This window comes from Mus musculus, chromosome 15, assembly GCF_000001635.26.
Source record: "Mus musculus strain C57BL/6J chromosome 15, GRCm38.p6 C57BL/6J".
Taxonomy (NCBI): Eukaryota; Metazoa; Chordata; class Mammalia; order Rodentia; family Muridae; genus Mus; species Mus musculus.
In genome coordinates this window covers 43,587,729-43,731,907 of record NC_000081.6, presented here as the reverse complement: position 1 = coordinate 43,731,907, position 144,179 = coordinate 43,587,729, and positions in this window count along the sequence as shown.

The window sequence follows — 144,179 nt, the reverse complement described above, 5'->3', positions numbered from 1 at the left end:
TCCAAAGCTAATTAGCCAGACAGTCTCTTGGCTGAAGCAAAACTAAAATGCTGGTCAGTACAGAAAGATGAATATCATGGCAAAATCATTAAGTTAAAGTAGCTGTCATTGCTTGTCAATACCCTTTCTTGCCACAAGGTAATGGTGGAAAAATGGCTACAGTTTGATATATTTCTGGAAAAATGTAATCCATTCATTCAGATTGCCCATGATTCATTTGTTTTGGAAAAGGTCAGAACAGGCAGACAGTTTGAAAATTCACTTCAGCCAAAAGTCAAATTTTCACATTAAACTTAAAATTGTATATTTTCAAATATTTTAAACTATTTAATTTAATTCTAGTTCATTGTTATGCATAATGCATTTTACATGTTAATTCACTATTTGAAAACAAAGCTTTTTAAAAGATGATTAACATATTTATGGTCACAGTCAGTATTTACATACTCTGTTTCATTAGCTAATGTTTTCTGAACACATAGATTTGAATAACTATTTTACATCCCTGATTTTAAAAAAAAAGACTAGATTATGTTCTCCTCTTGTTATACTAAGATATGGACAGCCACACCAGAAATTATCTTCTAGAAACTGTGTTTGAACCACAAATTTTGTTTAAGTACAATTTTTAACTTCCATTGTGGGAAAGTGTGATATAAGGTTCATGAGGACTTATTTCACAACCTAGGAATGAACTACAAGTGCCAATGACTGGAAATAATTAGTCACCCTTTGAATAATGTTTTGATTTATATTTAGTAGCTTGTATCCATATTAATGTCTGTGCTGAAATTTTCCTTCAACATGTATAACTTGCCTGTCATACCCATTAATATTTTCTGGTCCTTTTGTTTAGATATTCAATAACTATTTTGTGCCAAGAAGGGACAACATTTCATTCAATCATTTCATAAATAATCCTGGGGGTACCCATCATATGCCAAGCATAGTTCTATAATGATGAGAAATATCAGTTTAAGTTATGACATTCTAGCCTTCAGGGTGTTTACATTCATTTAGTAGAATAAGGGAGAACTAAATAAAAGATAAACATAACAAATATTATACATTCTTTTAGAAAGCAAAAACTGTGTCTTGAGAAAAAGCAGACAAGGTAGAATTTCTGAGTAAGATGGCAGACTATGTGTAATCTAGTAAAGGACAAAACTTGGAGAAGAACAACAGACTTTATTCTAAAAAGAAAAAGAGAGCTAGACTATCAGAAAGTCATTTGGGCAGTTATAAGAAAATTGGAAAGACAGTTGCAAAGCAGATAATTCACATAGAAAGGAAGCCAACCTGAATTATGTGAGGTTCTCCTCACAGAGATGTAAAAGATTTGTACAAAAGGTAAACCAGATGGCCCTGTTATAAATAGATGGGTATCCTTATCCACAGGTCTCAATGCCCTCAAAAACAATTGTGGGGTTTGGTGAGACAATAATTTTCTGAGTAGATGGTTCAGAAGTGGAGTAGAATATTCCTGTCACTCTGAGTCTGATGGCATGGTCATGCTCTATCCTGAGAACTTACGGTTCTATAAAGCTTTCCTGGGAGCCCGAGAAAGAGGAACAGCCACAAAACAAAGGTCCTAAATTTACTCTTGCCTAGAAGCTGGGTAAGAGGCAGCCCTGAAAGCCAGTTACAAAGACAGGTAGGGGGCAGATGCTGGTAAGATTAAAGGGAGGGAGGGAACTGGGTGTGACCAGGGAGAGGGGGCAGGGGAAAAAGTAAAACATGATCTGGTATTGGGGGGCAGGAGTGAAGCCCTGAGGGCCAGCAAAAGTATTGGAAATATGCAACTTCAGAAGGTGGGAGATGAGGGACCCTCTAGAATGTACCAGAGACCTGGGAGGTGAGAGAATCTTAAAACGTAAAGGGAGAGACTTTAGATGAAATGCCCAACAGTGGGAAGAGGGAACTTTTAGAATCCAGTAGAATTCTCCAGTAGCATCAAGTGGAGTGATGGAGTTGCCATGCAACAGTCAAAAACTATAACTCAGAATTGTTTCTGTCTAAAAGAACTGCAGGTACAAGAATAGAGAAGAAACTGACAGAAAGGAGGTCCAGTGACACTCAAATTGGGACCCATCTCAAGGGGAGGCTCCAAGGCTTGATTGTACTTATAGAAAAGAGCCTAGTGTGGCTGCCCTCTGAGAGGCTTAGCAAGCAGTTGACTGAGACAGAAGCAGGGACTCCTGTGGTTGAATTAAGGAAAGGCTGGAAGAAGTTGAGGAGAAGGGTCACATCATAGGAAGGCCAGCATTTTCAACAAGCCTGGACCCCATGCTGAGATCTCTCAGACACTGAACCACCAACCAGCCAGCATACACTAGCTTGTCCAAGGCAGCAGAGGACTCTGTAGCCTGGCCTCAATGAGAGAAGACACACTTAACCCTTAAGATACTTGAGGCCCCAGGGAATGGGGAGACCTGGAGAAGTGTGGGGAGGTATGGGGACATCCTCTCAGAGAAGGGGAGGAGGAATGGGATGAGGAACTCTCAGAGGGCAGAATGGAAGGGGGATAATGGCTGGACTGTAAAATAAATAAATAAATAAACAAACAAACAAATAAATAAATAAAAGAAAAAAGAAAAAAGGGATTAAAATGCCCTTGGCAGCAGACTTCTTTAGAAGTAAAACACGTGAAGAAAGATAGATCCCATTGAGTGGAGATAGCCCTAAGCCCCACTTGGTGAGTGTCTCAAACTCTGGAGCCTTCTTCCATTTGCTGTTTATTGCTGCAGACCTTGACAATGCAGAAGTTCTAATTGTATACTTGAGACCTACAGCTGCATCCCTGCAGCAGGTAAATACTTAGTTCTTAAAATTACAAAAACAGGTTTCCCACATGCACAGACCTCAGTTTCTGCTTTTTCTTTGTGTCCCCACTCCTTTTCTTTTTGTTACTACTTTAGCAATAGTTTATTTGACTGTATTTAAAGCTGTCTTTAGTCTTAAACACATTTATGCAATCATCTAATTTTGTTAGTGTATCTTTTTATTATAAAGCAATACTTTTCATTTTAATTCTTTATTTGATAATTCTTTTTATCTTCAAATGGTTTCCCTCTCTTTTCTTGCTTTATTATATTCTTAATGATATTTGTTTCTGCTATTGTTTAAAACAATCCAGGAGGTCATTTTTATCCCCCTCTTATAATTACCAAAGTTTTCTTGGGACTTTCCTATTATTGGAAAAATTTTTCCTAGCTTATACCTTATTTCTTTTTTCTATACCATTTTTCTTTTACTCTTTTTCTCTTTTAATTTGTTTGGCTTTACTTCCCTCCTTTATTTTTCTCCATTCCTGTTCCTTGTTTATCTCAATCATTTACAATTTCCATATTTATTCTAAACAATGTTAATTTCAGAGAGCATTCTTGTTAATTTTCACATTTCCCTGGTTAATGACTACTGTGATATATTAGTGGGCTTTAAATGATTTCAAGTCTACATCTATACCTTGTACATTTTGATACTGTTTCCACAAAAGTTTCTTTTCTAAGCAATTAGTGGAGATGAGCATTGAACACAGATTAGTAAGCTGATCACCAAGAACAACTCCAGCAATACTAGAAGAGTTCTACAAACCAACAGATGGGCAAATTGCATCACAAAAAAGTAACAAATATAAAAAGGCAAGGCAATATGGCTTCGCTAGAAGATGATGACTCTTCAGCTACTTAAATCAAAGACATGTGAAATGGGTAAAATGGGGCATGTTGATTTCAAAAGTTTACTAAAAAATGATCAATAAATTTTCAAAGGAGCAAACAATCAGAAAAGGGAGTATCTGGGATGAAGATAAGGTTGACAATGTTTTACACTTAAAAATCATTAAGGAAAATTGTGATCATGACCCCAGGATTCCAGAACCCTGATATCAAAGGACCAAACCTGAGAATCCATAAGACAGAAGAAGAAACTGGTATTTAAAAATTGAAGGACATAGAGACTCTACTCAATAAAATTTCACCAGAAAATTTCCCACATCTAAAGAAATAGTTAGCATACAAATGAAATAGGCATTTATTATCCCACATTAATATAACTGGAGAAGAAACTCTCTGTAACATATTGTAGTCAAAATATTAAAAAATACAAAGCAAGGAAAAGCTCTAAAAATGTTGAAGATATAATGATATTATTAGATGTCTCATCAGTAACTGTACAAGCCAAGAAGGCACAAAATGATATGTTTCAAGCAGTGAAAATAGTAACTTCCAACCAACTATAACCAACACAATTATCTTTGAAAAGTCCTGAATAAATAAAGCCATTTCAAGATAAACATGAACTGAAGCAATTCATAATTACCAAGCCAGCATTGCAGAAGATATGAAAAGGAATGCTGGGTACAGAGGAGAAGAAGGTCTCAATAATAAGTACAAGAGAAAAATAAATTTCACGAGAGAAATAGATGAACAAACTTAGCTATGGCAGAATCCACCATGTTCAACACAGTTAACCAGCAAAATTCAACCTCAAAAAGAAAAAAAAAAAAAAGAAAGAAAGAAATTCCAACCAGTAACAATAAATAAATAAAAATAAAACCAAAACAACAAAAACAAACAAACAAAACTGGCTAATAAAATCAAAGAAATTTGTAAACTAATTAAATATAAATGCCCTTAACTCATCAATAAAAAGATGGAGACACGTTGACTGGTCTCAATAGCAGGGACCCAGCTTGCTTAAAATTTGGATCTGATTCCCACTCAAAATCAAACCAAACCAAACCAAAACAAAACAAAAATAACAAAACCAAACCAAACAAAACTAGATACAACTGTCTCTTGGTTCTAAGATAGACTACTCTCTCAAAAAAAGACAACCACAGACTCAGAATCAAGGCTGGACTATCATTCAAACAAAAGCTGAAAACAATATAGTATAGCTTTCTGATATCTGATAAAGTAGATGTCAAAATAAAACTAGCCAGAAGACATAAATCAGGCCACTATATATTAATAAATGGAATAATTAATTTGGGGGTTCCCAATTTCATAAAATACTAATAGGTATAAAAGTTAACATAGATCCTGATACAGTAACAGTGGATGTCTTTAAAACTCAATTCTTGCCTTTAGGTAAGTTTTCTAAATTGAAAATCAACAAAGAAAGCCCAGACTTAAAGTACATTATCTGTTAAACTAGCTCGTAGATATCTACAGTTTCTATCCAACAGAAATGGCATATACATTCTTCTCAGCAATCATGAAACCTTTTCTGAAATAGGTTATATTCTTAGTTAAAATAAGTCTTAGCACCTTCTGGTCTGGACCAGTGCCCTGAGCAGACCTTAGATATGAACGCTGTAGCTAGTCCCACAACACGCAGAGGAAGATCCACTCCCAGGAGATCTAGCACACCCAGGGTTACAGGATCACAAGATCCCAGGAGCTTGGTCACACCATGATCTCAGGGTTCCAGAGGCAGCTTGACTCCCAGTAGCTCTGACATACTCAGGATCTCAGGACCACAGGATCCCAGAATCACAGGATCACAGAGACAACTGAACTCTGAAGACACAACCAGTATCACAGGAAGGACAGAATCCAGTCAGATATAGCGAGGGCAGGGAGCACTAGAGATGATGAGATGGCAGGAGGCAAGCATAAGAACATAAGCAACAGAAACCAAGGCATCATCAGAACCCAATCCTCCCACCATAGCAAGTCCTGGATACACCATCACACTGGAAAAGTAAGATTCAGATCTAAAATCTTTCTCACGATGCTGATAGAGGACTTTAAGAAGGACACAAATTACTCCCTTATAGAAATACAAAAGAACACAGGTAAACAAGTAGAAGCTCTTAAAGAGAAAACACAAGAATCCCTTAAAGAATTACATGAAAACAAAATCAAACAGGCTAAGGAAATGAACAAAACCATCCAAGATCTAAAAATTGAAATAGAAACAATAAAGAAATCACAAAGGAAGACAACCCTGGAGTTAGAAAAGCTAGGGAAAAGATCAGGAGTCATAGATGCAAGCATCACCAACAGAACACAATAGATAGAAGAGAGAATCTCAGGAAAAGAAGATACCATAGAAAACATTGACATAATAGTCGAAGAAAATGTAAAATACAAAAAACTCCTAACCCAAAACATCTAGGACACAATGAGAAGATGAAACCAAAGGATAATAGGTATAGAACTATTACCAACTTAAAGGACTAGTAAATAGCAACAAAATTATAGAAGAAAACTTCCCTAACCTAAAGAAAGAGATGCTGATGAACATACAATAAGCTGACAGAACACCAAATAGACGACCAGAAAAGAAATTCCTCCTGTCACATAATAATTAAAACACCAAATGTACTAAACAAAGAAAAAATATTAAAAGTAGTAAGGGAAAAGGATCAAGGAACATATAAAGGCAGACCTATCAGAATTACACTAGACTTCTCACCAGAGACTATGAAAGCTAGAAGATCCCGAGCAGATGTCATACAGACCCTAAGAGAGCACAAATGCCAGCCCAGGCTACTATACCCAGCAAAACTCTTAATTACCATAGACAGAGAAAACAAGATATTCCAGGACAACATCAAATTTACACAATACCGTTCCACAAATCCAGCCCTTCAAAGAATAATAGATGGAAAACACCAACACAAGGAGGGAAACTACACCCTAGAAAAAAAGCAAGAAAGTAATCTTTCAACAAACCCCAAAGACAATAGCTACACAAGCATAATTCCACCTCTAACAACAAAAATAACAGGAAGTAAAAATAGCTTTTCCTTAATATTTCTTAACATAAATGGACTCAATTCCACAATAAAAAGACCTAGACTGAAGACTGGATATGTAAGCAGGACCCAGCATTTTGCTGCATACAGGAAACGCACCTCAGAGACAGAGACAAATACTATCTTAGAGTAAAAGGTTGGAAAACAATTTTCCAAGCAGATGGTCCCAAGAAACAAGCTGGAGTAGCCATTCCAATGTCGAGTAAAGTCAACTTTCAACCCAAAGTTATTAAAAAAAGATAAGCAGGACACTTCATACTGGTCAAAGGAAAAATCTACCAAGATGAACTCTCAATTCTGAACATCTATGCTCCAAATGCAAGGGCACCTATATTTATAAAAGAAACTTTACCAAAGCTCAAAGCATACATCACACCCCATACAATAATAGTGGGAGTCTGTAACACCCCACTCTCATCGATGGACAGATCATGGAAACTGAAACTAAACAGAGACATAGTGAAACCAACAGAATTTATGAACCAAATGATCTAACAGATATTTATAGAACATCTTACCCTAAAGCAAAAGAATATACCTTCTTCTCAGCACCTCATGGCACCTTCTCCAAAATTTACCATATAATCAGTCACAAAACAGGCCTCAACAGATATAAAAAGATTGAAATAATCCCATGCACACTATCAAATTACCATGGACTAAGGCTGGTCTTTAATACCAACAAAAACAACAGAAAGCACACATACACCTGGAAGCTGAACAATGCTCTACTCAATGATAACTTGGTCAAGGAAGAAATAAAGAAAAAAATGAAAAAGTCTTTTTAGAATTTAATGAAAATGAAGACAAGCTCATACCAAAACTTATGGGACACAATGAAAGCAGTGTTAAGAAGAAAACTCATAGCTCTAAGTGGCTCCAGAAAGAAACAGGAGCGAGCTTATACTAGCAGCTTGACAGCACACCTGAAAGCCCTATCACAAAAAGAAGCAAATACACCCAAGTGGTGTAGATGGCAGGAAATAATCCAACTCAGGGCTAAAATCTACCAAATAGAAACAAAAAGAACTATACAAGGAGTCAACAAAACCAGGAGCTGGTTCTTTGAGAAAATCAACAAGATAGATAAACCCTTAGCCAGACTACCAGAGGGCACAGAGACAGTATCCAAATTAATAAAATCAGAAATGAAAAGAGAGATATAATAACAAAATATATCTTAAAATAACTATTCTGTTTGTTGAATATTAATAGTTGAAAATATTAAAATCATGTTTTACAAACATAAAAAAAGTAAGTCTTAGCAAGCAATGTAATGAAAATTATTTCTTACATAATAGCAGATCATACTGAATAAAGAAAAAACCAATTGCTAGTCAAATTCTGGAAACTACCCTAGGGCATGGAAACAAATAACATACTCTCGACCAATAAGTCACTGAAGAAATCAGGAATAACAAAAAAATAAATAAATACCTAAAGTCAAATGTAAACTCATCTTACCAGATGTTTGTGATATACTTAAAGCAGTTCTAATAAAGTAGTCAGGCCCTGCCGCAGACCTTTTGGGTCCCTGTGTCTGCGTGGAACGGGGTCTCTCGACGTGGGTGGGCAAAGCGTGGATGAATGACAGACAGACACACACGCAGGAGAGTTTGTGTGGAATCTGAATGTAATTTTACAACTGAGCATCAGACTTTTTATGCAGAGGACAATAAGGAAGTTGGGTGACATTCGCAAGGTACAATTGAGGTAACTGGAATCTTACATAAAACAGAGGAATGCAAACACAAAAGGTCTAACGGGAACCACCCAGGATAGAATACATTGATAACAGCTGGGATCAACAAGGGCTCCACCTAAAATTCACTAATCTTAGAAGCCAGGGTCAAGGGCTTCGTGTCCTTGCCATAGTTCCTATTTTAGTCTCTTGTATAGTCCACCTTCCCCTTAGGCCATTGTAAATACGTGTGTATGGGTAACTCTGCTATAGTACCTATTCTGGTTTCTCCTTTGGTCTGAAACTTCCTTCTTCCTAAGTGATGGTAAATTCCTGTGTAAGGGAGTGACTTAGCTTTTACAATCTTGCTGAGTTCTAAACCCTTGATCTTGGTCAAGGATGCCCTTGGACTGTTGGAACACTGGCGGAAGGCTTTAGCCATGTCAGAGCACTTATAATAGGAAAAAACTGAAAGAGAGCACGTGGATCCATACTCTAGACTAGAGCGGTAATGGAACTTGGGAATGAAAAATTAATATATGGGTAGAGAACACTAGCCTCCAGGAGGAGAGCTTCCTTGAAACTCTTTTGCCTCATGAGTGACTTTTAAGCCTTTCGGCTTGTCCAGTTGACTCGACCAGAGAGCGTAGCAAGGCCCTGAGACTGTTACTGATGCTGTGGTGTGCTTGCAGACAGAAGCCTAGCATGGCTGCCCTCTGAGAGGCCCTACAAACAGCTGAAAGAGTCAGATGCAGATACTAGCACCCAAACAAGCTGTGGTTGAATTAGGGAAAAGCTGGAAGAAACTGAGGAGGAGGGCAGCTCCATGGGAAGACCAGCAATCTCAACTGACCTGGACCCCTGAGATCCCTCAGACACTGAGTCACCAACCTGAAAGCCTACCTCAGTTGATATGAGGCCCCTGACATTCATATAGCAGAGGACTACCTGGTAGGGCCTCAGTGTGAGAAGATGCACCTAACCCTTGAAAGACTTGAGGCCCCAGTGAGTGGGGAGGCCAAGTGGGGTGGAGGTGGGGATGTGAGGGCATCCTCTTGGAGATGGGCAGGTGGGCGGGACAGAGTAGAGGTATGGGATGGGGAGCAGTCAGGAGCAGACCAGGAGGGGGATGAAGTCTTGACTCTAAAAATGGATTAAGGAATAATAATAATAAAAAAAAGACATAGATGTTCCCCAAAACAATCAAGCTAGCTTGATTTTAAAGATGTTTTATTTTTTTAATTATGTGTTTGACTCTGTATCTGTAGATATATGTGCACATCAGTGTAGGCTCTAGCAGAGACAAATAGAGGTGCTTGCAACTGCTGGAGTTGAAGTTACAGGTAATTGTGGGCCACCTGATGTTGGTAATATTCCTTCTTCAATGCACTATGCACTGCTGAGCCATGTCTCCAGTACCTGTAGTGATTAATTAACTGTTAACCTTACTAAATTTATGGTCATATGGGGACAAATTCTTGATGGGTTGGGCTTGTTTGTGGGAGACTGTCTTGATTTTTAATTGATGTGGAAAGACAGCCCTCTGTGAGTGACACAATTCCCTAGGCAGTGGTTCCTGCATAAACTTGTTGGGAACAAGCACACTGGCAGCATGGATGCTTTTCTTTCTCTCTGCTCTTGGCTGTGTTCTTGTTATGTGTCAAGTTCCTTGAGTTTCTGCCTTGGCTTCTCTAAAACGGTGGGTGTACTGTGACCTGAATTTGTAAGCTAATGTAAATTCTTTCACCGAAGTAACAAAAGATCACCTTTCAAATTTACATTCAATTTTGTCCCACATTTTATGTAAGTCTTACAACTTATAGCTCCTTCTTAAAGGCTAGTTGAGTCTTCTCTCAGGCTTTTTCATTTTTTTCTTTCTTTCTTTAAATTGTCACCTTACTAGAGAAATAATATGAATAATATAATCCCAGTTTCATAATTTACCATACTGAAGTATATCAATATTATATTCCATCAAGTTCCATTAAATATTTCCATCTATTTCCAAATAAATGTCATTCTCTGCAGTAGGACTCTTTCAACAAGTATGGGTAGCTTCATTTGAGGTCCATGTCCCATCCTAGTGCATTTTAATTCATGTGTCAAATTCTCTAGATTGCTGTGTCACCTTCTCTAAATTTCATTCTTCTTTTTCTTTTTCTTTTTTCTTTCTTTCTTTTTTTTTTTTTTTTGCCACTTAGCTCGATGAGAGTCTAACAGAGTTTTTAAAATTTTATTTCAATGTGCTTTGAAAAAATAGAATAGGCCTGTAGCCAGAGTTACTTTACAGAGCTTGTTATACTGGCTAGAAACAGACTCAGCATTTGTCTAACACCTGATGACTCACTGGGTTCCACTAACTGGGATTTCAAAATGTTAATTCAATTGCCATATATGGTAGCTGTGAGGATTTCCTGTTAGATTTTTCAGAAATACTCATTGCATTGTGGTGGCTGTTTATTTTGAATAAATAAGGAAAAATATGAATAAATAAGGAATGTTTTCTTGCCCTGAGAAGCCATGTTGACAGCCCCATTTTAGAAATTTCTAAGGAAATCTGAATTTTACCTTTCTTTTAATTTTAGACCTCCAAGAAGAACCTGAGGTAAGAATTACAGTTCAAGTAATTTTCTAGGTATAGGCAACACTGAAGAAAATTGCATTTTAAAAAAAGAAGGAAGTACTAAAGATGTGCTATTGTGACACTTAGCACAGTATATTACCACAGGAAAATCTGGCATTAGTATAAAGCATGTGTGTCAGAATTACCTCAACCAAGAAGAGGAGGACTGATGTGGATCTCCACCAACTTCCAAATTATCTTAAGAACTTTTTCTTGCCGGGCATGGTGGTCCACGCCTTTAATCCCAGCACTTGGGAGGCAGAGGCAGGTGGATTTCTGAGTTCGAGGGCAGCCTGGTCTACAAAGTGAGTTCCAGGACAGCCAGGGCTATACAGAGAAACCCTGTCTCAAAACAAAACAAAACAAAACAAAAAGAACTTTTTCTTTCTCTTGGGGTGGGAATGATTAATTCTTCTCTGCTTCTGAGCCATGACTTTTCACAGTTGGGAGGAAGGGATTAATCCTTGGGTTCACCCCATGTGTAGAACTGACCATTGTCACTTGAGCAACACATAATATCAAGTCTTCAAGAAATTCATGCATTTGACATTCAGAAAACTATGGTTAGAGCTAGCATTCCTGGCAACACCTTAGTTCAAACGATAAATCTTGAAGGATTAATGAATATTTAAGTTTCCTCATACAGGCGTCAGGATTTAACTGAAAAGTCAAGTTGAGTCATGCAGTTCGAGCATTCATCTCTAACGAAAACATCGGAAAGTATTATTATACTATCTACCACAGTGACAACTGGAATGAATTCCCAACGAGAATTCTGGTATTTGTGCAAAAACACATTCCTCCAAAAAATTCCAACCAAGAGGACACTTAATTTAGTATTTTGTGAAAATGTTGGAAAATTTAAAAATATTTTAACCTACACATTGTCTTTAGAATACACACACACACACACACACACACACACAAGTGCATGCACACACTTATACAATAATAATTATAGGAAAAGAACTCATGAATTTGAGAGACAGTGACCGAGCACTAGAATTGAAGTATGAGGGAGGAGGAGGGGAAGTTAGGCAAAACAGTGTACTCATGATTGAAATTCTCAACATGAAGAACAGACCTAAACTTAAACCAAAGTAAAAGTATTACTTATAAACCAAATAATGTTCAAACATTCTGATAGCAGTACTCATCTATTAATTTAAAGTCTGACCAGAACAGTGGGCATGGGTATTTTCATCACAAATGGATTTGTCTAGACTTGGCATTTTTCCCACATTTCCAAGGTTTTATCATTGCCCTACACAAACTGCCCTTGCATTATGTGGTCTGGAGAATTTGCTTGAAGCCTGTTTGAAGTCTATCACTCAGGTGCTTTAGAGTTTTGCAGGTTTCTTGGTAACCTTTTTCAGCTGACTTCTCTTGGGCCACATTCTCTCTGGAATACTACTAGTTATCATTAAGTATGACTCTATTCACCTCTTAGCATTTTGAAGAGCTTTCTAAGAATGGGGCTTGTATTCAAAATAAGCCTTCTAATTTAACAATGTCAAGATGCTTCCAGTGTAGGCTATTATCCAACAGCCCAATATTATTAGGTCATGTGATAGTGAAGGCAGAAATGTGTATTTCTAGTAGCCACAGAGTATTCCATTTAGTTACCTGTTGTACCTGGTAAGAACATAAGATAAATATCATTCCTGAAATAAATTTCCAACCATGTGTGAATATAATAAAATGATTTCATGGGGCTGTTAGGTGAACTAGTGGATTCTTAACATACCATAATGTCTTGTGTTAGTTAGAGCATTATTTCTTCTGCCATGCCTTTTACAGTATAAGGTAGATCTCATAAGCTTGGTGTTACAGCACTTCTATAGGGCAGGCGTACCACAGCTTTCCATAATGCATAGTCCACAGCTATATTGTCCATTCAAAGATTTGGTCATAAAAGATAAATATGAGAATGTGTCTTTATAATTAACACTGGCAAAAAGGTTAGGGTTAACATTTTCTTTCTATCATTCTATGGGCTAAGGATGTATACTTCTAGAGCCACCCTTCAAACAGCTACAAGATCAACTGGATGAAATAACAAATTCCTTAAGCATCCAACCTGAATCATGAGTAGCTCTTTACAAATACTTGACTTTATTTTTTTTAATTATATAATTTAAGAGGAAACTGAACCCAAAAGATGATGACTGTCCAAGGACTTGAATGTATGTCCTTAGAATACTGCAATCATGATTTTCTATTTGCATTTCTGCTACATCAGGAACTAACTGTCTGTCATCAACTCTTTGAGCTAAATTATTTTTTTTTCCTTTGTGTCTTTTTGAAATTTTTCAGTTCCGTCCTCTGTGAACCAGAATTTGGAATCACTGTTTTGTGCTGAACTGAATTCAATCCTATTCATTCTCTATGATATGTCCCAACCAAAACAACAGCCTCGAAACACTTGACTACTGAGGCTAAAAGGCATGAAATTGTGGATTTTATGGGATGTGGTGACATTCAACATCTGAAGAATTTTGTGCACTGACCATTTTTCAGAAAATTCTGAAGAAGTAAGGAAGTTGAAATGCATCTCTTTGTATATTTTAATCCTTAGAATGGAAACACTATTATAACAAAGTTGACTGGCCATACAATCTACAAATAGCAAAGAACCTCCATCTCTATGTGAGTTTTGCACAGAACAGTTTCAAGGAGGCTGAAGAGTGTTCCTAGGTTCAACCTGACAGCCCCACAAAGCAACTCTACTGGTCCAGTATGCAGTATTCATCCATGATATAACTTTTCACAGAACAAGCCAACAAGTTGTTGACCCTGTCTCAAAACAAGAGTATATTATATTTTCCTAATTTTATAGACATCAAAGCAATAGATCTGGACAACTAAAGACATTTTGTATAACTTTATTTCAGTATTTGGTAATGTTTAGACATAGCCTCCAGTCCCTAGATGAAGTCATTCCCTACTGTTAGGAACTTTTTCTTTTTCCCTGCCCACTCCAAATGGGCTCACAGTTCTTTATTTAGCACCATAGAAGGGCTCATTTGCCAGCACTGCCTTCACTTTACTTGGCTTCAATTACACAAACTAACCGCACACCATTGGATGGCAGCTGCTGTAGCAATGTGCCTGCCCTTTCCAAATTCATGAGTGGAGATTTTCCACCCACTGTGTCAGGTACAGAAACTCAAAGAAGCATCAAAATTCTCTAGTGCAAAGAAGGAAGAATTCCAACATCATAGTCTTACTTCTAAAGTTAAGTTGTTTGGACCTACTGCCACATACAGAAGAATAATAAAACCTACCAGGGTTTTAACTGATTCATCACTCTGATCCTAGCAATATGCTAAATTCCTTGAACATATTATCTTAATTCATGCCTTATTTTGAAGGTAATCAATGTAAAAATTGTTTATTAAGTAATATATCAAACTCTTAGATAATCAAATGCATTCCTATCTTATGCTTTAAGTCATAAATGGTTTTAATTCAGTTGAGCTGTTGCTCTTCTCCTGTAGACTTGTGGTCCCTGTAGACTGTCAGCTCCCAGCTGCTGGGCAATACCAGTTACATATTTGTGGCCCACTAATCTCTCTCCACCCTGCCAGCTTCCCTGCTCCTGACCACAGAGTGACAACATCAGTTCTACCATGCCATGGAAAACAGGACTCAACATTTCATGAGAGCCAACCCATCGAAGAGTTTCTTGGGTTGTGAAAATCCTCTTAAGCATTTCCATATTTCATTAACCTCAGATTCACCTGCTTCTCTTTGGGTCTTAGGGGTCATTGACCATGAGAAAACTCTGAGTGCAACCACAAATAAAAAGTAGTGTGGTTGCCTTTGGCACAGGAGACTGTGTGAACCTGCAATGTGCTGGTACAGATCAATGGGCATATGGGGCCTAGGAGAATCCTAGTTTTAGGCTACCCTGAAAACCAAGGCATGTCAGGACTCTGAGTTGGTAGTGAAATTTTGCTTCTGCTCATAGAGCAGGTGGCTTGTCTTTTAAGGTAGTCTGAGATATTGACAGCCAAATATAGAAGAAACAACTTTCAGGAGTGAGTGCTGACCATCAGGGGTTTCTGATGACTTCAGCCTATTACAGCCACATTCAGCTAATGCAGCTAGGTACCCTCATCAGATGCCAGGTTGTTTACTGGATCAAAATTACTGCTTTGGTGAGACTGATGGGGCACCTTTTAAGTCTGATCTATCCAGCTGTTCCCTGGCAACAAACCCGTCATCTCACTGAGCATAGGCATGATATTCTAAACTTTTTTGTCTAGTGGGCTTCTTTCTTAACATGATCACTGGTCATTTTCTGGGACTCTGATCCAGCATAACTGGAGATGTTTAGTTATTTATTTATTTGTTTGTTTGTTTGTTTGTTTAATATGCAAAATTTTACAGATTGACTTTGTTTTCTTTGTGTTTGTTTGAGACAGTGTCCTATGTAGTCTAGCTGGACCTAGAACTTAATATATGGCCAAGGATAATCTTTGATAATCAAGGATAATGTTCCTCCTGCTTCTGACTTTAGAATGCTGGGATTACAGGTCTGGGCCAACATGACTGCCTCATTGATTTTCTTGTGAAGGCTAAGTTGGCCTGGAGTACCTGGGATACATCTCTTTTGATAATGATGCATCAACCTTATCATTTGCTTCTGGATACAGTTTGCTAGTGTTTTTATACAATTGATTATTCTTTCATTTGTCTGTGTTCATGAAGGGTATTGGTCTAAAATTCTCTTGTAATGCATTTAGTGTGAATTTCCTAGAAGTCTGTATACTAATAGTCTCTTTTAACCTTAAATATTAACAGAATTCCTCATAAAATCATTTGGGCTTGGAGTCATATGTGTTTGAAGTTTCCATGACATTTGGATGGATTCATTTGCTTTTAAGATTTTTTTCAAACTTCATCTTAAATCAATTTTAATAAATAGTGATTTTTTTCTTTTCACATTTTCACGTAAGATAAAACTATTACATTGAAGTCAGAAAAGACAGACAAAGAGAAGGAAAAGAGCACAAAAGAGTGGACAAGAATCAGAATCCTAATTGAATATGTTCTTATGAATTTCATAAAAGCACTAAATCAGAAGTTATTACATTTATACAGAGGATCTGCTACAGACCCCTGCAGCCCATTTGCATGTTACTTCAGGTTCTATGAGTTCATATGAGCTTTGCTCATGTTAACTTAGGGGGCTTTGTTTCCTTGTTATCCTCCATCCCTTATGGTTCTTATGTTTTTTTCAGCCTTCTCTTTGTCAGGGTTCCCTGCAATCTGAGGGGATTATTTGACAGTGACATCCCACTTACAAATGAGTGTTCTAAGGTATCTCACTCTGTGTAATACCTAGTTGTGGGCCTCTGTATTTGTTCCCATCTCCTTCAAGAGGAAGCTTCTCTGATGATGGTTGAACAAAGCACTAATCTCTAAGTAGAGTAGAAGAATATTACTAGCAATCATTTTATCACTATTCTTTATTCTCTTCTGTTCTCTTTTCTTCTGTTTCTTTTCTTTTAGAACAGTAGTACCTCTTTTCACCCTATGTCTCTAAGGTATCAAATTTCAGGTTCTTGATCACCTAAGCAGTGCTGTGTATGTGTTGCATCTTAAGGATTGGGCCATAAGTCAATTCAGTTATTGGTTGGTTACTTCTATAAAATGCTAGCCACCATTGCCCTAACATATCTTGCAGATAGTGGCTGACTTGGTTTTTGTGCTTTTCCTTTCATAGCATGCACACTACCTTCCTGTAATGAAGATGCTGGAACATAGGGGTGAAGTCTCTATGTAGGCACCATATAGACAACTCCATAGTCTGTGAGTTGTGCAGGTATTGTTTTCAGCAATGCGGCTTTACTGTCAATTTGTGAGAGTAACCTAAAGTCTTGGCAACAGAATGAATTGTTTGATTATTCCCATGGTCTCTCTTTCTATTGGGTTATTTTCTTTTTATTGGGTTATTCTCTAATAACTCAATTAGGTGTAACCCAACACCAGTTCTGGAAGCTTCATTTGCTGACAAGAGATGGCCAGTTGCGTCTCTGTTTCCCCCTGCCCCCTTTAATTGGTAATTTCATTTAACTTCATTCACATGTGTATTTTAGGGGGTTTCTACTGTATTAGGTTTCCTTTACAACCCCTCAAATGGCAATTAATTTTAGCTGTCTCTCCCCATATGTCCTTCCACTCCCCATTCTCAACTTCCCATCCCATTCTAGACCCAGAGATCCATCCATATACACCTACTCTATTTCCCTTTCCTAATGAGAACTATGTGTTCCCTCTAGTCTCTCATTCCATACCTAACCTCTATGGTTCTGTGGATTGTAGTTTGGTTATAATTGACTTAATAGCAAATATTTACATATGAGTGAATACATAACATATTTACTTTTCTGGGTATAGGATATCACACTCATGATTTTTTTCTCATTCACTCTATTGCTTATAAATTTCATGATGTCACTTTTGTTTGGCTTTTTGTTTGTTTGTTTGTTTGTTTGTTTTGTTTTTCGAGACAGGGTTTTTCTGTATAGCCCTGTCTGTCCTGGAACTCACTTTGTAGACAAGGCTGGCCTTGAACTCAGAAATCCACTTGCCTCTGCCTCCCAAGTGCTGGGATTAAAGGCATGACCACCACTGCATGGTATTTTTGTAATGGATATTTTATTTATTTACATTTCAAATGGTATCCCCTTTCCCAGTTTCCTCTCTGAAAACCCCCATCCCAATCTCCCTCTCCCTGCTTCTATCAGAGAACTCCCCTATCCACCTAACAACTCCTGCCTCCTAACCCTGGCATACCCCTACACTGGGGCATGGAACCTTCCCAGGACCAAGGGCCTCTGCTCCCATTGGTGTCTTACAAGGCCATCCTCTGCTACATATGAAGCTGGAGCCATGGGTGGTTCTATGTGTGTTCTTTGGTGGGTGGTTTAGTCTCTGGGAGCTTGGGGGTGGGGTCTGGTGGGTTGATATTGTTGTTCTTCCTATGGGTTGCAAATCCCTCCAGCTCCTTCAGTCATTTCTCTAACTCGTCCATTGGGAGCCCTGTGCTCAGTCCAGTAGTTGACTATGAGCATCCGCCTCTGTATTTGTCAGGCTCTAGTAGAGCCTCCCAGGAAACAGCTACATCAGGCTCCTGTCCGAAAGCACTTCTTGGAATCTGCAATGCTGCCTGGGTTTGGTGTCTGTATATGGGATGGATCCCTAGGTGAGGTAGTCTCTAGATGGCCTTTTCTTCAGACAGCATTTTCAATAAATGGTGCTGGTTCAACTGGAGGTCAGGATGTAGAAGAATGAAAATCGATCCATTCTTATCTCCTTGTAAAAAGTTCAAGTCCAAGTGTATCAAGGACCTCCACATAAAACCTGATACATTGAAACAAAGAGAAAGTGGGGAAGAACATCAAACACATGGGCATAGAGGAAATTTTCCTGAACAGAACACCAAGGGCATATGCTCTAAGACCAAATCCAACAAATGGGATCTCATAAAATTGCAAAGCTTCAGTAAGGCAAAAGACACTGTCAATAGGACAAAATGGCAACCAACAGATTGGGAAAAGATCTTTACCAATCCTACATGTAATATCCAATATATACAAAGTACTCAAGAAGTTAGACTCCAGAGAACCAAATAACCCTATTAAAAATGGGGTACAGAACTAAACAAAGAATTTTCAACTGAGGAACACTGAATGGCTAAGAAGCACCCAAAGAAATGTTCAAGGTCCTTAGTCATTAGGGAAATGCAAATCAAAACAATCCTGAGATTTCACCTCACACCAGTCAGAATAGCTAAGATCAAAAGTCAGGTGACATCAGATCCTGGCAAGGATGTGGAGCAAGAGGATCACTCCTCCTTTGCTAGTGGGATTGCAAGCTGGTACAACCACTCTGGAAATCAGTCTGGCAGTTCATCAGAAAATTGGACATATTACCACCAGAGGAGCCAGCTATACCACTCCTGGGCATATACCCAAATGATGCTCCAACAGGTAATAAGAACACATGCTCCACTGTGTTCATAGCAGCCTTATTTATAATAGCCAAAAGCTGGAAAGAACCCAGATGTCGCTCAATAGAGGAATGGATACAGAAAATGTGGCACATTTATACAATGGCTTACTACTCCACTATTAAAAACAATGGCTTTATGAAATTCTTCAGCAAATGGATGGAAGTAGAAAATATCCTGAGTGAGGTAACCCAGTCACGAAAGATCAAACATGGTATGCACTCACTGATATTAATCCAAAATCTCAGAATCCTCAAGATACAATTCACAGACCACATGAAGTTCAAGAAGAAGGAAGACTAAAGTGTGGATGCTTCAATCCTTTTTAGAAGGAGGAACAAAATACTCAATGGAGGAAATACAGAGACAAAATGTGGAACAGAGACTGAATGATGTCACTTTTTAAAATTGCTGTGTAATATTCCATGTGTATATATACCACATTGTTTTAACCCATTTTTCAGTTGGGGGAAATCTAGGTTGCTTCCAATTTTGTTTATTATAAAGAGAGTAGAAACGATCATAGTTGAGCAAAAGTCTATGGTAGGATGAAGTATCCTTTGGGTATATATCCAAAATTAGTAAAAAAAAAAAAAAAAAATAGATCAACTCCCATCTTCCTGAAGAACCACCACACTGATTTTCATAGTGGCTGTATGAGTTTATAGTTCCACAAGCAATGGAGGAGTGTTCCCCTTACTGCAAAATATCACTAGCATGAGCTTTTGTGTGTGTTATTAATCTTAGCCATTCAGGCATTGGCGTTTGTTACACTGAGAACCCTGTTTAGATTTGTGTTGGGCGTGGGATGCGGGAGGACTGCTGAACGCTTTCTACTCGGACCCGGGTGGGCATCTGGATGTGTGAAGCCACTGGACCCCACTTGACAGGGGGTGGACAAGGGGCAGCCCCTGATACCAGGAGTCCGGGCTGACACTCTTGGCCCCGGAGTTACAGGAGAGAGTGCAGAGGGAGAGAGGTTCCCACACAGGTGAAAGTCCTAAGTCTGGTCCCTGGCTCAAGCTCAGGAAGCCTTCTGATGGGACATTAGGTAGGGCTCATTAGGAGAAAGCCTATCCCATCGTCCAAGTGCAGTGGGCCTTGATGAACAGAGACAGTCTATAGTTTTAGAGCTTTATTGTAGAAAGGCAGGGGGAAAGAGAGAAAGTAGAAAGATTGAGAGATTGGCCATGGCCAAGAGGAGAGAAGGGGGAAAACGAGAGGGACAAGAAAGGCTAGAGAGTAAGAGGGAGAGAGTAAGGTGGGGCCAAGTAGCCCCTCTTATAGTGGGCTGTTATCTTCTGTTGCTAGGTAACTGGGGGGAGTCTAGCCTGAAGGTCAGAAACTTGGGACATTGTGTACATGACCACTAGCCACACTCTTCTCCTGTGGGGGCTGTGGAGGTCGTAACTTTGACAGGATCCAGGAATCCAAAAGACATGAAGGAACACGCCTTCCATCCCATATAGGTGAATTATCACCAATGTAGACTGCCACATTTTCCAAATGATATTGCAAATGTCCATTCTGCCATTCAGAAGTCTCTCAGTTTCCTGAGGTCCTATTTGTTAATTGTTGATTTTAGGGCCAGTGCTAACAGTGCTCTATTCAAAAAGACTTTTCATGTACCAATGAGTTCAAGGCTATTTCCTACTATCAGGTTCAGTGGTTATGGTTTTATGTTGAATTCTTTCATCTATTTGAAGTTGATTCTTATGCAAATTTTATTATAAAGATTTATTTTATTTATCTATGTGCTTATGTATGTATACATGACACATATGACTGGATTTCTTCTTAAATAGCTCTGCAGATTATATAATCTCAGAATCCAAATCTAACCCAAGGCCCTCATGTATTGTCTATGCAGTGATTGGAACTGGACCAAACTGAAATACTTCATTCAATCCAAAACTTTGCTGGATATAACCCTCTCTAAACAAAGGATGCTTCTGGGTCAGTACCATCTGCTAAAACAAATGCTGAATACAGCAACAATTTGTCTATAATGTTTGATTCTTCACATCACAGCAAAAATATCCATTTTTTTTGTTTTGTTTTTGTCTTGTTTTTTGTTTGTTTTGCTTTTGTGGTTTTTTTGTTTGTTTGTTTTTTGTTTTTTGGTTTTTTTTTTTTTTTTTTTTTTGCTTTTTGTTTTTAACATGGAGCAATGAAAGGACTTTTGATGATGAACCAAATAATTTGTCTCAATTCAAGTTAACCACTTATACTCAGGATTTTCCTGTGTACAAGAAAAACTAATGTGAAGAAGGGAAGTAAGTAACATTGCTCATTTCTGCTAAAGAGTACACCATTTTTAAAAACTGTACTTATTGTTTGTATACACGCATAAGTGCATGGGTGCACACACATAAGCTAAGAAGGTTATGTGCAGGTTAGACACTTTGGGAGTGGGCTTAGGAGTCCCCTTCTGTCCCTTCACTATGGGCTCTGGGACCACACTTGGGTCATCAGGGCCCCTTCTACCTGCTGAGCCATCTCCCAGTCACCAAAGCTGTTTTTTCACTTTGACAAAAATAGTTGCTTTTGTCTGATTTGTGGCTATCTTTGTTGGAGTGCCACTAGAAATACATATAAGTAGGATTTCCTCTGAGTGTGCTATCCTGTGATTTTAGAGAACTAAATTTGAATTTTATTGAAGGTGGGAAATAACCATTAGTATTAAAGTTCTAAATCAGAATCTCATCAGCTTCCTCAGGTCTTTACTTATTACCAAGGACTGGAGAACAGGCAGTTTACTTCTTAGGCAAACTAGAAATATCACCAACCACATTTCCTCTGTATTTCAGCTCAAATGAAAGAGAGAACGACTTGGAGCTTGGTAAACCTTTGAAATACTAAAATGCCAATGATGGTTACCTTTCTGTAGTAATGTGTTTGATCAGGTAATTTGGATGTGTCCTCCTTAAATTCATTTTGTCTCATTCAGATGAGCAACCTTTTGTTTAAAAACAGAAAAGCCTAGTGGCTTTAGTAAAGTGGGAAGCAGAATGAGAAAATGATACAATATGTGAGGTTCAGGATCTCTAGGTGGAAAAGGTAAAATAAGTAAATAAATAACAATGTTGTTTACCATCTGAAATGTGGTCTGAACTAGAGAGGAAGGAATCTATAAATTCCCTGGTCAATGACCCTGTGCTCTATGTTGTAGTCACCAAAACAGGTACTAAGACTTCAGAAGAAAATTCTACAATTTGTATAAGGAGACAGGACCCTGGTTCCATAGATCATCAAAACCCTATGTGCTCCAGAATGGCACATAACTAACAAGACTCCAGACCTATAGTAGATTAACAGCAGAGACTGGTAACCGAGTGTGATCTACAAGTGCATTAGACCAAATGGGATGGTGAAGCATTGGAGGATCGGGCAAACTCATAAACTGACCTAAAATGTCCATATTTATACCCAAATATTTTAAAATGTTTTTGCTGAATTTGTTCTCTGACAGTTTCATACAAGGATGCAGTGCACTATGATTACTGTCACCCAAGCTAGCGGCTCTTGTCCCCTTCCTGCTCCATAACCCCTCCTCCTCACTATAAGTCACTTTCATACATTCATATCTTTCTTGTTGCTGTTTTTAAAGTGGTGATCTTATACAAACACACAAATTTCTTTTGCTTTGATAAGAAGAAAACTTTTTGATATATATCATATATGGTATATGTGACATGTATGATATATATGTGCCATATATGATATATATGTGCCATATATGGTATTACTAAATAAAACCCAATTATGTATATTTGAAAAGCTCCTTATTTTCCTGTTTATACTATGAGTGGATCTTTTGACAATGACTAACTCATTGAAGTTGGCTCAGCTTTGGTTCCTTAATCACTATAATGGCAATAATCATTGCCATCAACTTGTCTCATATAACCAGTAGCTAGAGAATTGCCAATAACAGTAGTAGAACAGAAAAAAAAAAACCAGTGAGTGTTATTTATGCCTCAGTCCTTTGCTTACTTGGGGATGTATCTTGAAATGGTGGACTGACTCTGAGTTCTACCAAGGACTATTATTTAGACAACAACTAACAGACATAGTTTCTAAAGGTGGGAAATACAAATGTTACAAATAACTCAAATTTATTTTTATGTATTTATACGTGGATATAAAAATAGAACACGGTATAATTGATAATGTATAGAAATGACTGTATAAATCACATGTCTACAAAGAGTATAGTAAAATACCTACAAGTAGCATACAGACTGATCAGGTTTACTCATGCTTTTAGAAATATATATATATATATATATATATATATATATATATATATATATATTCATGTGACAAGCGAGAAAAGAAGCTGTGAGTTTGAAAGAGAGGAAGGAGAGATTTGTGGGAGGATTTGGAGGAAGGAAAGGAAAGGGGGAAAATTATCCAATTATATTCTAAAAGAAATAAAAGTAATTTCTAAAAAAGTATGGTAACAAAAATCCTAATTTAAAAGCTGCCTTGTAAAATCGTCACATAACTAACAAGGTGCCTGACTCATTTTTGACATGTGAATAATATTCAAACATTGGAAGTTTGTCTTTTAAGTGATATTCCAATAGCCAAAATTCAGTGGTGAACTGGTTTGAAATAGAGCATGGTGCCTTAACCAAGCAATATTTTTTGCTTTAAGTCAGGGAAACAAGAGCTTCAGGACCAGAAAATGTGGAGAGAGTGGAAAATATTTAATCAACAGTTATCCCTCTGCAGGAAAATCACTAGTGTCATAAAATGAGTCAGATGACTGCATTCATCTCAGCACTAGGAGGAGATGTACCAGATGTGAGCTTTCAAGAGGAGAAAGTATAAGGCTGAGATGGAGTTGGTGGGAAGAGGGATGGACTCTACAAATACTCATTCCAAGAATGAATAATAACAAGGAGTGTCATTTTTATAAAAGATGTACACTAAGGGAAGCTGAATTAAACAATGGCATACCTAAGGAAATAGAATTCCACTTATTGAAGTCCTTTCCATAGCAATCTAGTGAGGATAAAAGGAATATTAAGTTTTCAAAAACAAACTGGTGAAATTCAAACCCCTTAGAAGTGTCAATGGTTTCAGTACTGTGGCACTGATAAGCGATTTCCTATCTTAACAAGTATATTGAAACCAGTTTCAATGCAGCAATCAAGTATGTCAATAATCTTCTGCTCCACACAAACACTAAGTGATGGACAAAGCACACATAGCCAGAGGTTCAAAGAGACAAGAGACTCATGAGGACAAGGTGAGGATCAAGGAGAGGATATGTCACCATGCTGAGCCTCTCAGCAAGGGCAAGGGAACAGAGTTCCAGGAGATCTGCCCCCTTCTCCCTGCTCATTGAAAAGTCTGAGACCATTGACTTTTTCCTGAGGAAATCCCACAAGGATAAGCTGTGAAAGGTCCTAGCTGTGCAAAAACTGACACACATGTCCAGAGGATGAGTTTCAAGGCAGAGGTAACTTTAGCTCTTTCGTTGCTTGCTACATTAAAGAGAAGACTGTTTTCAAAAAAAAAAAAAAAAAAAATATATATATATATATATATATATATATATATATTATTGAGAGGAAGATGAGCAATAACAACATAGTGTTTACATATTACATATTCTTCTCAATTCTACCAACTGTGATCATGGCCACTTCTTAAAACACCCAGACTTTTCCATTGCACGTGTGCAAGTGCACACAAACACACAGACACACACACCCATCAATTCGACTTCTCTCTGCAACTATTAATTTGAGAAATTAAATATTAATTTGAGGCATTAACTCTGTGGGTACAGGATGAAACTTGATATTTTATATAAATGATGTAAGAAACCCATTACAAATGAATCAAAGTTGTATTCGAAAATAAAACGAAATCATTGGAGTTAATGGTCAAAAGAACCTGAGCTCATTACTTGTATTAAGAAGTGCCATTGGAGCTGAGTTATTTGGGATGCTACATTCCCTCATGTGGCAAACAAAATATGATGTTTGGGTTGAATTCAATTTAGTTGGTTGATTGGTTGGTTGGTTGGTTGGTTGGTTTTAAGCTTTCAAACCTTGAGAATCATGATGTTGTTAAAAGTATGCAAAGAGATGGGGTATAACAAGAACATGAATTATAAAGTCTGTTCATGAATTTCTGTTTTACAATCTCCTGTCTCCAAATACTGAGATGATGAACAATAGAAGTTGTCATAGGGACACATCAGCATGATTTTATATAGAAAATAGATAGAAGAGAGCTGTCCTTTAATTATAAAACTGTTGTCCAATGTATATCTCTAAAGGTAATCTTGGCTATTAAGATAAGGATGGCCCAATGAAAACACTATTCAAACTCTAGAAATTCATTGTCTGTTCCTTCACAATTAGGTTGTATTTGAAATGTTTTAGAGAACATGGAAAGATATTTGTGTCAATGACAGTAACATGCACATGTCCATAACTCCAACATGGTAAACTGGCTATCAAGTAAATTATGTTTAATCATGCTAATAGTAATTGAACTATATATTGCCTCTGATTTTCTTTGCCCTTCCCCCAGCCTTGATCAGGTGCTCAGACCTAGCTTGCCACAGTTGCCAGTCCATCTAGGGTGGAGTCTTCCCACCTAAGTAAAGTCTATTGTCCTGTTACATCAGCAGCTTTCCTCCAAGAAGCCACTAAATGCTGAGAGGCTGGACCTGTTCTCCTGACACTATCCTGACAAAGCAGGGATCCTGACAGAGCAACAAGATCCTGGCATGGTGGGGGGTGGGTCCCCCCTCCCCCCCCTTTTATAAGCCCAGACTCATAAGTAAACATTGGCCTTGATCAGAGAACTTGACTTGTCTCCTTATTTCTCTCATTGCCTTTCCCATCCAACCCCATCTTTCCTTTCAGGAACCCAGTAACCCGTGGCCTCGGGCGGCTACAATTATCTGATAACATATACAATTTGTTTTAAGGTGTCTCATTGAAACAATCTATAACCAGAACTTTTAATCGATAGATCCATTTAATATGAGCTAGAAATACAGGTAGTACTGTATCTGGAAAGTCTATTTCCCTTATTGCTTGAATACTCTATCATATGGTAAGGATTTCTTTCTTTTTTTCTCTTCCCTTCATCATATTCTCATTAACATTGAGAAAAGAAATCCATATGCATTTAATTGTTGCTTCTGTTTTCATTTTGCAAATGAAAATGTTTACTTATTTCTTATGCCTAGTCCAATATCATGGTATAATTTTTGTTTTGTCTTGTCTTGTCTTGTTTTGTTTTGTTTTGTTTTGTTTTGAGAAAGGGGTTTTCTGTGTAGCCCTGGCTGTCCTGGAACTCACTCTGTAGACCAGGCTGGCCTCGAACTCAGAAATCCACCTGCCTCTGCCTCCCAAGTGCTAGGATCAAAGGTGTGTGCCACCACACTTTACAGGTACTCTTACAGGTACTCAGGTATTTGATACTCCAGTGGACATTAATATTTACTTGTGTGATGCAAAAACATTCTCTTGAATCAGACATTGCTGAGAATAGTTTCTCTATGTGCTTCTCTATCTGCCTCTGATGGAAATAGTACAGCTATGATCTCAGTAGGGAGGTTCTAAGCCTTTGCTCTCCTTTAGAGGCTGCCACTATTTTATCTTTAACTATTGATATCAGTGCACACACAGAGACCACTGCTAGTGTCTCTAAGACTACTTCTAATTATAAATATACACACTTTAAAGTGCCTCCATTTCTCATTCTTTGAGATGACCATGTAATCTTTCTATGAATTGAGATATTATTTTCTTCTTGCATATCTAAATCTGAGTCTCTATATTATTAGTGATAATATAGAAATCTTTGAGATAAAGACCTTTTTTCATGGTTTTACTTTATATGATCCTCTTATTCCTGAGTATATTATTATTGGTGACAATGGGATAGGGTCACTCCTCTCAAATTCTCATTTCCTGAAAGCCTATTTGCGTATTCAGAATTTCATAGTACCACTTTTTCTCACTCATTATTTTAATACTATCTCCCCAGTTGAAACAAAGATTGCCCCATTAGATAGCACCCTGTGACTGTGGTGTGTGCATAATGATTAATTCATTCATATATATATATATATATATACATATACATATGTATATATGAATATACTAATATTCATATATAATATGAATATATTCATAATAATATGAATATACTAATATATATGAACACATATGTATATATATGAATATACTAATATTCACACACATACATACATACACATATATACATATATATTACTTACATAATGAAATTATTATTTTTACATGCAAATGACCCTGTTTCTGCAACAGAATGTGTTTATCACCATGGAAGAAGGCAGTTATGGATTCTAGGGTCTCTCAACCTGGCCTTCCCCACTGTAATTCATTTTCTCTAGAAATTTGTGCCTAATAAATAGGGGAATTGACAAGAGGGGTAAATAATGAAAACAGTGCAATCTTTTTTCCAGGACTCCTGATCTTTATGTTGTGGCTTTCTTTTATTCATATTTACATACTAGTGTGTCCTCTGTCTCTTACAATGTTTCCTCTTTTCTCACTCTTCACTACTACTTCTGCTCTTTCTCTAAGCAGACTAAGTCTCTGTCTCTCAAATCCTCCCTCTGGGTCTATTTACCTTTTAAAATGTATTTTGCAATTATCTACTACTTAGATTGTGTGTCACTATATTTGACATCACTCAGGAAAAAAAAAGTAATAACTATACTCACCAGAGTGTAGAACATATTAAATATCAGGGTTTAAAGATTGTACATGCTTGTAATGGGATCATTTATTCCACCAATGTTGAGTTTTGTTATTTCTCTGTCTTTTGCCCTTGCCTCCGAAGGTCCATAGAATTCCTCCACCATCACTGGAAAGAGAGGCCCATTGGACAGGCAAACTTTATATGCCCCAGTACAGGGGAACGCCAGGGCCAAAAAATGGGAATGGGTGGGTAGGGGAGTGGGGGGGGGAGGGTGTGCGGGACTTTTGGGATAGCATTGGAAATGTAATTGAGGAAAATATGTAATTAAAAAATTTAAATTAAAAAAAGAGAAAAGAATTCCTCCATTTCACAAAGCCCTGCCTCCAGAGAAGGCTCCTTTCTTTTTGTGCACTCTTATACCTCTGTATCTTGGATGGTCAGTCATTACTGCTCTTCTAAGAACTGATGTCACCCAGCCAGAAAGGAGCCCTATACCATCAGTGTACAGTCAGACCGCAGTTAGTGCTTTTCAAGGTTCCTTTGCTTGTCCTTACAGCACTTAGCATGGTGATTAGGACTCCTTTCAGTCCTGCCCACTCCAAGACACACTTCCTAGAAAAGTGAAAGCATAGGCATTTTCAATGATAGCTCACAGCTACTACTCCATAATTGATTGTTAAGCAGAATTGAAACTCAGAGCAATAGATAGTCTGTGCTGATGCCCCCCCTTTTTTAAATACTCCAAGCCAACAAAAGACCAATGTATACTTGCCTATAAGCCTGTTGCTGTTTTCCAGATGACCTCAGCAAAGAGAAACATCAAGGAATACAAGGGATAGAGGAAATAGAACAGGTTCTGCAGCAAAAATCACAAGCCAGTTGTTGCACAGTCCTAAACTGAAAACATCTTGACCACACAAATCCACTTTTAAGTGGAAATTCTATAATTAAAAAGGACTATTTATATAAGGAAAGTAGTAACTTTGCCGTATAGTCCACTTGCCATTGATTTGAAAATCTTAGACGGTGATTCTAAGACGGAAAGGCTTAAAGTAAATGAAAAGGTATCCAAATCACAATCAAAGGGAGATGTTGCAGACAGGGTTGTTGGGTGAAATGGTTTCAGGGCCTAAATTTAACCATATGGGATTCTTTTCCAATGATCATTTAATCAATCTCTGGGCATAAAGAGTTTAGTTTAATACAAAACCACATTTTATCACAAAGATGGACCCCAAATTTGTTTAGTCACTCCTTGACCACAGTTGTCTGTGCTGCACAACCTTTTCAATCCCAGCAGACTAGAGCAACAGATATAAGGAATGTGCTGTGGTAGCAGTCTGTTTTCTTTCCCCACTGACCTGAACTACTACACTAAATCATTTCAATAGGAACTTTACAATGAATTTTCCACAATGAAGCATAATGAAAGGGCCACAAAGGACAACTTTAAGAGCTAAGAGTGATGCCTTTAAGTCTTTACAAGCACTCCAGAAGCCACAAGTACTGACTGACCTAGAAGTTCAAATGACAACACTAGACATTGTTTACAACTTAACTTCCTCAGTTACTCATTTATTAAATATCCAAACATTTACAGAGTTTCTCTTATGTCAAACTTCATGAGGTTTCTGATATAATGTCGAATTCTAAGTTGAGTTCTGAATTTGTATACCAGATTGAGTAAGATTTGGCTTGTAAGTATCTGTTGAATAAAATTAAAATTCTAAGCAATAAGCAGCAATCTGCAGCAGTGTCTCTTGCAGGAATAGACAGTTAGAGGGATGAGATTTATAAGATTCCAGTTCAGTGAGATTGAGAACAATGGCTTTTGTGTATCTGCTGGGCAAATGAAATGTGTAACCTTCAAGTTTACCAGAACAGGGTTGCCACAAATGTGCAAATTAAACTAGAACATTGGAAGCAAGATGAGAACAGTAGTTGAACTGTCTTGAAACCCAGAGAAATAAATAGGAGAAAGAATTGTCAGGTTTCTAATAACAGGTGGATGAAAGCGTAAGGGAGATATGGCATGTGGATTATCTGGTTTGAAATACAGCTAACAACTGGTAGGTTGTAACTGTATTCTCTGGAAGTAGATACTGAAACAAATTTGGCAGTTAGATTTTAATTAGAGATGACATTCAGTGGAAGGAAGGTTGTAGAATCAGAGTCATGCAGAAGAATATAAGCTTCAAGGCTAGTCCAACAAAGCCTTGGTCAACTTCACAAACTCTGGAGTGTAGAGAGCCTGTAAGAGTTGCCCTGAACAGGGCCACAGTGACTGGTCCTTTGTGTTGTAATTCTACTCACTGGCTAGTTATAATCCATTTTAGGGAAGTCATAATGTATCTTGAGATGCCTCTTGAAAGGTGAAACAGGAACCATTGAGGCTACTGTTGATCTTGCCAGCAACCCCAGTAAATCCAACCATGCTGGGGATGTGCTGAGTCAGATAAGGACAGGTTTTGAGAGGGTATGAGTTCTGTCTTGGCTCCTGGTAGCTAAAGGTTGGATGTTACTGTTCGGTAAATATCCCTGAGTTCAAGGACTTGTCCTCATGGTGATGTTGTGGGGGTGTGTTTCTGGAAATATTTTTTTTAAAAAAATGAATCCGCCAACTCTCTGCTGGGCCAGACTATGCTCCCATGCTCCTGCTGGCTCGCCAACTCTCCTGGCACGCCAGACTACACTCCCTCAATCAGGCGCTTGTCCCTGGCACCACTAGTTCTTCCTCAGCCATAAACCTATGTAGTCGGCAATCCTACATTCCAGTAACTAAATGGAATAGCCAACCTCGAGGTTGCATATCACAAGACCCAGTAACCCGATAGAATCAAGACTCTTAAAGCTTAATTAACCAATCAGATTTAATGTATCAATAATATCACAATTTATAAGATGCCAATACAATAATTTCAGCGCCAACTGATAAAGATAAAAGTTTTATCTCACTATTTCTAACCTTGTGAAATCATAGCTACGTGTGGCTGGAAAACGTCACTGGTACACATCAGCAGCCATCTTGGTTCTCCTATCCCAAGATGCTCTCTGTCTCTGCAACTCTTAGCTCTGCAACAGACGTGATGTAATTGTTAGGGGATAGAAGTCCTTTGGTCACTGTAGTTACATCTTTGAAGATTATTAGAAAGCTACTGGTCCTTCTTCTTCATCCCATTTTCTTTCTACATTGTGAGGTGAGCTGGTTTTTCTCTGCTACTTGTTTCCTGCTGTAATATGCTATCTCCACGTTCCCAAATAACACTGCTATCTAGCCATGGACAAGAACTTGCAAATCAAGATAAATAACCTCCCTTCTTTCCTACCTTCTCTCATCAGTCTTACTAGGTGGACATAGCTGGACTAGAACTTATGGAGAGAAGGTTAATCTTAGATGTGTGAACATTTTCTCAGTATGAATTGATTCTTTCACAAGGTGTGGTGGTGCATACGTATAATGCCAACACAGAGTACAAAACCAGGATGATTAGTAGTTCAAGACTAACTTCAGTCCAGAATGAAACTTGCCTCAAAATTAAAACAAAGCAAAGCCAGCAGGTAGGAGGCAGCCAGATGGGGAATACTGCAAATCTGAAGTAAGGGTGAGCATCCAGAGTGGATGAGTGTAAAAGTAACTTTTTTTTCGCCTGATATAATTATTGTCTCGGAAGCTTACTGATGAATAAACTCACCCTTTCTAACACTTGCTGAACTCTGGCTGGCTGTTTCAAGTCATGTGTTCTCGCTCAGATTCCTCTCCAAGTTGACTGATTCATTCTGGCTTCTCTCAGTGTCTGATTGAATTGCTCTGCTTGGAGTCATACACTCCAGCAATTTGCTCTGATCTTCTGGCTCCTTCTCATTCTCTGGCTCATTCTGTCTCCACCTGTGTCTTACTTATTCTCTCTTCAGCCTGAATCTGTAAAACTGTCAGGTTAAACTGCCTTCTAATTCCATGAACTGAACTGCCACAAACTCCATTCCACTGCACTGCCTGTCAAACGCTGATGCAACCCAACTGATGCAACTCCCAACTGACAGACCAGCTCCACTGCACTGAAGTCAAGCAGCTAACACTGAGAGATGTTAGTGTCTGTCTAACATACCTCTGTCTCCTGAGTGCTGGATTAAAGGCTAGTACTACCACCTCTGGACTTAAGGATTCCTTTTCCTGAACCTTGCTTCATACCAGGCTGGCCATAAACTCTGTTTCCTGGGATTAAAGGCATGACTATAGTCTAGCTGGATCAGCAAATCTAGAAGGACTTTGGATAGTATACCTTGTCAGAGCAACCATGTTGGTGGACTAGAATTTCTCTACACAGGAGAATCAAAGGAAGAAAGCGTTCTTGAAAAAGAAACTGAATGCAAGCTACCAATTGCCTTGGAAAACTTGAGCACAATAAAAACCAAAAAGTTGAGTATCTGATACAAGTGTGGATAAAATCCAGACACCTATCACTAGCTCTAGGTCGTGTCCATATCTTTTGTTTTGAAGGAAAAAATTGTCTTTTACTTGCTAAACATTAAATTACATGTTGATTTATGTTTTTTTTTTCTGTACTTTTTCTATATGCGTTCCTTCATGCTGGTTATTTTTACCAAGTATCCTTATGTTCACAGATCTTCCCCATCTTGGAAAAGTGAAAGTTAATTTTACCTACTGCTATTATCTAAATATCATCGGATCCCTCCTTTTTCTTTTATTGATTACCTTTCTTACATCAGAGACATTGATAGTGTAGGTATGATGCATTTATTATTTTTATTTCCCCTCTAATTATCCTTTTAGCTTCCAGTTTTCATTACTGAAATGCCAATTATCTCCAAAGTCATTAATAATTAACTAGTTATAAACCAGAAAAATCTTCTAGCCTTTATATTCAAGTTATCAGGTAAGGGTCATAATTTCAGATTTACCATTGACACTCAAATTATTTGCTTTACTAGAGACTAGAAAAGTACTAAATAAATAAATGAACCATGATTCAGATTGCTATCTGCCTAGCCTAGAGCTTTCCTCATCACCCAACTGGGAGTGTTTGTTTGTTTGCTTGCTTTTGCTTTTGCTTTTTATTTCTTTCTCATAATCATTATTCTGAGATTCATTTGCTATACCAGCTTTCCCTTCACAACTTTTGTTACTACACAACCAGCTCCTTTGTAATGTTGTAGATTTGACTTTGTAAACTCCCCCCTCATTTCTAATACATCCAGAAGATCTGGATTTACACTCACCTCTAAAGACAATGTGATATTAAAAGAGCAAATATGGCAAGTTCAAATGTGCATGGGTATGTTTATGCTTCTCCCCCTCCCCCCTTTTGTTATCTGTCTGCTGCTTCTTGGAGGGTTCCCATGCACCAAGCTTCAAAGATGTAACTGCTGAAAATAGTTAACTAACTTATATGATTTCATAGAATCCATGTCTTTCTTTGTACCCGGATAATCTGGTGCTTGTTGGGGTCTCTCTAAGACAGACATTACACTTAGAATTTACACAGCCTGTAGCCACCAGAAATGAGTCGCCAGCTGGCCATTCTGCTCTTGCAGCAATGGCTATGAATCTTCTCATTTTATTTCATCTTGTTCTCATTCAATACCTGGTCTTAGTGACTACCAGACTGTTGGTCCCTGGAATTTTAATTTATGGTGATTAAAGTCCACATCTCAAAATAATAGATCTTTCAATTCTCTAAGGACATTTTGTGTTATAGTTTGGTTTTACTTACCATGTAATTTGAACCATTCCTGGATGCTTCAGAGCATTTGCCAGCCAAAATTTCAGTATTCTGAAACTCAAACATAGCTCTAATATATTTGGCCAATACCTGAGCAAGCTACACCCAAGCCTGAGAAGAGTAGCACATACTTAATCAAGTGAATTCGTGTCTTTATTCTCAAGCTAACTGGGAGAGTCATGGACACTGATTCTGATTATCTTTTGGATGTCTCCATGGTTTAGCCCCATGCTTTGTGCTTGGTAGTTGGTAAATCTTTATAAAATGAAGCTGCCTAGAACTTACAGATTCAGTTTTTAACTGTGCCAAACACTCTCCTTCTAAACTGTAATGATTCAACATTTCCCTTATGTGTAAATCAGCATATTGATTGGAATTGTCTATAAAACAGTGTAACATTTAAATGTCTCAAGTGAATACTTTAAAATGATTTTTATGACTACTATATACTCATAAAACCCCAAAGAAAAAGGTTTTCATTTGTTATGAATTCTGAACCTAATTCCATTTTTATAATGATTTCTTTAGAAAAAAATCTAGAGTTTGAAGGGGCTTGATTTTTCATTTAAATTGAAACTGTGAACATTTTAAAATAGTAGACACTCATATGGTATTATAAGATTTGCTTTTCCTAAGGGAAAAAAAAATCAGAATTTCCCTTGTACATGTCTCTAGACTTAATTTTGTATTTTTCGATGTGTAGTTTGTTATCTACACTTTGAAATAGGACACACACATATGTAACCACGGAGATTCTATCTGAATTCTTCACTTTGCACTGGATGTGGTGAATATAATCAGAGTGCTATACATTTGTCTCTTCAGAATTGCAATGATTGTAAGAGTGGTTGCAACTCAACTCAAGAGAATCAGAAACTAGCAACCACAGGGAGAACAGCCTGTTTATGAAATGGAAATCCCCACTAGTGTAGAAAGCTGGGCATGATGACACATGCCTTTAATCCCAACAATCAGGAGGCAAAGAAAGGTGGATCTTTGAATTCGAGGCCACACTGTTCTACACTGCAAGTTCTAGGACAATCAGGTACAGAATACCTACCTCCCCAAGAAGTTGCTGCTAAGAGTTTGGGGCCAAAAAATCCTAATCTGAGAGTATCAGCATCCTAGGTTCAGCCCTATACATCAATTAATAAGATGAGTAGTGGTAAAAAGCAGAGGAAACTGATGTGATGAATGTGGAATGTAATGATGTAATGGAAGGTGAACAAAGAAAAGAGGTCTAGTGGCCACATCTTTGGGACATGCACGATAAATCAGTGTAAGGCAAAATATGATCTATTAGCTCACTATCTCAGCTCCAGTTACACAGGTAGTGAGAATAAATGATCATGCTGTCATGGCTTGAGGGTCATCGTCTTGTTTCTATAAGATAATAACTAGACAGAAAGACCAACAGAGTCAACTAAGCTAGATCCTTGGGGGCTCCTTGAGTATGAACCACCAACCAAAGTGCAAGCATGAACTGAACCTTGGCCTCTGCATAAATGTAGCAGATGTACAGCTTGCTCTTCATGAAGATTCCCCATCAAGTGGAGTAGCGACTGTTCCTGAATCTGTTGCCTTCCTTGGATCCTGTTTCTCTAACTGGGCTGCCTTGACTGGCCTCAATGAAAGAGGATGTGCCTTGTCCTGCAGTGACTGATGTACAAGTGGGGTGAGGGGTAGAAAAGGGGTGATGCAGGGTGGGGATACCCCTTCTTTCATGAGAAGGGGATGGGGGAATGAGAAAGGGACCTGTGAGAGCGGTGGACTTGGAAGAGAGGGGCAGCTGATATTGGGATGTAAAGTGGATAAAAATAAATTTAAGAAAATATTAAAAAGAAGATGATTCCTGCTCATAGGGGTTGTCCTGTGAGGTTTTGTGTTCCTGGAATATAGGATAACTGCAGGTATAGAACAAAGGCTCTTCTCTTCTGCCTTGAAAGAGAATGATGTAGGGTAAGTGTGATGGTTTAGAAGGTGTGGCCCTGTTGGAGTAGATGCAGCTTTGTTGGAGTACATGTGTCATTGTGGGTGTAGGCTTTAAGACTGTCATCTTCTCTGCCTGGAAACCAGTATTCTGTTAGCAGCCTTTAGATGAAGATATACAACTCTCAGTTCCTCCTGCACCATGTCTGCCTGGATGCTGCCATGTTCCATCCTTGAAGATAATGGACTGAACCTCTGAACCTGTAAGTCAGTCCAAATTGAATGTTGTTCCTATAAAAGTTGCCTTGGTCATGGTGTCTGTACATAGCAATAAAATCCTAACTAAGACAATAAGCATCGCCAGATTATAGATAGATAAACCCATTGAGGGATTAATAAACCTGTAAAGAGCTAAGTGGGAAACACAGCATAAGTGGAAAGATACTTGGTTTCCTTCTGCTTCCAGCTGCTATGAGGACACAAATGACTGCATGTTCCTCAGCCAGCAGCTTCTAAGCACTTGTGGAGAATGGGCTTGTGGAAAATATCATTGCCATGTGAGGAGACTGTTAGGTGACTAGTTATTTTCTCCCCTTCAGTTCTGAACTGAAGCACAATGGAGCAGTGCAAATGGAGATAAAAGGGTTGCAGCTGGAGAGCTGCAGAAATAAACTTCCCATGAAGCAAATGCACTCACCCACTCAGTCTGTGGGGGAAAGACAGTCCAATGCCTCCTCCAGCAACTTTTCACATGGTCTACCAGAGCGAATTCTCTGCAGACAGGCAGACAACTGGGAGTGGGAGGAATTACACTTGCCAGGTTTCCCTGGAAAACTTGCCAATCTTACAGTGACTCCACATCTCCAAGGAAGAGAGAGCAAACAGAAAGAAAGGGAAAATTTCCATTGAAAAGAAACAAAGAGTAGGATCCCCACCCCCATCAAAGCTGACAGGGAATCAGCCTACCCCTAACTGGGTCTGTCTGCTCTGCTCCGCAGAATAGTGTCTGAGGACCAGTGAAGCATAAGAGCAGATTTCCATGTAGGTGAGTTTTCAGGACTGTGCTTCAATTTCATTGTGCAACAACAGTTTTGTCTCTGTAATTCCACTTGCTTTAAGAGAATTTACTCCAAGCCAGGCATGGTGGCACACGCCTTTAATCCCAGCACTCAGGAGGCAGAGGCAGGCGAATTTCTGAGTTCAAGGCCAGCCTGGTCTACAAAGTGAGTTCCAGGGCAGTCAGGGCTATACAGAGAAACCCTGTCTCGAAAAATAAATAAATTAATTTAAAAAAAAAAGAAAAGAAAAAGAATTTACTCCCTCATTGATTACCAGAAGAAAAACACATTTTTTGAGTGATCTGACTGTGGGTTATTTTTTCAATTAATTAATTAATTTATTCACTTTACCTTCCAATATCAGCCCCCCTCCAAGTTCTTCCCTCCATTTCTCCCTCTACTTCTCCTCTAAGAAGGAGGAGGTGCTCTGGGTATCACATCCCCCTGGTACCAACAGAGTCAACAAACCTGAATGTTTAGGGGCTCCCAAATTCTGAATTACCAACCAAAGCCCCCCATATGTACCAAATATGTAGCTTGGTCTTCATATGGGTCCCCCAACAACTAGAAGGGGAGCAATCCTTGAATTTGTTGCCTGCCTGTAGATTCCATTCCCCTAACTGTGATGCCTTGCCTGGCCTCAGTGGGAGAGGATATCCCTAGTCCTTTAGTGACTGAAAAAGTCATTTTTTTTAAGGTTATATTCTTCTGGGAGAACGCAGACCATAAGCAAATCAAATGCTTATACAGAACTTTAGTGTGAGGGCCCAACTCACCAGCAAAGCAGATGCCACAACAGGATCCTTCTGCACACGTTTATTGGGAAAGCTTGATTGCAGAGGTGAAAAGACCCCGAGCCCAGAACTGGTGCTGCTTATATAGGCCTAGGAGATTGGTTATGCATTTACTACCTCATTTACATGTCTATATCCGATTGGTTATGCTCTCAGAACTTAACAGAACCTCATTAACATACCTCACTTACATATCTACACCTGATTGGTTATGCTCTCAGTACCTCACAGAACCTCATTAACATGCCTGGGCCAGGCAGTGACTCAGCAAAAAACTTTACTGCATATGTACACATTGGTTGTTTACCCAAACTTATGCATGGTGGCCAGCGGTAGGCAGCGCCACCTTGTAATGGCATATGTGGCTTCCCACACTTTAGGTGGTAGGAAGCACTAACAAAAAAAGAAAGATATAGAAAGATGTCAAACAATTTTGAATAGAGAGATTAGAAAGACTCTGAGAGAACAAAATGATTGAGCTGGAAATAAGGAAAGGACAACCCAGTCTAATACTCTTCTGGGTTTGATCTAAGGGAGATAGATGAGATACAACATAGGTCGAGAGGTTAAAGGGGAAATGGTAATCCAACAATCACAGATTTTTACAGGCAAGTGCAACGACATTGACTTTTATGAGAAGACAATGCAAATGTGTAGCAGAGAGTATAATCTTTATATTTTAGACAAAATTATTCTAGATACTGCCTTCAATTGTAGAATCACACTGGAGGAGAGGGTATAACTCTTGAGAACTAAAATCATACCAGCCAGACAGAAAGGTTATTGACTTTTCTACCAAGGATGACGACAAAATTGGAACCTAAAACAGATGTTGATGCTCAGTGTTATATTATATGGGAAATTTTTAGATGTCTTTGAGGACCTTTCTTGGTGCTTGGGTTGGCTTAATCTCAAGAGTCAGGATCCCAGACATGTCACACAAAGGCTCTAGAGTAAGTGGCCTCTAGAATATTTATCTCATAAATTCCAAGAATAAAATTCATGAACTTATGGTAAGAAGAAGCTCATCCATCCAGTTGGTCTAGCCTTGAGGTTCAAAGTATCTGGATTGGTCACATCCTCATATAGCTTCCAGAGAAGGGTAAGAGATAGCAAGGGACCAGGAGCCAGAATTCTCTTGAGCTATCACTGGCCTCTAGTACAGGTATTTTCAGAACAGCTGTTTTGGAGTCCATGAATTCCTGAACAGTTTTTATCTCATGTTCTCAACAATATGCCAGAAAATCTGGTTAAGAAAGACAAGATACCTGTGTGTGTGGATGGATTCATTTGTTTGTTTTGGAAATTATTTTTAATCCGTTTATCAAATGTATTGAGCATATCCCTCCCCATATCTGATGATTCCCCCATCTTACCCCTTTCATTGATCTCCTTTTCTCCCCAGTTCCACTTATACATTCATGTACACACATGACATTATGCATTTATTGCATCTAGAGCCCTCAAATGAGAGAAAACTTGCAATAGGAATCTTTCTGATCCAGACTTAATACATTTAATATTATGTCTTACAGTTGAGTTTTATAAAACCAAGTATAAATGGAAGAATCTGAGGGAAGGTTGTAGACACTGACAGACTTTACATATACAGAAAAAAAAGGGTGGATGTTGCCATGTGGACTTTTGTGTTCTAGGGTAGGGAGATGTTTGCATCAGGTGATCTCTATTTTCTAGTCAATCTTGAAGTAATTCCCCAAGAAGGAAAAGTTTATAAAGCTCTTAGTCATTATGAAATGGAAAGGTTATCAGACACTACTAAGATACCAGCCAGTCTTGAAGATTCTAATTTCTAAGTAATCCTAGTTTGTGGATATAAACAAAGTCTTGGTTTTACCATGTTTAGTACCTTACATGCTAAGAATGTTCCAGATTTCAAGCTTAGAATTTACTGCAGTGGTGTGGAAAATAGAAAATGTAGTAGAAATGAATGTTTCCAGTAAGGGTATCAGAGAATTGATAGCTATAGAATCCAAACTGAACCAAAAATTACCTAACAAAGGTAGTTAAAATTAATATTTTATAGTAAATCAGAGTACTATATTAGTAGATCTCAAATGAGCTATTTATTATGTAACAGAAATGATGATTTGTGACATCAAGATTTTTATTTGCACTAACCAAAGGAAGCTCTTATATACTATATAAAACACACAATACATAGGACATTTAATAAGAACAAACTTCATAGTAAAATGATCATGTTCCATGGTTGTGACATTTGATTTACCACTCTGACAAACTATCTTTATTTTGTGCATTCCACACTGGTTTTATTTGGTTCAAGCCAAAATCCCATGTGATTCTGTCTGTTGTTCTCTGGAATTTTTCAGCAGACATAGGCAGGATAAAATAATTGAGGTTGGTCAAGTCTCTTAACAAAGGATTGAATGTCCTCTTATGACATTCCAAAGAGATGATTTAGCTAAGTAGAATAAAGCACAAAAGAAGCTGTGGCCTTGACCAGAGAGTCTCTCTAGAGAGATTTGCATTATGTTGACTTGTTTCAAAGGAATACTCATTAAGGAGATATTGTAGGTACTGGAAAGATGGCTCAGTGGTTAAGAGTACTGACTGTTCTTCCAGAGGTCCAGAGTTCAAATCCCAGCAACCACATGGTGGCTCACAACCATCTGTAATGAGATCTGATGCCCTCTTCTGGTGTGTCTAAAGACATCTACAGGGTATTATATATAATAAATAAACCTTTCTTTAAAAAGGAGATATTGTTTTAATCATCTGAAGAACATAAAAAGTGACTTAAGAAATTAAAGCTAGAACAAATGAATGTCTATCCTATAACACTTCTGAAATACCAAGGTGCTAGTAAATGAGTAATAAGGAATTCTTAAGCTATATACACAGAGAGGACAATCTAGCAGTAGCAAAAACCAGATCTGACTAGTTTAGGAGGCAAGAGGCATGCATTGAAGGGTACCAGAGAATATACCTTACATGCTAAGCCATTGCTTTGGAGAATTGTCAACATGGTTCAAATCCATCTCCTTCTAGGTTCTCGAGCTTGTTATTCACAATTCCAAGTTGTTGACAGAATCAAATGGAACATTCACCTTTATATTAGATGCATACCTTGGGGCAATGGAGAGGATGTTGGTATGGTAATAAAATTTGTAAATATATATGTAGCTTTAAGGTATCATTCCTGCAACAGGGACAGTTTCCAGAAGAGAGGAACTCCTAAATCAAACAGAGACAAGACATTCTACAACATGAGCTTTCCAAAGTGAGACATGAGAAAGAATGGGAGGAGAGGCCCTTGGTCCTGTGAAGGCTCTATTCCCCAGTATAGGGGAATGCCAGGACCAGGAATGGGAGTGGTTGGGTTGGGGAGCAGGGGAGGGGGGAGGGGATAGGGGATTTTTGGAGGGGGAACTAGGAAAGGAGATAACATTTGAAATGTAAATAAAGAAAATATCTAAGAAAAGAAGTTAAAAAAACAAAAACAAAAAACACTGCGGTGGCTTACATGAGATTGGTCCCCATAGGCTCATATATTTGAATTCTTGGTTCCAGTTAGTGAAACATTTTGGGAAGCATCAGAAGCTGTGGCATTTTAGAGGAGGTGGGTCAAGATGGGTAGTCTTTGAGGTTTCAAAGCCCCATGCCAGGTTGAGTCTTACTCTTTCTGTCTGCTGCCTGCAGATCAGAAAGTAAACTCTCAGTACCATGCCTGTCTGCCTGCTTTACTGCCTACCACTATTCCATGATAACCATGGACTTAGCATCTGAAACTATAAGTCAGCAAGCTCCAAATACATGTTTGTTTGTTTGTTTTATAGGTTGCCTTAGTCATGGTGTCTTCTCACAACAATAGAACACTAAGGCATATACATATTACAAGCAATGTAAGTAACCAGGCAAGAAAAACTAAAGAAAAGGGTATATGAGAGTTATCTAATCCAAGAAGATTCCAGAAGTGCTAGGAGCCTAACATACTAGTCACAAGTGTCAATGCCAGTACAGTCTGAGTAGAGAGCATGGGGAAGTAATAAGAAGCAAGGAAGCTATGTAGTACAAAATCTGTACAAACCATGCTGGGCATTTGAAAATGACTCTTACGACAATTAAAAGCTATAAAATAGTTGTTGCTGGAATTAGATGTGCCCCTGTTAAAATCTTTATTTAATTTTATTTATGTACATGTGTGAATACTTGCTAGAATGTATGGGTACTATATGCATGGAGTGCACTAAAAATCCTCAAGAAGGCATTTGATCCTCTGGAATTGGTTACAGAGTCTTGTGAGCTGAAAACTAAATATAGGCCCTCTAGAAGAACAGTAAATGATCCTCACATTGAGGTGTCTCACCGGGCCCCTGGATTTGACATTTTATTTTTTATGTGTATCAGTGTTTTGCAGGCACAGTGTCTGTGTATCACATCTAGTACCCAGAGACTTCACTGATTCCTAGATAAGAAGTTACAGATGGTTTTGAAATACCATGGAGGTGCTGGGGAATTAAACCTGGGTCCTCTAGACAAGCAGCCAGTGCTCTTAAGTGTTGAACCATCCCTCCAGTTCCTGGATTTGGCCTTTCAAAAACTGCCTTGATGCAGATAGTTTAAACACAACAAGACCACCTAGTAAAGAAAGGTAAAAAGACCTTAAGTCAGAGAATTCACAATTGGAGACCTGGAGCAACTGACTACTTATGTGAGGCAAAATAGAATTTACCCCTGAAATTTCAATGTAGGCTTATGCAAAACAATGGTAACAATATCTACAATGCAGTGCTACTGCAAATTTTCATCTAGTCATCTACTTTTGTCCCATCTCCTTGCTGCTTAGTTTACAGGAGTAAGTACTTTCGGAATGTCATGTAAACATAAAGATTTTGTAAACTTCTCAGCCTCAAGACAGTCAGTCCTCTAGGGTACATATTCTCATTTGCATTTGGTTTTGAAAATATGGATTCTGAAATGTGGTAACTTGAGTCACATGCTAAGATAGGCACGTAGGTATAGAATTGTGAGCCCATTAGAATTAGAAGCAAGCTTATATTTCTGTGGGGGGGGGTCTTTGTCATCGCTGTTCAGGTAGCAGTCTGCATTAAAAAAAACACACACACACACATAGATTAAACCTTCATTTATAATTTCAGATATAAATAGTCTCCATAGGAGTCTGCAAGAATTCTTAAATTTCTGTTTTTCTTTTCTTACATTAGTGTGTGTGTGCACACATGTTTCCGTGTGTGTGTGTGTGTAGTTTAGATGCACCACAGCATATTTGTAAGGTCAGAGGACAACTTGAAGGAACTGGTTCTCTCCATGGGGGTTTCAGGGCCCTATCTGAGGTTAACAAGCTTATGGGGCACCTCTAATTGAGCTGAGCCATTTCACTGGCCCCATAATTTCTTCTTCTTTTTTTTAATTGGTTATGTTGTATATTTACGTTTCAAATACTATCCCCCTTCCTCTTTCCCCCACACCCCCGTTCCATCCCCTCTTTACCTTACTTCCATGAGGGTGCTTCCCCTCTACATACTCACTTTCACCCCAACACCCTATCATCCCCCTGTGCTGGTGGATCAAGCCTTCAAAGGACCCAGAGCTTGCCCTCCCATTGGTGCCAGACAAGGCCATCCTCCGCCACATATAGAGCTGGTGTCATGGGTTCCTCCATGTGTATTCTTTGGTTGGTGGTTTAGTCCCTAGAAACTCTGGAGCTCAAAATCTATTTATTTATTTCTCAAAACTCTACTTTTTTTAATTAGATAATTTCTTTATATACATTTCAAATTTCAAATGCTATCCCAAAAGTTTGCCATACCCTCCCCTACCACCCCCTACCCACCCACTCCTACTTCTTGGCCCTGGCATTCCCCTGTACTGAGGCATATAAAGTTTGCAAGACCAATGGGCCTCTCTTACCAGTGATGGCCACTAGGCCATCTTCTGATACATATGCAGCTAGAGACACGAGCTCCAGGGGGTACTGGTTAGTTCATAATGTTGTTCCACCTATAGGGTTGCAGATCCCTTTAGCTCCTTGGGTACTTTCTCTAGCTCCTCCACTGGGGGCCCTGTGGTCCATCCAATAGCTGACTGTGAGCATCCACTTCTGTGTTTGCTAGGACCCGGCATAGCCTCACATGAGTTAGCTATATCAGGGTCCTTTCAGCAAAATCTTGCTAGTGTATGCAATGGTGTCAGCATTTGGAGGCTGATTATGGGATGGATCACCGGGTATGGCAATCTCTAGATGGTCCATCCTTTTGTCTCAGCTCCAAACTTTGTCTCTGTAACTCCTTCCATGGGTGTTTTGTTCCCAATTCTAAGAAGGGGCAAAGTGTCCACACTTTGATATTCGTTATTCTTGAGTTTCATGTGTTTTGCAAATTGTATCTTATACCTTGGGTATTCTAAGTTTCTGTGTCCACTTATCAGTTAGTACATATCATGGGAGTTCAGGATGATGCCCTCCAGGTCCATCCATTTGCCTAGGAATTTCATAACTTCATTCTTTTTAATAGCTGAGTAGTAGTCCATTGTGTAAATGTACCACATTTTCTGTATCCATTCTTCTGTTGAGGGGCATTTGGGTTCTTTCCAGCTTCTGGCTACTATAAATAAGGCTGCTATGAACATAGTGGAGCATGTGTCCTTCTTACCAGTTGGAACATCTTCTGGATACATGCCCAGGAGATGTATTGTGGGATCCTCCTGTAGTACTATATCCAATTTTCTGAGAAATTGCCAGACTGATTTCCAGAGTGGTTGTACAAGCTTGCAATTCCACCAACAATGGAAGAGTGTCTCTCTTTCTCCACATCTTTGCCAACATCTGCTGTCACCTGAATTTTTGATCTTAGCCATTCTTACTGGTATGAGGTGGAATCTCAGGGTTGTTTTGATTTGTTTCCCTGATGATTAAGGATGCTGAACATTTTTTCAGGTGCTCTTCAGCCATTCGATATTCCTCAGGTGAGAATTCTTTGTTTAACCCTGAGCCCCATTTTTTAACTCAAACAAGTCAATGGCCTTTCTCTACACAAAGGATAAACAGGCTGAGAAAGAAATTAGGGAAACAACACCCTTCACAATAGTCACAAATAATATAAAATACCTTGGTGTGACTCAAACTAAGGAAGTGAAAGATCTGTATGATAAGAACTTCAAGTCTTTGAAGAAAGAAATTAAGAAGATCTCAGAAGATGGAAATATCCCCTATGCTCATGGATTGGCAGGATCAATATAGTAAAAATGGCTATCTTGCCAAAAGCAATCTACAGATTCAATGCAATCCCCATCAAAATTCCAACTCAATTCTTCAACAAATTAGAAAAAGCAATCTGCAAATTCATCTGGAATAACAAAAAACCTAGGAGAGCAAAAACTCTTCTCAAGAATAAAGGAACCTCTGGGGGAATCACCATACCTGACCTAAAGCTGTACTACAGAGCAATTGTGATAAAAACTCATGGTACTGGTATAGCGACAGACAAGTAGACCAATGGAATAGAATTGAAGACCCAGAAATGAAGCCACACACCTATGGTCACTTGATCTTTGACAAGGGAGCTAAAACCATCCAGTGGAAAAACGACAGCATTTTCAACAAATGGTGCTGGCACAACTGATGGTTATCATGTAGAAGAATGAGAATTGATCCATTCCTCTCTCCTTGTACTAAGGTGTGAGGAGCAGGTGTGGCCGCCGCCCCAAGATGGCACCAGGGAAGGCTGCCAGGTCTTATGACCTGTGCCTGACTTCCTCATTACCTCAGACTTAACCACATCCCAGCCACCTGCACTGTACAGACGCCATGCCTCGTCATCAGCTCGCCTGAGGGGTCGTCACTTGCTGTGAACCAATAGACTGCCGTTATGTGACTGGGGTGATTGGGAGGAGCCAGTATGGTATTTAAGGTGTGCCCCAGCGTTGTTTGGGGGATTCCTGTTCCTGCATTGCAATGTGAAGTGTTCCTGAATAAACCTGCTTGAAGAAGGACAATGTAGTGTTGCATCTTTCCTGCTGGTCGGGGTGGATGGGACACTAAGGTCATATCTAAGTGGATCAAGGAACTCCACATAAAACCAGAGACACTGAAACTTATAGAGGAGAAAGTGGGGAAAAGCCTCGAAGATATGGGAACAGGGGAAAAATTCCTGAATAGAGCAGCAATGGTTTGTGCTGTAAGATCGAGAATCAACAAATGGGACCTCATAAAATTACAAAGCTTCTGTAAGTCAAAAGACACCATCAATAAGACAAAAAGGCCACCAACAGATTGGGAAAGGATCTTTACCTATCCTAAATCAGATAGGGAACTAATATCCAATATATATAAAGAACTCAAGAAGGTGGACTCCAGAAAACCAAATAACCCCATTAAAAATGGGGCTCAACATTTATTTATAAGTAACTGAATGTGAAGTCTGTTTTATTTTACTTTTTGATTTTGAACTTAAGGAGAGATGTGTCAGGTAGCTGTTCGTGTATAAGAAACCATTCCAATATGTAAAAACAAAAACCTCAAAATCACCTCAATAATAAAGAACTGTTGATTATTATACTACATATTTTCTGTGGACAGCCTGATTGGTTCTGCTGGTTTGGGCCAACATAGATAATCTACAGTGGCTTCTGACATGTGGTTGTGGTCACTTGGCCAGTTTTCTGGCAACTTGATGATCTTGCATAGTATATTAGTTTCATATTGCTCCTGTAATTTATTACAACAAACTTAGTGGCTTAAAACCACACAAATTTATTACCTTACAGTCCTAGAAGTCATAAATCTAATGGAAACTAAAGAAGTCAGAGAGAGGGTTGACGATTTTAAACTGGTAACTTTGATTCTAACTCTCCTATCCCCCTATGATTATCATTAATGGAGCAAGAGAATCCAAGATAATCTCAATTCCAAATCTTTAATTTAGAACATTTTTGTAGTTAGATATCTACTGTTTCTGATATCTGGGGAATGAGAAGCTCAGTTTGCCTTCCACAGGTACTTTTTCAAACTGTGTTAAAAAAGAAAATTGATCTTGGTTATCTTTGTTTGTTTTGTGATATAACAATACATTCTCTCTGTAGAAGTATAATAGATATATTGGCAAATATTCTATAAGCTTCTAAATTACTGTTTTCTTACTTAATGAATCACCAATGCTTTACCTATTTGTATTTCTACACTGGGACCCACAGTTCATTGCTAAGATAAAAATGGGACAAAAGAAAATAGTCATCCTAAATATAGGTCACAGAAAATTTTTCCTTTAAATAAAAAATTGCAATTTATGAGCCTTGGTATAACAAATTGGTTGTGTGAAATTTAAGTTATTTACAGACTTCTGCCAAAGATCCTAACAGCAGATCTCTAAGGCAGTGTTCAGTTGGGTGGCCAGTCAAAATTAAGAACCCAAGGCCAACTTGCCTGTAATTTTTTATCAAACTAAAACCAAAATAAAAGCTGAGATATTTTGGGACGCTTCCAGGAAGGCCTTTTGGGGCTGCCTGATTGCTTCTAAGACATAAAGCAAAGGCAAAGATTTCTGAAATTAGGTGACTCAGTACTGAAGACTGAAACAGAGATACAACACAAGTAAGCAGATCACTCCAAACTGCTAGTGGAATTAAAAAAATCAAAAAAGAAATGGTAAGTTACAAGAACCAGAGCTTTTTTGGGAAAAGTATGCTGTGTGTGCTGTAACCAAGAAAGTCAGCTATAATCCCAATTTAAATGAAATGGACATATGTTTAATATGATGAAATAAGCAAGGGAACCCCACCCCGTGTTTTTGTCAAGGAATATTCTGTGGTTCACACATTGAGTGGAGGAAGGAGGTGTGCTGTGATTTCCCCTAGGTCAGATAAAGCTATTTTTATAACCTGAGTCATGAAGGATAGAAACGAATAGACAGGACCAAATTGCAAGAGCAACAAAGCTAGCCAATGCCTAAATATCCTGAGAGCAATTCAATTTTAGTGTTAAAACTGTCACTCATAGTATACTAAGTAAGTGTACAGAATCTGAGTTAGTCACCCCTGAGATCACAATTTAACAAATTCTGGGGTTGTAGGGGATTCTTTAAAAACTCTAAGCCTCCTAGGAGAATATGCACTAAAGGACACATTCTTGCCTGTTTGAAACTCAATCTTGTGATAGTCACCCACACAAACTGACTAATGCTCATGTGGTCACTAATGTTGAATTTTCGCATGTTAGGACCCTGGGATAATTTATTACATCTTCAGGACAACCACAAGATGTAGAAATTAATATTATGTTCATCTTTCAAATACAAAACTATATGCAAAATGTTTAATCATCTGATCAGGGTCTTATCATGATGGTATGTCATACTCTATTCTAAATAGATGTTTCTGAACCTGTTCCACCAACCAAAGCATGACACTTATTACTTATTACTGAGGATCTCTGAGATTTCCTTTACTTTCTCCATCTTGTATAGTCCCTGCATGTCTGATTGTTGAGCTCTAGAATTCCTGTGTGTTGGGAATAAGACTAGTATGTCTCAGAGCTCTCATGCCCAAGGCCATCCTCTTTTGATGCGTCTCTTAAATTATTAATTGTACCTAGGAAATTACCTTAACAAAGTCAAACTAACCATCTAATCATATAATTCTAGTTATAAACTAAACATTTCTTTTCATTAGCCAAAATTCCTCTTTCTCCTGGAACTCAAAAACAATCTCCTAGCCACTGGGACACCTGGTGCAAGCTGTTTGAGATGCAATATTAAGTATTTATATAAAAAAAAATCTAAACTCAAAGATTTACCCTACACTTTGAAAAATACCATGCCAAAAACTGCTAAAGACCAAACTCTCTCCTTTAAAAAGTAAGTAAGAAGAAATATAGATACATAAATGAATATTTTAATAACTTATCCTGCCTCCTTATAATTATGGTAACAAGGTTTACCTTGACCTGATTAATGGCTTGCCTGATCTAAAGCCAAAGTTTCTTAAAGTAGGATACTGGATCACTGATTGTCAGATGGCCTTGGAGAGACTTAGAGCACAGACAATGATATGCAGGAGCCACCTTGGCAAAACTGCTTAGTTAGATTTTGTTTGGTTGATTGTTGGGTTTTGTTTTATTTTGTTTTGTTTTGTTTTGTTTTGTTTTGTTTTGTTTTCATAAACTTTGACTTCTATTTAAACCATAACCTCATGTCAGAACTCCAAAGATGGACTTTGGGCATATTGGATCTTAGTGTTCTTCTTCTCATTGTGGCTATTAACTTGACATTTTATTTATCTAGGATCAGTGCCAAACTTGGCTAGTTGGAACATACTCTATGACTCTATGTCTATTATTTTACTTCCTGATTGAACATCTAGACTATTGTGGCCACAGGTCTTCCCACTTTGAAAGAATGGTCACGCTTGTTCAAAGACCTTGTGGAATGATATAAACAACCCAAAGATTATGGATGTTCACCTAAAATCTTAACTTCTACCTCAAAGTAGACTAGAAGTAGTTGCCAAATATGAGTGTCCATGGTCCCAAAACACAGATTCTCGTTTCCCTGAATTCCATGTTCTAATATGATGACAATTACATGAAGTGTTATAGTAACAACAAAGAAAATGTAAATCAAGACATTCTTAACCAGATTAGAAGAAAAAGAGAAGTGAGCAAATCTCAAACACAGCCCTCATATACTATCAGACAACCTTATCAACTTCTTGCTTTATATAAACTAAGGTTTCTATTGTGAGAGCCAAAGATAAGATTTAAGTTTTAATTATGATGCCCAAGAGATCCTTAAAACAAAAATGCCTCTAACCTGTAAGCCCTTTGCCCAAGGACAGATACTTTCTGAAATGCTGGAGGCTATGTATATATAATAACAAGCTACATGTTTTCCCTCCCCTAAACAGGTTTGTCTGACTCAACTACATCAGATTTGCTTTGTTGCATGCCAATGGGAGGCACTTAGGGAGGAAATACATCAGAATGTATGTTTGCCCCTGACTGGGAGTAGGCAGGAGGCATGCTGGGAAGAAGTACATCAGAATATTTCCTTGCCCCTAATTGAACCTGGTGTGAAACACAGTCTTCTGGGTTCACCGTTATAAGCCTCTGCAAAATGTCATGACTGATCTCCATTTGGATGTCCAGAATGGACCTGGCCAGAGTCCATCATCATGGCCAGTAGTTAATTAAAGCTCATGGTGAATTTTGGCTCAAATATTGTGCTAGTCATCCTATTCTCTCACAATGGGATTGACCCTGTTTTTACACACCAAAGAGTAACCCAATTCTCACAACAATGTTAAGGTCACATATAAAAGAGGACAATAAGCGGCTGTTAATGGGTCAAAGAAGGCCTAAAATAATTTGATTCTGGACTTACAACATTCCACCTTCTCTACATCATTGAAATTCTGAACAGTTAATCAGCCTTTCAGAACTTTCTCTGTAAAGTGTATTTATTCCCAGGAACTTTCATTCACATGGGCTAAAGCATATTGTGGGTGCCATAGTCACTCTTCTATTGTTATGGAGAGAATCCATGAACAAGGTAACTTATAAAGGAAAGCATTAGTTAGAGGCAGTTTCAGAGGATTAGTTCATGACTGTCCTGGCTGGGAGCATGGTGCTGAAACATTAGTTAAGAGCTCATATCTGATCCACAAACTCCAGGCAAAGAAAGATAGAACTAACTGGGCCTGGATGGACTTTTGAAATCTCAAAGCAGGGACAAATTTCCTCCAATAAGAACTATTAATCCTTTCCAAACAGTTCAAACACATGGAGGAAAAGCATTTAATTAAGTATATGAGCCTACAGGGGCCATTCTCACTAAGCTATCACAGCAAACATTTCCATGGTTGTTGATTGCATACAAGTTATCTCAACAATAAAATGGTACCTGAAATAATGGTATGTTGCAGACTATTTGATCATACTGTGAACTCCAAGATTGTTACTGGAAAAAAAATAATAACTGTTTCTAGTTGTGAAACAGACTGTGAACTCCAAGATTGTTACTGGAAAAAAAATAATAACTGTTTCTAGTTGTGGTGTAGGTCCCGCTGGCTGGAATACAATGTCCTTAGCACACACCTTTAATCCCAAACAATGAAGGTAAAGTTAGTTTGTAAAAGGAAGAACCAATGTTTGGAAGTGATGTCTAATTGAATGCCAAAGTGCTGAATCAGAGAAAGATTTGACAGAATAGGATATTCACAGTTATCATAGGAAGAGAGAAGAAAGGGAAGCTACTTAAAAGAGAGTATACCTAAAAGAGAGGGGACTTGGGGGGAAAGGAGGCAGTTTTACCAGGACAATTATAGAGACAAGTTTCAGAAAGGGAACAGTCAGACACATGAAGACAAAGCAAAGCAGAGAATGAGAAGGAGACAGAAGATTAGAATGTATTGCCAAAGTTAGTTTGAGGTCAAGCATAGCGATTCAGGAGAAGCCAAGAGAGAAGCCAGATTGAATCAGTCAGCTTGGAGAGGGGCATGAGCCAGAACAGCTGAGCTGAACCAGTGAGTTGGAGTTCAGAAAGAACTAAAGAGGGTGAGCTTATTTCAGCAGTAAATCTGAGAAGCTGAAAACATTCTAGGCCTATAGTATGGAGGCTAGAAGCTTTCAGGACTAGGTCTAGGTTAGCAGACAGAGACAGTAAGCCTGGAAGACAACAATTATACCAGGCAAATAAAAGTTACTTTTAAAATGGTAAGACAAAGGAAAAAAAAAACAGCAATGCAAGCTGGAAAAATGGTATTGGCTGGGATCAAGCAATACAAATCTAGACAGTGGCAATAATATATGGTTCCTGAAAGAGATAAATAATCCATATGCTAAGATGGTAAAATAAAATGGACTACTAGTAAGGCAAGCATGCATTCTATGGATTTTCCATTTTCTTTGTAGTTTCGTGTCTTCAGCAAATTTCACTCTGATGAATATGTATTACTATTATAATCATCAAAAATGTTTTGGGGTTTTGAGCATTACTCAGATTTCCAGGCAATCAACTCACCTGCCAACTTCAAAAGGATAAATAGTTTAATTTCTTTATTATACCCTAAGCCATGTGGTTTTTAAATTCATTCTGGCTGGAGTACAGAATTGAGAGAGATATAAATGTAACCCCAAACAATAGCTCTGTGATCATACATAATGGCCAGAATCTGATTTTGTTTCCTAATTTGAGAGACAAGTATCATGAGAACTGGGCAAAAAGACAAGGCTGAAGGAAAATCCATTTTTATGTCTTATTTGTGATTTTTAAAACATGATATACAAATAGCTAACATGATTATGTCATTCTTGACCAAGTATAGACTGAGAAAAGAACCATTGCTAATAGCCCCACTGAATGCTAATCAAAACCTGTTGCTTGAAACAGAATTATTAATTTCATTGTTTAATAATATGTGTCCTTTGGCCTATAGGATAACTGAAGACAGTCAGGGGTTTTTCAGCCAAAATGACAATAGTATTTTAAGTCAAAAACTCTAAGTGTATTTCACACGGGTTGATTATATGTATGGTATTAGCATGTTTTATCTTTCCTAAAAATATGTTCATCTCATATATTGTTGTTTCTGGGACTCAAATAACTAAATGGACCAAAAATTTTAACAACCTAGATTTAAAAAAATAGAATACTTTAGGTGGAAAAAAGGATGAGAAATGGACTTAAAACATAAGACTTCAACTAAACTGCAGTGGCCAAGAACGTTTGGTGATCCAAGGTGAGAAATTGCTGCTTTGAGGGCAGACTTACTTGGGAATTCATTCTTTAGAAGAACATAGTGACAGAGTCTCTGGTGGGTATTGTTTCTGTATTGTAAAATCTCACTTCCACTCCTCCCATGTTCAGCACGGCTGAACCCTCTACAGTTGCACTCACGCTCCTCCTTCCCCTCGAATGATGACTTCCTGGTCTGCCCTTGCCTGGAGCTGCAGTGGAAGTGTTCAGACCCTTTATTATGCTTGTTTTTCCCAAGAGAAGGGGGTGTTTTCACTTTCTGGACGTCTGGGATGGTGACTATTCTTCATTTGACTCAATAAAAATAATACATATTTGGTTGCTAAATAGAATTAACACAGAATTAATTAGAACAGAAATTTAAGAAGTGATTACTACAAAAATTGTGACAGAATTTACTTCTGAGGGGATGGAAAGGGTTGTAACGAACAGAGGAGTATTGTAAGGTCGTGAATCACTGAAGAATAACACCACAGACTTGAATAGTATCTAAAAGCAAAAGGTATTTATTCCACAGAAATCCATCATTCAGAGGTCTCCCATTGATCAAAATTGCCCATTTGAGGTGATCTCAAAGGCTCAATTAAGAGCCAGTTAGGGGAATCCTAAGGAAATAAGTGTAGGTGACCTTTGTCACTATTGGGTGACTCTATCTCTAGGGGTACAGGTGTTTGAACTACAGATGTCTCTGGGATTGGCTAGGGTTCTGGGGACTTTCCAGAATTTTTGCTGATTAACTATTTTGCCTCAGGCCAGATGGAGGAGCACTTCCTGACTGGCTGCCCCAGGGCTGTGTTTTTTCCTGGAACTGGTTTATTCAGTTCTGCCAAACAGAAACTTAGTCCTACTGCCCTGAACAGCCAGCTTGCAGCTTGTCGTGGAGTCAGCCTGGCTCAAGCCACTCAGTGTCAGTGCTAGATTACAAAATACTATTATTATTTTAGCTGGAGTCAGGAAAGTTTGTTAAAATAATTTATTAAACCATACAATTATTTTAAATGAATGCATAAATACCCGCAATCATTGCATATTTGGAATTAAACCTGGTATTTTGACAATTTCAAAAGTGATTCTTAACTGGAAGTGTTGTCCTTTCTCCTCATTCCTCATTTATGATAGAGGCATATGGGGTAATGCATAGGCTCTAACCATTTTAGAGACCATAATAACAAAAGGAACAAGGGGATAGTATTACTTCTTTAAATAACAAGATACATAAGCATCCTAAAGCATAAAAGAAGCCCCTAATACTCAACTTCCATGCTTAGGAATTTTCAGAATACCAGATTTAAGGCCAAATATATATATATATATATATATATATAATATATATATTGTGGATATTTATGCATTCATTTAAAATAATTGTATGTTTTAATAAATTCTTGTAACAAAATCCCTGACATTTCACACATATCATAGAGACTTATACAAACACACACATACACACACATGCCCATGTATACAAACATACTCACATAATATAGATAATGCAAAATATAATACATATGTATGTATGTATGTGTATATATGTTATACATGTCAAACTTACACATTAATTTATATGTTTAATTATTTACTTCAACTTGCCAAGTGAATTTTACCACATGTGGGTAAGTTCATGGGTTTTATAGGCTGATAATATAAGCAAGATTTGGAGCAACATTATCAATCTTTATCAAATTCAGTTATCTCATATACAAAAAGAAGAATAATATCATGAACTCATGATACTAATTAACTATTGGCAAATAATCAACTACCTTAAAAAACTGCTTTTTAAACAATCATCATTATTTGTCATCATTTGCAATCTAAAAGGAGCTGATTTCTCACTCTGGCTTCTATGCTCATCCAAAAGGGAAGCTAGAATGAAGACATTGTGGCTTTTCCCCATGTGAGTCCAGTGTTTTCCCACAAGGTTAACCCAAGCCTGTTCACTGCCGTGGAGGTCCAAGAGTTAGAAAAGAAATATACAAGTGTTTATTTTAAGCCCCCGCTTGCATCCAGTTCACTATTATCCCATTGGTCAGAGAAAATCACCTGGTCAAGCCATAAGGCAGCCTTGAAAGAAACTTTTAAAGCATGATGACATGGGAACTATGTGAAAAGTTGGGGTACTTACAATCAACCTATTGTAACAGATTACAGAGTGCTTTTCAGAATCACTGTTGTGATTTAAACTTTTCCTTCTATAGAGAGAGCTCATAAGACTTAAAAAGCTAATAACATTTAGAAGATTCAAGAACTTCCTTTCATGGTTTCCTCTCAAGATTCTAAAAGCTGTAATCAATTGTTGGTAGAGAAGAAATCCTGTAGTGAATGAGGCTGCTTGAAGGCCATAGAGCTCCAAGCATTGAACATTAATGAGCTGGGCTTTCTGGGCTCCAGGTATCATTGAGTCACCTAGGCTCCTTACCCACCCACAATCTTGTATGTAAACAAACTCAGTAGTTCATTAAATAGTTGGGAGAAATTATTTTCTTGGTTTGTCACCTGTGTCCTGTTGTGGGTAAATATACAATAATTCATGTCTCTCCAAGAAAAGGCATGTAACCATCACAAATGCCTATGTATGTAAAGTATTTGTTCAATGCATGCTATTTAATTTACCCACTAATTGTTAGTAATGAAGAGTAGCAGAAGGCTACACATAACATTTTAGACTTGCGATCCAGTATAATTGAGAATAAGAAGCTAAAAATTATAGTAGTATTTATATATGTGTGTTTGTTTTTAAAGAGGTTTTTTTTAATAGTAGACTTTGGAAATTTCATCATATTACTGAGAATTTATAACCTAGGTATGGGTCAACTAACTTTGAACCTTTTGAAAAATGCAAAACAAATAATGAGGAAACTATCATGAAGAAAATTGGTTTTTCTAGAATCTATAGACAGTTGGCGTAAATATTACATACAAATATATGTTTTCATTGTGAAGAGTTTATTCTCTCCAATGAAGTCTAACAGATAACCTTTAGTATATTGAATGTGAACCCCAAGAAGTAGGAAAATTCAAAGAAGATTTTAAGTAAAGTTCTTCATGGGATCACCGAATGAATTTCACTCTTGATAAACAACTATGAACTGACATAGTATTACTGGACCTTGAAATAGCTTGAAAAGGCTTTAGAAAAACAAAGGTTTTCACTGAACCTTCAGAATGTGCACTGGCCCTACCCATAGTTCTACTTTAATGCTTAAACATGAAATGTACGAACTCAAGATAACTCAGGATATAGGCTGCCGTAACCTATGTCCTGTGCTCAGGGAGATATTAGAGATCCCTGGAAACTAGCATTACAAAAGGAGCCCATCAGATAGGAAATGCCAAACCATTCCATTTCACTGAATAACTTTAGAGTTTGCTTTCCACTTATAAATCCATGGCCAGAATATGTGTGTCTCCCCTTCTCATGGATCATCAGCCAATACAGATCATGAGGGCAGTGGGAGCAGAGACATTGAACAGGAGTTTCAGATGTTCTGTGAGTACTCATGGTGAATAGTTGAAGCCTTATAAAGTTTTGGGGAGTGAGGGTAGAAAAGTCCAGGATGAGCAATGATCGTTATCTGGAGTCTTAGGATACATGGAATGCCTCATTAGCATAAAGAAGCATTTCAGGAATCTCAGATGCTGGCTGAACAAGTTTTGTCAAGAGAAAGGAAATTGGTCCTGTAATCTGACTGAGGCAATGTGACATTCCTCAGGTAGAGGCATGTCTGGGGGGCTTAGAATTTCCCGACAAGGTCAGAGGAGAATTCCTGCTAAAGAAGGGAGTCTCTCATATTGTACCAAGCCAAAAGGCTGTCCTGTCATGGTGAACTTTGACCATAATTAGAAGAGTTTTCTCACAAGAATATAACTTGGTTTTCTTTGTTAAAGGTGTATCATTAATCTATTACTCTCCCTGTATAGAACAGATACTGTTCATGACACTAAAGGTTACCAAACTTTTGTTCATAACTGTTTCTTCTGTATTTTGTAAAGTTTGCTTGCTATTGAAGTTCTGTCTCAGCTATCCTTTCTAACATGCAGATTCGGTCCTCTTCTGTCAGTCTCAAAGGATTTGCCTCTAGTAGCAGAGTCCTTTGCTTTCCTCTGTGTCCTCTTCACTAATTATTTTTAGCCTGGTATTTATATTTCAATTGCTACTGAGATATATTTTAGCACACATCTGGTGACTTAGAACAGCTTAGGTGTCATATATTCTATTTCTGAAAATCAAAAATTCTGAAGTAAAGGTGTCAATAGATTCTGAGAAATCATTTCCTTGATTTTTGAAATTATTGTTCTTGCTGCTGTTATTGGTGGTGTTGGTGGTGGTTTGTATGTGTGTGTCTGTTTGTGGGTGTGTATGTGTCTGTGTGCCCATACACTCTCAAGTGTGTGCTACAGCACACATGTGAATGTCATGGGACAATTGTGTGGAGTTGGTTCTCTTTTTTTCCACTTTTATGTAGGTTCTACAGATCAAACTCAGATCACTGGCTTATATGGCCAGAGTCTTTACCCACAAGCTGTGATTAGTCCTACCTTTGAACTTCTTGATGATTCCTGCATTCCTTAGTGAGCCTGCCTCCTCCCCTCCAATAGGCCTTTTTTTTCTTTTTTTCTTTTCTTTTCTTTTTTCTTCTTTTTTTTTTTTTACAAATACAAGGGGGGGGTGAATTAAATGTGTGTGTGTGTGTGTGTGTGTGTGTGTGTGTGTGTGTGTGTGTTAAATAAAATATATTTTAATAAAGAGACTGACTGAAATTCAAGGTTGTGAAACTTCATCAGATTTTTGGACTAGAGAGACCAGAGAGCCTCATCCAAAAAGGTCATGAGCTGAGATTAGGTTTTAATAAACAGGATCCAGATAAACTGAAATATTCTATAAACGTTAAAGTGTGGAGAGATAGGAAAACTAAAAATAAGACCACTTTTGGTGAAGTGTATGAGGACTGTCTTGTCGTGACTAGAGACATGCTTAAGGAAGGAACAGGAAATGAGGGTTGATAAATTTGATGAAGATTTCTGTGACACTTTCAAAAATAGCAAAGCATTTACAGCTGATACCACAGATTCTAGGTGCCTCCTTGAGCTTCTAAAGAGCAGAGAAACCATGGGAGATGTCTTGAAAAAACATAAATGTGATATGCAGCAATAACAGGATAACATGATTGACTCTTATGACAGTACCATATGTGGAAAGAGTGAGTCTAAGCTATAGCAGAGATAAATGAACAAGAGAACAGACACTCTTTCAAGGGAAAAGCATGATTTATATTGAGTTAATACTAAAAAGGAAGAATATTGAGAGAAGCACCAAAGAGTACAATGTAGAAGGCACAGGAGATGTTCAAAGGGAAGACAGTTGGGTGTGGGAGGTAACAAACTTCATTTGGAGATCAAGAAGTCCATGGTTAGGGTACAGTGTGTTTTAAATCATGAAGAGGCAGACTATGCTTAGTAATGTGAAACTGGAGAGGTATAGAAGGAATGATGAATGTATATGAAAACCAGACACACAGTGAGAATATGCATGGTACCTTTCTGAATAGGCTCTCACACCCATGTGTGTGGGCAGGTGAAGTCTGACTACTAGGAGATCAGCCCAGTCAGCTTATACTGTGATGCTGTACTCTTCATCTACAACACAGTTCCTCTGGGGACCCCTGACTCTGTAAATATAGGCTGAATAGATGCCCTGATAGAACTCAGATTGTAGAGTCCTTGCAAGACATACAGGTCAGACACAATGTCAAGTTGAGGGTAACACGTTTTACCAAATGCCTAATGAGGTGCTGTGGCCTCTTTTGTCTTTAATAGACAATTGTCTGAAAAACAAGTCATTGCATACAGGATGAAGACAAGAATACCATATACAAAGATTCGGGCTTAGAAATTGATGAACATTCTTTCGACTGGTGTTAGTTTTCCTTTCTTCAGAGTATTGCTTGAAATTAACAGAGCTTAGGGTCATGGATAAGACTTGATTTATGCAGGGAAACAGAATAATGTCTGTTCAAAGGGAAATTAATTTATACTAGTGGATGCCTAACAACACCTTATATGAATGTCAAAGCTTTCCTTTATCCTCATAAGAATTCATGCTTGTAGCATCAATTGTCTATCACTCAATGACATTTTGTTGCTATGGGGATAGGTAGGATAATTTATTATTTTGGCTTTAGTTGTTCTTTTTCTGTTCCATTTTTTCCCCACTAGATTGATAACTAGCATGGCTATGAACACCAGGTAACTGCTTTATGTTATGTGTTTACACACTTCTTTGTTCAACTGTCATTTGAAAAGTCAGTAAGAAGCTTTAACTTGCCAATTATTTTTGTCACCTTCTACTTGGCAAATTTCCATTTAGCCTTTGAATTTTTATTCGTATTCCCCATAGAGAAAAAGACTTGTCTTCTGATTTTTTGTTTTGTTTTGGTTTTGGTTTTCTCTTTGAGACAGGATTTCTTTGTGTAGCCCTGGCTGTTCTGGAACTTACTCTGTAGACCAGGCTGTCCTCAAATTCACAGAGATCATGCCTCTACTTTCTGTGTGCTGATGTTAAAGGGGTGTGCCATCACCATGTGCCAAGATACTTGTAGTACTCCTGTTAAAACCAGCCAGGGATAGAGAGATGTCTGCATGGAGAAAGCATTTGCTAGACAAGAACTAAGACCTGAATTTAGACTCCCAGCACCCATATAAAACCAGACATGGTAGAGCGTGTGTCCATAATCCCAACTTGCCTATGGCAAGATATGAAGTGGAGACAGGAAACTTCCTGGAAGCTTACTTGACAGCTAACCTGTAATACACAGTAATGAACAAGAAACTTTCCCAAACAAAGTGGAATTTAAGGAAATTACAAGGATCAGCATCAGCATGGAGATGGGGTGTCTCTGGGTTGCTAAAAGAACAACTCAAAGTCAAATTGTGGATCTAAGCTGGAAGCTTAGGCTCTACTGAGATGGCTTTCTAGACACACACACATCCTCTCTCTCTCTCTCTCTCTCTCTCTCTCTCTCTCTCTCTCTCTCTCTCTCTCTCTCTGTTTTGCTCTGTCTAGGCAGCTTTTTCTTGCTATTTTAAAAATTCTCTGGTTGAGACAGCTTTTTCTACAGATAAAAATTGTAAATGCTATCAGGATAGCTCATGGCTTTTCTGATCAAATTCAGGCTGCTATAAAAAATTATTGGTTTTTCTGACCAAGTCAGAAATCCTGGTAAGAAAAAACTCTTAAAGAGCTGTTTTGCTCTCCAGAGATCTCCAAAAAGCTCAACTCTTACTACAGAAAATTCTAAAGAACTGCTATTGCTTTTTGCTAACTCTTAATAGCCTGTCTTTTTATTTATATATCAATTCAGTTATTTACTCCAGGTTTCCTTTGGATTATCTTTTGATTCTTAGGAGACAGCATTCATTTTTTTTCTTAACATTGCAAAACAATTCAGAGATCTGTGCCTTTGTTAAGCATAAGTATAAGCTAGTTGAGTGGGATCTTGCCCTGAAATGATCATTTCTACCACACCTGAGCCTAACCTTGCTGTGTCCCAGGCTTGCCTGAATTCGGGTATCTGCCTGCCTTTTTATCTTTCTTACAAGCTGGCTCATAGTATTGCTACCTTTGTTCCTTTAGATTCATGAAGCCCCTCATAATTTATATTGCATCCTTACATTTTGCGTAGTTGAGAAATTAAATATATATTGAACTTACTTATTTAGAGCTCTTTTCTATAGCCTTTAGGGCTGTCCTAAAAGTCCCATCATTTACCTTCTTCCTGAAATATTAGCCATACCTTTGTCTCCTGGACTTGTGCAGTCTCAGATTATTATGGAGTCATTAACATTAACAGAGAGGACATTCCTTGGAGTAATGTGAAAATATGTACATTATTATACAAATAAGCCTCATGACCACAGCAGCCTTCCACACTCTTGGAGCCTCACACAGGGCCTCTGCTCTAGGGGCAGGAACCAGACCTGGGATTCAACTTCAGCTCTTTCACTTATTAGTATGAGGTCTTGTAAATCAGAGCCACAGATTCCTTACCTATGAAACACAAAGGTGGTATCTTCATTATATATTCTGAGAAGGAATGGAGTAGATTATTTTCTCAGTTCATCATTCTTAGCTGTCTTGCTACCAAATGACCCAAATGAAAAGGCAGGTTGAGGTGCAGGTAGAGAAAGAAAGGAGGGTATACAGCCTGGTCTGAGAAAGAAGCAAATCTAGCATACAAATTACTTGCTGGAGAAATTTCTTCAAGGACTGCCATGTCTCTCCCCATTCAATAGTGAATGCTCTCACAATTGAGCCATCCTGGCTTAGAAAGAAAGCAATAAAATGATAGGCTTCTTTTCTGAGGAAAGAATGAACATAAAACAGCCTTTAAAAGGATATGATTATTATAGGAACTCTCTGAGAGGAAAAAGGGTGTTTTCATAGAGAGATTACAGATACTTTAGAAAAACACATAAAAACACATTCAGTTTTTATGTCTTGTTAATTGCAAACATGATTTTTATTTTGCGAAAAGGAAATTGCTAAGGGACCATTATTTGAAAAACCCTCCCCCCAAATATGGAATTATTATTTAGGTATACTCTCAATTTAGGGTGTTCTGAGTTAGAATACAGTGGGGTGAAGACAAGGGGAAAAAATCCCAAATTCTACCCACACAAACACAAAGAGCATTCTATTCTACATTAATTAATTTAGTTTTTCCTCTGTGTGTGTGTGTGTGTGTGCGCGCGCGCCCATACATGTTCAAGTGTATAAACATGCCGTGGCAAGTATATGCCACAGTGTACACCAAAGGTGCAGGGGACAGAATACAAGCCTTGTTTGAACCATCTTATTATCTTTTCTTCAGTCTGGCTAGCTAAAATGCAATCTTACGAAGATTCTCCTGTCTTCTGTCTCCTGTCCCCTGTCTCCTGTCTCCACTTCCCATCTTTCCATACTACTGGGATTTCTGATGCTTTGTGCCTCTGTATAGGTTTAAGAAATATGTGTTTAAATCAATGTATTTGAATTATGATCAGTTCTTTTTTAAACTTAGCCTTCTCCTCAGCTCCAAATTTGTGCTGTGTAGACAGGTCTCTTATAGCCCAGATTGGCCTCTGACATCTGATCTTCCAGCAATTATTTTCTGAGTCCTAGATGTGAACCACCATGGCTAGCTCCAGATGATGTGCTTCTTTTCTGTTAATTAAACTTATTTTTAAGTTTCATATATGTGTACTATATTTAAATTATTTCCTCCTTCTATACTCCGCACCCTGTCTTAAATTCATGATCTCATTTTGTATATGCTGAGTCCATTTTGCATTGCATGTATGTATTTACTCTTAGAGCTGGCCATTTGATATTGGTTTTCTTTTCTTTTCTTTTTTCTTTTTTCTTTTTTTTATTAGGTATTTTCTTCATTTACATTTCCAGTGCTATCCCCAAAGTCCCCCATACCCTCCCACCCCACTCCTCTACCCACCCACTCCTACTTCTTGGCCCAAAGCTACATAGGAGGAAAACATTCTTAGTGTAGATAAGAATAGTCAATGTCGTCAAAAGTACACTTGCTTTTTAATTTGTTTTAGAAATAAGAATAAATAAATCTAGTGATATAATTCAGTGGATAAAGTTTGCAAGACCAATGGGCCTCTCTTTCCAATGATGGCTGACTAAGCCATCTTCTGATACATATGCAGCTAGAGACACAAGCTCCCCGGGGTACTGGTTTTCTTCACTTTTCTTTTCTTTTCTTTTCTTTTCTTTTCTTTTCTTTTCTTTTCTTTTCTTTTCTTTTCTTTTCTTTTCCTTTCCTTCCTTCCTTCTTTCTTTTCTTTTCTTTTCTTTTCTTTTTTTCTCTTTGTCTTGGTTTTTTGAGACAAGGTTTCTCTGTGTGGCCCTGGCTGTCCTGGAACTCACTCTGTAGACCAGGCTGGCCTCAAACTCAGAAATCTGCCTGCCTCTGCCTCCCAAGTGCTGGGATTAAAGGCATGCGCCACCACTCATCCTTGGGGAAGACTAATTTTCAGTCTCTGGGCAAGTGTTAATTGCTTGTGACTTTTCATTTAGGGGTGGAGCCTCATTAGATTTCCCCTATCCACATTAGCATACCATTGTTGTCACTGCTCATGTCGTATTCAGGCAGCCATACTATTCAAATTTCATAGATGAAGCTTCCCTGTCATAGACAGAAGCCACAGCCTCACAGACTTCCTGGTCCTTTGGCTCTTAGAATCATTATGCCCTCCTCTTCCTTGATGTTCTCAGTTCTTTCTTTTTTTTTTAATTTTTATTGGTTATTTTGTTTATTTACATTTCAAATGTCCCCCCCCTTCCTGGTTTCCTTTCTGAAACACCCCATCCTACCACCCCCGGCTCCATGAGGGTGATCCCCTACCCACTTTGTTCTTCCTTCTTCTGATCTTCACATGGTCTGTAAGTTTTATCATGGGTATTCTGAGCTTTATTCCTAATACCCACTTATCAGTGAGGACATACCATGTGTGAATTTTTGTGACTGGGTTACCTCACTCAGGATGATATTTTCAAGTTCCATCCATTTGCCTACTCATTTCATGAAGTCATTGTTTTTAATAGCTGAGTACTACTCCATTGTGTAAATGTACCACATTTTCTGTATCCATTCCTCTGTTGAGGGACATCTTGGGTTCTTTCCAGCTTCTGACTATTATAAATAAGGCTGCTATGAACAAAGTGGAGCATGTGTCCTTATTACCAGTTGGAACATCTTCTGGGTATATGCCCAGGAGTGGTATAGCTGGGTCCTCAGGTAGTATTATGTACAATTTTCTGAGGAACCGCCAGACTGATTTCCAGAGAGGTTATACCAGCTTGCAATCCCACCACTAACGGAGGAGTGTTCCTCTTTCTCCACATCCTCACCAGCATCTGCTGTCACCTTGAGGTTTTGATCTTAGCTAATCTGACTGCTGTGAGGTGGAATCTCAGGGTTGTTTTGATTTGCATTTCCCTGATTACTATGGATGCTGAACACTTCCTTAAGTGCTTCTCAGCCACGTGAGATTCCTCAGTTGAGAATTCTCTGTTAAATTCTGTACTCCATTTTAATAGGGTTCTTTGGTTCTCTGGAGTCTAATTTCTTGAGTTCTTTGTATATTTTGGATATTATCCCTCTATGTGGATTATGGGTTAATTTTTTTAAAATGACCCTCTTCTAAATCATTTTGTTTCCTTAGTGAAAAGATTAAGATGCAGGGACTCTCACTTTTAGTGACTTTCTCAAAAATCACAAACAATCAGTAAACCCATCTTTTATCATGAGGCCAAAATGGCAGTCCTACTTTGTGAGTTAGAATGGTGGCCCGAGTACCCTGGATCTTGGCCTGCTTGGCGACACTGGACTTGGGAAGTTCTGAGTGAACTTACTCCACACCAATGCTGGGCAGGCATCAGGCTGTGAGAAGCCACAGGACCCTGTTCCAGGGGCGGGGAAGCGCAGTCTGAGGACCCAGAAGACAGTCAGAGTTGACTTGGGGGTCCTGAATCTACATGGAGGCTGAGGACATCAGGTTCTCAGACTCTTGGGCATCACAGACACCCTTGGATGCCACAGAAGAGCTGAGAGCAGAGTGGGGGCCCGCGGGCTGGATCTAGCTGGTTCTGAAGGGTAAAGAACAGAGGAGAGCGCTCCAGCTGGGTCAGGGAGCACTCCTTGGCTGGGAGTGCTGAGAGGCTTTCTGTGGGAGACTAATCTCCATTGCTCCCCATAGTGGTTCTGATGAGAAGATACAGTCCATGCTTTTAAGATGTTTATTGTCATGGCAAGAAGTTGATGAGTAAAAACAGTACCCCCATTTCTCAGGCCGGGCCTGAGGTTAAATATCTTTTGCAGAGAGAAGTGTCTGGGAGGGGAGCTTAATTGGCTAAGCCCTTCAGAATTTTAGGTGCCCTATTAAAATGTAGATCTGTCTAGAGGCTAAGTGATCTGTGGTCTTGTCCTCTACCTGTGGAGAGGTTTGGGGCATTACCCTTCCATGACTGATGGCCACAGACCTATGGAGTGGAGAATTGCAGCTTCATGTGAGGAACCTGCAGTCTAGGAGGGTGGCAAAACACCTACCCTGGTTTTAAAACTAGCTCAAACAGGAACCAGGCTGCCTTTAAGGGTCCCACACTATTTTCCAAGAACCAATAGAAATCAAACCATGATCAGGATGGAGATTTCCTTAAGAAGCTTTTCCTGAGTACTCATTGCTCATTGCTCTTCAAGGAGATCCAAGTTTAGTTCCCAGAAACCATATCCAGTGGGTCACAACCACTTACAACTACAGCTCCAGAGGATCTGCCCTAGATTATAGAAGGCACAAAATCAAGTCATTCAACAGCATGTAGGAGTACCCATATGTGAATAGATATATGCATATACACATAAGCAAAACAAGGTTACAAATGCTGATATCTCTAATATTATGCAATCTGAGGCACAGGAGTTAGGATTTCAATGTACAGATGTTAAGGACAAGATGTATTTTGTAACAGAATTCAAGGTACAAAACAAAGGAATTTTTCTAAGCCAACAAACAAATGACATAACAGGTAATCATACTTTAAATTGTACTTTCTGGGAATTTTTCATACACTATAGCCTTTTGCTATCATTCTTCTAGCCAAAAACGCTGGTTAGGCCATGTCTTCCTTTTCTCTTATTTCTGTAACTCCCTAAGGACAGTACTGCTACTATATTTAATTCATAGAAAATGCAAGATCCTTAGATTAGCTTCCTATTATAGAACAACAGTGCCTCCAAATGTTAACCAGGAAAAAAATCTAATTTATTGATCATTTAAAATGATCTAGTAAGTGTGCTAAGTGCTTTGTACTAATTACTTGGTTTTATCCAAAATGCTTATGAAACAGATCTTATTTTACCTCATTAGAAATTAGAATTAAGGCTAAGAGATTTGTCACTAAGTTCTTGGTATTAAAAGTGTTTTATTTTATTTAAATCTGGGAAGTCTGACTTTACATGTAGTAAGGCTATACTATGTTCACAAGTGCAGCTACTATTTTTCTTCTTTGATGCCATAGGTGAAAGGAGAACTGATGCAGAAGGGAAGTTTTAAACCATAAGTGGTGATATCTGATCATGTGAACTTCTTTCCCAGGAACAATTCATCCTCCTTGGGCACGAGTGTACTCCAGTGCTATAGTTTCTCACCTTTCCCCCAATCTTCTAGAGATGACCAAAGGTCACAATATAGTGGTTAAATTTGGAAGTGAAGATATTTTAACTCCAATTAAAGACAAGTCCAAAACACCAGTAGATCTCTCTATAGGGAAAACAGTTAGAACTCCACACCATGCCCATTGTGCCCAAAGCTACATAGGAGGAAAATATTCTTAGTGTAGAGAAGAATAGTTGATGTCTTCAAAAGTACACTTGCTTTTTAATTTGTTTTAGAAATAAGAATAAATAAATCTAGTGATATAATTCAGTGGATATAACATTTGTCTAGCATGTTTAAGGCTATTGGCTCCAAGTCAACACCAAATAAAAGAAAGATAGAGGGAAAGGAAAAAAGAAAGAAAGAGAGGGAGGAAGGAAGGAAGGAAGAAAGGAAGGAAGGAAGAGAGAGAAACAAAGAAACAAAGAGTGAAAATACAAATCATAATATAGCCATGAAGTGAAAACTTCTAGTTTCTTTTGAAAGTCGGTTATATCAAATGATGTTTTGCTGGGGCACAAAGGTGAAAAGATGTTTTGCAAAAGAAGACATGTAAAAGAATATTTTGCTGAATCAGACACAAGTGAAAGGTTGTTTTGCTGTAACAAACATGTAAGAGGAACATAAATATGACCCTATAGACAGTGGGAGCTGGAGCATTGGTTTCCTTTGCTTGGCCTCGCTATTCTTTGCTAACTACAAACATGTATTGGTTTGCCTTACATTGCGTTGCTGAGCTCTTCTTCTGGTGACACCATAAAGAGAAATTTGCCAAAACACTTCCCACGAGGTTCTTGTGGCTTATTGCTGCTTCAAGCAATTTGGTAAACCTTGCAGTTTCTTCTGGTTTGAACTACCATTGTTGGTTCATATGTGGTGACTGCCAAATGGACTGAACTGCAGGTGCTGATTGGTATTTGGTGTTGGTTCTGGGTCTAAAGGGCTGATATACTTACAATGAAGATTAGACTGGCCCACAAAGAACTATTTCTAAACAGGTCTACCTCCCCTGCGTCCTAATAACTTTTCTCTCCCACTACCTCTGGTGAGTGGTGGGTTAAAGAAGAGGGTGAACACTTATTAGAGTAGGTTGAGAAAAGTTATGCCTACATACATACTTACATCTCAGAGTGGCATTTCCCAACTACCTTTGAGAAAAATTGGCTGCAACTGAAATCGTGACAGATTTTGTCCTCTATAAATCTTAATCTGCTGATTAATATATATCCTTGATCACCCTCTTATGATATAACTAGTAAATATATTTAGTTAATTTCTGTGAATGATTCTAGCAAATTACTGAAACTAAGGAGGGTAGGTATCATGGAATCTTCTATCTTCTAACTTCTAGCTCATTCAGACAGAAGGTAGGAATAAAATATGTAGTTTTCAAATCATGTCAGAATCATGGTAGATTATCTAGCAAAAAAAAAAGTTCTTAAGATCCACAATAGCTTTAAGTATAAAGTAAATAATTAAATATTTAAATTATTAATTATTGAATTGTAAGATGCTCAATTCACATCTACAGAGTTAAAAGGTTCATTTTTTTTGAGAGCACCCTGTACTTTAGCTCACAAAACTATTTGTGTTTAGTGAGTGAGAATATATAGAAATTTTATTTTCATCTATAAACTCAAAAAAGGTGAGAACTTGATTTGAAATAGTCCCATAGTCTCTAAACAGAAGTGTTAAAACATTGAGCAACTGTATTTGACAATTTATGTCAAGTACAGAGTACATGAAGGTGCTGTATAATTCAGAGAGAGGAAGATAGGGTGTTGTAAAGAGTCTATTTGTTTAGCTTCTACTGGATCCTTGTAAGCATCAATAAACTGTGCATGTTCCATTCTGTAGATCTTAGTGAAAACCCTGGTCCCTCTTTGCAGGAATCTTTCTATTTTTATATTTTCTTAGTTATTACAATGCAGAGATTTTTCCCTTGAGTGTGAGAAATCTTTCTCACTGTGCTTCCTTGGGCACAGAAGCCGGATAAAAATAATAATTAATGTGTTGCGAGTTTTTACTATGTAAGGGCCACTGGACTGAGAATTTATTATGTCATTTATTCTCTATAAAAGTCAGAAGAAGTCACTATTAGTGTGTATTTCTATTTTACATGTGATTTCCTGAAAGCACGCAATTAAAACATTATAGAATTAAAATTTGAACTCTATCTTTATTATTCTGAATCCTATGTTTCTACTGTATAACATCCCACATCGCTATGGATTATTTTTAATGTACACAAGTTCCCATGGGAACTGAAAACTGCCCCAAAAGCAATACTCCTAAGCCTTTTTGTCTACAGCTGCTTTAGTCAAAGGACCAAGCAGAAGTATGGGGTGAAAAAAGTAGTCAGAGCGATTCATCTTCCTTCTCTGTACACTGGATTAGCTTGTGACTCTTTTCAATAAATCTAATTCCAAATGATAAGTGAAGACAGAATTAGTACATTCATCCTAGTGGCTTAATTGGGTGGTCAACATGTTGAATTCTGTACATTCATACGAGAAATAATATTATTATCAAGAGAGAAGAAATTTAAACATTAACAGATATTTCAAGTCTCCATACAATGACTTCTAGCCAGCCCAAGATTGCTTAATACTAATTAGTAAGGACCATTAAGAAATCATTTATAGATTTTTGTGTGAGTGTTCAGAGATACTAATGGGTTTTAGAACTACTTGGGACTTTTCCTGAGGTCAAAGGAAGAAAATAATGTATGAAGTGATAACAAAATATATGAGGTGACTAATGGACAGGTTGTATATATAGAGAGATTCCAGCAGAAAAACACTGAATTTTTACAGCGTGCATTTAAACAAATAGGAATCTAACTGACATAGCCTCTTGTCTTCACTTAGGAGCAAGGAAGGGTGATAACACTGTATATAGTCATTTTCCATATCAGATTGTTAATGATTTCTCAGTCAGCATGTCATTAATCCAGACCACCTCTACAGCCAATGCCACCCTTAGCTGACAAGTCTTATGAAAGCTAATGAAAAGATTTCATTTTGTATCACATTGATAACTTGAATTTCTATAGAACAAATCAATTTTCCACGCATGAGCTTTGTATAGTTAACATTAATACCCAAACCAGCCCGTCTAATGGCCATCTTATTCTTTAAGATTTTTCTATATATTTCAGTCACCAACTTGATAAAAATCATATGAAATGAAGAGAATATGGTATTATATTTTAAGTTGTAAGAGGGCAATTCAGAGTAAAATTAAATTTGAGGATTTTGTTTTAAATTGTGCAATGCACTTCTCAATATATAAAATAAATAACATTATATAGATTATTGACATGAATCAATAAATAAGGTGAATGTCATATAAAATATGTATAATAGAAGTAATAGGCTAATAGCTAATTTGTCGTGTTTTAAAATTGAGTCATCAACGAACCTAATGAAAGAACTTAGATGAGATTATGAATTGTTTAATTGATTCTGTCTCTCAGACAATCAAGTCTAAGTATCTATGGTCATTAAATTAATTGGATGCCCTGCTATATATTGATTATTCTTGTGTGGCTTAGAGTATGAAACATACTTGGCCTACCATATAACTGTTACATACCGTTCTTATATTTCAAGAATGTTTTTGTTTTAGATAGGATGTAATTGATATTGATAGGATGTAATTGAATAGATAGGATGTACCCTTGTTACTAGATATAAAAATCATAATTTTTAGGTATATCAGGCTCCATCCCTGTAGTAAAATTAAGCTTGCTTCCAGATTCATATTAAGAAGAGAGCCATAAAAATGAATAGATTTTTCTCAAGAGCAAAATAATTCAACATGAATTATTTTTGCATGGTGACCAATCATGTGAGCACACTGGGGCTATTATATGTTATATATTTGATAAGATATACTCTGCAAAAATTTTGACTTCAATATCTTATCTCTAAATATTAAATTATAATCTTACTCTTAATCTCAAGAATTCACAACTGAAATATATAATTTTGTGTTTTGTTTGAAAAAGAACATTTGAAAAAAGTTTGCATAGTAAAAAGAGAAGAGTAAAAGTTCGTATGAATTGGAAAACAATAGATTGAAACATTTTTAAGGAAATGCTAGAGAGACTATGTTAGTGTTGAAGTGTGATCTCATCGCGGAACCGTATAGAATGTTTCCCTTATATTTTGATTTGCTCTCTATGGCATGAGTAGGCTTTTAGAAAAACAACTATGGAATTGCAAGACTCTGCGCCTTGCTGTCATGATTCCTTGTTACCCTTTCACATGGTGTGGTGTGTGTTCTATTAGCAGTTTAGAATCTGTTAGTTCTCTCTTCCACATGATTAGCAAGTATGCGAGATAAGCCCCTAGGGTCCAGGTCAACAGCTCTCAACATTTGCTGCTCTGTGAGAAACACACATCCGGATTCTTATCTCTCCTCACCTCTCACCTTCCTTCTTTCTCCCTCCAGAGCTTTTATTACAAGAAAGAACATTCTGTGGGGAAACTATGTAGAAAAATCTGAGTGTTTAAAAGTATAGTAAACAGGTTAGTTTGAAGAAGGTGGTTCTCTATCTTTCTGTCCATCACTACTATATCATCTCCCTCATTTTCTGAGGTAGTTGGCTCTCTATATTTGTAAATTTTATGTCAGTGGATTCAACCAACTATAGACCAAAAACATTTTTTTTAAATTGCATGTTACAGAGCATGTTTAGACTTACTTGTCATTGGTCCCCAAAACTACAATATAGCAAATATTCATATGGCTTAGAATTAGGTGTTGCCAATAATTTTGAGATGATTTAAGACATTTTTGAAGATGTGGTTAGGTGCTATGCAAAGATTTTAGATTAAGGCCTTTAATATGCATCAATTTTGGTATCCACAAAAAAAGTGCTTAAAAGCAATTCCCTGACAATACAAGTAACGGCTATATTTTAAAACATAGTAAAACTACCCTTAAAATGTTATTATATATTATATTATATTATATTATTATATTATATCTAATAAAAGCAGGGGACAATGAATAACTTCATTCATCATGTTTCAGACACACAAATTCATATATATTAAAGAATGGTAATGGTTTACATAGCTTCATTTTTATTGAGGTATTCGACAAGACCATGAGAAAAAAAACTGCAAATAGCATCTAATCAATACAAGTGTCTCTTAAATGCATACTGAGTAGACAGATATTATAGAAAAATTAAATGTGTATACTAGAATACTTTTCCTTTAAAATATTTAACTGAAGAAACTATCTATATAATTTTAACATTACATGTGTATTTATAAGTACATGTACATTATAGATTTCAAAAATGACAAAAGACAAAGTCATGAGAACTTTAAAACTCATTCAAGGAAATGAAACACTTATTCTTGGGATAGCCTATAAAATGGTCTATGGGATAGTCTTAAATCATAAATAGAATTTGTAATTCTTTTATTAGTATATATCAATTATGCATAATAATGGGTTTCATCATAGCATTTTCATTATGCGGGTATAATGTTTTTTAGTCATGTTTGCTCTCATTGATGACTCTCTTTTGTTTCTCTCCTACTCCTGCAGATCCACTTCCTCTTAACAGCAACCCTTCCTACTTGTCTGTCTTCTCTCCCTTGATGATCTGGTGAATTATCTAGGCCTGTTCTCTGGAGTATAGGTAGGGATTTATGTACAGGGGCATGAGCCCTTTAGTTGTAGCTACACAACTGAAGAAAAAGATTCTCTTCCCTATCAGTCATTAAATAGACATAGTACACGGAGGAGAGTCGGGAAGGGCACGACCTTTTCTCCCATATGTGACTAGGTGGTGATAGGAATAGATTAAACTGCAACACAGACATGCATAGTTTTGGAAAAGTTCTTATAGCAGGAAAACCTGGAGGCATTAGGAAAGGTGTAAGTGGTCCACATTGATCATTCACATTTTGGTTCTTTAACAGGCAAATGTTGCAGTCCTTATTCTAGCACTTTTCTACCTACTTGATGTTTAGACACACACACGGTATTTAGAATAAAAGCAAAAGACTTTATAAAATGAGCCAAAGAAAATTAAAACTGGAGGGAGGAGAAATCAGGATGTATGAGAGCAAATAAGAGGAAAGAGAGAGAGAGAGAGAGAGAGAGAGAGAGAGAGAGAGAGAGAGAGAGAGAGAGAAAGAAAGAAAGAAAGAAAGAAAGAAAGAAAGAAAGAAAGAAAGAAAGAAAGAAAGAAAAGAAAGGAAGGAAGGAAGGAAAGAAAAGGAAAGGAAGGAAGGAAGGAAAGGAAGGAAGGAAGGAAGGAAGGAAGGAAGGAAAGTTAAATTTCTGAAATTTGTTTCAATATTGAACATTGAATTTCACTGGACAGAGTTTCTGTCTCCCTCTCTTTGAAGATGAACTAGGTAAATATGAAAAGTTGTGCTTTCTGTCACTAGGAAATCACAGACTATTGTGGCCAAATTATGTGTGAAGAATGCAATGATAGGTCCCAAGACATTCAGATAAGCATGAAGTTATAAATGTGGAGTTTTTTAAAAGGTGGGTACAGGGATACTTTTGGTCATATAACTGTTTTAGGAGAGTTCTAGCATATAAGAGCACTCTTGACCATCTGTCTTTTTATACCTGAGGTGTTTCTCTGTAACTGAGTACGCATCCTATGACAGTTTAGACATAAAGTCAAAACTAACTTAAAACATTTACACTGCACCTCTCTAAGTATTAGGTAGATGGTGAATAAAAGTATGAGTGAGTTATCAGTTATCATTTTTTCTTTTGTAAAAGTGGAGAACAAGTTATTTTTTCAGAGAGAGGCTAACAGAACATCACTATTTCTGAGTCACAGATCATCATCCTAGCATTTTAAGCAATGTGAATAGAGGTATGATATTACTTTGATCTTTTTAGTCTTTATACATAAATCATGTACAATACCTAGTACAGATTTAATACATGATCACAAAGTATAACAATATGAAGGGGAAAACGGTCTCACTTTACAACTAAGATATATAAGTATCAATTGATTAAAAAATGAACTACTAAACTGCCACTTTTAGTATTTTTATTCATCTAAATTCTCAGATTCCTCTTTTAAAAGTTTTGTTCTTTAAATGATTGCATCTAAATAATACTAAGCTATAAAGGACTAAGATAATTTCATAGAATTCTCAAAATGACATAGAATAGTGATGGTGAGTCTGCTTTTATAGGAAAGCATTTAGTAAAAAGCTTAGGAAGGGAAAGAGGTTGAGTGATTACTCAACACCACAAACAGGACAGCGAGGACTCAACACAGATTCCAGTTTTATAGCCATCTGAGCATATATTATCCCACCTGATAGCAATATAGGCAAACAATTATTTAAAAACAACAATTGGGGTCAGACTCTTCATTTCACAAATTTCCAGTTTTTGCAAATTATCTTGAGCAAATAATTTTAACTCATTGAGTCAGTCTGTTTTTTAATTCGAGTACTAAATGATATCTAACCCAAATATGAAAGACACATACCAAACAAGATACTTTCTCAGCACTGCACACATATCTAATCAGTGGTCATGGTACTGTTAGCATGTTTCACTCCCAGCATTATGAAATCTGTCACAGGAGATTAGTGTAGACTGTGGGATTTCAGACAGCACCTAGATCATTAACAGCAACATGTCCTTCCTGAATTTCTTTCTTCTTTCTTTTTTATAATTAGATATCTTCTTTATTTACATTTCAAATGTTATGCCTTTTCCTAGTTTCCCCTCCGCAACCCCCTATCCCCTCCCCCTGCTCACCAACACACTAACTCCTGCTTCTTGGCCATGGCATTCCCCTAGACTGGGGCATAGAATCTTCACAGGACCAAGGATCTCTCCTCCTATTGATGACCGACTAGGCCATCCATCCTCTGCTACATATGCAGCTAGTGTCATGAGTTCCACCATGTGTTTTCTTTGGTTGGTGGTTTAGTCCCAGGGAGCTCTGGGGGTACTGGTTAGTTCATATTGTTGTTCCTCCTATGGGGCTACAAACCCCTTCAGCTCCTTGGATACTTTCTCTGGCTCTTCCATTGGGGACCCTGTGCTCCATCCAATGGATGGCTGTGAGCATCCACTTCTGTATTTGTCAGGCACAGGCAGAGCCTCTAAGGAGACAGCTATAACAAGCTCCTGTCAGCAAGCTCTTGTTGGTACCGACAATAGTGTCTGGTTTGGGTGGTTGTTTATGGGATGGTCCCCAAGCTGAGGCAGTCTCTGGATGGTCTCTGTGTCAGTCTCTGCTTCACACTTTGTCTCTGTAATTCCTTCCATGGGTATTTTGTTCTCCCTTCTAAGAAGTATCGAAGTACCCACAGATTGGTCTTAAGTATTCTGGACTTCTGGGATAATATCCACTTATCAGTGAGAGCATATCAAGTGACTTTTTTTGTGATTGGGTTATCTCACTCAGGATGATATACTCCAGATCCACCCATTTGTCTAAGAATTTAATAAATTCATTGTTTTTTAATAGAGGCATAGTATTCCATTATGTAAATGTACCACATTTTCTGTATCCATTCCTCTGTTGAGGGAAATCTGGGTTCTTTCCAGCTTCTGGCTATTATAAATAAGGCTGCTATGAACATAGTGGAGCATGTGTCCTTATTACATGCTGGAGCGTCTTCTAGGTGTATGCTCAGGAGTGGTGTTGCTGGATCCTCAGGTAGTACTAGGTCCAATTTTCTGAGGAACTGCCAAACTGATTTCCAGAGTGGTTGTACAAGTTTGCAATCCCACCAGCAATGGAGAAGTGTTCCTCTTTCTCCACATCCTCACCAGCATCTGCTGTCACCTGAAATTTTGATCTTAGCCATTCTGACTGGTGCGAGGTAGAATCTCAGGGTTGTTATGATTTGCATTTCTCTGATGACTGAGGATGTTGAACACTTTTTTAGATGCTTCTCAGCCATTTGTTACTCTTTGAGAATTCTTTGTTTAGCTCTGTACCCCATTTTTAATAGGGTTATTTGGTTCTCTGGAGTCTAACTTCTTGAGTACTTTGTATATATTGGATATTAGCCCTCTATCTGATTTGGGATAGGTAAAGATCCTTTCCCAATCTGTTGGTGGTCTTTTTGTCTTATTGACGGTGTCTTTTGCCTTGCAGAAGCTTTGCAGTTTCATGAGGTCCCATTTGTCAATTCTCCATCTTACAGCGCAAGCCACTGCTGTTCTATTCAGGAATTTTTCCCCTGTGCCCGTATCTTCGAGGCTCTTCCCCACTCTCTCCTCTATAAGTTTCTGTGTCTCTGGTTTTATGGGAAGGTGCTTGATCCACTTAGACTTGAGCTTTTTACAAGGAGATAGGAATGGATCAATTCGCATTCTTCTACATGCTAACTGCCAGTTGATCCAGCACCATTTGTTGAAAATGTCTTTTCCAATGGATGTTTCTAGCTCCTTTGTCAAAGATCCAGTGACCATAGGTGTGTGGGTTCATTCTGGGTCTTCAATTCTATTCCACTGATCTACCTGTCTGTCACTGTACCAGTACCATTCACTTTTGTTTTGTTTTGTTTTATCACAATTGCTCTGTAGTACAGCATGAGGTCAGATATGGTGATTCCACCAGAGGTTCTTTTATTCTTGAGAATAGTTTTTGCTATCCTAGTTTGTTTTGTTTTTGTTTTTTGTTTTTTGTTATTCCAGACAAATTTTCAAATTGCCCTTTCTAACTCTGTGAAGAATTTAGTTGCTCATCATTTACACCTGTGTGCATGGAATTTACAGGATGATTTTGATGCTGATGCTAAACACTTTGACACTTAGTGCAAATTCATTCACAGGGGAAGCTTTGAACACACTGGTGCAAATATGCTTAGTTTTCCCTTTCATTTAATATAGGAAAAGTCACAATAAGTGAACACATTTTTCCCTTGGGCTCCTCTGAACCTTGGCTGGGGTCTTTTCCTAGGACTTTGGGAGTAGGTTACACACAAGTCATGCTTAGCCTATAACTACAGGTGCATCAAAGTTCCTAGTCACAACCTTCAATCAAAACAAATTAGGAACACATAAAAAGGTTACCAGCCTCTCATCGCATCATTGGGGCATTTAGTCATAGTTGTAACTACAGATGTGAGGAGCGAGTGTGGCGGCAGTCCCAAAGGCGCCAGGGACTGAAGCTAAGTCGTATGACTTGCACCTGACTTCCTCATATAAGCCACAAACATCTTGAGAGCTGCGCAGGTGTACCAGGATACTGGTGAATCCATTTTGATGGAGATATGCCCCTGCTGCCCTGATTAGCTGAAGCTGCGTGCCTGGTGAGGTGGTGTGGCCTGCTGTGCGTGGATGGGAACTGAGAGTATAAAAGAGTGAGAGGCCCAGGGTTCGGGGGAGATATAAACAAGAAGATAGATGAGGAAAAAGATGAAGAGAGATGAAGACTGAAGCATGCTGAATAAACTGTTGTTAGAAGGACTGGTGGTCGTGTCGTTCTTGCTGGTCGAGAGTGGACGCGACATACAGAAGTAATTAGGGCTGCTTTTATTGGCTCCTCTTCCTTCTCTGAACACAAAATCTGTTGTTTTCTGAGAGTGCTTCTCTAATAAATTGCTTGCTAGGAATTCAAGACTTATTCTGCCCCTCTGTACATATCCCATCCCAGTCTTGCCACCTCACATAGAAAAAAAGAATCATGCACCATTTTCCTAATGATATCCAATCTCACATATGGAATGAATAAGCATCCTATAAATCTACCTTATTTGTGGTCACTTCTTCTGTATCTATTATTTGCTGGATTGTATGGGTTAACTAAGGAAACTGAAAATAACAGATAAAGTATAGATGAAAGTAAATATACTTTGAAACTATAGCTGTATTAACCTAGCCAACTAGAGAGAACTCATCTTAAATCAAGAGGGAGCGTCTACTGTCCTATGCCAGCTTTCAACAGACTAATTGAGGAAAAGGAGAGAAGAAACAGAAGGGGTTGGCTGCCTGTGTGTCTGATTCCAACATGTTCTTTACATCATTTACAGTTCTCCCAACAAACCTCTACAGTCTATACAATGATATATAAGTAGGTAGAGGACCCAGCTGAAGTAGATCTCTTGCAATGTGCTTTTTCATGGTTTGTACAGTTTTTCAAATGATATTGTTTCCACATAGAAAAACTCACACACATGTGAATAACTTTCTCTTAGGGAACTGGGTCCTTCCTGGGGCTGGCAAGTCTTCTGTAATTCTTGAGCTGCACTCAGGATTCTACTGAAAACCTGAAGAAAGGATTGAGAATGTCTTGTTTTCTTCAGAAATAAAGGGACACAGGAACCTGTGTCCTGAAGTCTCCCGTTCTCTATATTACTCTGTAATCCAGTATGTCTATGTAGTTGCTCCAGTACTTCTTTGGTGATGGGAAGCAGTGAACAATGGACAAATTTCAGGTCTCATTTAGAGTCTCACCTAAAGCAAAGCCTTCTATGCATGTAAGATGGAGAGAATATTCAGAGCATAATTCATACCACTAAGATGTTGCATAGGGTACCTACCTTATACTTCAAGTCCTTCCTTGGAAGCAGTGTTTTATCGAGCTGTTACTACTTGTTACAATAACTGTAAATATTTTTTATTTTAATGCTGTAATTGTATCTAAGTAGAGGAGAAGTTGCCTGGCATTATCAAAGCCATATGTTTGATACCTAGCATTTCAAAACAACATGGATATGGGCATTTAGTACTTACCAGCTATATAGGCTACCTTGATTTGCTTGACTAAAGAAATCTAAGGTTTTTTTTTTTTTTTTCTTTTTTTTTTCCATTTTTTATTAGGTATTTAACTCATTTACATTTCCAATGCTATACCAAAAGTCCCCCATATCCACCCACCCCCACTCCCCTGCCCACCCACTCCCCCTTTTTGGCCCTGGTATTCCCCTGTACTGGGGCATATAAAGTTTGCAAGTCCAATGGGCCTCTCTTTCCAGTGATGGCCGACTAGGCCATCTTTTGATATATATGCAGCTAGAGTCAAGAGCTCCGGGGTACTGGTTAGCTCATAATGTTGTTCCACCTATAGGGTTGCAGATCCCTTTAGCTCCTTGGCTACTTTCTCTAGCTCCTCCATTGGGAGCCCTATGATCCATCCATTAGCTGACTGTGAGCATCCACTTCTGTGTTTGCTGGGCCCCGGCATAGTCTCACAAGAGACAGCTACATCTGCGTCCTTTCAATAAAATCTTGCTAGTGTATGCAATGGTGTCAGCGTTTGGATGCTGATTATGGGGTGGATCCCTGGCTATGGCAGTCTCTACATGGTCCATCCTTTCATCTCAGCTCCAAACTTTGTCTCTGTAACTCCTTCCATGGGTGTTTTGTTCCCAAATCTAAGGAGGGGCATAGTGTCCACACTTCAGTCTTCATTCTCCTTGAGTTTCATGTGTTTAGCAAATTATATCTTATATCTTGGGTATCCTAGGTTTGGGGCTAATATCCACTTATCAGTGAATACATATTGTGTGAGTTTCTTTGTGAATGTGTTACCTCACTCAGGATGATGCCCTCCAGGTCCATCCATTTGGCTAGGAATTTCATAAATTCATTCTTTTTAATAGCTGAGTAGTACTCCATTGTGTAGATGTACCACATTTTCTGTATCCATTCCTCTGTTGAGGGGCATCTAGGTTCTTTCCAGCTTCTGGCTATTATAAATAAGGCTGCTATGAACATAGTGGAGCATGTGTCCTTCTTACCTGTTGGGGCATCTTCTGGATATATGCCCAGGAGAGGTATTGCTGGATCCTCCGGTAGTACTATGTCCAGTTTTCTGAGGAACCGCCAGACTGATTTCCAGAGTGGTTGTACAAGCCTGCACTCCCACCAACAATGGAGGAGTGTTCCTCTTTCTCCACATCCTCGCCAGCATCTGCTGTCACCTGAATTTTTGATCTTAGCCATTCTGACTGGTGTGAGGTGGAATCTCAGGGTTGTTTTGATTTGCATTTCCCTGATGATTAAGGATGTTGAACATTTTTTCAAGTGCTTCTCTGCCATTCGGTATTCCTCAGGTGAGAATTCTTTGTTCAGTTCTGAGCCCCATTTTTTAATGGGGTTATTTGATTTTCTGAAGTCCACCTTCTTGAGTTCTTTATATATGTTGGATATTAGTCCCCTATCTGATTTAGGATAGGTAAAGATCCTTTCCGAAATCTAAGGTTTTAAATAACTCTATACAATAAAATTGTTCTTTCGATTGATTCAGATGTACAACTGCTATAGCACTCACTCTGAGGAGAGCATAGTTGATCAGGTTCCTTGATACTCCCCTGGGTCTCGCATAGCATTATCTCTTCAGTAAACATCCGACAGTATACTTATTATACTGGTCCAATTTACTTCTTTAGATTTTTGCTGTCTGGATTGGTTTAGTTTTTATTAAAACTACTCTATTATGTCTGTTTTGTTAACCCATGTCTATATCAAACAATGTTCCAAGCTTAAAGCAATAACAACAAAAAATAGTAAAAATGAAGTAACTCCTCCCTGAGTTGAGCAGCATTTTAACAATCACAGCAGTGGTCAATTTCTTTTAATGGTAGCAATTTTTGAGCATCAGATTCACAACTGGAGATTGTTGGAAGATTTGTGAGGCAGCGTCAAATAGCACCAAACCAGACTTTCATTGCTGTAGTCCAGGAGGTATTAATGATCAAGAACTAATCCACCCTTGCACAGGACATGCATCAGCATCTTCACACTGGAAAGGAAACTGTGGCAACTGCCAGTCATCTGATTCCTTATCTCACAGATGAGATGATCCTGGGATGTCCTCTGCACTCCATGCCACGACTCCGTATCCACAATGGTAGATGTTGGTCCAACAATCGCAGTTTGCATTCTGGTAGGCTATGAACCCATGAGTACACAGTACTGGATGTCTCTGCAGTTGCAGTCCAGTGATAAAAGTCTGGGGAAAAGCAGAAAAGAGAAGAGATGGCGCAGGAAGATTTAAGAGAATTGTTTGAGAAACAGCAAAGCTAAATACAGGTTGGTTTTCATTGCAATTAACAGAGTCCTGGGGTTAAAAAAAGAAAAATCTCAAATCAGTAAAGCTTTTCCTTTGCTTCTTTTGATCCTTCCCCAAAGATCTGCTCTGAGGCCTTGGTTCCTGTTTCTTCCCCACCCTCCCTAAGGTTCCTTACATTCTTTGTATTCCATTTTCATGAGGTAGGCATTGTTTCCATTGGGTTATTTGTAGGAAGTTTAAGTTCCTACTACTTAGACTTCTGAGCTCCTCTTTTTTTTTTTTTTTTTTTTTTTTCCTGACAACTCCCTAGAAGACCAAGGGAATTTCAAAACACAACCAAATGAGGTGTGAGTGAACAAACTGTAGAAAGAACTGGATAAAGGGGATAGCAGGTTTTCCTACACTCCTTAAATAAAAGCACACACAGTGGCTGCTTCTACGTTGGGTTTAAATTTTTTTGAAATGACTTTAAAAAGAAAAACAACATTGATAGTGATGGACATAATAACCAGTGATAGAAAACTTGCTTATCATGCGCAAAGACCGGACTTTGAGTCCCAGAATTCCCTACTCCTGCCTCCCAAAGTGTTATCAATAGTATTTGCATTGAATTTTCAGAAGTAAAGTTTTCACTGAAAGTAACACATGGTCAACACTATCATTTGTGCTCCAAACTAAGTAAGATTCTGTATTAGATAGAGTTGTTTAGAGGAACGTATCGATAGTATATATTGAGTATGTAATATTTAATACATATATTAAAGGGAAATGGATTAGATTATATTTCACAATAGGGGATAGTGGTCCAACAGTAGCAGTTTACATGATGGGAAGCTAAGAACCTATCACAGAACTGGATGTCTCTGCAGTTATAATTCAGTGACAAAAGTCTGGAAGATCCTTGGAAAGTCACTGCTCCTCAGTTCATACAGGAAGGCCCAAGAATCTGTAGACTGATGACAACATAGGTTGGAAGAAGCAGTAGCTGATAAACTGGCTCAGAGAAAAGCAGAAAAAGGTGGTTGGCAGGTTGCTTCTTCTTTAGACCTCTTTATATATGGTTCACCCATTGGAAAGTGCCACACATTGGCAGCCAGTCTTAAACCCTTAGTAAATCTGTTCTCCAAATACAACTCCAGGCATTTCCAAAGGTCTGTTTCCTTGGTGTTTCAAAAATAATATTAACCTGAGAGTAAAATCTACCAGTCATAATTTCCTAACATCAGAGGTGAAGTGTATCAATCTAGCTCTCATCTTCTACTCACTTCAAGCCCTTTGCCCATTCTTTCATTTGCGTAGACCAGCATTGCATAAGAACATATCTGTTTGGAAAAGAAGCTCCTGCATGGAATGAGCTATTCCATCCAGTCCTGACCATTGAAGGGGCATTCAGCCCGTTCACTTTATCCCAACTGTGTAATGTCATTCTAACTCTAGAGCACAGTGAGCAATATGAGAGAGGCAGTGTGAAAGACAGTTTATTTTCTTATTCAATTATTCTTTCTGTTCTTTCTCTCCACTAGTATGGAGAGCTTCCAGGGAAAGGTTTGGCATAGGAACCCCCCTATTTTGTAATCTGTCTCTGGGAGAAGCCAACCTATGACAGTCATAGTCATAGGTTAATCATTGTCAGAAACAGTAGCATGTCCAGGGCCTGTTGACTGGAACTTCAGCTGCTCTTCTCTACCCAATGGCCTTTTAGTATATGGCTAGAAAACTGCTAGGAGTTAATTTTGGAGAAGGAAACTTTGAACAATTGGATGTCAGATATTCCTTAGGAGAAAGTTTTACCACAGTGGTTTGTGGCCTTTTGACCTTTGAGCCTATTGATTGTCCTTTAACTCATTGTTGGCCACTGGTCTTCTGTACTCTCTGCAGCTTCTGCTCTTCTAGGATCTCTGAAGTCTCCTAAGATCCCCTAAACTGGAAAAGGAGTTATTTAGTTAGTTCACTACTGTACTTCTCTCTTCTCAAAATCTGATATTGTAAAGAGCAACCTATTTAACTTACTTCATCATATTGAGAAGTGTCTAACATAGTGGCCTCTCCATATAGTATGCTATAGTTTCTGATACTATTCTACTTCACTTTCCATGCAATAGTGTCTATCTATGAACATTCTATTAATTCCATACATTTCATTTGGAATATGCACATACATCTCAATTTTATTTTATGGCCGGTTATAATATTTGGTTACAAGATCTCATGTGTTCACTCATCCAGTCACTAATTGACTCATTCATAATCCTTTGACATAGGCACAGAATTCAGTCCTATTCCATTGATGGTGATTTGATGTATTTTGATAGTTACATGCACATGTGAAACTATCTTAATGAAACCCTCATTTTATGTATTAATATAAGTAGATGGAAAGATATGTGATTTTTTTGGAGATTTAGTTTTATGTGTATAAGTGTTTTTCCTGCATGTGTGTCTGGGAACCACATGTATACAGCAACTTCAGAGGTCAGAAGTGAGTATGGGGTCCTCTCAGATTGGAGTGACAGTTGTCAGCTGTCATTTTTTGTGAATTGAACCCAAGTCCTCTGCAAGAGCATGCAGTGCTCTTAAATGCTGAGCCATCTTTTAATACCTTATGTGACATTTTTAAAGTCTAAAAGACTATATATAACCTCACATATTATTTTCCTAAGGCTTCCTTATAAATCAAGATCAGTTTTCTCCATTAATATAAACTGATGTGCAAGTAAACTTCACAAAAAGAAATTATTCCAATATTCTCATGAGCTGTTTTCTATATGTCAGGCTCCTAAACATGTGACCTAAATATACTATCTCTGAGAAATTTATACTCTAATTATCACATTGAAGTAAACTGAGGTAATTAGAATAAATCACTTTGGTCAAAGTTTGTGTGAAGATATTTGAGTTCAGGTGACCCACTGACTTCCCAGTTTTCATTGTGACATGATATTGTCCCATTTGATGTAAGGTCTGGAACTCTGGGGAATGTGTCTAGCCAAGCTTAGAAGCCAATCGGAGTTTGTGGATTTGTTCTTTCAAAATAAGCTCAGACCTTTTGGCACTTGCTTCTCTTTGTGGTGGACAAAATGTGAACTTCTGTTTGAAAAGGGAGAAAGAAAGTAGTTTAAATGACTTCAAGGTTTTTGAACATCAAACAATTTTTACTTAAGAACAGCACAGTCACTGAAGTATATCCAAATAAAAGAATACATGGATTTGACAGCAATCTGATTCATGAAATACCCAGTACCGTTTTGTGGTTACCACAGTTCCAAGTAAAATACAAAAATCTGCCTGGTGTTCTTATCCTCCATTACTAGATTCCTGGTTGGGTATCATGATCTTTCAAGGGGATGACAGTGGGCATACACATTAGAAGCTATATCTTTCAGGAAATGATGCTGGCAAGGCCAACAGGTCTGGCTGACTGGGTGGCTTGGGGATGGCCCTGGCTAGGGCTGACTGTCCTTCAATGGTCCAAGTCAGCAGCACAAATAACTGTAGTCACTTTAGGTCTGGAAATTTCACAATGGATAAATTTTTTTCCATTCTTCAAAGTCTATGGATGAAGGAATTGGTAAATAGTTTGTGCCTACATCTCAGCAGTGTGGGCAGCTGAGATCAAAGTAAGGGAAATTGTACAAATTGTCCACTTGAATAGTAAAAGAGCAAAGCAAGCCCAGACAGCTCAACCAAATATTGCTTCCTTCCCTTTGAATTCTTTATTTGTCTAATCCAGAAGTTTATGTTCTAAATGACTGGTTGGCTGAGTGGCAAGAGTGGCTTACTGTCAGGATTCAATTGCTACTAGAAAACCTGACTTTAAAACTAAGACTTAGACTTTAGTTTTAATCTTGGTGAAGATACGGGGACAGAATCCAAATAATCCCATGAATCAACTGTAGGCTTTAATAGTACAGCAAATAAAGTAGTGTCCGCTTAACAACAACAAAACCACCAACATAAACGCTAACTAGAACTAGAGTGTGTCCAGAACACCAGAACATGGAAGTGCCATATAACACATTCCTTATCTCCAAGTGAAAGAAAGCTTGTTCTCTTCTTCCAATTTGAACATGTCATGGTCCTGTTTCAAATTAAGTGTGTGCTTGGTACTGGATAGACTACTTTAAAGTCTAAGGGCTTTGGATAATGACTCAGAGCATTAATGAATTCTCATCTCATATCATTTCTGCAAAAGTCCTGATCTGTTACAATATTCCAGATTTGATAATGAGCATGAGATAACAGAACTTTATCCATATCTAAAACTGGTTAGCTACATGCATTTGGCAAGCCAACTAGACTCATTTATTTATCTGGAAAATAAGACTAATTATTTTACTACTTATATTTGCTTCAAAAATAGTCACTATTTGTGAAACTTATGATGCTTTATGTAATGGTATTAAGTACCATTTTTAATTATTTCATTACTTTATGAGCCATAATACTGTTAAGTATATTCCACTGTTCAGAAAATTTGGCCAATCTTCAATACTACCTTATTTAACACAAAAATAATACGAGCTCAAAGGATATAAAAAAATCAATGCTGAAAAATGTACGGAACAATCATATGCAAATATTTGAAGATACGCCTTTCTGATAATGAATGACAAGTTAGCTCACTGGCAGAAAGATAATCATTATTTGATATATTTATTAGTTATTAGAAGCTAGATGGAAACAGAGATGTTATGGGAAAAAAAGAGTTATGTGCTCTCCTGTAGGAGGAGGTGCTAATACTAAAGTCTGGTTCCCTAATTGGTTCTGGATTTGGTCAGTAAAGGAGGCTGAGACCAGGAGACAATGGCTGGGAGGAAGGGACAAGTGGGACTTCCAGGTCCCAGGAGGGAAAGGAGATGCAGGGAAAGAGAAAGGGCTTTTTTTTGTTTTGGTTTGTTTTTTGTTTTTTTTTTCTTTTTTTTTTAATTACATATTTTCTTCAATTACATTTCCAATGCTATCCCAAAAGCCCCCCCCCCCCCCACTCCCCTACCCACCCATTCCCATTTTTTGGCCCTGGCATTCCCCTGTACTGGGGCATATAACGTTTGCCTGACCAATGAGCCTCTCTTTCCAGTGATGGCCGACTAGGCCATCTTTTGATACATATGCAGCTAGAGTCAAGAGCTCTGGGGTACTGGTTAGTTCATAATGTTGTTCCTCCGATAGGGTTGCAGATCTCTTTAGCTCCTTGGATACTTTCTCTAGCTCCTCCATTGGGGGCCCTGTGATTTGGTTTTAAGATTACGGAGAAGCTAGAACCAGCAGCTTCCATCACCAGTGGATAGTGAAGGAAATAAAGGAGGACAGCTGGAGGCTGGCTGATATAGGGCTGGAGATTCTATGCCCAGCAATTATGCTAGCTGTTAAGTTGTAAAGTTATACTTGAGAGGTTTTCATCCGTGGAGCAAAGATGGGGAGGGGGGAAGGAGGGAGGGAGGGAGAGAGAGAGAGAGAGAGAGAGAGAGAGAGAGAGAGAGAGAGAGAGAGAGAGAGAGAGAGAGACACGACCAGGTTGGTAACTGGCAGCTTGGTAAAGCTAAACTGGGAGGAACAAAAGAGAAGCTTGGAATGAGTCAGTGGAGCTCAGCAGCAATTCCCAAGCAAGCCTGGAGTGGGGCTGGCAGCAGTTGAGTTAAACCTGAGAAGCCTGAGTGTGGGCCATGGTCCTGAGGAAAGGTGAGAGCTTGTTTTAAAAATTGCACGATTACACCCTCCCAACATAAATACTGTGCACTGCTATTTCTGTGAATGCTATAGAGGTTGTCACTAAATTGCTATTTTATTGTCTACTCCCTTTATGATAGAAACAGTCTGAATTTCACCTTTTTTGAATCCTTGGAATGGCCTCGACTGCCGGATGGCCGCTTACTCAAAGTAGATACCAAAGTCTAACATTTAAAACACCGTTCCTGGCAAGCCTTTCTCTTCTAAATATCTCCTGCTCCATTCTGGCCCATCTCAGTAATACCATTCATCCTTCACTTCAAATCCTTCCCAACAGCCATGTCCTTAGCCTTGATATTTCTCTTGGAATACTGTTGTGATCTTCCCTGCCACCTTTACTCTGTCAAGAACTTTTCTCACCACTCTTTGGGAATCTTTACTCTTTCTCCAACTATCCCCTTGACACTCTGATATAAAAGCCATTTTCTTCTTTTTATTATCTGTGTCCGTCATAGAAATATGATAAATGAAGGTATAAGACTCTTTTTAAATATAACATACTTGGTACTTAAGTATGTTTTGGATGAACAAACACATATCTGGAAATCTATAATTATATTCTAAGATAGAGTCTATGCAAATACTGCTGACTGCAGCAGTGTCCCTGTACCCTCACAAATCAGGGAAATAGGACCAGTTCTTCTTCCCAATATCAACTTCAATATATTTCCTCTTTTAACATCATATTGTTTTCAAGAAAGGTAGAGTTTCTCTACCTATCATAGTATGGCCTCAAACTTAAATCTTCTTGTTTAAGCTTCTTGAGTGCTGGGATTATAGGACTACTCCACCCACCCAATCTTGCTTTTTTTTCTGACATTTTAAAGGATGTGTGTGTGTGTGTGTGTGTGTGTGTGTGTGTGTATGCTTGTACACACATGCAAACAACTAAATTCTTCAAGTTGACCTCTGATTTCCACATACGTGCCACCATATTAAACTCACATACACATGCAAGCACACACACACACACATATACACACACATGCACACATGTATGTAAGCACACACGCATACACACAATGCAAAACACAGATTCTTGGGCCATTTAACCCCATTAAAAAATGGGGCTCAGAGCTGAACAAAGAATTCTCACCTGAGGAATACCGAATGGCAGAGAAGCACCTGAAAAAATGTTCAGCATCCTTAATCATCAGGGAACTGCAAATCAAAACAACCCTGAGATTCCACCTCACACCAGTCAGAATGGCTAAGATCAAAAATTCAGGTGATAGCAGATGCTGGCAAGGATGTGGAGAAAGAGGAACACTCCTCCATTGTTGGTGGGATTGCAAGCTTGTACAACCACTCTGGAAATCAGTCTGGCGGTTCCTCAGAAAATTGGATATAGTACTACCAGAGGATCCCACAATACCTCTCCTGGGCATATATCCAGAAAATGTGCCAACTGGTAATAAGGACACATGCTCCACTATGTTCATAGCAGCCTTATTTATAATAGCCAGAAGCTGGAAAGAACCCAGATGTCCTCAACAGAGGAATGGATACAGAAAATGTGGTACATTTACACAATGAAGTACTACTCAGCTATTAAAAAGAATGAATTTATGAAATTCCTAGGCAAATGGATGGACCTGGAGGGTATCATCCTGAGTGAAGTAGCCCAATCACAAAAGAACTCATATGATATGTTCTCACTGATAAGTGGATATTAGCCCAGAAACTTAGAATACTCAAGATACAATTTGCAAAACATATAAAACTCAAGAAGAACGAAGGCCAAAGTGTGGACACTTTGCCCCTTCTTAGAATTGGGAACAAAACACCCATGGAAGGAGTTACAGAGACAAAGTTTGGAGCTGAGATGAAAGGATGGACCATCTAGAGACTGCCACACCTGGGGATCCATCCCATAATCAACCTCCAAACGCTGACAATATTGCATATGCCAGCAAGATTTTGCTGAAAGGACCCAGATATAGCTGTCTCTGGTGAGGCTATGCTGGTGCTTGGCAAACACATAAGTGGATGTTCACAGTCAGCTATTGGATGGATCACAGGGCCCCCAGTGGAGAAGGTAGAGAAAGTACCCAAGGAGCTAAAGGGATCTGCAACCCTATAGGTCGAACAACAATATGAACTAACCAGTACCCCAGAGCTTGTGTCTCTAGCTGCATTTGTATCAGAAGATGGCCTAGTCAGCCATCATTGGGAAGAGAGGCCCCTTGGTCTTGCAAACTTTATATGCCTCAGTACAGGGGAACGCCAGGGCCAAGAAGTGGGAGTGGGTGGGTAGGGGAGTGGGGCGGGGAGGGTATGGGGGACTTTTGAGATAGCATTGGAAATGTAAAATAAGAAAATACCTAATTAAAAAACAATTCCAGTTGGGAAGGAGGTACTTTCACCTTACTTTTTAATAACTTCTACTTCTGATACTTACATAAATACCAAGTATAAGAACCACTTACAGAGTACTTTGTGGTATACTATATTTTAAAATGCTGTCTGGATTTCTGTATTGGGCCATGGGTAGATATTAACCATCTCACAACCACAAACTATCTCCTTGGTGCTCGTTAACTTGTGTCAAACTGGCAGCATACTTAGTGACCAATTATTTGATATATTTCAAGGAAGATAATAAAACCAATAATTGTCATCATAATTGATATATTTTGAGTCTTGTATTCTTTGATTTTAGTAAGTAGAAATTGTGCCTTTTATTGCTTTCCATATTGTTGTTTTAATAAGTTAAATGTACCCTTTTTATCTATACAAGTTATGTTCAAGTTGTTTAGATATTTTAAGATGAATTTTAAAAGAATGAATCAATTATTTTCCTTATGAAGGATTAATTTGGATGATTGTTTTAGTTAACACTCTGAAGACAAATAAATGTATAAATTTATTTTATCTCACTCAGTCCAGTGTTGATCCGTTGAGAAACATCAGTGTTGCTTCTATAAGTTCACGGAAGCATTTTTCTGAATTGTTTTTGTGAGACAAAAAATGAAACCAATAGCTTCTCCAGTTGCTTTGTAAAACCATGGCTTCAAAGTGACCTGAGGTTTAATATAGTGTCTAGGGTTTTACAAGACAAGATGAAAATGAAATTTGTTGCATTTTTATTTGCTTGCTTATCCAACCAGAAGTTTCAAGCCATTTTGGGATTGTCATCAACCAAAATGATTCTGGCCAAACACTTTCCTCTTAATTTTTATAACCAAAGAAAATTTCAGAGAAATTTAATACACATGTTTCTAAGTCAGTCCATGTCCAGTAACATTACAGTGCAGGACTTGTGATTTCCAGATTTTTGAAAAGCAATTGTTTTTATCTAAACTTTTAGGGCTCCAGGTCAGTGGAAATAACAAAAGCACTCAGGCTGCACCAAGAATCAACCAACATGCAATGGGACAAACAGTCCTGAGGCACGGAAAGTTTTCTCTGAAGCTCTTGTAAGTTGAAGTAGGCAGTTTTGACTTCATTTTCCCACTAGGCCCATAGCAGTGTTGGCTGACTTAGGTAGACTATTTCTATTTGCTTAGAAACTCCACTCCAGAAAGGGACTCAATGAACAGCCATTTGATAAATGAAATAGACCAAGTGCTGTGATTATTTTCTATATGGAAATAAAGAAACGAATAACCATAGTACTGATCTTAAAGAATATCCAACTTATTAGGTGGCAGTGAAGCTCAGCCTGCTTTCAAACTTCAAGATAAACTGTAGCTATTCCCAATTATCGCTACTCAATATGATCCTGGTAGCTACGGCACATGTTGCTATCCACCCTAATGTTCTGGGTTCCCAAATGAAACACACACACACACACACACACACACACACACACACACACGCAGCCTTTATATTTTCATATGCCTTAATCTGCTCAATGGCTGGACTACTTGGTAACCTCCATGTGGCTAATTCACCCTCCGGTATCCCCAAGTTATTACTTAGTAAAATCTGTATCTCATCTTTGCTGCCCCAGACTCAGATCTGCAGCACTCTTGGCTGTTTCCTGGCACCTACATGATGGCTCTCTCTGCCTTATGCACCTCTTAGGCCTGGTCTCTCTCTCTCTCTCTCTCTCTCTCTCTCTCTCTCTCCCCCTCTTTTTTCCCTGGCATGGTGGCTATCCCCATTCCTGCTCCTCCCTCAGTCCCTTACCCCAGAATCCTAAATTTCTGCCTCTGTCTCTCTGTCCAACCATTGGGCGTCTGAGTCTTTATTTACCAATCAGAACTAACTGTGTTGTGCCACTGCAAACAGGGTTTTGGGGGACCTAATTAGCATGATATAATAAACTGTCCAGGTTTCTACATAACCTTAATCAATAAATCACTCAAAATATTTTATGCACAAATTTGTACGTGCACACAGAACTATAATTATCGTTGTATTAGATTTAGAAAATATAATCTTATTTGATTTGATTTAACAAATATACATATTTTATTCGGCATAGCATACAAAGCATCTTAAGCATAGTTACTCATGCTAAATGGATTTTTAGTAATATCAAAGAGGACTCATAAATAATACGCAATCTATTTTATTTTCTAAGTCTGCATAATTAAAACACATCCTCTGAGATTTGCACTGACATTTGAGACTAGAAATTTAAACTGGAGAAGTCAAGGGCAATGTTTTAAATAAGAAAGACTTCAAACTAAATTCTATGCCAGTTGTTGAGATGGTAACATTATGTCTCCTGTTATCACAACACTGTATGAAAGAACTCTGAAATAAACTAGTAGTAACTGTACTCTGCCTCATCAAAGAATGATCTACCATAACCCCAGTAGCATATCATTCCACCATCAACTAAGAGACTATAGACAAAGGCGTAACCGTGAAGACCCTCCTAACAAAATTTTGCCTAGATAACTTGCTGTCCATTCCTAGCTGGTCGAAAGATGAAATTCATTTAAGACATTCATTTAAGACATTTGATTCTTCAGTTTATGTATCGTACCTGTGCCTTTTTCTTTTTATTATTTTTTTATCCCTTAAAACAATATTTAAACTTAAATGTATTTTGTCCATATTCTTTCTCACCCCCAAGTCCTTCCACATCTTCTCCCTCTTTTATGTTAAGTTCTTTCTCAAAAACCAAAAACCCAACAAAACAACCACTCACTAAACAACAAAAAGAGCAAAACAAAACAAACAAACAAAAAACAAAATAGATGTCCTCCCCTCCATTTAGCTGTCAATCCTATTACATGTTGGCCAAATATTTCTGAACATGAAGCCTATAGTAAGTGGTAGATGAAGCCAGTGTTACTCAAATCCCAACAAGAGTAAGTGGCAATTCAATTGTTAATCTTTAGCCTAGTGGCTAGGTTTTCATTTATTCATTCACTCATTTTTAAAATTATAACAAGATAAACAAAAAGCCTCTTAATCCCCATTAAATTTAAAGTGAAACTATGGAATTTGTAGATTGAATCACATTGTATTTTTTAAAATGACCTCAACAACTCACATACTGCATACTGCCCTTGTCATTTTCTCATCAAGGACTGAAATCTGTTCCTCTACTTTCATCTGAGAGGCCTTGTGGATGCTTTGACTAATTGAGTAATATGGCTTAAAGATGACTGATACTAAATGTGGGATTCACACACGATGACCATGCTATAAGAATATGAAGAAATAAAGAAATATGAAAAGGCTGTTGGTGATGTCATGTAGACAACAACAGGCAAACGAATATTAAGGTTTCTAACAATCTCAAATCCTAGATAATGATACTATGGGAGATGAGAAACAAAGCACCAAGCTGTTCTGGAGTTTTTCTGCATCCAAGACTATGTGTCAAATAGTTGCCTAAACCCTTGACTTTGGGAGGGACTTGTTAAAAATCCATAGACCATGGGAAATCATATTCATAGAGGGAAATATGTTCTTTATCCAAACCTGTACTAATATGTGAAAGTTACCTTCTAAAGAATCTAGAATGCATGTGGATGGGGCAATGCAAGAATTATTACAATTGAAGAATCCCAAGAAACACATAAAAACTCAAGAACTTTAATTCATCAAGTGTTGATGTTCTGAAATGATTACAGCAGCCAGATAAGGTCTTGCCTAGGAAACTTTGCCTTTAGACAGTGATGAGGCAGCACTATCAATAAAAATTAAGTGGAGATTAAGATGAATTGTAAGAAAGAACTGATCATCTGAAATAAAGGGCTGATGTAAATTGGAAAACTGTCTATTTTGAGGCAAATTTCACTGTTGCTGAGGTCAAGAAATGGTTGCAAATACTCAGATACACAGTGAGTCTTAATCCAAGGAATTGAAAATCCATGCAGATACCTATCATGAACCTTCAGAGTTCATAGCAGTAATTTACATGTGTTTGATTTCACAAGACAGAAACTATATATATATATATATATATATATATATATATATATATATATAATGTTTAATTTTACCAAACCACATTTCCATATATCATCACTTAGGGCTTTTACTGAGCCAAATATCACCAGTTAGCACACATCCCCTGAAGATTTCTGCCACATAAAATTACTATCTCTGGCTACCCAGCAATCTATGAAGTAGATTAGCATACTTGAGATGCTCCTTATTTGTGTATATTCACAAATGACATTTTAGACATCTGTCCTACAGATATTGAAGACTTGGCAAATATACAGGTAGTTTTATAAGAAATATTTGGTTTTACAGTTTTCCATAAGGAAAACTTTTGTGTATCTGTCTTTTTACAAATGAAAAATTGTGATATTCAAAGGAAAACATGATATGCTCTGATCTCCTAGCTGCCACGTTGAAAACTACTTCAAAAGAGCAAATATTCAGTAAAGCGATATATTAGTGGTCATTATTATTACCCAGTGGTAAGTAAGGGTGGCTGGATGATAACGGTTTTGGAAGAAGTGCAGAAAAGTTGTAAAATTCTAGAAATGTCTTAAATGCATGACCAAGAAAGTTCCTGATGGTTTGAATCTGATGAGTGAGGAGATGAGTTAAAGAGACTCCAAAACTGGGGACCTGTGCAACTGCAGAGGTAAGATTACTAGCAACCTTGATGAAGATTTTGTGGTGGGGAAAAGACCTCAAGATCATGTTTAGAGTCAAAAATGATGGTCACTAAGATGACCTAGTGAAGATGATGGGTAGGAATATGGATTAACCATCTAGGGTTAGGCCTAGCTATAGCTATTAATATGTAGACTGTAGCATGTACAGAACAGAATCTGTTTGTTTGCAATTGCATCATGTAAAAATTCCAGAATAAATAATGTTGCAAAGAGAAAATTACATAAAGAGTAAAATTTACTTGATTAAACACCCATGGAAGGAGTTACAGAGACAAAGTTTGGAGCTGAGATGAAAGGATGGACCATGTAGAGACTGCCATATCCAGGGATCCACCCCATAATCAGCATCCAAACGCTGACACCATTGCATACACTAGCAAGATTTTATTGAAAGGACCCAGATGTAGCTGTCTCTTGTGAGACTATGCCGGGGCCTAGCAAACACAGAAGTGGATGCTCACAGTCAGCTAATGGATGGATCATAGGGCTCCCAATGGAGGAGCTAGAGAAAGTAGCCAAGGAGCTAAAGGGATCTGCAACCCTATAGGTGGAACAACATTATGAACTAACCAGTACCCCGGAGCTCTTGACTCTAGCTGCATATATATCAAAAGATGGCCTAGTCGGCCATCACTGGAAAGAGAGGCCCATTGGACTTGCAAACTTTATATGCCCCAGTACAGGGGAACACCAGGGCCAAAAAGGGGGAGTGGGTGGGCAGGAGAGTGGGGGTGGGTGGATATGGGGGACTTTTGGTATAGCATTGGAAATGTAAATGAGCTAAATACCTAATAAAAAATGGAAAAAAAAAAGAAAAATAATAAAGTCTCTTGATTCACAGGTTTTTATTTCAAAAAAAAATTTACTTGATTTTTGTCTCATTCTAAATGCAAAAAAGAGTTGCTTGAAACATGAAAGATACTTAGCGGTTAACTAATCACAATAACTGTACAGGCAGGTCTTTCAGTTTCAAATTTAATGAAAGATAATAAAAGTAACTTCAAATGGTTTAAAACCAGTTAGAGATGGAATACAGTATATATTTTATTTAAATGTTGGTTCAAACATGGATTTCAATGTGAACTAGTGAGTTCTGATGTTTATTTCTTATTCTTCTTTACCAAAATCTGAAAACATTTTTTCCAGTCATGCCTTTAAAGTGGGTATGAAATTTACATTTCTCATGGTATTTTCTGTAACGCTTCTCCTTTTTCTACTGGCATGCACAGGGAATTGTTTTGCATTGTCTCTGCATGTCAGAGATTTGTTCATCTTGGTCTTATGTTCATTCTTATATTGTAAGTCAGGGAAATTACTGAGTTTTCCCTTATTTTACAGTAATATGCAAAATGCTGGGGACGTCACTGCCTCTGCCACTGTGTTCAGCATAATGTTACTATAATATTAACATTCTGGATCATCATTGCTTTTTGCTTTGATTTGCTTTGATAATTTGATTTTGAGCAGATATTTGATTATTTGCTTTTTTATTTCCTTCTTTCTTTCACAGATATTTTAAAGGTGTTTTAAATGTATATACAGTCTCTCTGGATAGCTCATGAGTTTTCTGACCAAAGTCAGAAAAGCTTCTATGAAAATTCTTGATTTTTTTCAACTAAATCAGAAAACCTGTTACAAAAGTTCTAAAAGTAATTCTTGTGTTTATTAATCAAAATCAGAAGGACAGAAAAAATTCTAAATGAGCTATATTCACTCTTCAGATAGCCTTCTCAGAATAGTTGCTATAAAACTTTGTAAAAGAGCTTTGTTCATTCCCTATGTAATTCCTGAGATTTCCAAGCAATATAAAAAGTCCTGTTAGAAAAAAAATTAAAAGTAGTATAAACACATTCTAAAAATGCTGTGTTTGCTCTCTGAATTTTCAAAACAAAATCAGAGGTCCTGTTAGAAAAAACTCCTGAAAAGATGTACACACTCTCCAGAGATTTCCAGAGACCTCAGTTCTCACTAGATATAACTTATATATATACTGCCCACTCATCTCATGCAGTCCAAATTCCCAGTTTTTTATTTACTTATCAATTTAGTTATTTATTGCACATTCCCTCTGGACCATCCCACGAATCAGAATTCCATGACTCTTGACTCTTGACTCTTAGGAAGAGACAGCAAGCATTAGCAGAGATAGGACTGCTGGGTGGGACCTCCACCCTGGAATTACAATTCCAACCATGACTGGACTTAAATTAACTCTTTTTGAGGTTGACCTTGAACTAGAGAATCTGTCTGCATTTATATCTGCCTGTCTTTGTATCTTTGTGACAAACTGGCTCATAGTGTAGCTACCTCTGTTTCTTTAGATCTGTGAAGATCCTTATACAATTCATATTGCATCCTTATATTTTTGTATCATTGAGAAATTATACATTCTTGAACTCATGTTTTTAGAGTTCTTTTCCACAGCCTTAAGGGCTGTTCTGAAGTTCCCAGCATTTACCGTTTTGCTGAGACATTAGTAACACCTTTGCCTCCCAGACTCATGATCTCTCTAATTATCATAGAGTCATTAACTTTAAGATGGAGGACATTACTCAAAGGAGAGTAGTGAAAATATGTACAACATTATAAAAACAATCCCTATATCCACAGCAGCCATCAACACTCATGGAGGCCCACACTTGCTGGCCCTGTCCAACGGGTGGGAGACATGTCATTCTACCCTTACCAAGGCCATGCTGGACCCAGCACTTTCTTTTCTTCAGTATGCTTTATGTTTGGAGTATGTCCAATCCAAAATGTGTATATATTGAAAGGTAATAGGATGCAGATGGGTCTTTAAAAGGCAAAGAATCCAGAGGACAATCTCTCATCAATGAAATTAAGGCCCTTATGAAAGATGACCATGAGGGCAGCTCCCTCAAGTAAAGGTTAAGGCCCTTACACAAGATGCTCAGCCACTGCTTGGCCTTTTGTGCCTTTCTAAAATTAACTGTGTGAGAACATAGCATCTCTACACTCTGGAAACAGATAAAAGAACTCACAGGCAACATGGCCTTTAAGAGACCTGATACTGGCCTTTACGAGCCCTGATACTGGCCTTTACATTCTCCAAAATAGTGAAGGATTTCATTTCTGTTCTTTTAAGTAATTTGTTTTGTATATTTTATTACAGAGCACACACTAAGACTTCCACACAAAGACAAATTTCACCTTCCTGCCCCCAAGCTGATAGAGGCTTAGCATAGTAATATCTTAATAAACATTGTTATAATGAAGAGTAAGATCTGAAACTATAGTATACGCTGTGGTATCAGAGTTAATAGGACTATCATTTATCTGAAATTTGCTAAGATAGAGGACTCTAAAAGTACAAATTTATTGTAATTGTGTGGTAATAGATGTGCTAATTGATTTTCATGATCTCCTTATTGTATATTATCATAACATTGTAAACTCATGTCCAAATATACAAGTTTTCTTTGTTAATTATACATGAATAAAGAAAGTAAGAAAAAGAAAGAGAATAAAGGGGTGAGAAAGGGATGGAAGAAAGAAAAGAGAAAAAGTAACGAAAGTTACAAATCAAAAATACTTGAACATCAGGCTGACAAGACTGCTCACTAAGCAGAGGCACTTGCCACCAAGTCTGAGCATCTGAGTTCAGCTTCTGAGACCCATTGAGTGAAAGGAAAGAACTGATTTCTGCAAGTTGTCCTCTGCCCTTCACGGGTATGCTATAGCATGTTCTTGCTCTAAACTCATACATGTAAATAGATTTAATAAAAATAAGAAAATCCGTTTTTAGTGTTTCTTAATTGGAGTAACCACAATTTTTTTTCAAGGGAACTGGCAATCCTTTCTCTAGCATTCCCCTTTACATAGGGAATAAAGTCTTCAGTGATGTGACTCTAGTAGGTACACTGAAACATTTTTAGTAAATACCTTCTCATTTTTTTCTATCTCAGATTATGGCATAGCACTAACAAGATATTCAATAAAATTAGCTTTACAGTGATGCTAGTTAGTATTACTGCTCTACTTTAGTATTACTCCCAGTGTTGTTTTCTGTAAGATGGTCAATTATCTCAAAGATATGAAGTGCTTTTGTAATTTTTCAAAACTATTATCACAACTGAGAAATATTCAAAAATATATAATAACAGTCATCAAAGAGCTCAGAGAACTGGACTGGGATGCAGTTCAGAAGTACAGAACTTTTCAGTCATGCAAAAGGCACTGGGTCCAATCCTCAGAAAGTTCCCTGGGGAAATTTTTCAGTGGAGATATCCTTTATTACATATTTAAAAAGCAACTATGCAGAAAGTAAGATTAACATTCTCATATAAAAAATCTAATCAAGACACACATCTTAACAAAAGGCCACTTTTCTGGAAAGACCAAGAAATTGCTAATATGCAATGCCAGTATTTGCCTGATAACAAGCTTGATTTGATCCAAATGGACAAATTGCAAATCAAAACCTCAAGCTACTAAACTTATATAACCTGTTAACAAAATTTTAAATGGGCAGTTTTAAGTAAGAAATTATCAATCACCTCTCAGAACAACAGAAACCTAATTATGTCTTGACATGGATAGATTGCCTAATTCTGGAATGCATCGTATATGCATATGCATGTATATTTGGCAAGAAATAAATTATTTGTATTGCCATATCAAATTATCATATTAAAAAGTAATTAAATATATGCATGCAACAACAATTGATGCAAAAGTAGGTCATGAATTTGAAAGGAAATGGGAAGGGTTATATGAAAGGGTTTGGAGGGAAAAAGGAAAGGAAGAAATATAGTTAAAATATGTCAAAAATAAGCAAAAATATAAATGAATATTACTTTAAGTCTTGCAGAATAGACAAAATGGATATCAAATGCTAATCGTAATGTAATCTTTTTGGCAATAACATTAAACAAGAGTGACTGAATACAAAGTTTAAGTCTAGGGAGTGTCAATTCAATTTTAACATATATATAGTCATTACCTCATGATTGCAAAGGGACATAACGTCAGAAAGCACCAAGGTCGTGTGAGAGAGAGCATATGTCAGAGACTTCTCACACCAACAGATCAGAAAGTGGAGAGCAAGCCAGGAGTCAAGGGAAGATGTAACCTTCAAAGGTCCACCTCTGGTGGCCTTCTTCTACCAACTAGATCTTGTTTTCTAATGTTTCCAAAACATCCTGAGATACCATTATCAGTAGAGACTCGTCTTAAAAATGATCCTGGAGGAGGGAGCATTTCCAACTACCATCAGATGAGTAATGGATGAAAGTAACTAATATTGCTGAATGTTTCCAGTGTGCAGACTATGTTATAATTGCTTTCTATCAATTAACTCATTCAATCCCCACAACACTTTGAGGTAAATAGAGTAACAAATTGAGAATCAGACACGTGATGGTTGCTTCACTCACTTAAGATCCTACAAGTATGAAGGAAGAAATTCTGACAATATAGTGTCTGATATTAGAGTTCACACACTGAAGATTTATCTTGGTAGTCTCATAATTGACACATACCTGTTTATTGTTTTCTAAGCTTTATCATGTCACTATCACACTCTTCCAGGGCAGAGAAAATAAAAACACATACTAAAAGCATTGGCATTGTTTATGTATTTACTCTATTTTCATGTTTTCTAGGAGCTATATCTCTTTCATACTTTTCTTTCTTCTTTTTGCAAAGAAGCACTTGTTCTTGACTGAAGTTCAGTCTGCTTGGTCTTGTATACTTTATGGATGTAACTATACTTAAATACTTTTGAGTATTTATGCACTATCTATCCACAAGCCCAGCGCTACAAAAAAATAATAGAAGGAAAACTCAAACCCAAGGAATATATCTATATACAAAAAACCCACAGGAAATAAGAATTCCATACCAACAAAAACAAGGGATGCATGCCCACACACACACACACACACACACACACACACATGCTAACATCACCAACATTGAAATAACAGGAAGTTATAATCACTGGCCATTAGTATCTCTCAACACCAGTGGACCTAATTCCCCAACAAAAGGACACAGGCTAATAGAATGAGTGCAAAAATAGGATCCATCATTATGTTGCATACAAGAAACACTTCTCAGTCATAATGACAGACATTACCTCAGAGTAAAGTGCTGGAAAATACTTTTTCAAGCAAATGAATCTAAGGAGGAAGCTGGAGTAGCCATACTAATATCTAATAAAATAGACATTCAATCAAAATTAACCAAAAGAGACATAGAAGAATACTTCATACTCATCAAAGGAAAATTCTACCAAGATGACACCTCAATTCTGAGCATCTATGTCCCAAACTCAAATATGTACATATTTGTAATCAAATCAAAACAAAACAAAAATGAAAAGATTATTGAAGTTTTTTTAATTTTTAATATTTTTTATTACATATTTTCCTCAATTACATTTCCAATGCTGTCCCAAAAGTCCCCCATACCCTCCCCCTGCCCACTTCCCTACACACCCATTCCCATTTTTTTTTTTTTTGGCCCTGGCGTTCCCCTGTACTGGGGCATATAAAGTTTGTGTATCCAATGGGCCACTCTTTCCAGTGATGGGTGATTAGGCCATCTTTTGATACATATGTATCTAGAGTCAAGAGCTCCGGGGTACTGGTTAGTTCATTGTCAGAGACCATCCCGTGAGAAAGTGAGCCCTTCACAATCTCCCTAACAGGCCAAATGGCCTTGTACTAAGAGCTGGTTATCACCCCCTTTCCTCCCTATTCCTTTCTTGGCACCTGAGCATGTAAAAGCTGAATTATAGTCCCCTCTTCCCTATCTCTTCCCGAGTTCTCATGCCATCCAAGGACATGAGTTACGCCTGAGCCCAGCCTGACCCCCAAGGCTGTCAAGGAGGATCGATGTTCCAGAGATAAGATCCAGAGTGCCCGCTGCCTGGCGCCTGACTTCGGCCCCCATGTCAGCAGATGCCAACTTCTTTGTTCTTTGTATAATTCTCCCTCGACCCCTCCCATATTCCCCGCTATGTATGCTTTAAAACGAAGGCACCTCAGCCTAATAAACAAGACCTTGATAGGTTAATATGTACTTGGTCCTCTGACTCTCTTTCTTTTACTCCCATTTCCTTCCAGGTTCTCAGTCCCCCTCGCACCCACGAATAACTGAATCCCGCGGTACGGGATAGTTCATAATGTTGTTGCACCTATAGGCTTGCAGATCGCTTTAGCTCCTTGGGTACTTTCTCTGGCAACTCCATTGGGAGCCCTGTGATCCATCCAATAGCTGACTGTGAGCATCCACTTCTGTGTTTGCTAGGCCCCGGCATAGTCTCTCAAGAGACAACTATATCTGGGGCCTTTCAGCAAAATCTTGCTAGTGTATGCAATGGTGTCAGCGTTTGGAAGCTGATTATGGGGTGGATCCCTGGATATGGCAATCTCTATATGGTCCATCCTTTCCTCACAGCTCCAAACTTTGTCTCTGTAACTACTTCCATGGGTGTTTTGTTCCCAATTCTAAGAAAGGGCATAGTGTCCACACTTTGGTCTTCATTGGATTCAATTGGATTCTTCTTGAGTTTCATGCATTTAGCAAATTGTATCTTATATCTTGGATATCCTAAGTTTTGGGCTAATAAACACTTATCAGTGAGTACATATTGTGTGAGTTCCTTTTTGATTGTGTTACCTCACTCAGGATGATGCCCTCCAGGTCCATCCATTTGGCTAGGAATTTCATAGATTCATTCTTTTTAATAGCTGAGTAGTATTCCATTGTGTAAATGTACGACATTTTCTGTATCCATTCCTCTGTTGAGGGACATCTGGGTTCTTTCCAGCTTCTGGCTATTATAAGAAAGGCTGCTATGAACATAGTGGAGCATGTGTCCTTCTTACCGGTTGGAATATCTTCTGGATATATGCCCAGTAGAGGTATTGCTGGATCCTCCCGTAGTACTAGGTCCAATTTTCTGAGGAACCGCCAGACTGATTTCCAGAGTGGTTGTACAAGCTTGCAATCCCACCAACAATGGAGGAGTGTTCCTCTTTCTCCACATCCTCACCAGCATCTGCTGTCACCTGAATTTTTGATCTTAGTCATTCTGACTGGTGTGAGGTGGAATCTCAGGGTTGTTTTGATTTGCATTTCCCTGATGACTAAGGATGCTGAACATTTTTTCAGGTGCTTCTCTGCCATTCGATATTCCTCAGGTGAGAATTCTTTGTTCAGTTCTGAGCCCCATTTTTTAATGGGGTTATTTGATTTTCTGAAGTCCACCTTCTTGAGTTCTTTATATATGTTGGATATTAGTCCCCTATCTGATTTAGGGTAGGTAAAGACCTTTCCCAATCTGTTGGTGGTCTTTTTGTCTTATTGACGGTGTCTTTTGCCTTGCAGAAGCTTTGCAGTTTCATGAAGTCCCATTTGTCAATTCTTGATCTTACAGTGCAAGCCATTGCTGTTCTATTCAGGAATTTTTTCCTCTGTGCCCATATCTTCAAGGCTTTTCCCCACTTTCTCCTCTATAAGTTTCAGTGTCTCTGGTTTTATGTGAAGTTCCTTGATCCACTTAGATTTGACCTTAGTACAAGGAGATAAGTATGGATCGATTCGCATTCTTCTACATGATAACAACCAGTTGTGCCAGCACCAATTGTTGAAAATGCTATCTTTCTTCCACTGGATGGTTTTAGCTCCCTTGTCGAAGATCAAGTGACCATAGGTGTGTGGGTTCATTTCTGGGTCTTCAATTCTATTCCTTTGGTTTACTTGTTTGTCACTATATCAGTACCATGTAGTTTTTATCACAATTGCTCTGTAGTAAAGCTTTAGGTCAGGCATGGTGATTCCACCAGAGGTTCTTTTATCCTTGAGAAGTGTTTTTGCTATCCTAGGTTTTTTGTTATTCCAGATGAATTTGCAGATTGTTCTTTCTAATTCGTTGAAGAATTGAGTTGGAATTTTGATGGGGATTGCATTGAATCTGTAGATTTCTTTTGGCATTATAGCCATTTTTACAATGTTGATCCTGCCAATCCATGAGCATGGGAGATCTTTCCATCCTCTGAGATCTTCTTTAATTTCTTTCTTCAGAGACTTGATGTTTTTATCATACAGATCTTTACTTCCTTAGTTAGAATTAGGCCAAGATATTTTATATTATTTGTGACTATTGAGAAGGGTGTTGTTTCTCTAATTTCTTTCTCAGCCTGTTTATCCTTTGTGTAAAGAAAGGCCATTGACTTGTTTGAGTTTATTTTATATCCAGCTACTTCACTGAAGCTGTTTATCAGGTTTAGGAGTTCTCTGGTGCAATTTTAGGGTCACTTATATATACTCTCATATTATCTGCAAAAAGTGATATTTTGACTTCATCTTTTCCAATTTGTATCCCCTTGATCTCCTTTTGTTGTCGAATTGCTCTGGCTAGGACTTCAAGTACAATGTTGAATAGGTATGGAGAGAGTGGACAGCCTTGTCTAGTCCCTGATTTTAGTAGGATTGCTTCAAGCTTCTCACCATTTACTTTGATGTTGGCTACTGGTTTGCTGTAGATTGCTTTTATCATGGTTAGGTATGGGCCTTGAATTCCTGATCTTTCCAAGACTTTTATCATGAATGGGTGTTGGATCTTGTCGAATGCTTTTTCCGCATCTAACGAGATGATCATGTGGTTTTTCTCTTTGAGTTTGTTTATATAATGGATTATGTTGCTGGATTTCCGTATATTAAACCATCCCTGCATCCCTGGAATAAAACCTACTTGGTGTGGATGGATGATTGCTTTAATGTGTTCTTGGATTCGGTTAGCAAGAATTTTATTGAGGATTTTGCATCTATATTCATAAGGGAAATTGGTCTGAAGTTCTCTATCTTTGTTGGATCTTTCTGTGGTTTAGGTATCAGAGTAATTGTGGCTTCATAGAATGAGTTGCGTAGAGTTCCTTCTACTTCTATTTTGTGGAATAGTTTGTGCAGATCTGGAATTAGATCTTCTTTGAAGGTGTGGTAGAACTCTGCACTAAACCCATCCTGGTCCTGTCCTTTTTTTGGCTGGGAGACTATTAATGACTGCTTCTACTTCTTTAGGGTATTTGGGACTGTTTAGATCATTAACTTGATCCTGATTTAACTTTGGTACCTGGTATCTGTCTAGAAATTTATCCATTTCATCCAGGTTTTCCAGTTTTGTTGAGTATAACCTTTTGTAGAAGGATCTGATGGTGTTTTGGATTTCTTCAGGATCTGTTGTTATGTCTCCCTTTTCATTTCTGATTTTGTTAATTAGGATGTTGTCCCTGTGCCCTCTAGTGAGTCTAGCTAAGGGTTTATCTATCTTGTTGATTTTCTCAAAGAACCAACTCCTTGTTTGGTTAATTCTTTGAATAGTTCTTCTTGTTTCCACTTGGTTGATTTCACCCTTGAGTTTGATTATTAAACCCCACATCAAACCCACCCATTAATAGTGGGAGACTTCAACACCCAACTTTCACAAATTGAGAGGTCGTTCAGACAAAAATGAAACAGAGTAATAATGAAACTAACTAGCATTTTGAATCAAATGTACCTAAAAGACATCTACAAAATATTCTCCCAAACACAAAGATTATATCTTTCTCTCAGCACCCTATAGATTCTTGTCCAAAATAGACCAGATAGTTGGGCACAAGGCAAGTCTAAACAGATGCAAGGAAATTGAAATAATGCCATGTATCTAATCAGATCACCATGGATTAAAGCTGTACTTCAGCAACAACACAAACACCAGAAAGCCTACACCCTCATGGAAACTGAACAAGTCTCTGCTCAATGATCTCTGGATCAGAGAGAAATAAGAAAGAAATTACTGTGTAGAGTTCAATGAAAATGAAGGCACAATATATCCAAATTTATGGAACAATATGAAAGCAGTACTAAGATGAAATTCCATAACACTAAGTGCCTTTATAAAGAAATTAGAAATTCCTCATACCAGCAGTTTAAAAGTACACTGGAAAGCTCTAGAAGAAAATAAGAAGCAAACACACTGAAAAAAAGTAAAAAGCAGGAAATAATCAAAATCAGGCTGAAATGAATCAATTAGAAACAAAGAAAGCAATACAAAGAATCAATAAAAACAAGAGTTGGTTCTTTGAGAAAATCAACAAGATGGACAAACCCTTAGCCAAAATAACCAAAAGACAGAAAGACAGTAGCCAAATAAACAAAATCAGAAAGGAAAGGGAGACATAACAACCAATGAGGAAATTCAAAGAATCATTAGGTCTTACTTCAAAAGCCTAGACTCTACAAAATTGGGGAAAACCTTTATGAAATGTGTGACTATCTAGATAGATACCACTTGCAGATTTATTTACAGTAAAATCAAGATCAGGTTAACTATTTTAACTGCCCTATAATCCCTAAGGAAGTAGAAGCAGTCATCAAAAAAGCCTAGGGTCAGATGGTTTTAGTGAAGAATTTTAACAGACCTTCAAATAAGATCTAATACCAAATACTCCTCAAACCATTCCAGAAAGTAGAAACAGAAGCACTATCAAAGTCATTCTATGAAGTCACAGTCACAGTCACTCTGATACAAACATGGATGTAAAAAAGACTCAATAAAAAAGACCCATTTCTTTCTTTTTTCATGTTTTTAGTGGTTATTTTATTTTTTTATTTACATTTCAGATGTTATTCCCCCTTCCCGGTTTCCCTCCACAAACCCCCAATCTTCTACCCCTACCCTGTGCCTCTATGAAGGTTCTCCCCAACCTGTCCACCCACTGCAGTCTCAGAGCCCTAGCAATCCCCTATGCTGGGTAATTGAGCCTTCACAGGACCATGGGGCTCCCCTCCTATTGATGCCAGATAAGGCAATCCTATGTTACATATCAAGCCAGAGCCATGGGTCCCCCCATGTGTACTCTTGGGTTGGTGGTTTAGTCTCTGGGAGGTTTGAGGAGTCTGGTTGGTTGATATTGTTGTTCTACCTATGTGTTTGCAAACCCTTTCAGATCCTTCAGTCCTCACCCTAACTCCTCCATTGTGGTCCTTGCTTTCAGTCCGATGTTTGGCTGCATGCATCTATCTCTATCTATATTGGTCAGGCTCTGGCAGAGCCTCTCAAAGGACAGCTATACCAGGCTCCTAGCAGCAAGCTCTTCTTGGCATCAGCAATAGTACCTGGGTTTGGTGTATGCAGATGGGACAAATCCCTAGGTGGGGCAGTCTCTGGATGTCCTTTCCTTCAGATTCTAAAACCACTCTTTGTCCGTGCATTTCCTTTTGACAAGAGGAATTCTAGATTATTATTTTTGAGGTAGGTGGGTAGCCCCATCCATCAATAGGGGTAGTGACTATCAACTGGATATGACCTCTAAAGTTTCAATCTCACCTTTGTTGGGTATTTTGGCTAATGTCCTCACTGTTGGGTCCTGGGAACCTCTTGGGTCCCTGGCATCTGGGACTTAATAGTGGCTACCCCTATTTCCCCTCCCCCACTACTACACACCTCCTTTCAAATTCCTGAGGTTCTGCACTTCTTCCCCATTTCCTCCCTTATCTGAACTGCACCCCCCCCCTTTTTACTCCTTCTCTCTCCCTCCCAGTTCCCCCTCTCTCTACATCACAGGATTATTTTCTTCCCCCTTCTGAGTAGGACTGTAGCATCCACACTTTGGTGTGGTCATCCTTCTTATTAGTTTTCATATGGTCTGTGTGTTGCATCATGAGTATTCCAAGCTTTTCTTTGGCTAATATCCTCTTATCAGTGAGTGCATGTCATGTGTGTTCTTTTGTGACTCAGTTACCTCACTCAGAATGATATTTCTAGTTCTGTCCATTAGTCTACTCATTTCATAAAATCATTGTTTTTAATAACTAAGTAGTATTCCATTGTGTAAATGTACCACATTTTTGGTAACACTCTGTTGAGGGACATGTGGGTTCTTTCCAGCTTCTTGCTATTATAAATAAGGCTGCTATGAACATAGTGGAGCATATATCCTTGTTATATGTTGGAGCATTTTTGGGTATATGCCTAGGAGTGGTATAGCTAGTTCCTCAGGTAGAACTATTTCCAATTTTCTGAGGAACTGCCAGATTGATTTTCAGAGTGATTTTTACCAGCTTGCAATTCCACCAGCAATGGAGGAGTGTTCCTCTTTCTCCACATCCTTACCAGCATCTGTTGTCACTTGAGTTTTTGATCTTAACCATTCTGACTGGTGTGAGGTAGAATCTCAGGGTCACTTTAATTTGTATTTCGCCGATGACAAGTGGATTAAGGACCTTCACATAAAACCAGATATGCTGAATCTAATAGCAGAGAAAGTGGGAAAGAACCTCAAATACATTGGCACAGGGAAAAATTTCCTAAACAGAGCACCAATGGCTCAGGCTCTACGATCAACAATAGACGAATATGACCTCATAAAATTGAAAAACTTCTGTAAGGCAAAGGCCACTGACAGTAGGACAAAATGGCAACACACAAACTGAGAAAAGATCTGTACCAACCCTACCTCCGATAGAGTGCTAATATCCAAAATATACAAAGATTCCAGAGAACCAAAAAACCCTATTAAAAATGGAGTACAAAGCTAAACAAAGAATTCTCAACTGAGGAATCTCTGAATGTTAAAAGGCACATTTCTAACCAAGTGTAGCTGGTTGAATCAATGAGTTTAGGGTTTGTATGTTTTATTACATTATCATAGATGTGGGATTACCTACAAAAGTGTGGACAACTTATTGGCTAATGCACCACTGAAGAAAATGTTCTTCCTTCCCAGCAACAGTTAATTTAAGGCTATGACTTCCTGAACCTCACCTTTGCCGGATATTGAGTCCTCCTTCCACTTCCCAGGGAAAAAGCTCAGGCCTAATCTTGTATGGGTCTCATGTGAGGAATTACAGCAGCTTTGTTCTCAAGGGCACATCATGTCATGTCATCCCTATCATGTCTTCCCTGGTGGAGTTTCACAGGACTAACTTAGATTTGGGGGTCTTTTAATATTTACAGGCCAAATAGAACCAATAAAGGACTCCAACACAGGAAACAAACCAGGGAATAGAATTCCATAGAAGTCACTCTTTAAGTTACTATAGCTGGGATAACATGAGGACTAAATAACCAGCCACTATTTTTCAAAAGGGAACACTCCTTTGTGTTTTTGTTAATTATATAACTGGAGAACAGGGAATGAGTTACAAAGTTTATATGGAAGCAACAACTGGCTTTCTGTGTTTGTTTGTTTGTTTGTTTTGGTTTTTGAAGCCAATATTGAGTCTTTTAAGAAAAGATGACTAGGCCGGGTGTAATGGCGCACACCTTTAATCCCAGCACTTGGGAGGCAGAGACAGGCAGATTTCTGAGTTCGAGGCCAGCCTGGTCTACAAAGTGAGTTCCAGGACAGCCGGGGCTATACAGAGAAACCCTGTCTTGAAAAAAAAAAAGAAAAGAAAAGAAAAGAAAAGAAAAGATGACTAGGCCAGGGGCCTGGGAGGATAGGTAATGGAGTAAGAAGGCCATGCCAGTTCTCATGACTTTGCACAGGGAAAGGAGAGAATGACTACTAAAAGGTGTGCCTATGAGAAAACTGCCTTCTGACACTAATGGAAGAATTGTGTTACAAGACAAACACACTTTTATGAGATCCCTTACAGCAAAGAATTGCTGGAATTTTCCTTAGTCAGATTCCTGTTAGTCATATTTTCTTTTCCGTTTGAATGCCAGTTTCCGAACCTACATGTTTCTGATACATTTTTATTCTGTTCTGGGAGACAGATGAGCTCTGTAGGTGACTCTCAGACACAAAACTCGATTGGCAAAGTATAATAAATTATCATAGAAGTTCACTTTCTTTTGTTGAGTTAAGCTAGACAGAGTTTGAGGAAAAGAAACTAAAGGGCTGAGGGTTTCATTTAAATAGCAGGAGTTTTATTTATAGAACAACAGCCAATTAAAAAATTTACAAATTAAAAAAATCTAATTATTTCATATGCCTTAAACTTAGCAAAACATTTTCCTTGTTGCAGGCATTTCATTAGGTTCTATATATAACATAATTCATAGTAGTTAGTCTCTGCCCTTGAGCTTCTCACAATGCAGAGGGAAAGTATACTAAATAAATAATGAATCTTTGTTTCACAACTATGCCTTAATTGTGCAACACAGGAATTCCCAGATCACCCGTGGAAAACTTATTTTGCCTAAAAGTCTTCTGACTGCAAACAAAATTTCTTCACTGTCAGCACATCAGGCAACACTGGAGTCTCATTTTCCACTGGATGTGGAACAAGTCCAGAAAAACTCAGGATTACTTACACAGTTTGATTTGTGAAAGCAGAAGCTAAGAGACTAATAGATTCTGGTGTGCCTCATGAGTAAGAGCAGCGGTTCTCAACCTTCCTAATGCTGCAACCTTTCACACAATCACCCATAATGTGGTGACTCCAACCATAAAGTTATTTCCATTGCATCTTCACAACTAATTTTGCTACTGTTATGAATTGTAATGTAAATATTTTTAGAGGTAGAGTTTTGGCAAGGGGCCCCTGATCAATAAGTTGAGAATCACTGAGCAAGCTGATTAGGCTTTGAGAAATGAGTTATCTATTCCTAAAGATTACGCATGTATAATGAGGATAGAGAGAATGAAAAAAGAGCAAAGGAGAAAATGGTCTGGCCAGAAAGAGTTAGTTCTCAATGAATTCTGCCTGAAAGAGCCAGTTGGGCAAATTCTAAAATAACAACACAAAGGATCAAGGTTATGATGCATCAACTATGGCAAGGAGCCATAGTGAAAGACTTTCAGTAAGGGCTCTGCCTTTTGGTTAGCACCTATATCTGACAACCCTGAACTTGTGAGTGAGTATAGCTTGAAATTTCTGCCAAGGTTCACAATAGCAATGGCCTAATAAGACTTTTCCATACTTAGCTCTTCTCCACATCTTCATATCTCCAATATGTTACAGCTGAAGATGTAACTTGCAAAAGTCTCACCACAGAAAATGACAAGAGAGCGAGTTCCTCGCTAACCTAGCACATTTGATTTAATAATTCTACATCCAAATAACAAAGTATCACATGGTCACTTACATGCTTGCATGTATAGTCAATTAAATAGTATTATTAATAAAAAGGAAATCTGTTGAGAAAAATTCTTTATAATTTATTGACTCAGATTAAGTTGAAACATACAAGTTATGGTTCAAGAACATGATATCCATATTGTATGAGATTAAATATATGTACAACATTATGGTGAAAATACATTTTTAGTAAAATTTTAAGTTAACCAGATCAATCTCAGAAACTTCCAAGTTTTTGTCAAAAACAATGGAAAAATTGTATAGGATACTTACCGTATCAGTCTTTTGTTTATATAGGGTTGAGGAAGGAGGTGGGGACTTTTGGTGACGTGGGATGACATAGGGGGCAGGAAAGGGTGATGGAGGATATGGGGTGAATAACATGGCCGATAAGATTATTCCACATCAGTGGTAGCTAGGCAAAGGCAGGCTTAAGCAGGTCATCCTGAATTACTCCAGTATGAAAGTGAGCAAGACAGGTCTCTAAACTCGAGCAAAGGTTCAGGCTTCCTCACTACAATCCAGTACCTGTCCAAATAAGGCCTAACACCATGGAGTATTTGTCCAGGCAAAAGTCATAGGAAACAAAGAGAGACTCTTTTATCCTGTGCCGGGTCCTGCTTGTCTTGAATACTGAGATCTAACATGTCCTGCAACAATCACAAAGAAACAAATGGCTATCAAAAAATACTCTTTCATGTTCTTAGGGTTAAAATATTGTCCCCTTGCAATTTGAAACATACAAAAGCACTTTTATAAACACCCATAAAATACATCTTACTTAAAAAATATCAAAGTACTTCTGTTTCCATATAAGATTGGGGAGGCGTTTTTCATTCTTTCTCTCCCATTAAATGCCAAGGAGAGGGGAAAACAAGTAAAAAGACAACAAAATCATCACCATAACAAAAACAAGACATGACACATGGGATAAATATGTGAGAACTAAAAAGTAGACGGGGATGAACTAGTCATGAATTCACGGCAGCCTTGTCTCTGTTGTCTGCAAACTGGGACATAGTCTTAAGCTGGGAACGACATTGGCACTGAGGTTGAGAGTTGGAGGGAAAGCCTTGAGTTCAAAGAGCAGAAAAGGGTTCTCGGACATCAAGGTAGGGAAAAGTCCCCCTATAGACAAAAACAAGGCTGTTCACTCTCGCTCCTATGAACACCACCCTGGAAGTCCTTGCTAGTGTAATAAGACAAGACAAAACAAAGACACATAATCAGGTCATATGCATTAAGATGCTTATTACTTTGTTATTTCAAACAGGAAAATAAGAGGATTTAGGGAAATTGTTGGGAAATTTCATATTCACTGCCTTTACTTTCTGGTAATCGACAATAACTTGCCAATACCTTCTAGCCAGACTGGATTAACCTACCAGACATGCATTAAAGTGTCTAGCCGAAATGTGTTTCTTAATAATATGAGCATATTCCTAAAGGTGTATTCCAAGAATTACAGAAGAACTTCCAAAAATCTTGCCAGATTTAGAGCTGCCAAGACTCAAAGAAAAGGAAAATAAAAGGGGGTTGGGAGAAGGGGAAAGAAAGGGAGGAAAGACACTTAAGGAAACTAGACTGTTATTCTTGGGAAATGTAATTGTCAAGCTTAAGCCTATCAATTATGTGATAACGTGTGGGATTGCAACAATTTCCTTTCATACCAGGTCAAGAGGAAGCATGTACCTATTGCTCATTTAAACTAGTCAAACTCAAATGTTATTCCTCTTGGGAGATAAATTGGTCAATTCTAACTGCAAAGTTAACTTCACCATTAGAAAGACTGAAAAATCAGGCTTCTTTTTCCTTCCTTCCTTCCTTCCTTCCTTCCTTCCTTCCTTCCTTCCTTTAGAAAATTGTATTCTTTGATCTTAAATGTGAGTTAGAAACATACACATACATATCATCTCATAAATTGTCTAGTCAAATGTATCTAATTTTAAGGAAATTATAACCCTAGAAAAACGTGCTACCTTTCTGAAAAATAAAGTGAACCTATATTGGATTTTAATTATTATAAGAATATGTATAGTAACAGAATAAATACAAGGAAATAGTATAAACAGTAAGACAAGCGGAAACCATGCAACCTCATAAAAACAGAACTTTGAGGCATAGTTCTCTTCACTAAGAAACACCAGTAAGAAGCAGCAGCAGCAGGTCCATGGGTAGTCTACCTTACTCAGATGATACAGGTCTTCCTCATAAATGTATTCTAATCTCATTTCTATAACTATTAACAGTTCAGGGCAACATCCTAAAGTCATTAGAACATGCACTCTGTCAACATGTTCCTCTACTTTACAGATACAGACAGAAAAATGGAGGAGGCAGACTATAAGCAAGTGATTGTGCAAGACAGAATGTTTTGGGTCTTTAACTTGGCTTTTATGCTGAGCAGGTATTTTGATGCCTATTTTAAGTTTAACATCTTAAAGAGCACTGGCACACTTTTAATTCACAGCTCTTCTGGGGAAACATGATGTACATGAAAGTACTAGTTAGTGTCAAGAGTACAAGTAAGGTAGATGTCCCAGAGTCCAAAACATCACCATCTACACCTCTGTTGTAAAATAAGCACATGTGTACTTATTAATTACAGAAAATCTATCATCCAATGGGCACAAAACACTGACAAAGGGTAGAGCTGTTATACTCTCCCTTGGCAAGAGCTCCAGCACTTGACTGGCTATTAACGATACTCTAAACGCTCTTGATGTACTCACAGGTTTTATATGAAAGGAACTGAGTAGATTTAAACAAGGAAAACTTGCTGGTCCCCTGAGTTTTACAATCTTCCCACATGCCTCATCCACAATGTTTTCTGAACTTTGAGTGGAGTATCTTGTGACTTGTCCATTGGGACTGGGCTCTACACCTCTGCATTTTCATTGGTTGTGTTTTTATGTAAAGGCCTTCATCTGTGACAGAGAAGTTTCCTTGATGAGTGTTGAGCATTACACTTATTTATATGAACAAGGACAAATATTTAGATTTATATTAGGGAGATCTATATTTAGAAATATATATGTACATATATACACTAATGATTAATGAAAAAAAGAGGCCATGAATTCGTTAGAAAGAAAGGGAGGAAAGGAAAGTAGGAAGTTATGTAATTATATCATAATCTCAAAAAAAGAAAAAAATATGGCATTATTATTCTTACAGATTCTTAATATATTTAATGGACTACAAAATTAACAATAACTACCCTAATATGTACCTAAACTCCACTACTCTCCTATATGTCTAGTTTTGCAAAGCTTTCTTTTATCTTGAATGAATTTCTTATCTCCCTAGTCTCGAACCAACTGTTTCATGTAGGCTTTTACTATGCCTTATACACTTAATCTTCATTTACAATACACTGACTTCTACAAAGCACGCTTTTTTTAATCCTGAAAACAACTTGTGAAGCATAGCCATCATTGGACTCTTTCACAGATCAATAAGTGAAGTCTTAGGACTTGTGAGTGAGCAGTGTGTCTGACTCTAAGAAGCCTGGTGAAGATTTGTACTGCAAAGTTCATCTACAGCTCTTTGCATCCATCATTTCCCCTTGTTTTTTCTACTTACAAAAGCAGCCCATGCTTATGCAGCTATATTAGTGAGATTTTATGGATGTAGTTTCTGACATTCGTAGAGACATACTTCCACACCAAACTCCCTAATTCAGTGAATCTCCACCCCTCTTCCTCAGTGATACTTATTTATTGAATTTGGAAGTTGTACAGGAGATCTCTCTCTTATACAAAGAACTATAGGCAACTAGGAAATGCTGAAAGTAGAAGAAAGAGTCTTGCCGAGGGAAGATCACACCAACTGGTTATCCAATACCAAATGGTCAGCCATGAAGACACACACACACACACACACACACACACATATACACATATACATATATATATACATATATATACATATATATGTATATAAACATATGTGTGTGTGCATGCATATACAAAATGTGTGTTGTAACAATTAATGAAAAAAATGGGGCATAGATTTGCCAAAGAGCAAGAAGGTATAGAAGAGTTTGAAGGGAAGAAAGAGAGGAGGGAATGATGTAAGTATATTATAATCTCAAAAAATAAATAACTTTTTAAAAGATGCTCAATTTAATGACACATGACTGGAAGCAGCTAACTTTTCAACAATGAAACATAAAGGGGTGATATATATATTTTCCTTTATTCTCTCTCTCTCTGAACAGTTTCATTCTTCATTTCTTCTTCTCACATGAAACATGTAAGGGTAGTTTAAATAAGAAGCATTCCCCATGGGTTCAGTATTTCAGCACTTGGTCCCCAGATGATGCTATTGTTTGGAGAGGTCATGGAATCTGCAGGAAGTTATGCCTTGTTAAAGACAGTATGTCTTTGGGAGTTGGCTTTGGGTATTTAAAGACTTTCTCCCATTTCAAGTTTCTTCTCTTTGCTTTGTGTTAGGGTTGAAGAGGTGATCTCTTGGCTTCTTTTTCTTGATCCCTGATTCTATGCCTCCCACAACATTACTGACTCCCCCTGTGTAAGCCAAGGTAAATTTTCTTCTGTAAGTTGCTTTTGGTCACAATGTTTTATCACAGCAACAGGAAAGTAACTAATTCTCTGTGAGTTTTCTCTATATTGATAATGTGTTATAGAACTGAGGTACCCCTGCCAAGAGATTCATTGGTAGAGATAACATTGCTGAATATGAAGAAGAATGGGACAGTTGATGAAAGCTTCCAAAGTTCTCACTGGCTTCTGAGTTTGAGGTATTTTCAAATTATTCTATTTATTTACATTCCAAATGTTGCCACTCTTCATGATGCCCCCTCCCAGAATTCTTCACCCCATTCTTCTTCCCCTTTGCCTCTGAGAGAGTGCATTCCCACTCACCTAGCAACACCACCCCCCCCAGCAATAAAAGAACTTCTGGAATAATCACCATCCCTGATCTCAAGCTGTACTACAGAGCAATAGTGATAAAAACTGCCTTGTATTGGTACAGAGACAGACAAGTCAATTATTGGAATATAATTAAAGATCCAAAAATAAACTCACACACCTATGGACACTTGATCATTAACAAAGAAGCCAAAAGCATCTAGTGGAAAAAAGAAAGAAGCTTCAATAAATGGTTCTTGTCCAACTGGTGGTCTGCATGTTGAAGAATGCAAATTGATTCATAATTATCACATTGTTCAAAGCTCAAGTCCAAGATGGTAAAGGACCCAAACATAAAACCAGAAACACTGAATTTAATAGAAGAGAAAGTGAGAAATAGTCTTGAACTCATTGGCACAGGGGAAAACTTCCTGAACAGAACACCAATGGCTCAGGCTCTAAGATCAGTAATTGACAAATGGGACCTCATGAAACTGAAAAACTTCAGTAAGGCAAAGGACACTGTCAACTGAACAAAACAGCAACCTACAAGTTGAAAAAAAGGTCTTCACTAACCCTACATCTAATAGTGGGCTAATATTGAAAATATACAAAGAACTCAAGAAATTTGACTCCAGAAAACCAAATAATCCAATTAAAAAACGGGGTATAGAACTAAACATAATTCTCAACTGAGGAATCTCCACTGGCTGAGAAGCACTTAATGAAATGATCAACTGCTTAGACATCATGGAAATGCAGATCAAAACAACCCTGAGATTCCACCTCACACCAATCAGAATGGCTTAGATCAAAAACTCAAGTGAAAGCACATACTGGAAGGAATGTGGAGAAAGAGGAACACTACTCCTAGTTGCTGGTGGGATTGCACACAGGTACAACCACTCTGGAAATTAATTTGATAGTTCCTCAGAAAGTTGGAAATACCTGAAGACACAGTTATACCACCCCTGGGCTTATACCCAAAAGATGACCCACCATACCACAAGGACAAATACTCTACTATGTACAAAACAGCCTTATTCATAATAGTCAGAAGCACGAAACAACCCAGATATTCCTCAACCAAAGAGTGGACACAGAAAATGTGGTTCACTTATGCAATGAAATACTATTCAGATATTAAAAATGAGCACATCATAAATTTTGCAGGCAAATGAATGGAACTAGGAAATATCATTCTGAGTAAGATAACCTAGACCCAAAAGGGCATGCATGACATGTACTCGAAGACAATTAGGTATTAGCCAAAAATACAGAATACCCATGATACAACTCATAGAGTGTATGAAGTCTGACAAGAAGGAAGGCCCAAGTGAGAATGCTTTAATCTCACTTAGAAGGAAGAACAATAATCACAGGAGGCAGAGGGAGTACAGGACCTGTCTTTATGTTTTTAAGATTTATATTTTTATTTTTATCTGTGGGGGGAGAGTGTATGTGTGTGAGGGGGCATATATTCAGGTACCAAGGAGGCTAGAAGAAAACATCTGATGCCCTGGAGTTGGAGTCACAGTTGGCTGAAAGGTGATTTATAGGGATACTGTGAGCTGAACTAGGGTCCTCAGGAAGACCAGTAAGCACTCTTAATGCCTGAGTCATAATTTTTTATATATATAAAAAGCTCTGTTTATTTTTTTTATAAGAATTAGGTATTAGACTATTATTTCCTGAATTCGTATGCTGTAACTGCAATTTAAGTAGGCCTGAACTTTCATATGAGCATTTCTTATTTTGCCAATAAGAAACTTCAGATTCAAAAGGATTAAGTAACTTCCTTGGTGCTTCAGTAAGTACACTGACCCTCAAAGGTCTGACCATATGTCTCTCTTTCTCCAGCATGCCTCTTGTCTCATATGTAAATGCAAACAAAAAACAAACAAGCAAATAAAATCACTAGCACATGTATGCATTAAAATGAAATGCTGCTGAATAACCTAAATAGGTTCTATATATTATGTTTTCAAGTAACTTGTGGTTTTTCTAAAACATTTTCTTAACCTCTATAATTGTGAGAGATAACCAGGCTTGTAGCTCTTGCTTTCTTTTTCATACAAGGATACTATTGATATCTACATCTTTGTGCTCAGCTTCAGGTTTCTCTCATTGTTGTCATCGTCATCAATGTAGTTGTTGCCGCCGCCATCGTCGTCGTCGTTGTCGTCGTCGTCCTCCTCCTCCTCCTCCTCCTCCTCCTCCTCCTCCTCCTTCTTTGAATTGGGACTAAAACAGAAAAAAAATTCTGTGAATATGTATGTGTATATATTAGTGTTACAAAACAAAACAAAACAAAACAAAAGCTTGCCTGAAAATAGAACAACACATATATCTATTTAACATCAACTGCTTAGTTAACTTCCAATCAAAGTTTGCCAGTTCATCAATGATTTCTCAGCTATGCTTTCTACATAGATGGCCTATGTACTGACTAAAGGCACTTAGTCAGCAATAGAAGTATATGCCTGGGCAACCATGGCTAAGAAAGCAGATTTTAAAAGACTTTATATACCTTCAGCATGAAACATTTAAGCACGTGAGTAATACATTTATTCACTCACTCGGCTTAGCAGTCATACATAGGTACACCAAACCATCAGGATACACATCATAAATGCACAGAATTTTTTATTTTTCAGTTAAAAATTGCAAGCAACTCAGAAGACCACACTTCTATCAACTATTGAAATCGCTCAAGGTCACTTCACATAGAGGCTATTTGCTTCTCTCCAGTCAACTGTCACCAGCCAAAAACAAGGGGCAATTTTGTTCTCTTATACTGTGTTTGTGAATACAGCTCTCATGTAAATATGGTGGCAACCCTCAGAACAACCCTTCTCCATTCTTCCCTGCCCAGTATTTATACAAAGGTTCTGTTTCATCATCCCTGTGGTACTTTTGTGAATCTGAAGACGCTCCAGCTGAGTGATTCAGAATCTTTTTAGCAGCCAAAACCAAGACACTGAGCAACTGTGATCCAGCTGCTAAGACTGAGAAGTTAAGCAGGTTCCCTGGGAATCCATCCTTTGGCCTCAAATGAGTGAAGAGCAAGCATATTCTCAGCTCATCCTGAGACTGAGAATAGGAAGTCTGTAAAGTTGATAAAAGCTCTCCCCCTCCAGATAATTCTGCAGCAGATTAATCCCAGGATAGAATCAGAACTTCAGCAAGAATTCAGTGCTATAGAGTACTAGTCAAGAGACTCAGCTGTGGTTCTAGGCTATGGATCTAGTTCTATCAACAACTCGGTTCATGGCCTTGGGTAGACCACTGACATTCTCAGATGCTGAGCAGAGGAGAAAGAGAGGAACAGTGAGGGGGAGGGGAAAAGGCAGCGAGAATGACTTCCCCTGGTTTGCTTATATTTCACTTTTCTTGCTGTACCATTCACAAAGGTGATTCATTCCAACAATAAAACTGACCAGAACTGCTATACACTATATGCTAGTGCCTCTCCTATCACCTATCACTTCAGCATACTGAGTACATAAATTAGTTAATCCGTTAATGAAAAAACTCAGTGGGTAATCTAACAGACTTGGGGCAACAGGGAATAGTAGTGAAACAATCATTTCTGTTGACCACGAAATAATCTTCTGTTCAAATTAGATACCACTGTCAGCCTTCTGACAGTTAACGTTCCAGATTCCACAAATTAAACATACTTCTCCATAATTAAATATCACAGCTTCATTGTTCCGATAACAAAAGTGGAATATTTTCCACCATCATAATGTCCTTAGCAGATAATGTCATTGGAATAGCATGATGTTACCACATGATAATAGGCTCTGGAGGCCAAAGTCAAGTTGCAATGTTTATTTTCAAAACAGATCATTACATTGACTTTTTTCCACTACCAAGTGATTGATGTAGACTTAAAGGTGACCAAGAACAACAAAAAAAAATTCTTTTAAGACCCTGATCTAACATTAGGGTCATATGCTAAATGATTCATATATCAAGGGAGATGCTACAAATAGCCATGCAGAATCCACTTAAAAATTAACCTTTTTCTTCTTTCAACTGCAATTTGCTCTGCAAAACAAGAGCAAAAGTCGGGGACCTCAAAGTGCTTCAGCACACAATAAGAGCTAGTGTTGAGACAATCCATTTCTTGATAACTATGGAATTCTGGATTAGGACACTCTCCAACAAAGAACCCTGGTGTGCAGGTAGACATGAGCCAACTCACCTTGACAAGCATTCCGAGGAAGGAAAGTCATTGGTCCCGTTACCAGGACCCACAAATAAACTCTCCGTACAGTGAAAATCTGCAAACATCCAAAACCACTGTGCTTTCCAGCATTTGGAGATAAAACCCGATCAGGGAGGTCATCTTCAAATACAGGCAGCTAACAATGAGTACCTTTCACACTGGCTGGGAGAACCCACAAAAGGCCTTTCAGCAGGAAGTCGCTCAGTACAAATGGCTGTGTTATCACATTTCCTCCTGTTCCTTCAGGGGAAGGCAGAGAAGGCAAATCTCCACAGTAAACGGCTTGATATCTTGAGTATAGCTGGCTTATGAAACCAAGTGTGACAAAGCAGCGAGAGCCATGTACACTTCTCATTTTAACAATCACTTAAAGTGTAAGATTCTCTGCTAAGGGTACTGCAGAAGACTGGAAAACCAAATCAAATAAAAGAGTGCATGTTAATCACCCTGCCTGCTGGCTGTTGTTTATTTTCTCTGCATGAAGTCATTTGGGCTGGGAGAGTTCCCCTTTAGAGCACTTTGCACAGTCAGTGCTTGCTGCTTGCATGACATGTGTGCCATGCACAATATTTTTGATGGTGATGCTAATTGGTGTTGAATGCAACTTATTTCTAATTCTCAAGAATTATGCATGTGTTATGAATGTCTGAGGCTCTAAGGCCCTAAGTTGCATGCTAAATATTAAAAGGGACATGTTTCACAATTGGGCAATCCAATAAGCTGGTGCGTTAACTGATTATTTTCGAACATGGTAGTCATGGAATTTGAGAGGAAGTGCTAGTGAAGGAGTTAATTTTAAAAAGCTTATAGATTATATGCCATAGGAAAAAACCTTACTTAGTACATGAAATATATTCCAAAGGAGCTTTCTCTGTGTCACACATTTCCCTTTGAAAAAATCTTGCCCATCAAGGTCTAACCTATAGCGTGTCAACCCTATGTTGCTATCCACGATGATGCCTCTGTGCTAAACTACCAGTCTGCTCTCCAGCAGCTCTTTTCATTTGTCACTTCCCAGCAGAGTCTCCTGAGATATAATAATAATAATAATAATAATAATAATAATAATAATAATAATAATAATATTCCATGTTTTGGGCACGATCATTCAGCTTTTAGTTGCATGTAGCAAACTTTCTGGGTTCTTGCTCCTACTGCCTTTATGTTATTTTATTTTTTATTGATTTTGTATGTGTATGCATTTATACATGTGTATATAGCCTATGTTTGTGCATATGTAGGTGCACATGAATTGAAATGAAAATGCAAGTGTGTTTGTGTGTGTGTGTGTGTGTGTGTGTGTGTGTGTGTGTATGTGTGTGTATGTGTGTGTGTATGTGTATTGATGTAAAAGTCTAAGACTGGCACTTTTTTGATTGCTCTTTACCATATTCATTGGCATAGAGTTCCTCAATTGAACCCAGAGTTTACAGACTAGGCTAGTGTAGCTATACAGGTTGTTCTTGAAGTCTTTTGTCTTTACTTTATAAGTGTTGGAGTTACAGGTAGCTGTTTGTCTTTTATATGAATTCTTAGGGTTGAAACTATGATTCTCACACTTGCATGGCAAGTATTCTTCCTGCTGAAATATCTCCCAGCCATTTGTACTAGTCCCTTAGTACCAAACCCTTCCTTTCAGCATCAATTTTTCAATTTGTTTTTGGTTTAATATCACTATTTTCTTATGAATCAGTAATTTGCATGATGTAGGGGTTAATATCTGGGCTACTATTCAAAACTTATAGTATGTATGCATCGCGCAATATGTCCAGTTTTGCTACTGTCTTTTCATACTTAAAGCTAGTACTTTTGTTGTCAGGCCTTAAATATATTTCTTGAAAATTTCAAAGATCACTGTGCCTCAGCAATATTCCTATAATGAAAAAAGCTAAAATGGCCTCTCCTAAGAAAGCATGAACTCTTCATTGTAATGAACCTATGCAACAATACTTAGCCTAGCCTTTGCCAGCCTCCTAACATAAAAAGCATGAACCTAGTAAGGGATGGCTATGTTATTGGTGGTACCCATGATCTTTTCCTGGGTTAGTGAAGTTCCTCTGATAAGCAGATTTCCCTGTCATTGTTAAACACTGTGGTTTCATAAAGGCTTAGACTCCTAATCCCTGATGTTCTCAGACTTGTCCTTTTACCTACGAAACCAACAATCAAACACCATTTTGCCAAATTAGCAGTTCTTGAGAATGTTGTGTTTATCTAAAACTCTACTTGCAGACAGCTTGGGAAAACCCAGGAAACTATTTGTATTGCTTCATGCAAAAGAAAAAAAAAAAAGGTTATTTCCTAACCAGTGCCTATGCTGATGAGACCATGTGGCTCTCAAAAAGTGACTTCTTTCCAAACACAGTTGAGATTCTCACTCTAGCCTTACTGATATTCCAACTTCCTTAGAACTGAAATGACTGACAGTGCTGGGTGGTTTTGTGTATCAGCTTGACACAAGTTATAGGCATCAGAGAGGAAGGAGCCTCAGTTGAGAAAATGCCTCCATGAGATCCAGCTATAACACTTTTTTTTTTTTTCAATTAGTGATTAATGGGAGAGGGCCCAGCTCATGGTGGGTGTTGCCATCTCTGGTCTGATGTCCTGAGTTCTATAAGAAATCAGAAAAAGCAAGCTATGGGAAGAAACCAGTAAGCAGCAGCCCTCATGGTCTCTGTAGCAGCTCTTGCTTCCAGTTTCCTGCCCTGCTTGAATTCCTTTCTTGACTTCCCTTTTGGTGATGAACAGTGATGTCGAAGTATAAGTGAAATAAACCTGTTTCTCCCTAACTTGTTTTTTGGTCAAGGTTTTTCATTGTGGCAATAGAAACCGTAACTAAAACAGTAACTCTCCAAGAAAGCATGTTTATTTTTTCATACATTCAATTTATGGTAATTTGAATGAGAATGCACTCATAGCCCATGTTGCTGAATACTTGGTCTCAAGTTGATGGAACTCTTTGAAAAGGATTGGAAGTGGAGTTTTGCTAAAGGAGATGTGTCACTGTGGTGTGCTCTGAGGTTTCTAAAGCTCATGCCACTCCCAGTTAGCTCTACCTGCTTTGTGCTTGTGGATCAAAATTTAAGCTATCAGTGAAAACTCCAGTGCTATGCCTGTCTGCCTTCTATCATGTTCCCTAACATAATAGCCATGAACTCTAATACTCTGGAACCATAAACTCAAATTCAATGCTTTCTTTCATAAGTTGCCTTGGTCAGAGTGTTTTCTCATGGCAATAGGAAAGTGACTAAGAGAAATTATTTTTAAAATCCTAGAAGTGAAAAAGTAGATGCAACAACCTACTTTAAATCCCTTAAATGCTCAACAAAGGAAGCTTCCAATAAGCTCAGGGAAGGTCCCATCTCTTGCTTAAGGCAGAAGCCCCTGCAAACTTGCTAATGGTGAGTAGACAGGCATGCAAGGACAAGCACAGAAAACCAACAGCAGCTGAATTTTAGTCCCAAAATAGACGCTTGTGGTTCTCATATTATTTACTTCAAATTGCATATGCATCTTTGAAGGATTACTAAATAATGCATTTTGCAGATACTGGAAATGGGAAAACCTCATTAGATCATGCAGTTCTTTCTCTTTTCCCTTCTCTTTATGTGTCTAAATGACTTCTCTAGTTTTGTATGATTAGTGGGATTTGGTCATAATGAAACTGTCAACTGTTTGGAAGCACTTACTTAATCATGTTAGTAAGGGACAGATAGGATGTGCCATAACTAAGTCTATAATTGTCCTTGGAGATTTATTTCTATCTACTATGTTAGGAATAAATATGACTCCATGTTGGTTCAAAAAGTACTGTGCTATTAAGAAGACTTTTTAATCTATTGGAGTCTGAAAGACATTAATATCTGACCATTCTTCCTTATTTTAAATTATCGTAAAGTTCCTCTCCCATTCTTCCAAGAAGCCATTTACTATTTACAAATAAATCAGCAAAAATGAATCAATTATACACAAAAGATCCCTTTGACCAAACACACTTGATTTCCATGTGGCTAGGTGCCATCTTTTCTGGGCACATGAAAATTAAGTGGGAACAATTTGTTTAAGCTTCCACTGCCCTTCCCAAAATAACAGAGATCAATATCATCACATCTGCACCCGGACAACATGTATCTAAGTCCTAGTCTACTATTTACTATTAATAATATATTAGGAGTTTTACCTACTCTCTTTTGGCTTTATATTTCATCTGTGAAATTACATTAGTAACAACTTCAGCCTGTGGGTATCCTTGTAAAAATTAGGAGAATTAAAAGAGATGAAATACATTAAACAAGTGTTCAAAATATAGGAGTAGTTATTAATTCTTTGAATCAACTTGATTGGGCTACCAATTTGTGATCAAAAGATAATCCGGGTGTCTTTAGAGAAATTATTTGAACAAAATTAGCATCTAAATAATAGGCTGAGTTATACATATTGACTTTTCTAAGGCTTGAGAGAGAATTCTTCTTGCCTGACTGCCTTCAAGCTGGAACATTGGATTTTCGAGTCTCTAGCCTGCCAAGCTTTCAACAAAACTATACCATCTGGTTTCCTGGTTCCTAGAGTGGAACTAAACCATCATCTCTCCTGGGTCTCCAGCTTGATGATTCACTATGCAAGCCTTAGACTCTCTCTCTCTGTTACAATCATAAACCAGTTACTTATAATGAATCATCGAACAGAAGGGCAGGCATGCATGCTTGGTGAAAATAGAAGATCTCATATTTAATCCAGACCTACTAAATCAAAATTGGTTATACAAAATCCTCTAATTAGCTTCTGAGTCTATTATCATCATTTTTAGTTATAATATTATTATGTTCTCTAGCCACAGCTACTCTCGAGGTTGTTTTGAGGTATCCCTCATGTAGATGTAGTTATAAAGAATCTTAACTCTACTCTCCTTTCAAACATCTCTGCAGAACTTCAGCTTTTCTCAAAAATATTTCAAAGCACACTTTATGAATGAGGGGTGCCTAATATATGTGGCTCTATGGCTTCTTAAGGTATCATCAAAATAGTTGCTTTAGGCTGAATTTTGCCCCACCCCAAGAAAGACAGATGTTGGATTCTTAAGCCCTGGCTACAAAGAATGTGGGAAATGGGGTCTTCAAAGATGGGACAGACTTAAAGAAAACTTTGTTCTGAGTTTGGATGGGCTATAATAGTGCAACTAGTACTTACATTTTAAAAGTAGGAAATTTGACAAAGGCATAAAAAAGACCCATTGGAAAAAACACTGAATGAGGAGGGATGCGGATGCCTGAGTGATGTCTTACAAGGTTAGGAGTTCTGAGGACCACTGGCAAAACCCAGAGCTGGAAGAGGTGTATGGCTACATCTCCAGGTGTTGATCCTGCTGATGCTTGGATATCAGACTTTTAGCCATGAGAAAATTGATTTTGTTGCCTTAAGCAACACTGTGCTGTGGGACTTTGTAAGCACTACTCTAAGAATTTAATGCAGTCTTGCTTCTTTTGGCAATCTAACTGCTATAGAGCTTGTTACTTCAAGCAGAGGGTGGCTCACTTATTCAAGGTATCAAAGCTTCAGCTCTACTCTAGTGATAGTGAGAGCAAGTGAAGGGGATCACAGAAATCCTTTCCTCTTGCCCTCTCATTTCCATAGAAGATCCTTACGTTCTAGATGTTCTCCAGCTCTTTGCCTTTTAATTTTGTAGAGTTTTCCATTTTTACCCCTCCTCTATTTTGTTTTCTTAGCCCAATTCTTTGTGAGGCTCGGACAAATTACACTTTCAGTGACACCACATTATCCTACATTCAAACTCACTCACAGGGAGTAAGAGAAGTAAGAAGTAGTCATGAGCCAGTGCTAAGAGAGGACCAGAGTAAAGCAGTTTCTTCTAGACAAGACAGGACTGATGATTTCATGATCTCAAAGCAGCCATGGTCCCTCATACAAGATCAAGCCAGTCAATATTCTATTATGGAGGAGGGAAGAGTCCATGAGAATCCACCTCAGACTGGGGAGCTACCTATGGATAGGTGATGACTTTTCGGGAGGGAGATTCAGATTTCTTTAAAGGTGTGGCTCCTGTTAGGTCAAACATGGGTCTATGGATGGTTTCACACACAGGACTTCAATGGACAGTGAAAATGTAAACCGGTGGTGGGTTATTAATTTTTAAAAGACAGAAAGGGGACATGAACTTTTGGGCTTGGGGATGTCAGATTGAGAGCAGTTAACAGGAGTAGGAAGGATGAATATGATCCAAATACATTGGATGAAATTCCCAAAGAATAAACATATCGTTGTAAAAGAACTGTAATAAAGCATCTTGTAGGGGGATTTTTTTTCCCTAATTGTTTGATTGGCTAATAAAGAAGACAAGAAGCCAATTGCTGGACAAGGATAAGAGGTGGGTTTTCTGGATCTGAGAGAGGAAGAAGAGAACACGAGAGAAGGGAAACAGCTTTTTCAGCTAGGCAGGAAAGAGAGAGCACTTGCAGATGTTAGACCCAGTGGCGGCCTCTGCCACTGGAAGAATTTCAACATAGAATAGCTGATGAGTTTAGGACAATAGATTTCACACCTAGAGGTTGTGTCATCTGATTGATTTTAAATATTACGATTGTCTGGTGTTCTCCATTCTTGACAATTTAGATGGGCAAGTGAGAGGGGGCAGCCATGTGGTGGCCATTGCAGAGCTCGCTGCGGGGGTGGGGAGTGGATAATGGATAAGTGGATAGATGATGGAACAGGAATCCTCAGGAGGAACACCTGCTGTGTGGTTTAGCAAAGCCAGCCAGGGGAAAGGGCAGTGGTCACACTCTCAGCAAGGAACAGACAGAGACCAGAGAGGCTCAGCGAAGCTAGCTGTGGGTGCTGGGTGAGACAAACATTGCTGGCACCTAGCTGGAACAAGTGTGGGTTTTATTTTAAAATTAAATGCTGCCACATCTAGTCTAAGGGACTGAGCAAATTGCTTGATTCTCCTTACTTGCAGTGAGCTCCTTTTCTAAGAGTATACTCCCTGGAACCCTAAGCAGAGCCATAGTTTTCAGACTTCTGTAGGCTACTCCCAAGTCCTAAGTGGTTAAGAGATGGCTTTTACTAAAATAGCTATGGATATTTTTTCCCTTTTCTTACAATACATGCCTAGAATACTCTTGTCATATACTAATATATACCACCCAGAAACATTTAAATGAAAATCTCTCTCAAAGCCCAGGTTAAGGTCCTCTACACTTTACAAAATATGAGACAAAATGAAGAAAGATACATTGCAAAGACACTTGAAAGGAAAAACAGAAACAAGCAGTAGACTGCATAAATCAGTAGGGCTGATAGCCACATCTAGATTTAGAAAGTCATGGATGTCAGATTCTATAGATCTTGACTTAGAAAAAAAATCACTAGTTAAATGGATTAATATAGCTAATTGTATTTTTAAAAATTAAAGAGATGAAGTACAGTTGGTAAAGTTTTACCTTGCACTCATGAGCCAGGATTTGATCCCCAGCCCATTAAAAACCTCTTCCCCCTAAAGATATTGTTGTCTCCTTTAGATTAAGGATATTTCTTCATAGCAATATTTCAATGCTATAATTAGAGTTAAATAAACAACTAAAAGAATGCAGATACTTATTCAAAAGCTAAGTCATAACATTGTTTTATATTTTTAAATTTTAGAGTTGCATTCAATACATTCCTGTGGAACTCTGTCAGTTTATTTCCTTTTGGTTTTAATTAAGGAACCCTACTGGAATTGTGGCCTAGTTTATAAGTTAGAAAAGTGGTCTTGTTTTCATTTGATTATATTTGATGCTAGTGATTTTTTTATTAAATAAAAAAAATTTTCAGTGATGTTATGGTGTCAGTCAATTTTTTTTAAGAATGAAGGAAATGAAACCAAATATTTACTCAAAGTCATTTTGAATGTTGCAAAAGCATGTGTTTATTGAGAAAGTTGAATTTCTCAAAGGGGGAAAAAATCCTCCAATTCCTGTTTTTGCTGCCTATCAATTTAGATTGAGGCCTTATGAAACTCCAAGTAAACAAAGTAAGTATTCAGAAAAACATTCTTGTATGTGTGGTGGTGAGCAGAGGCAAGATGGAGAAGGATGCCCTTGGAATAGATATACTATTTCAGGAGACTTCTGAAGGGGCCACTAGGAATTCTCTTTGGATTTTCCTAGCATAAGACTATTTGTGGCTAGGAGTTTGTCTGTCAGCTCATCTTATATCATCAAACCCAAGAAACAAAGAACCAGCTTCAGTAGGAATCCAGCAAGAGAAGGAAGATTTTTCAGTCAGTAATGGCCCTATGATGGTACCAACACAAACTTTATTTCTAAAGAGTTCTTTCTCCAGTGCTTATAACTCAGGACTCATCCTTACCAACATATATCTCCACAAAAGATGGACCGAACATTATATATCCTGCTTCTTCATGCTGAAGTACACAACAAATATTCTTTTCTTGATCTTTCATGATGTTCTTCTACCTGATTGTTTTCTGTCCCTTTGTGCCACCAGTCTATTATAAAACACCCTCTTACCTCATTGGCTGTCCCTTATCCCTTTTAAAATTTCATTGTATTAAGTTAATTCTTCAATTCTTAGATTCCAGAGCTTAGCAAGTTTCCCAGAACTTATTCTCTTCTTTTATAAATGATTATAATGAAGCCTACGGAATTGAATGACCCAAAGTCACTTAATATGTAGTAACATTGTTACTTGTGCTGGTAGCAACCTGCCCATCACATTCATGCATGTCATTATTATTATGCTGAGTTATAGTTGAGATCATTTTAATCAAAACAATGTAAAGTAAAATACAAATAAATATGATGTTAATGTGATGAAACTAAATCATTTATTTTTTTATTGACCAAATTTTATGTGTCAACAGTTGCTCTATATTCTAGAAATTTAACTGTAAATAGAAAAATATTCTAACATTTCATAATTTTTCATTCAAGTGGTGGAAAATAGATAGTAAATCGATATACAAGTAAATATATAACAAAACTGCCTTGGTGATGCTGACATTTCAATGAAGGTAGGAAGAAAGGATATCAATCTAGAGAGTCCTGTCCTCTTGTTCATGTAGCACAGTGAGGTTTGTGATGAAAACAAAGCTTCAGAAATGAGAAAATGGAATACTCTGAAACCAAATCAAAGAAGAAGATAAGGAAGGATTACCCAATATAATCTTTCAGATGATGTTTTTCCTGATATTAACAATGTAAAGTGATGGTGAAGAGCTATTTAACTAATGGGGAGGGGGGATTCTGTGACCACCATCTTTATTACCTTAGTTACCTTTGAGAATCAAGGACTCATGAGTTACTCATTGACAGACCAATTACTAGCTAGTCCAATCCTCACATGTCTTCATTGTAAAGAACTAAGCTCCTTATTTGGAAGCAAATAATCAAGGCTGCATGTAAGAGGAAAATAAAGCATAGGCAGGGTTTATTGCTTCCAGGGCCTTTGCTCAAACATCTATGGTATTGGATATTCACAGCAAAAGTCACCAGTTTGGAAAAAAAAAACTTTATAAGACAGGATTGGAAATAACATTGTTACCAGAAATTTAGAGAACAAACAAACAAAAAGTGTTAGCTTAACCCAGAGATTTTTGAAGAGTTCTTTCAAAGGGGAAAGTTATTTCTACAAGAACTTAGACTTTGAGCAGCATGGGCATTAACTCAACTGATGAAAATGCTGGCATGCACATTACTATTGTCTGAAATCTTCTGAAGTCATGAGAAACACATGCACATGCACATGCTTTCAAGCGTGCGTGCGCACACACGCACACGCACATGCGCACACACACACACACTTGTCAGTCTGTAACAGAAAAAGCCTCTTGTGTGGAATTGCTAACCTGCTCTCTTATCAATCCATTCATTTACAAATAGAAAGATGATGAAAAGTCAAAAAGAACAAGACAGATTAAACAAGAGCAACTTGGACTCTAATCGCAAAATAAAGAGAAATGTGTCATGGAAGAGACCATAAATGTGTTTCAAGGAGGAAGGATTAGCCAAATATCTCAAATTTCCTTTTTCAAAGTAAGTCACTTGCAAGCAGAAATGAAAGGAGTGAAGTCAGCTAGGTCTCCAAAATGTGTTCATCACAGGAAAGAGAGGCCCATTGGACATGCAAACTTTATATGCCCCAGTACAGGGGAATGCCAGGGCCAAAAAAATGGGAATGGGTGGGTAGGGAAGTGGGGGGGGAGGTATGGGGGACTTTTGGGATAGCATTCTAAATGTAATTGAGGAAAATACGTAATAATAAAAAATATTTAAAAAAAAAAAAAAAGAAAAGAAAAAACAAAGGTAAGTATCCAAAATGGGCCCTTAAAAAATGAAATCACAGCTAGCATTGTCAATCAACTGGTATTCCATTTCTCCCTATTTGGGTTTCCTTTGTTTTATAACTTATAAACTGCATTTCCTTAGCACTTGGAAAGGTTTGAATAGATCTGTTACAGGTCAGATTTCCTTCATGAACACTGAAAACACTAAACCTTGATCATCAGGTGAATTAGACCTCAACAACCTAATGTGTGTTCCGGTAAGAGATGTCAATACCCAGGGGCATCTTAAATCCTCTGTCTCAGAACAATTTATATATTGTATTTTGTACATATATACATATGTGTGTATATTCCTGTGCATCTATATCTTTCCCTGTGTGTGAAAGGTTGATATATGCAACTTTATCCTCTTGGGATAAGATATTTTGTTAGCAACAAGAATAAGTGAAAGATAAGAATTTTATGGTCCAGTTAGGCTTGTCCTTCAAACTCCCCATTCTCTCTCTATCTTGGTGCTCTCCCAACTCAATCCCCAGTCTTGCATCCTACTAATTGTTATACCCTAGCCTCCAGCTAAGACAGAATCTCCCTGTTCTACTAGAGACCATGCAGACTGAGATAGGCCCAGTCCATACCAGTCAGAAGACCAGCGAGAAAAGAGAAACCAAGGAACAATACTCCTATGCAACAAAGACAAACTTGGAAAACATCACCTAGACCTACAATCACCCCAAAACCTAGATGCCTTAGAGGCCAGTGTAAAAACATTATCAACAACATCCAAGGCAATATACCACCACCAGAACTCAGCTATCTTACTACAGCAATACCTGAATATTCCAATACAGTAGAAACACAAAAAAGCCTTAAAAATAAATTTATAATGTTAATTGAACTCCATAAAGAAGATATTAATAACTTTCTTAAAGAAATTCAGGAAAATACAAACAATTGGAAGAAATTAATAAATCCCTTAAACAAATCAGAAAAACACATTTGAAGAAAACGTATAAAACTGTTCTAGACTTGAAAACAGAAATATAAGCAAACACAAATAAAAACACAAACTGAAGGATTTCTGGGAATGGAAACTCTGTGGAATCAAACAGGAGACACAGACACAAGCATTGTGAAGAGAATACAAGAGATGGAAGAAAGAATCTCAAGCATTGAAGATACCTAATACAAGAAATAGATACATGGGTTGAAGAAAATATTAAATCTAAAAAGTTTCTGACTCAAATAATCCAGGAAATCTGGAACACTATGAAATGACCAAACCTAAGGATGATAGGAATAGAAAAAAGAGAGGATTCCCAGCTCAAAAACCCAGAAAATATTTTTAACAAAATCAGAGGAGAAAAATCACCTAACCTAAAGAAGAAAAGAAGAAGACAACTATAAAGATACAAAAAACAAAACAAAACAAAACAAAACAAAACAAAACAAAACTTAAAGAAAACCAAAGAGAGTGGTCCCTCACCCATCTACCCACTCTTTTTCACCCCCTCTAGCATCCATCCCTTTTCTCTGGGGCATCAAGCCTCCACAGAGACAAGCACATCCCCTCCCACTGGCAAAACAAGACAGTCTTCTTCTACAGAAGAAGGGGTCTCAGAGCAGCCCATGTATGTTTTTTTGGCTAGTGGTTTAACCTCTAGGAGCTCTGAGGGGACTGGGCTAGTTGATACTGTTGTACTGCCTATGGGGTTGCAATCCCCTTCAGTTCCTTCAGTCCTTCCCCTAACTCTTCATAGGGGTCCCAAGGCTCAGTCCAATGGTTGACTGTAAGTATCTGCATCTGTCTCAGTCAGGTACTAGCAGAGCCTCTCAGAGGTGAGCCATTCCAGACTCCTGTGTGCAGGCACATTTTGGCATCAGCAATGGTGTTGGTGGTTGGTATCTGCACATGGGATAAATACCAAGGTGGGGTGGTCACTGGGTGGCCTTTCCTTCAGTCTATACCTCTTTTTGTCCATGAATTTCCTTTAGAAAGGAATAATTCTGGGTTAACATTTTTGAGATGGGTAGGTGACCCCATTTCTCAACTGGTGGCCATGCCTGTCTACTGCGATTCGTCTCTTCAGGTTCTATCTCCCTACTGTTAGGCGTTTCTGCTGATGTTATTGCCACTGGGTCGTAGAAGCCTCTCATATCCCTGAATTCTAGGACTTTCTAGTCGACCCCCTTGTTCCCCATCCACACTTCTGCATCTTTCTATCCATTCTCCTGCTCTTCTGGGCTTCTCTCCAATCTCTTCCCATACCTGATCCTGATCCCCCTCCTCTCTCCCATTCAAGTGCCTCCTTCTGCCTCCCAAGATTATTTTGTTCCCCCTTCTAAGTGGGATTAAAGAAATCACACTTGGACCTTCTTTCTCCTTAAGCTTCACATGATTTGTGAGTTATATCATGGGGATATTAAACTTTTTGGTTAACATCTACCTACCAGTAAATGCATACTATATATATATCCTTTGGGGTCTGGGTTGTACCCAGTTTTCAATTGGGCTATTTGGTTTACTGGAGTCTAACTACTTGAATTCTTTGTATATTTTGGTTATTAACCCTCTATCAGATGTAGGGTTGGTAAAGATCTTCTCCCAATCAGTAGATTGCTGTTTCGTACTATTGATAATGTCCTTTAGCAATCCAGAAGCTTTTTAGTTTCATGAGGTCCCATTTGTCAATTGTTGATCTTAGAGTCTCAGCCATTGGTGTTCTGTCCAGGAAAATTTCCCCTGTGTTAATGTGTTTGAGGCTATTTCTCACATTCTCTTCTATTAGATTCACTGTAGCTGGTTTTATGTGGAGGTCCTTGATTCACTTGGACTTGAGCTTTGTACAAGGAGACAAAAGGAGGTCAAAGGGATCCCAATTGGAAAGGAAGAACTCAAAGTATCACTATTTGCAGATGATATGATAGTATGCATGAGTGACCCCAAAATTTCTACCATAGAACTCCTACAGCTTATAAACAACTTCAGCAAAGTGGTTGCATATAAAATTTACTCAAACAAATCAGTGGCTTTCCTCTATACAAAGGATAAATGGGCTGAGAAAGAAATTAGGGAAACAACACTATTCACAATAGTCACAAATCACAAACCTCAAGTTCCTGAAGAAAGAAATAGAAGAAGACCTCAGAAATGGAAAGATCTCCCATTATCATGGATCAGTAGGATAAGTAAAAATTACCATCTTACCAAAAGCAATCTACAGATTCAGTGCAATCCCCACCAAAATTCCAACTCAATTCTTTACAGACATGGAAAGGCAATTCTCAACGTCATATCAAATAACAAAAAATATTCTAGGATAGTTGTACTGGCTGGTTTTATGTGTCAACTTGACACAAGCTGGAGTGATCACAGAGAAAGGATCTTCAATTGAGGAAATGCCTCCATGAGATCCAGCTATAAGGCATTTTCTCAATTGGTGATCAAGGGGAGAGGGTCCATTGTGGGTGGTGCTATCCCTGGGCTGGTAGTCTTGGGTTCTATAAGATACCAAGCTAAGCAAGCCAGGGGAAACAAGCCAATAAGTAACATCCCTCCATGGTCTCTGCACCAGCCACTGCTTCCTGACCTATTTGAGTTCCAGTCCTGTCTTCCTTTGGTGATGAACAGCAGTGTGGATATGTAAGCTGAATAAACCCTTGCCTCCTCAACTTGCTTCTTGGTCATGATGTTTGTGCAGGAATAGAAACCTTGACTAAGACAATAGTGAAAACAATTCTCAATAATAAAAGAACTTCTGGGGGAAATCATCATCTCTGAAGCTGTACTACAGAGCAATAGTGATAAAAACTGCCTCGTATTGGTACAGAGACAGACAAGCCAATCAATGGAATAAAATTGTAGACCCAGAAATAAACCCACACACCTATGGACACTTGATCTTTGACAAAGAAACCAAAATCATACAGTGAAAAACAGAAAAACAGATAGAAAGAAAGAAAGAAAGAAAGGAAGGAAGGAAGGAAGGAAGGAAGGAAGGAAGGAAGGAAGGAAGGAAGGAAGAAAGAGAAAGAAAGAAAGAAAGAAAGAAAGAAAGAAAGAAAGAAAGAAAGAAAGAAAGAAAGAAAGAAAGAAAGAAAGTTCAACAAATGGTTCTTGTCTAACTGGTGGTCTGCATGTAGAAGAATGCAAACTGAGCCATATATATTTCCTTGCACAAAGCTCAAGTCCAGAAAAAATTTTAATTACTATAGAGGTGCAAAAGACTTGGAGATATAGGTCAGTGTTAGAACACTTATGTAGTAGGCTTAAGGATCTATGTATAAACCTCAGTGTGCTTGGGCATACACAAACACACACACACACACACACACACTCACACATACACACACAAAAGTTTATGTGCATGTATATGAGCTGATAAGATATTTTATGATAATTATGTTTTTAAATACATATGAATATAAACATCTCTAAGAGGTTTGGGAAATGGATGAATTTCATTTGCTTATTTAAATCTCACTTTTGCCCCAGTATGAAGGGGAAAACTAAAGCCTTTGTCAGGAGGATATTCTTGATACAAGTTTAATGCAAGCAGAAAAAACGTATACTTTTGCTGTATCTTTATTCACTGAAAATTTACTTTCTCAGTAAGGACATCTTGAATAACACTAGCATGTATATGTGATGGTTTGTATATTCTTGGCCTAGGGAATAGAATTATTAGAAGGTGTGATCCTGTTGGAGTAGGTGTGTCAGTGTGGGTGTGGAGTATAAGACCTCACCCTAGATCACCGGAAACCAGTTCTTCTACTAGCAGCTTTCAGATGAAAATATAGAACTCTCAGCTTCTCCTGCACCATGAATACCTGGATGCTGCCATCCAGGCTTGATGATACTGAATTGAACCTCTGAACCTGTAACAAGCCAACCCAATTAAATGTCTTTCATAGACTTGTATTGGTCATGGTGTCTGTTCACAGCAGTAATACCCTAAGACATATTTTATTTCACTGGTTGGGGGTAGAGGAGACTATATGGGTTTCTAAATGATGGTTTCTTTTCTGATATAGATTGGGGATGGCTTGTCACTTATTTTTTTTTTCCATTTTTTATTAGGTATTTAGCTCATTTACATTTCCAATGCTATACCAAAAGTCCCCCTTACCCACCCACCCCCACTCCCCTACCCACCCACTCCCCCCCTTTGGCCCTGGCGTTCCCCTGTACCGGGGCACACAAAGTCTGCGTGTCCAATGGGCCTCTCTTTCCAGTGATGGCCGACTAGGCCATCTTTTGATACATATGCAGCTAGAGTCAAGAGCTCAGGGGTACTGGTTAGTTCATAATGTTGTTCCACCTATAGGGTTGAAGATCCCTTTAGCTCCTTGGGTACTTTCTCTAGCTCCTCCATTGGGAGCCCTGTGATCCATCCATTAGCTGACTGTGAGCATCCACTTCTGTGTTTGCTAGGCCCCGGCATAGTCTCACAAGAGACAGCTACATCTGGGTCCTTTCAGTAAAATCTTGCTAGTGTATGCAATGGTGTCAGCATTTGGAAGCTGATTATGGGGTGGATCCCTGGATATGGCAGTCTCTACATGGTCCATCCTTTCATCTCAGCTCCATACTTTGTTTCTGTAACTCCTTCCATGGGTGTTTTGTTCCCACTTCTAAGGAGGGGCATAGTGTCCACACTTCAGTCTTCATTTTTCTTGAGTTTCATGTGTTTAGGAAATTGTATCTTATATCGTGGGTATCCTAGGTTTTGGGCTAGTATCCACTTATCAGTGAGTACATATTGTGTGAGTTCCTTTGTGATTGTGTTACCTCACTCAGGATGATGCTCTCCAGGTCCATCCATTTGGCTAGGAATTTCATAAATTCATTCTTTTTAATAGCTGAGTAGTACTCCATTGTGTAGATGTACCACATTTTCTGTATCCATTCCTCTGTTGAGGGGCATCTGGGTTCTTTCCAGTTTCTGGCTATTATAAATAAGGCTGCTATGAACATAGTGGAGCATGTGTCCTTCTTACCAGTTGGGGCTTCTTCTGGATATATGCCCAGGAGAGGTATTGCTGGATCCTCCGGTAGTACTATGTCCAATTTTCTGAGGAACCGCCAGACTGATTTCCAGAGTGGTTGTACAAGCCTGCAATCCCACCAACAATGGAGGAGTGTTCCTCTTTCTCCACATCCTCGCCAGCATCTGCTGTCACCTGAATTTTTGATCTTAGCCATTCTCACTGGTGTGAGGTGGAATCTCAGGGTTGTTTTGATTTGCATTTCCCTGATGATTAAGGATGTTGAACATTTTTTCAGGTGCTTCTCTGCCATTCGGTATTCCTCAGGTGAGAATTCTTTGTTCAGTTCTGAGCCCCATTTTTTAAGGGGGTTATTTGATTTTCTGAGGTCCACCTTCTTGAGTTCTTTATATATGTTGGATATTAGTCCCCTATCTGATTTAGGATAGGTAAAGATCCTTTCCCAGTCTGTTGGTGGTCTTTTTGTCTTATAGACAGTGTCTTTTGCCTTGCAGAAACTTTGGAGTTTCATTAGGTCCCATTTGTCAATTCTCGATCTTACAGTACAAGCCATTGCTGTTCTGTTCAGGAATTTTTCCCCTGTGCCCATATCTTCAAGGCTTTTCCCCACTTTCTCCTCTATAAGTTTCAGTGTCTCTGGTTTTATGTGAAGTTCCTTGATCCACTTAGATTTGACCTTAGTACAAGGAGATAAGTATGGATCGATTCGCATTCTTCTACATGATAACAACCAGTTGTGCCAGCACCAATTGTTGAAAATGCTGTCTTTCTTCCACTGGATGGTTTTGGCTCCCTTGTCGAAGATCAAGTGACCATAGGTGTGTGGGTTCATTTCTGGGTCTTCAATTCTATTCCATTGGTCCACTTGTCTGTCTCTATACCAGTACCATGCAGTTTTTATCACAATTGCTCTGTAGTAAAGCTTTAGGTCAGGCATGGTGATTCCACCAGAGGTTCTTTTATCCTTGAGAAGAGTTTTTGCTATCCTCGGTTTTTTGTTATTCCAGATGAATTTGCAAATTGCTCCTTCTAATTCGTTGAAGAATTGAGTTGGAATTTTAATGGGGATTGCATTGAATCTGTAGATTGCTTTTGGCAAGATAGCCATTTTTACAATGTTGGTCCTGCCAATCCATGAGCATGGGAGATCTTTCCATCTTCTGAGATCTTCTTTAATTTCTTTCTTCAGGGACTTGAAGTTTTTATCATACAAATCTTTCACTTCCTTCGTTAGAGTCACGCCGAGATATTTTATATTATTTGTGGCTATTGAGAAGGGTGTTGTTTCCCTAATTTCTTTCTCAGCCTGTTTATTCTTTGTGTAGAGAAAGGCCATTGACTTGTTTGAGTTAATTTTATATCCAGCTACTTCACCGAAGCTGTTTATCAGGTTTAGGAGTTCTCTGTTGGAATTTTTAGGGTCACTTATATATACTATCATATCATCTGCAAAAAGTGATATTTTGACTTCCTCTTTTCCAATTTGTATCCCCTTGATCTCCTTTTGTTGTCGAATTGCTCTGGCTAATACTTCAAGTACTATGTTGAAAAGGTAGGGAGAAAGTGGGCAGCCTTGTCTAGTCCCTGATTTTAGTGGGATTGCTTCCAGCTTCTCTCCATTTACTTTGATGTTGGCTACTGGTTTGCTGTAGATTGCTTTTATCATGTTTAGGTATTGGCCTTGAATTCCTGATCTTTCCAGAACTTTTATCATGAATGGGTGTTGGATCTTGTCAAATGCTTTTTCTGCATCTAACGAGATGATCATGTGGTTTTTGTCTTTGAGTTTGTTTATATAATGGATTACATTGATGGATTTTCGTATATTAAACCATCCCTGCATCCCTGGAATAAAACCTACTTGGTCAGGATGGATGATTGCTTTAATGTGTTCTTGGATTCGGTTAGCGAGAATTTTATTAAGAATTTTTGCATCGATGTTCATATGAGAAATTGGTCTGAAGTTCTCTATCTTTGTTGGATCTTTCTGTGTTTTAGGTATCAGAGTAATAGTGGCTTCATAAAATGAGTTGGGTAGAATACCTTCTACTTCTATCTTGTGAAAAAGTTTGTGCAGAACTGGAGTTAGATCTTCTTTGAAGGTCTGATAGAACTCTGCACTAAACCCGTCTGGTCCTGGGCTTTTTTTGGCTGGGAGACTATTAATAACTGCTTCTATTTCTTTAGGGGATATGGGACTGTTTAGAAGGTCAACTTGATCCTGATTCAACTTTGGTACCTGGTATCTGTCCAGAAATTTGTCCATTTCGTCCAGGTTTTCCAGTTTTGTTGAGTATAGCTTTTTGTAGAAGGATCTGATGGTGTTTTGGATTTCTTCAGGATCTGTTGTTATGTCTCCCTTTTCATTTCTGATTTTGTTAATTAGGATTTTGTCCCTGTGCCCTTTAGTGAGTCTAGCTAAGGGTTTATCTATCTTGTTGATTTTCTCAAAGAACCAACTCCTCGTTTGGTTATTTCTTTGAATAGTTCTTCTTGTTTCCACTTGGTTGATTTCACCCCTGAGTTTGATTATTTCCTGCCGTCTACTCCTCTTGGGTGAATTTGCTTCCTTTTTTTCTAGAGCTTTTAGATGTGTTGTCAAGCTGCTAGTATGTGCTCTCTCCCGTTTTTTCTTGAAGGCACTCATAGCTATGAGTTTCCCTCTTAGAAATGCTTTCATTGTGTCCCAAAGGTTTGGGTACGTTGTGGCTTCATTGTCATTAAACTCTAAAAAGTCTTTAATTTCTTTCTTTATTCCTTCCTTGACCAAGGTATCATTGAGAAGAGTGTTGTTCAGTTTCCATGTGAATGTTGGCTTTCTGTTATTTATTTTGTTATTGAAGATCAGCCTTAGTGCATGGTGATCTGATAGGATACATGGGACAATTTCAATATTTTTGAATCTGTTGAGGCCTGATTTGTGACCTATTATGTGGTCAATTTTGGAGAAGGTACCATGAGGTGCTGAGAAGAAGGTATATCCTTTTGTTTTAGGATAAAATGTTCTGTAGATATCTGTCAGATCCATTTGTTTCATCACTTCTGTTAGTTTCAGTGTGTCCCTGTTTAGTTTCTGTTTCCATGATCTGTCCATTGGTGAAAGTGGTGTGTTGAAGTCTCCCACTATTATTGTGTGAGGTGCAATGTGTGCTTTGAGCTTTACTAAAGTTTCTTTAGTGAATGTGGCTGCTCTTGTATTTGGAGCATAGATATTCAGAATTGAGAGTTCCTCTTGGAGGATTTTACCTTTGATGAGAATGAAGTGTCCCTCCTTGTCATTTTTGATGACTTTGGGTTGGAAGTCAATCTTATCAGATATTAGGATGGCTACTCCTGCTTGTTTCTTCATACCATTTGCTTGGAAAATTGTTTTCCAGCCTTTCATTCTGAGGTAGTGTCTATCTTTTTCTCTGAGATGAGTTTCCTGTAAGCAGCAAAATGTTGGGTCTTGTTTGTGTAGCCAGTTTGTTAGTCTATGTCTTTTTATTGGCGAGTTGAGACCATTGATGTTAAGAGATATTAAGGAAAAGTAATTGTTGCTTCCTGTTATTTTAGTTGTTAAAGGTGGCATTCTGTTCTTGTGGCTGTCTTCTTTTAGGTTTGTTGAGGGATTACCTTCTTGTTTTTTCTAGGGCGTTGTTCCCGTTCTTGTATTGGTTTTTTTCTGTTATTATCCTTTGAAGGGCTGGATTCGTGGAGAGATAATGCGTGAATTTGGTTTTGTCGTGGAATACTTTGGTTTCTCCCTCTATGATAATTGAGAGTTTGGCTGGGTATAGTAGCCTGGGCTGCAGTTTGTGTTCTCTTAGTGTCTGTATAACATCTGTCCAGGCTCTTCTGGCTTTCATAGTCTCTGGTGAAAAATCTGGTGTAATTCTGATAGGCTTGCCTTTATATGTTACTTGACCTTTTTCCCTTACTGCTTTTAGTATTCTATCTTTATTTAGTGCATTTGATGTTCTGATTATTATGTGTCGGGGGGAATTTCTTTTCTGGTCCAGTCTATTTGGAGTTCTGTAGGCTTCTTGTATGTTCATATGCATCTCATTCTTTAGATTTGGGAAGTTTTCTTCAATAATTTTGTTGAAGATGTTTGCTGGACCTTTGAGTTGAAAATCTTCATTCTCATCCACTCCTATTATCCGTACGTTTGGTCTTCTTATTGTGTCCTGGATTTCCTGGATATTTTGAGTTAGGATCTTTTTGCATTTTCCATTTTCTTTGATTGTTGTGCCGATGTTCTCTATGGAATCTTCTGCACCTGAGATTCTCTCTTCCATCTCTTGTATTCTGTTGCTGATGCTCAAATCTATGGTTCCAGATTTCTTTCCTAGGGTTTCTATCTCTAGTGTTGCCTCGCTTTGAGTTTTCTTTATTGTTTCTACTTCCCTTTTTAGGTCTAGTATGGTTTTGTTCATTTCCATCACCTGTTTGTATGTTTTTTCCTCTTTTTCTGTAGGGACTTCTACCTGTTTGATTGTGTTTTCCTGTTTTTCTTTAAGGACTTGTAACTCTTTAGCAGTGTTCTCCTGTATTTCTTTAAGTGATTTATTAAAGTCCTTCTTGATGTCCTCTACCATCATCATGAGATATGCTTTTAAATCTAGGTCTAGGTTCTCAGGTGTGTTGGGGTTCCCTGGACTGGGCGAAGTGGGTGTGCTGGGTTCTGGTGATGGTGAGTGGTCTTGGTTCCTGTTAGTAAGATTCCTCCGTTTACCTTTCGCCATCTGGTAATCTCTGGAGTTAGTAGTTATAGTTGACTCTGTTTAGAGATTGTTCTTCTGGTGATTCTGTTACCGTCTATCAGCAGACCTGGGAGACAGATTCTCTCCTCTGAGTTTCAGTGCTCAGAGCACTCTCTGCTGGCAAGCTCTCTTACAGGGAAGGTGCGCAGATATCTTGTATTTGGACCTCCTCCTGGCCGAAGAAGAAGGCCCAAAACAGGACCTTTCTCAGACACTGTGTTGCTTTGGCAGTTCCCAGGTGGTACAGACTCTCACCTAAGCAGACTAAATTCCTAAGTTCCTTGGAGTCCCGGGACCAAGATGGCGACCGCTGCTGCTGTGGCTTAGGCCGCCTCCCCAGCCGGGTGGGCACCTGTCCTCCGGTCCGGAAGGTGGCCGGCTGTCCCCGGCCCACACAGGGTGCTGCCTCAGCGCCTCTGTGCTTCTGCCTGTTCCAGAAGCTGTCAGGTTCTCTGGCGCACCCTCTCACCTGTTCAGACTAATTTCCTAAGTTCGGCGGGTCTCGGACCAAGATGGCGACCGCTGCTGCTGTGGCTTCGGCTTGTCACTTATTTCTTTATATTTTTTCCTACAAGATCATCTAGTGTTTTTGCAGTGCTGAAATTGGAACTTAGGACCTTATATACTCTGCCACTAAGCCATGTCTCAGATAGTAATTGACAATCCTTGTTTGCAAATTTTATTTCTTCTTCAAACCTAATTGCAATTTTGTTTCTTCTGTAAAAAAATAGACCAGAAGGAATTTAGCAAGTATAAAGGAAAACTAGTATCCTGGTGTCAAGAGGAAATTCTCAGACATTAGCAATGTTTAGACTTAAGATATGAGTTGAGTTAGTTACCACCCACCAGGTTCAGTGACAAGAAATTACAGGTTATATCACAAGCTTTAAAAAGAAAATAACTCTAATAATGAAAAGAAAATGGGAACTTCATACAGATCTACATAAATTCTTATGACTGTTACTAATACAATTTCTTCGTCTAATTTCATATTTTTATGCATTACTTAAGTAAAATTTTGTACTCTTTTTTTCTGCAGATCATTTTATTTCAAAGTATTCTAGAAATCAATGTGTATTTGATAGGGTTGTATATATAAACAATGACAAACTACTTCCTAAGCCTATGCATGGCCTTAAGTATTTTCATAATATACAACATATCCTGTAAAAAAAAAAAAAAAAGAAGATAACTCTCCAGAGATTTTGTGTGTGTGTGTGTGTGTGTGTGTGTGTGTGTGTGTGTTTCGTTTGGAATATAGAACTAATTTTATTTTCCTGCTTAGAATAATCCAATGTTATTCTGAGATACCTGCCTGGAGTAGTGGCTAATTTTATAGACACTGAACCCAAAGGTTGGAATTGCAGCTTAGGAATCTTCATTATATTTCATGTTTCTGTGCATATCTCTGAGTTTAATCACTTAGAATATGATAAAAACACCTTCATGTGCTTTTTTCTGAAATCAGGCCAATATATCTTTCAACTAAAGAAATACTGTAACATAGTAAGTGTTCAGTAAATATATTTTTTATTATGTTCTCCTATTAAGTCATCCTTACAAAAGATTCAGCTAATCTATCTTTGTGGGTTTGGAAATAAATATTTTATTCTAATAATGACGAATCTGTTTCATGCTAGAATGATTTAGAACATATTTGTAATAGTTTTTGTGTCTTAAGGATTATCTCTTGACATGTTACTCCTTTTTCTAATTGTTTTTAGCTATTCATGTACTGAGATTTTATTTGAATTGCATACATTTATAGTTTAGTTGGAGAATAAAAAACATAAAAACATTTTCTGTCACTGTGATGACATCATGACCAAGAAGACTTACTTTTTTCTTACATTTTTTATTAGATATTTTCTTTACTTACATTTCAAATATTACCTAGTTTCATCTTTGAAAATCCCCTATCCCCCCTACCCCCCTCCCCAAACCATCCACTCCTGCTTCCTGGCCCTGGCATTCCCCTATACTGGGGCATAGAACCTTCACAGGACCTAGGGCCTTCCCTCCCATTGATGACCCACTAGGCCATCCTCTGCTACATACATCCTCAGCTAGAGCCACCAGTCCCACCATGTGTTTTCTTTGATTGGTGGTTTAGTCCCAAGGAGCTCTGGGAGTACTGGTTAGTTCATAGTGATGTTACTCCTATGGGGCTGCAAACCCCTTCAGCTCCTTGGGTACTTTCTCTAGCTCCTTCATTGGGTACCCTATGCTCTGTCCAGTGGATGACTGTTAGCATCCACTTCTGTATTTGCCAGGCACTGGCATAGCCTCACATGAGACAGCTCTATCAGGGTCCTGTCAGCAAGCTCCAAGATGACCTATAAAAGAAAGCCTTTAATTGGAGGCTCAAAGTTGCAGAGAGTTAGAGTCCACAATCATCTTGTCAGAAGCATGCAGCAGGCAGAAAGGCATGGTGCTGGAGCAGTAGCTGAGAGCTTATCCCTGATATACAAACACAGAGAAAGAGAGAGACAGGGAATGACTTGGACTTTTGGAACCTCAAATTCCACCCCTTGTGAAACATGTCCTTCAATGAGATGACATCTGCTAATCCTTTCTAAGTAGTTCTACCCACTGAGGATCAAGTATTCACAAACAGCAGCCTATAGGAGGTCATTCTATTTCAAACCACCACAGCATATCAAAATATTTATTTGTTTAAACTTATTGTATTTTTATTATATTTTCTCTTTAACAATAACTAGTAAAATTAAATTCTCTTGCTTTTTTAGGATATAGTTCCTACTATTTTGTTTTTAATGGATTTCTATGTAGTTCTATTACCAATATTTTTATTACTGAGTGCTGAATGTAGTAAATGATTTTACCTTATCCATTGATAAAATCTCATAATTATTTCCTTTATTTATTATATTATTTTCCTATTTCTGTGATAAAACACTATGGCCCAGCAATTTAGGGAAAAAGGAGTTTATTTGGGCTCACTGTTCCAGAATGGTAAGATTTCATCATGGTGATAGTCTTTGTGCAGGTTAGAAGGAAGGTAGGAATTAATAAATGAAAGAAATAGAAAAAATATATAGAAATTAGGAAGGATGAACTGACTCCATACATATTGATACAAAGAGACTAAAATCCATGTTGAAGGAATGAAGACAGTAACACTGAATCTATATATTAAAAAACATACAACAAAAGCAGTAACACTTATTGCTTATGACAACAAATATGTACAGGGTGATTTTTAAAAGCTCAGAATAAATGCAGAAAAAAATAGATACTTATGGCAGTGAAATGGATTTTAATATGAGCGATATAGAGAATCAAATCACATAAATATTTTAATATAAAAGGGAAGTTATGTGTGTTTACATATGGTATAAAGTGAGAATTGCAACCCACTCAATTCCACAAGTATAAAACTAAAAAAACAGAAAAGAATAAAAGAGGAAGAAAGAAAGGAAGAAAAAAATGGAAGGAATGAAGAACAGTTACAAAAATAATGGATGGGACAGAATAATTTCAATAAAAGTAAGGAGGGGAGGGGAAACAAAGGAAGAGGCAAGGAAATAAGGAGGAATGGAGAAGGGAAGAGGTAGATAAAGTTAGTCTGGCTCTCAAACAGACTATGCGTTCTATGACATAATGCTAACATGCCTAGTGGAACTATCTTCTGCAATCATAAACAAAAGCTGGATGGAAATTTAAACTAATTTAACTTTAAGGTGAGAAAGATGTGACTTTCTCTGAACATGCATTCTCTCATCTCCCATCTCCTCTTCTGCTGGAGCCTTCTTGCTGACCCTGAACATATGGATGTCTTTTGTATTTGAGGAAAACTTCTGAGGTTCTTTTAACTGGCTTTATAAATAGGTAAATGATATGTGTAATGTTGTAGGCAATAATTCAAGTTTTATGAATCATGGGGATTTTTAAATTTTGGTCATCAGTAGCCTTGTTTAATGGAATTTGCAATAACTGAGGTTTTTCCAAGGAGAATGTTGTCTCATCCCACAGACACTTTCCTTAATCCCCTATACTTCCCCAAAGAGAATCTATCCCAGTGAGTTAACTTATTTCCCTGCAGTCAGCTTAGGCTCATCATAGGAAAAATAGCTGTGTGAATATGATTAAACCTCTGGAAAACATAGATGCAATGGACAAAATTAAGACAAGTGGGTGAAAATAGTTTGGGTTAAAAAGACATAGAAGATGGGATAACACACATACTCAGAAGGAAAAACCAAGGTCATGGAAAGTCACCCTGCAGTGTGTGCTCTTGCTTTTATGTGCCAAGTGTTCTTTGGACTTAAATAGAGCTGATAAGGGACTGATAAAGAAAGGGTATATATTTCAATAGAACCTTCCAACCTAGCTCTCTACTAAGTTCTGAATTATTTCAGTGAATCTTCACCATCAACAACATTGAACATACACATTGTCACAATTTTTTCATCAGAACAGAGGAAAAAATGGCATTCAGAAAAGAAATGCTGTGCTCAGGATCCAATAGCCAGAAGCTACTCCACACCTTCATCGTCCACCCTTCTTGTCTTACCTCCTTGCCCCCCACTCCTACCCCAAAGTCCCATGGAACAGAATGAGCAAAGTAGATGCACTTTCTCAGCTGGAGAAAAGTGGCATATAGATTCTATTCCACCACCAGTGACCCCTCAACTTTTGGTTGACATTAAATTGAGCAAATGTTCCTCAGGTGGCAGTCCGTACTCTCTGCTCACTACTAAAAAAGAGATGGCTAGCCCAGATACATTAAAAACTGTCTCCATCTGACCCATTTCATGATATTTCCTTTTTAAAGACAATGCCCTTTTTCACTGCCAACTGGAATTTCATAAGCTTTGTGGCTGGCTTTTCAGTCCAAGCTATCATAGTGTGGCTGGTTCATCAACACAGACCTTGCCTTGTTTTATAACAGCTAGAGCAGTTATCTACTGACTTCATCCATCAGGAAATCTTCCCCAAACTGCCTAAATTCTTTTTATTTTTTCATGGTCTGAAATGGTTCCAAATATATTTTTTTTATATTAGGACTCTTCTTAAAGTATAGATGTTCTGGACATTAACAAGAAGTAATAAGAAGGTTATTAGTTATTCAAACTTAAGTGTGAATTAACTCAGCTAACAGGGAATTGACTTGTAAAATCCACTGGAAAGTAGAGACAGCAAAGCCAACATAAAAGAGATGATACTTGAACATATTGTGAGGGCATGTATCATCATTACTATTTTTTTGTTACATATAGAAAGAGCAAGTTGAATTCCCAGCAATGCAGAATTGGAGTGAAAAGGACTCCAGTTGATGAGACAGTTTGGCAGATGGAGATGTATGAATAGAGAAGTAGGCTTCACTTCATGCCCACTCAGTGAGTCATTTTCCTGATTACTGTGTTAAACCCCGCAGGTTTAACTTAAGTAAGGATATATCCTGGCTCACAGATGCAGAAGATATAAACACATTATGTGAGACAGGCGTAACAGCAGGAGTGTAGGCTGCTTGTAAAGGACACTGGTCACATTGCTGTGGCAGAGGAGAGCCACAAGCACTCAGGAAAGAATTGAAGATGGATATTATGTCCTCCAGGTATTGCACACATTTGGAAGAGTTCATAATCTCTCAAAACATCTTTATCATATGGGGAGCAGGTGTTCAAACAAATTAGCCTGTGGAGGATATTTCTTATATAAACCATAACACACATTCAATCTATTTAGGCTTCTTCTACAAGATTCGCTCTGGAGACTTTTGGTGAGACTCCTGTTCTTATTCTCAAGTCTTAGCTACTTGTAGAGCTACTGTCTACAATGCAGGACACAAATCTTCATTCTTTATTGCCACACTAACGCTAACGGGGTTTCTTCAACACTCACATTCACCAAACCACTGTTCCAGAGGCTGCTCTTCTTCC